At 43.3% G+C, this 101,908-nt stretch overlaps 2 protein-coding genes across 15 annotated transcripts; both read left to right on the top strand.

Moving 5' to 3' along the window:
• The first annotated feature begins 1,970 nt into the window (after positions 1 to 1,970).
• On the top strand, positions 1,971 to 49,992 carry EP400 (E1A binding protein p400). Of its 13 annotated transcripts, none has more exons than XM_069870738.1 (53): positions 1,971 to 3,324; positions 9,404 to 9,491; positions 9,906 to 10,013; positions 10,705 to 11,084; positions 11,338 to 11,640; positions 12,622 to 12,807; positions 14,234 to 14,374; positions 14,482 to 14,560; positions 14,833 to 14,879; positions 15,865 to 15,922; positions 16,599 to 16,688; positions 17,903 to 18,010; positions 18,776 to 18,969; positions 19,161 to 19,338; positions 19,966 to 20,102; positions 20,488 to 20,657; positions 21,110 to 21,284; positions 21,683 to 21,819; positions 22,442 to 22,628; positions 23,568 to 23,734; positions 24,551 to 24,705; positions 25,234 to 25,470; positions 26,531 to 26,695; positions 27,171 to 27,338; positions 29,294 to 29,373; positions 30,233 to 30,531; positions 31,287 to 31,489; positions 31,584 to 31,753; positions 31,971 to 32,167; positions 32,369 to 32,480; positions 33,173 to 33,316; positions 33,598 to 33,756; positions 34,027 to 34,110; positions 34,701 to 34,832; positions 34,953 to 34,997; positions 35,105 to 35,258; positions 35,690 to 35,931; positions 36,484 to 36,657; positions 36,900 to 36,947; positions 37,953 to 38,089; positions 38,655 to 38,711; positions 38,832 to 38,910; positions 39,506 to 39,706; positions 40,684 to 40,729; positions 40,821 to 40,930; positions 41,522 to 41,726; positions 42,170 to 42,333; positions 42,711 to 42,917; positions 43,212 to 43,407; positions 43,996 to 44,126; positions 44,792 to 44,959; positions 45,682 to 45,759; positions 47,520 to 49,992. In XM_069870738.1, the coding sequence occupies exons 1-53, from the start codon at positions 2,002 to 2,004 to the stop codon at positions 47,790 to 47,792; spliced, it is 9,276 nt and encodes a 3,091-aa protein (XP_069726839.1). In that variant the 5' UTR covers positions 1,971 to 2,001; the 3' UTR covers positions 47,793 to 49,992. The 13 variants fall into 13 exon arrangements, with proteins under 13 accessions (XP_069726839.1, XP_069726842.1, XP_069726840.1 ...); XM_069870741.1 differs by having other exon boundaries at positions 29,282 to 29,373; positions 39,506 to 39,640; XM_069870739.1 differs by having other exon boundaries at positions 29,282 to 29,373; positions 43,233 to 43,407.
• Positions 49,993 to 50,185: 193 nt separating this feature from the next.
• NOC4L (nucleolar complex associated 4 homolog) lies at positions 50,186 to 62,155 on the top strand. 2 transcript variants are annotated; one of them, XM_069870778.1, is made up of 15 exons: positions 50,186 to 50,281; positions 50,362 to 50,482; positions 52,873 to 52,979; positions 54,180 to 54,287; positions 54,782 to 54,931; positions 55,419 to 55,518; positions 55,813 to 55,847; positions 55,951 to 56,001; positions 56,531 to 56,642; positions 57,265 to 57,325; positions 57,862 to 57,972; positions 59,260 to 59,423; positions 60,195 to 60,277; positions 61,143 to 61,256; positions 61,570 to 62,155. In XM_069870778.1, exons 1-15 carry the CDS (start codon positions 50,186 to 50,188, stop codon positions 61,684 to 61,686), a joined length of 1,530 nt encoding a protein of 509 aa, XP_069726879.1. In that variant the 3' UTR covers positions 61,687 to 62,155. The 2 variants fall into 2 exon arrangements, with proteins under 2 accessions (XP_069726879.1, XP_069726880.1); XM_069870779.1 differs by lacking the exon at positions 50,362 to 50,482 and having other exon boundaries at positions 50,258 to 50,281.
• Positions 62,156 to 101,908: the final 39,753 nt, after the last annotated feature.

Below are 101,908 nucleotides of genomic sequence, written 5' to 3'. Positions count from 1 at the left end.
CGCAGTAGGCGGTGGGCGGTGCGCAGGCGCGGCGCGTGCGCGGTGCGGCGCGGGGCGCGGGAGGCGCGGTCCGTCCCCTCCGGCCCCGCCGCTCCGGCCGCCCCCCACCCCCCCCACACACCCCGCGTCCCGCCGGCAGCGAATAGCAAGTCCGGCCGCGGTAAGTGGGGCCTGAGGGGACCGCGACGCGCTGCCTCCCGCAGTCTCGCAGGCCCGGCGCGGGGGCCGGGGGTCGGGCGCTCGGCCCGGGCCGTTCGCGCACACAAAGGCGGCCCCGAGTCCCCGGGCGGGCGAGGGGCGGCGGCGGCTCCTTTTCTGCGCGTTATTGGAGCCTTTTCGCTCGGGCCGTGGCTGGCGGCGAGCTGCAGGCGATTAGCGGGATCAACCCCGGCGGCTGGTGCTGTCGCGGGGATCTTAATTGGCGCCGGTGCCGCGAAGGAGTCGCGGCGTTTCGGCTCTCGTGGCGGAGCCGCCTGGAAGCAGCAGGGCGGGTTTGTCCCTTCCCGCTCTGCCTGGGGTGCGGTGCCGCTGCGGGGCACGCTCCGAGCTGCCTCCCTGCTCTCCAGCAGCTCCTCTCCGGCCGCTGCTCCGCGTCAGAGGGGCGAGGAGGGGGATGTCTCCATCCCCAGGGCTGGGGCAGGGAGCCCGGGATGGGAAAGCGAAGGAGCCGTGTGTTGCTTCCCTGCCCGAGCCAGCGCCTGCATCCCGCTCTTTCCGCGGCTGCTGCCTCGTACTGCTTGTAGCCAGCCTGAGAGTTAGGAGCAAAGGCGCCTACTTGTAGCTGTCTTAGGCTAAAACTACCCAAACTGAAACTGCTGTTTTTCAAACCGTGAGAGAGATCTTGGAAAAAGTGAAATCGTGTTTCGCTTTTCTTCTGCCGCTGTTTCACGTCCAAGGCAGGCTCTCTGAATCTGCCTGTCAGTGCTTGTCAGCGGGATTTGTTTTTGTCAATGATTGGAATACAGACCCACAATGTTTTTGTGTTTCTGGGTAGATTGAGTAAATAAACGGGTTTTTAAATTAAATTCAGTTTTGATTAATTTTCACCTCTTTAATGGATTAGTGTTCTGGAGGACAGAAGACGGAATTAAGCATCAGGTGCAAAACTTTCAAGCATCTAGATAGAGTCATAGAGTAGTTCAGGTTGAAGGGACCATAAAGATGATCCAGTTCGACCCCTGCCATGGGCAGGGACACGTCCCACTGGATCAGGCTGCCCAAGGCCCATCCAACCTGGCCTTGAACACGTCCAGGGATGGGGCAGCCACAGCTTCCCTGGGCAACGTGGGCCGGTGCCTCACCATTCTCATGGTGAAGAAATTCCTCCTTATGTCTAGTCTAAATCTGCCCCTCTCTAGTTTATACCCATTGCCACTAGTTCTATCACTGCAAGCCTTTGTAAAAAGTCCCTACCCATTTTTTTCATTATGTGCTTTCTCTTCTGTAACCACAACAATAAAGCTGAATACTTTGTCTCTTTTTTATGATTTTTTTTTTAGTTATTGTTGAAAATAACTAATGCACATTTTAAGCAACTGTTGTGTTTTGGAGAACATCACATTAAGTCTTGAAAGCACTGAACCACTGGGAATAATGAACCCCAAAAAAACATAGATACTTCTGATATTGGAGACTGTTGATTCTCCAAGTTCCGCAGAAGGGGAAAAAGTTTTTTTTTAAATTATTTGAAGATATTCTCACTAATGAAGAGGAATGCATCATTTGTAAACTCTTGAGTGGTAGTTAGTTAGATAAAGAAATGTGTGAGGGATTTAAGTTAGTTTTTGTGATGAAAAGTATTCCACATAATTTGGCTGCTGACATAAAACATTTTAAGTAACTGCAAAGAAAGGATGCCTTTTACAGTATGGTTCTTACTGTAAGGTAGTCTTTTGAATAGTGACTGAATAGTTGCACTTGTAGAAATACTTTTACCTTCCCTGAATTTCTGTTTTTATGTATTTCTTTAGACTACACCATAAGAAACCTAGAACAGTGAGAATGCACCATGGTAATGGTCCTCAGAATGCCCAGCGCCAGCTCCAGAGGTCCAGGTCCTTCACGGGCAGTGAGGGAGAAGAGCAACAGGCAAATCTACCCCAGTCCCCTGCAGCTTCGTTTGCACCTTCTGCAAGTCCATCTGCACCCCAGTCCCCCAGTTACCAAATACAGCAGTTTATAATGAGTCGGAGTCCAGTAGCTGGGCAGAATGTGAACATCACTCTGCAAAATGTTGGACCAGTGGCTTCAGGAAACCAGCAGATAACGCTTACCCCATTGCCGATTCCAAACCCAACGTCACCGAGTTTCCAGTTCAGTCCTCAGCAGCGGCGGTTTGAGCATGGATCCCCATCGTATATTCAAGTTACATCACCGCTGCCTCAACAAGTTCAGTCTCAAAGCCCCACACAGCCTAACCCTGTGCCAGTGCAAACGCTACCGAGTGTTCGGGCAGGCACTCCAGGCCCTGGCTTGGGAATGTGCAGCCAGAGTCCTACCAGAGGATTTGTAGATGCCAGTGTGCTTGTGAGACAAATCAGCTTGAGTCCTTCAAATGGTGGACACTTTGTGTATCAAGAAGGACCAGGAATTGCGCAGATTGCTCAAGGAGCTGCGGCGCAAGTACAGCTTCCATCTTCTGGGACACCTGCTACGGTGAGGGAACGCAGGCTTTCACAGCCTCATTCGCAGTCTGGTGGCACGATTCATCATCTTGGTCCACAAAGTCCTGTAGCCAGTGGAGCAAATATGCAATCGTTGACTAGCCCGGGCCATATTACAACGACCAGCTTGCCACCCCAAATCAGCAATATTATCCAAGGGCAACTTATGCAGCAGCAGCAGCAAGTGCTTCAGGGACAGCAGCTGGGTAGGCCCATTGGATATGACAGGACTTCAGGTGGGTTGATAGCAGGAGTTGGAGGAGCCAGTGCATTTGGAATGACATCACCACCTCCTCCCACGAGTCCTTCACGGGCCACTGTACCACAAGGGCTGTCCAGTCTTCCTCTTACTCCTACAGTGAATGCAGCAGTGAAAAAACAACCCAAAAAACTGGAGGAGATTCCTCCTGCCAACCAAGAGACTGCTCAAATGAGAAAACAATGTTTGGATCATCACCACAAGCAGATGGAAATTCTTAAGGAAACTTTTAAGGAATGTTTGATTGAACTGTTTTTCCTGCAACATCTTCAAGGGAATATGATGGACTTTTTGGCTTTTAAGAAGAAACATTGTGTTCCACTGCAAGCATACCTGAGGCAAAATGACTTGGATCTGGAAGAGGAAGAAGAGGAAGAACAATCTGAGGTCATCAATGATGAGGTAAGAAAAACGTTGGTTAATGTTTTGCAGTAAAATTCTAGATGAAGTTGTGGCACCTGGATTGTGAAGCATTAGAGAATGTGACAGTACCTGAAAAATAAGGTTTACTTGAGGGAGTATGATGATTTTTCTTTAAATAGTTGGTCTGAAAGACTGTGGTTCTGCCAGGTCAGTTTGAGCATGCATTAGATGTATGTATTTAAAAGGAAAGAATAGAGAGGTGAAAGGAGCTTTTGCTGTCCCAGGTAGTTAAGCCAGCACACAGATCAAGATGATGTTGGTATGGAAGCTCTGTTAAGTTATCAGGATGAATGTGAACAGGAATCAGATTAAATTTCGCTCAGCTGACTCATACAAAAAAAAAAGTGAACAGAAAGTTTTTTAAGAGGTTAACCTTTATTGGACTTGTATGAGTTCTAACCATAGATGTTGCTGTGGCCAACAAAAACCCAGAATCAATTTAATTATTCAGAGAGAACACGTGAATCATAATGTATATGGGCCCATAATGATGCATCCACTTACATAGGCTGTCATAGAGCTCTGTGCGTGTCTTGCTGTCTAAAGGATTAAACAAACAACATTTAGAGACTGGGCACTAATGAATTAATTTTGTTATTTATGCAAAGGTTTAAAATTACTAGCTAGATTGAGTTCACTATTTATTAATTGCAACGGACTTGAGATAAGCTTGCTGTGGATGGATGCCCTGCAACTTTTCCTGCGTGTTTGTACTCACCCATGTAGCTTCCTGCCTGCAGCAACCACCGTGGGTGCTGGAGCAGCGCCTGTCTCCTGCACAGCCTGGCACTGTCTCTCTTGGCACACATAAATACCTTTTAAAAGTTGTAAAAATGTATTTGGGTGTACAGTTGCCAGTTGTAAAGAGCCACACCAAACCTGCTTTGTGAAGAAACTCTTGTTGCTTTGAAATACCTGTTAGAAATTAGTGTCTTCAGTGAAAACTGACTCTCTTAGGCGTCAGTCATTAGTGATCATATCTTCAGTTGGAATTAATGGGAAATTTTGGCTGTATAACTGTTGAGGTTTAATTTGTTTGTTGTTTTGTGGTCTGTTGTGGCCCAAATTTCTTGATGAAGAAAAATATATTTCTGCTTGTGATGGTTGTAGATAATTTTCAAGGAATTGTTTTTAGATATAGCAACATGAGAGCTAGCCTGTAATTGTAATTTTTGATGATGGATATTTAGTGTTTTTATTTCCGTCTGGTTTGTATTTTGTCAAGTTGTTCAGGTGGTGTTGTTGGGTTGCGTGTTTGTCAGCTGAAATGCTGGGTGTTTTTAACTGCAGTGTGCACGTTTTGAGGGATCTTTAGTGGATGTCAGTTGTGCAGGTACAGTGGCACTAGTGCAGTTTGCATCAGTAGAGGTCCTGCCCCTTGGTCTTTTGGGTTTGGGGGGTTGCCGTTCCTCACTGTCTCCTTGTGCTGGATTGTCTTTTGTTTGTGAAAGCCGCTTGTCCATTTAACTGCTGGAGAATTTTGCAAAATGCAACAGCAAAAGTCTTCACGTGTTCTCAAATGGTGAATCCTTCTGAAAGATTAAGACATCTTTTGAGTATGTTCTTTCTTTGTATTTTTTGTTGTCCTCTCTTTTATTTCCCCCTTGCTCCCCTTTATCACTTTCTGCTAAAGCAATGCGCTTCATCCTTTGCCTGGAAAGGCTGATCACTTGGGGAATTCAGGGGGAGAGCGAATGGTGGCTGTACTCATTGCTTAAATAAATGTTGAAGCTCTCTTAAGTTCAAACTGTCTGTCATGCTGACTTGTTGTCTGTTAGGAGCAGCAATCATTAAATTTAAAACACACTTTTATGTTAACTGGATTTAAGAAAAGGTTTCTGGTGATGAAAAGTCACTATAAATAATCAAGGCTGTAATCTGTTCAGCTATTAAAAGTGAGCCAGAACTCTTCAAGAATGACCTGTGCTCAAGCTGAGCTGTACTGATGGTGGTTTCGTTATAGTCCCCTCTTCAGTGAGGTGCCGTCAGTACCAAATGAGGGTGTTGAACAGTTCAAAAACAAAAAAAAAAGAAGAAAAACTTTTAAAAAGAAAATGATTCTCCCTTCTTTTTTTTTCCCAAAATATTTCTCTCAGGTAAAGGTTGTGACAGGAAAGGATGGGCAGACTGGTACTCCTGTCGCTATAGCAACCCAGCTTCCTCCAAATGTTTCTGCTGCTTTTTCATCCCAGCAGCAACCATTTCAGGTACTTTTCAATGGTTCTAAAATGTAGTTTCATACCAGATTTTTTTTCTTCATTCAGATTTGATATTTCTTAGATGAATTAGAATTTTCCCAAAAGCCCATCGCTTATCATCCAAACAAAACAAAGAAAAACTTTGCAATCTTCAAATGCATCAATATTAATGAAGCCTTGAGGAAGTTAAAACTTTGTCTCCAGGTTGCTGGCTTGTTTCATCAACTTTCAGCTTGAATGTTTTCGCTTTGGTTTGTTTGTCTTTTGTTTTCCTAATGCATTTGGTTCATTTGTGCATTCTGCTTAGTGATAATATGGATTCTTTGTCTGTGGCATTGTAATTGTGGATTTCTTCTAAATTTCTTTTCCTTTTCCCTTGTCTATTAAAGGTTTTGAGTATGGCTACAGAAGGTTTTGGATTTGCCTCCACTGTTATGTTTCAAACAACAATAGTAACCTCTAATGCTTTTTTTTTTAAATAACTAACTGCATTCCATTAGCTCTACCATAAATGTTGTGAAGAAGAAACTGAAGTGCTTGTTTTTATTACACAAGCCCTTTTTTATGTGTTTTTCCATTTTCCTTTTTTCTTTTTTTTTTTTTTTTCTCGCAAGGAAATACTGAACAAAGTAAAGAAGTAAATGTGATCATCAGATAAAATACCTGTGGATCAGTTATGATGCAACTTTGAAAGTCAGACTAGTAGGGGTTTCTGCAGCTACATTCAGATCTGTACCAACCAGATGTCATTACTTATATACCCTGAGAAGTAATACACCCTAATTCCTCTGCAACTAAAATCTTTACCTTTTAGCTCGACTGCGTGCACCACAACAGCAGATGTTACAGGGTGAATGACTCTGCTGTACCGTGGAAGCTGTTGAGTCTGCCCTGTCGTCATCTAGGTTTTGGAAAATGGACAGTTAAATGGGATGTAACATGGGCTGTGTTTTTGTGCATAGCAGATAGGGTGGGCTCTCTGATACTTTACAAACCAGTTCCCTAGCTGAGGAGTTGGCACCTAGAGCTCTTTGTTATGGCCAATACTGGCATGTCTTGTAAGTCTCTTTAGATGGTCAGGCTTCACGTTACTCTTTGAAATATGTGATAATATATTAGGTTGTTTGTTAAAGTGATTAGGGTTATCACTGAGCTATAGCTACAGCTATCCCTTTTGAAGGTATTATACCATTTCAGAAAAACTAGCAGGTACATGCTGAAACCATACAAAAATGTGTAATTGTGATAATACGTTTTAGCACAAACTGTTAACGGAAAGTATCATCTACTTCCATCAGTCGTTCTTTGTATAACTGTGTCTGGAGAAGTAACGTGTTCTGAATGGCATCACCATTAGAACGTGCGTACCTTAAGTGCAGCGCTCCTAATGATGTGGGCGTGCTGCATAATCATGACCTCAGGAGAACTACATTATTTTAATTAAAAGTGAGGACAGTTTTAGTCTAATATTAGAGGTATATAACTGCAATTTGTAAAGACATGACATTTTCACTCTTTGAAGTGTCTGGCCTTATTATTACTCGGTGATAATGCAGACAGCTGGGAGGCATTCTTTTAAGGGAATGTCAGTCAAAATCCTGAAGTAGAGGAGCAGCCTGGAACTGTAAGTATGCAATCACACAGAGTAAGAGTGCAGGAGAAATAAATGGCATTTGAAGCAGAGTTTGGAGAGCATACTTTCTTACATGGATCTCCTGGAAAGCGACTGATGCAAACAGAACATAAGCTGAACTTGTTTTTCAGTAGCATTGAACAAATTAAGATTTTGTGACTTATGTTGAAAATTCTATATATGCCTAAGTGTATGATGCTCTGCCAGACCCTGCCTATTGGGCTTGAAATATACTGCATGTCTGCCTCCTGAGAAGACAAACATTTGAAAACCTAATCCATATTGGGTGTGAGATGGCAGTGAACCGTGACCATTAGGATGAATATGAGTCAGTGATTCTTCAAACCAGCATTCACACCTTAAAGCTATAACTGTATTGCTAGAGTGGCCACAAATGCCCTCATAGCAGCAAAGAATTAACTATGAATTAAATATCATTAATTTATAACTATTGTTAATTCATAACTATTCACAGAACCTGAATGTCATGGGGATATATTCAGCTCAAAAAGGAGTGTTTGAAATCCAGCCATTTTAGGTTATGTTGGCTGTGTTTATTAAATGAAGATGCAGGGTTTTGACAGCTATGGTTTATTTCAATATAGGCTGATGTTTACTTCCTTGGACTCAATTTACATTCGTAGAATTTCTATTAAAAATCAGAGAAGAAAAGCCTGGTGAATAAAGTGGAAGATTCTTCTGGGACATTGTTACCTTTGCCATGTTGTCGTAGTAAATTTTCACAACATTTGCAAATTTGTACCATACATTGGTACGGCAGAGACTCTCACCATCAGAAAATTGCACTTGGAGAATGTTAACTCATTTTTAGGAGATGGAGGCTGCCATTCATGAAGTCCGTGTTTGTATTTACTGATAGAATCTCTGAGGACCTTTCTTGAGGCAGCCCTTATTTTTCTCATATTAACTTTCATAGTAGAATATTGGGTATAGCATCTCTAAATATTGAGGAGAATTTAAAATATGACTGAAAGGAATTTGACTTGCACAAACACTGACAGACATTACTTGCTCAAAGAGCATGGAATCATCATATACCCAAGCCTATTTGCTTCAGTAATCTTGTACGTGAACCTGCCTGAATTTGATGCTGGAAGGATTACTTAGGTTATATTCTCTGTCACTGTTGCCAATATTAATTGTAGTAATTTTAAAATGAAGTTTTCATGCACTGTAATCTTACTGAATCTAAACTCAACTTGCTGAATCAAACCTGGTGAGTTCTTTTGCATCTAACTATCACAATAGAGCTCTTCCAGGCTTGTTAATTTATAGTTGTATGATGTTTATGCTCAGACAAAATGTCTAATAATTTCTGAGGGGCTGTAATGTCACATTGGCCTTACGGCAATATTGTGTTTCTCCTCCTCGAGTTTCTTCATGTCACTCCTTTTGCCAGATGTGCAAACAAATACAAGTCTAGCATCTGGAAAACTGGAATTGGAACTTGTGTAACTTGGCTGAGATTCTTTGATTTCATGTTCTGAGTCTTTTCCTGCAATATTTTATGGCTTACTGTCATGGAGCTCTGTCCTGAGAGCAGCTGTGGTGGAGACTCAAGTAAGCTTAAATTGTCTTCAGGATGAGAGTTAATTTGTGTGTTACTGATGTTTCACACAGGGAAAAGGGTTAACTCTCACAAATGCATTGAGTTTCATTTCTTACTTCTGTATCTTTTAATTATAATACAATTTATGTTTAAATTCTCTTACTTCATTGAATTTCCTTTCTAATTAATCCTGTAATGAAGTCACAATGTTTAATTTTCGTCATGTCAGCTTTTTACTGCAGCTGTATGCGATATGGATACATCGTTTTGATTTCATTGCAGTATTAAGCAAATGATGAGGGGTAATACATTAATGAACACTTCCATTTATTTAAAAAAAGTATTGGGCGAGATTGTTTTTTACATATCCCATTTTCCTGGGTTTGATATCACTTTAAAAGAATGTAAACATGTATTATATATAACCAACTTCATAAATTTACTTAATGTTTCAAAGTTGAAACTCAACAAAGAGTGTCTGTGCATTATGAACAGTGAAAACTTTAACAGATATTGAGTGAGTCTTGTGTTCTTCATTGTATGACTGTTCTGAAGGATTTTTTTTCTGTGCTGGCCTTTTTAGATCTATTTGTAAATCACATCTTGGTGTTAGATGATCTACAGCTTGAACTTTTGTAATTTTTCTTCTCCCAATAGCAAACGCATACAGGGAATCCAGTAACGGGGACTGTGAACACCATAGAAATCGAAGCTTTTAAGAGACAGCAGGCACTTGCACCAGCAGGTATGTTCCGCAGGCAGAATTTCACTTTGGTTCTTTTTTCCCAAAGAGTTAATGGAGCCCACTGTTCTGTAACTCTTGAAATACAGTTTTGCCTCACCTCGGGAATTATCAGATCCTCAGGACTATCTATTGTGAATGGTGCTGTGTGAAGAACATGCTCCACTCACAATATATAGGACTGGATTCAGCAGGCATGGAGACCTTGTTAGGTTGATGGTTCTGGCTAAGAAGATTGGAGATGGCCAACTTGAAGTTAGAGGGACTCTGCCCTCAGAGCATGTTCTTCATGAATGCTACACATGTATAGTAGTCATAGCTTTCTGAGCTGATGTTGGAATCATGTGTAGTAGTTTGCTGTGTGAAATTGAACCCATTCCATTATACCATGCCATAAATGGAATTTGAATATCACAGATTCGTCTAAGAGACCACGAATTGAAGTGGGCCGTCATGGGATGGTTTTTCAGCACCCGGGTGTGGCTTCAGGAGTTCCTCTTCAACAGCTAATGCCAACGGCACAAGGTACTGTGTCACCACATGCCAGTTGCACATTAATTTAACAAGGAGATGTTAGTGATGGGACTAGAAACTTGGGCTTCAGGCCTTCCAAGATCCTAGTCCCACCACACACTTCTCCATGTAAATTAATACTTGGTATGCAATGCCTGGTTTGTTTAAGGAGCTGAGTGACGGGCTCCAAAGGTGCATGTGGGCATGGAAAAACGTCACAGGTGCTGATGCAAAACGGTTAATCTGAGAGTTCTGGAACTGAGCCAGTGATTTATGAAAAGGAAACCTCCTAATCTGCGACATCATGAGAAATTGTTATTCATTAATCTTGCCAAGTTTTAGAATATATGCTAAGAACTGAGTATTTTTTAGGCTTGATGCTGTCATTTTAGGTTCAATTCCATTAGCTCAGAAGTCCTTTCTTTTTCTTTTTAAGTATAAGAAATTCAGCAGTCCTATAATGACGCATTTTTTTATAGTTGCGGCGCTCCAAATTTTAGTTGCAGTCCAGTGCATGAAGTAATTTGTTGTTTATTGTAATGGTGATTTATTTTGTGATTGTGATGTGGTATTTTCAAGTGATGGTGTCTTGTGGCAAAGTAAGTAATAATTTAGTCCATTTGCAGTTCATTTCCTCTTTATATCAGTAAAAAGCATTGGATGTTTTAATTTAATCTGTACTGTGTTTCCTCTTGCTTTGTAGGTGGAATGCCTCCCACTCCTCAAACTGTACAGCTGACTGGACAGAAGCAGAGCCAACAGCAGTATGACCCATCTAAGGGCCCTCCTGTGCAGAACGCAGCCAGCCTGCATACGCCTCCACCACAGCTGCCAGGGAGGCTGCAACCTGCAAATGTCCCCATGACGTCTCTCCCAGCCGCGCTGCAGCTTTCACAGCAGCAGCCGCAGATAGTGGAATCTCCAGCTCAGCCTCAGATTCAAGTGAAGATCCAGTCTCAAAGTGTACCTCTGACTTCCGCTCCGCTTCCAGCACCACTTCAACAGCAGGTGCCACCACCAATCCATGTGCAAGGACAGACACCAAACCAAGTGTCACAGCCACAAGCCACAATACAGCAACAGGTATGTGAACCTTATTGATGTGAAAATACGTTTCTTCCAATGCCCAGTAAAATTCAAGAATGTTATCATCTTAAAAAAAAATGAAATATGGTAATTTTTTCAAATTCCACTGGGCACTTAAAGCCTTTACTTATAAAAATGCAGGGGCAAATTTTTTATTAAATTAAATTGAAGTTGGCATTATGTTCTGCTGTAGTGTAGACTAAGACAGTATTGAATCCTAAACTCACCAACAATTATGTTTCTTGGGCAGGCTGTGGCTCTGACACGGCCATCTGGAGATCCTGCTCAGGCTTCTCAGCGTCTTATGGCAAACACGCTACCGCCTACCTCATCTGTTGCACCAGCAACTGTCTCAGGCACACCACCACCTTCTGCATATCCAGTACAAACAAACAGGACCTCTCCAGCAACTAGCAAGTCCCTGTCTCCCATTGCATCAAAACCCCCAGGCTTGGCAGTAGCAGCAGCACCTAAAACACAAAGTCCAGCTCAGAATGCAGCAGTATTACCACAGGACAATTCTCAAGACAAGCTTGCTGAGCAAGTAAAGCTGGTAAGATTTTTTGGGTTATCCTGGAACTTCTGAACAGTTAACATGCAAATAGTAATTGACATGAACAGTGTGTTTGCTTTATAAACATGGGCTATTTTTGGAAGGGGATGGTGTTTTGCTTTTTTTTTTTAGTCTACTTTACACATTCCATTTTGCTTTTATGGGCATTCAGAGGAGTTACTGGTCTTCATATAGTTTTTGCATTCTTTCTACAAGGGGCCTACAAGAAGGCTGGGCAGGGACTGTTCACAAAGGATTATAGTGGTAGGACAAGGGGCAATGGATATAAACTGTAGAGGGGCAGATTTAGACTAGGCAGAAGGAGGAATTTCTTCACGATGAGGGTGGTGTGGCACTGGCACATGTTGCCAGCTGTGGCTGCCCCATCCCTGGAGGTGTTCAAGGCCAGGTTGGATGGACCTTGGGCAGCCTGATCTAATGGAACGTGTTGGAACTGGATGATCTTTAAGGTCTCTTCTAACCTAAACTGTACTGTGATTCTGTCTACTCATTTGAGGTGACTGCAACCATATTTATTTTTATAGCTAACAGGAGATGTTGTTTTGCTTACTTAACAGCAATATCCTAGAAAACTTGTTTTTTCACAAAATCAAGCAGTATTAATAACAAAGATGTATTTATCTTCTGTGGATAAATACATCTGCTGTTTCAGTTTATGAAAAAAAGGATTATTTGATTGCAGTTTCCATGTATCTGGTAACGTTTTTTGTGCTGCTCAGTGAAACATCAGCAGATGTTATTTAACAAAGTACTTCTTGCAATACAAGCTGAAGTACTGTAATTCTCTTTAGGACAAGTTGAACTTAGTCTGGTACTTTTTTCATTGATGCAGTGTTCAGACTTGTTTTTTGTAATGCATCTGTCATGCTGTTGCAGCTTTTTTTTACTGTCAATGGGTGAAGTGAATCAATTTTTCTTTGCTGTTTGGCTTCCTTGTAACTCTGTGTACTTCTTTTTAAGGAAAACCAAATCCACCAGCGAATAGCAGAACTGAGAAAGGAAGGCTTGTGGTCCCTGAGGCGACTGCCTAAACTCCAAGAGGCTCCAAGACCAAAATCTCACTGGGATTATTTGCTGGAAGAAATGCAGTGGATGGCAACTGACTTTGCCCAAGAGAGAATGTGGAAGATGGCAACTGCTAAGAAGGTACTTGAAAAACTCATTTTTACTCAGAGCAGTTGGTCTTGGAATCACCCAGCTTGGTAGCAAAGTAATTTAAACATTCTTTTTATAAAGATAGAAGTGATGGGAATAGAAGGCACTGATTTTTAACTTAAGTGAGGAGTCATGTTGTCAGCTTTGGATATTCTAGTGTTTGAAACAGACTAGATAATTGTACTGGTCGTGGATGCAAATAATAGTTTTGGGTTTTGTGGAATTTATTCCTCTGGAAATGAATTACCTTGTTTAGGGGCCCCAGTCAGAATGTTGACTGTGTCAGGTTTAAAAAATGCGGCTATTGTGCCTGTTTCACAAATATTATTCCCTCTCAATGAAAAGTAAATATAGAATATTGTAAATAACTTCCGTTGGGTATGTTGGTCTGTCTAATTCTTCTTTCTTAATCTCAGAAAAAGATGAAGGAGAGACCGTGGAGTTCTAAGGACAGCAGTGGGAACGTGGTAGAGAACTATTTCCATAGGGGAAGAGAGTGGTGCAGTGGGAATAATTAAGTCAGTGATGGAATGAAAATTGGGGTGTTGTGAGATGAAATATGTAAAACCTGTTTATTTACAATAAGCAAGTTTTCTATGGACTCTGGCAATGTTGCCCCTTCTTCTGATACGTTTATGACCAGTTTGAAGTAATGGAGAGAGCAACTGAAGGTCATTAGTTGAAATTGCCATGTTGTTTTCTATTGTATATTCTGAAATGATTGAAGCTCAGAACTCTCTTCATCAGAAGCAGATTAATGAAATAGGTGTATCGTTTTGTAAATCAAAGATCTGTGTTTTGAATATTAATTTAAATCTGGATTTGAAGAGCTTATTCCATTTGTGGCCAATGGTAGGTTTTTAAGAGTAGGAGAAACAGGAGGGGCAGATATGAAAGGATCCTTCCCCTGGCAGTATGCTTCAGACTTCTGGAAGTCAGTGTCTAGGCACCTCCTGAGCTAAAGGTTGCAATCCGGTCAGTCTGTAACAGCCATTGACTGATCTTTCACTCATGTACGTACACTCTTTTTTGAACTCATTTTGCCTTTGCTCTTTTACAGTTTGTGATGTGATTTCTATGACCTCACTCATGTGCTGTCTGAAAAAAAGGTTTTCTTTTGTGTGTTTGTTGCTAATTTCAGTAGATATTGTTTTTCCTAATTTTTGTATTGAGAGAGAGTAGTGAATTATGAATTTCCTACTTGATTGCTTAGTTATAGTTCTTGTATTTTCTTTTTTCCTTTGAGTTTTTGGTCATTTGTTTTACTGGCATAGTAAAAACTAGAAATATTGGAAGTAAGTGCTATGTGTTTAAAGCTATGGACAACATCCGGCTGCTGGTAACTACTATAATCGTAAGAAACACAATGATGTGTATTTTTAGGTAATCTAACCTGGTATCTCTTACTATGTTTTAGATGGTGAGAACTGTGGCTCGTTATCATGAGGAAAAGAAACTTAACGAAGAGCGAGCTAAAAGGGAAGAACAAAACAAACTACGGCGAATTGCTGCATCGATTGCTAGAGAAATAGAATACTTCTGGTCTAACATTGAGCAGGTAAAGTACCGACTTATCAATACAGTGCAAGTCATGCTGGTTTTTTTCATCTTCAATAATTAATTTATAAAATTTAAGTGCTTTAGTAGACTTCATTTACATTCCAGGTTGTTGAAATAAAACTGCAAATTGAATTTCAAGAGAAAAGGAAGAAAGCTTTGAATTTAAAGAGAATTTCAAGGAAAGGTAACGGTATTCCATTTCATAAGAAATCCAGTTATAAGTTTTGATGCTATTGTTTTACATAATTTCACCCAGTGAGTTTTAATTTTATTGGTGGTAGAAGTTTGAGATATGAATAATAGGCGGGGAACAGACCTGAACTGTGAGTTATGGGGTTTTTTACATTTTTGTGCTGTGTTTTGTTAATACTTGTGTTTTATGTTGACTGCATTTGAAAGTTCACGTAAGAAACATAAAATTGCTAAGTAACTAATGCACACATAATAATTTTTCAGGTAAGGATTCAAAACCTGCAGAAGACCTTTTATTGGAAAGTGAAATGGTAAGCTTTTCTGTTTCTAAAAAAACCCATCAGATTAGCTTAAATTTCACTACCTATGTGAAAAAATTTTGATAAACATGAAATGTTTTCTTATAAATAGTGATGATAAGCAGATTTCTATGTAGTTACTGACAGGTGAACGTGTTGTCATATGCACAAATATTATTTCTTTCTGGTTATAAACCACAACTGTAAATGGGAAAATGGACTGCAGTTAGTATGTGTCTTTTAAGGGAAGAAGTCATACTTAGTCAATGGCTTTGATTCAGTCATTCTAAGATTCGAAGACCAAAGCAATGTACAAATTAATTGCCAGACTGTTTTGGGTGGGAGTTTTACCTCCTGGTGAACTTAGTGGGGCATGAAAGCATGTTTTCAGCTGTTCAGCTGTGATTTATCTGCTCAACGGTATATGTTACAGAATGGATTAAACTGAATAAATAACTAAGCTGATAGCGCCATGCTGAAAAGCTCCCCTTTCACCAAGCGCGATGCCTGCATCTGCATTTCCTGTTAGGAACAAGCTTTAGTACTGTGTGTTACCAGCCAATCTGTGGCCTAGAATTGTTTGTGAGTGTTTGCACAGGCTAAACCGTGCCACAGAGTATGCTGGGCAGCCGAGATTGAACAAATGTAGACCCGTGCCATATCCCTTTTTTATTGACTGTTGAAAATTTAGTTCTTGGTTCCAGCCTGGGTAGAAGTGTTGTACCGCAATAATGTTTTGAAAAGATAGAGTGTACTATGGCTCTGTGCCACAGCTGGATCTGAGTAATCTGAATTGCAGACACTTTAAGTGGCTGATTGCACACTGCCTTCAACACAGAAACAGAGTGTCTGTTCTTGTGTGACCAGGAAAGTGCTAGTAGGTGTTAAGTGTCTATTAGCAAATGCTGCTGTTATTGCAGGGTGCTTGTTGCTTTCCTTAAAAAACCCAAACAATAAAACCTACCTAACTTTGTTTCCTGTGGTTGTTTAATGCTAGGGTGGTTCATCATCTGGAAGAAAAAGAAAGGCAAGCACATCTTTGACTGATGAGGAAGGTAAGTCACTTTCCTAAATTGTGCATCTCTAGTGTTGTAGAAAAGGTGTATATTAAAACCCTCAACCACAGATTTTCATTTTATTACTGCATAGGTGCAATGCCTTTCACAAATACTGACCCTCATCCGTTTCTTAAAGAGATTATGTGGTTGATTAGATGGGAAATTTTCCTTTAAAAGGGCTTTGGTGCAAATTTGAAAATAAAATTTCCTGTGAAAATACACAGCCGTCATAGTTGTTGGATTTTAATTCTTTCCAACCTCGTTCCTTTGCTTCTCAAACCATATTAGTGATCTTAAACTTCTTTTGAGGATTTCAGACTGAATAAGCCTTCTACTTTAGTTCCTTTCTTGTGAGGAGATCTGTGTTGCATTTTGACAAAGAAAATCCCTAGTTTAAAGCTACAGAATAACCTGTCTCTGGTGACTGTTGCCAACCAACACTTAAGAGTTGAAGACAGCCTTTTGTCCTGAGGCAGAAATGCTTCCTTTTCACTAATCTTTTAAGTTCTATGTATAGTTGCTCTCAGGTTTTCTCATTTTATGGAAGCGTCTCTTTCTTTTTCGATCTTGCTGACTTACAATAGTCTATATGCACTTCAGAGGTGTGTAATTACTAACTTCTTGAATTATTGTGTAATTTGAGTGCTAAGGCTAGCATTTGTTTTTTCTTTAGTTGAAGATGAAGAAGAAACAATTGAAGAACAAGAAGCTAAAGAAGGGAATGTAAACCATCAAACTGAATTGTCTAATCTAGCCAGAGAAGGTAGGCATGTAGCTTGGTTGCTCTCTGTGGCATGCTCTGAAACATCAGTTGAAAACGTGTAGCAGTTATACTTGTAAATAGGGTTGTAGATGAGAAATTGAATGCATTTAGATGTTCAGTCATATGTAAGCTGATTTTTTTTTTTCTGTTTGGAAAGTTGTAGTGGTTAGTGTATGAGATGGTGATGGACAACTGTACTTTATAAAGTGGCCTGTATACTTGACTAGTTATCATGTAAGGTAGCTTGAGAAAAAGTATTTCTTTAATGAAGCACTGCATTTCTTTAAAAACTCACACCAAAAGACTCTCAACCTCAGTTCTAGGAGTGCGTGATAAATACTTAAAACCAGAATTGTATCAGATTGAACATAAACATTTTATCATCAGCTGTCTTGAGTGTCTCAGAAAGGTATTGTGACCCACCTGGTAGGTCTGAAAGAGCCCTCCAGTGCTGATCTTGGTGGGTATAAATACTTGCAGAGAAGGGGCTTTTAGGGATGATGCTCTGGCTAGCAGCTCTCTTTCATTAGCAACATAACAATAACTGCTCTGCTGTGTTTGATGTATGCAAAATATCCCATAGAGATTGCTTCACTTATCATGGTAAAAACCTTGCTGATTTTTAAAGGCAGGCTTCCCATTAAGCTAAGCTTTCCTGGCAGATAATATGCAGGTTGCAAATCTGTTTGTTTGGTCTATTTGGCAGCTTAGTGGCTGCAGCCAGCTGACCAGTTGGAGGGATTATAACTCTTGGCCACGTAGCTGTGTTCCTAATGAGGATGTGTCCTGATTGATTGGCCACCATTAGCATGCACATTCATGTTTAAACAGATCAGACAAAGGATTGTGGAGATTCTCTTTAGTGGAGTTGAGGTACAGCTCAGTTTTGAAACTTGAAGTTTTGAAGTCTTGAATTGTCTTTCAACTCCTCAACTGGATTTGATGCCCCTACCTCCACAACCAGTAGTTTACTGTGAGTTTGTAATACTGTACAAAACAAGCTGGGGGAGCAGGCTTCTTGGTGGAGTGCCAAGTGTTCTCTGTAATTGAGGCCATTAAATAAATATTGCCATAATTCACCTAATAATTCAGTTAACTTCTGATTAGAAAACTGGCTTTATATAATTGTGAAGAATGTAACGAGATCAAAACCAATAGTATTGATTATTACAAGTTTTGCTGTTTTAAAACTTGCTTCCTTTCATGACCTTCAGCTGAATTGCCTCTGGAAGATTTACTAAAGATGTATGAAGGTGCCTTTGCAGAAAATTTTCACTGGCCCCAGCCGAAGCCTGACAGTGAAGATGATAGCAGTGAGGAAGGTAAACTATTTTTTGTTTAGAAGTAGCAGTGCTGACTTACAAGGTGAAATAAAATTGATTGGCACTTCAGGTCTCTGTTGAAAGATATTTTATGCTGAGTGAAAATCAACTGTTGAGTGAATCACATTTAAAATGTTTTTTATTTTTCAAGTGAACAAGAATGTTATATACAAGAATGAATGGGAAGTATAGTGGCTTTCTTTTTGAGCATTTGGAATGATCATTAGAAAAAGTTTTATTTATTCCTGTTATTACTAAATAAATACTTTTGGATAGGGATCGATAAAGAATTTCTTCCTTTTTTTCATTTCTCTGTTTATGAAAAGAGAGTCGTGTTTGCCTGTCTTGAAGTCAAGAAGTGTGAGATTCTCAGGAACGACAGTGAGCCATAGGAGAGCCTCTCTACACTGAATTAAACAGCACACTTCATAGCTAGCTAGTATTACACAGTTGTCGTCTGTTCTGTATTGAAGTGATGATAGAATTATATATTTGAAGGTAGGTTTTAGGGAGGTCTTTCATACCACCTAGAAGTTGTGGAAAGCTAATGGTCATGTTAGCCTAGATAGAGCAAACATCCAGAGTGTGTGTGTGATTCTGAGCTTAGACTGTTTTCATTTTAGCTTGTCTAGTCTGAAAAAATCATAAAATTGTTTTTTTAAAGCTAGCTACCACCCTTAGGAACCCTGTCTGAATTCTGATCATCTCAATTCCTTTGAGACGTAAGTTTATTTTTAATGCCAATGTGATTTTTCTCTCTCTTAGAAATGGAAGATCATCTCTCGGATAGGGAAAGTCCTCAGAAGGAAGTTGTCCTCATAGACTCCCTTCTCAGCATTGACCAGTACAAGGGCATGGACAGATCAAGTCCTCCAAAGAAGTATATGCGAGACATCTCAGAAGTTGCTGCTGCAGCAGAAATGCTATTACCTAAAGGCAGCTCTAGGATAACAACAGCAGTAAGACTCCGTATTTTCAGCTACCGTGTGTGCTTACTTTTATGTGAAGAGTGCTTTTTCATGATTTCATGGGCTTTAGCAACAAATTACAATAAATATTTTCTAGCTATTGAACTATAAAATGCTCATGCCTTATGACATGTTCTGTGAATTTAACTTAGAGAAAAAGTATCAAATCATTCACATTGCAGGTAAAATACAGTACTCCATCCCTGCTGTATGGGTCTCTCAGAGAATATCAGAAGATTGGGCTTGATTGGCTGGCAAAGCTGTACAGGAAGAATCTCAATGGTATTCTGGCAGATGAGGCTGGGCTTGGAAAAACAGTGCAAATTATTGCTTTTTTTGCCCACTTGGCTTGCAATGAAGGTAAGTTCTTTTGGCTAACAAATTTAGACAGGTAGTGGGCCGTTTTTTTTCCCCTACTGAACTGTTTCAGACTTTAGTTAGTGCGTGGAATAAGATTGTCAGAAAAACTTTCTTATGTTGTATGACATAAGGGTGCTTCTTGTCAAGAATACTGTTTGATCAATCTGCTCTTACCTTCTAGATGATAAAATTCTTCTGATGCCTAGGTTGTCTTAGTATAAAAAAAGCCTTACAAATTATTTAATGACCAGATGGCCACAGACAGCTAAACTCGAGGACTAAATATGAACAGTTGGGCAATTGTGTCTGTACAAGTATCTGTATCTTGGATTTTACTAGTAGCGGTGTTGGGCTGAGGATGGTTTAAGACAAGATGGTAAGGCAAAGTTTGTTATGGAGGTAGTATGTCTTATTCAGGCAGTTGGTGTAGGTGAGGGAAAAATAGATACTGGGTTCACAAGGGGTACTTCACGTCTGAAAAATAATAAAAATTGGTCATTAAAATGCCTGTTGTTATTTGATCTCAATGGTATACACTGCATTTAAAAAAATCTGGGGAGGATAGAAACCACATCAATTGTCAGGAGTCCCTTTCTACTGTTAACTGCTATGTTTTCCCTTCTGTAGGTAACTGGGGCCCTCACCTTGTTGTTGTACGGAGTTGTAACATCTTGAAATGGGAGCTGGAACTGAAACGCTGGTGCCCAGGATTGAAAATACTTCTCTATTTTGGCAGTCAAAGGGAACTTAGAGCAAAAAGACAGGTATTGTGTTTCGCAGCTTTTGTAATGTTACATTTAGCGTTTTAGATAGCAAGAATCTTCCTTTAACCTGCATTTATCTATATGTTCCTCTCATCCTGATGGGATAGGAGAAGTTTGTAACACTACCAGTTGGTTTACAAAAAGATTCATATCTAACAGTTCTAGATTTCCAAAAGCATTTTTGGAACTCCCTTGGCATGGAGCAATACATGCAATCCTTTACCTGCTTTCTGAACTGACTATAATTCAAAGACCTAGATTGTCTTTTAGAATGCTTTTGAGTCATAGTGTCTTTCTGTTCTTATTGAAGAAATAGCTGGTTGTAAAGGTACTTGAGAGTTCTGCCTTAACTTTTCTGTCTCACCTTTTCTTTCCTTTTCTGTAGGAATGGGCAGAACCCAACAGCTTCAATGTCTGTATCACTTCGTACAAGCAGCTGTTCAAAGGCCACCCAGCGTTTATGAAAATGCGATGGAAATACTTAATAGTAGATGAGATGCAACAAATAAAGAACATGACTGAGAAACACTGGGAGGCACTTTTCAATCTCCGCAGGTATAGAGCAGAGAAGTTTTCCTGCTGGCAGTGGGTTTTTCTGTTGTCACACAGTTCTTTCCTTAACAGAAGACTGGTAAAAAACCTCTTGATTTGGTCTGCCCAAATTCCTGTGCAGTAGATAACTGCAGAGGTGCCTTTACTTGAAACAATCTGGATTCAGGGACATGCTCAGGATCTTTTTGTTGCCACTGTTGTAACACTAGAATTCTCCTTTACTGATACTCTATGCTTCTGTGCTCTGATACTCTGGAATGAGGAGCCTAGTTTGGTGCTATATTTAAGATTAAAAAGAAAATTTATCCTAGATTTAATTTTATTAACACTACTCATTTCTTCTTTGTATCTGATAAACCTAAGGCTATGGCAAACAGTGTTTGAATATTGCTGTCCTTTTTTATAACGATGCTGGCTCAATGCTGTATTGAAGAAAAATCTTTTATTATTCACAGCCAGCATCGTTTGCTTCTGATAGACACTCCTTTGCATAACACGTTGATGGAGTTGTGGACCATGGTACATTTCCTGATTCCAGGAATTTCAAGACCTTATCTAGATTTTCCAGTGAAAGCACCTAATGAGGAGAACCAGGATTATTGCCATAAATTGGTCATCAGGTTACACAGAGTATGTTGTCATTTTTTCTCATCTGTCCTACTACAGTAGCTAAGCTGTTGGGGGGAAGGGAAGAGAGGAGAAGATGTGGTACAGCTTGAAATTTCTGGCATTTCTTAACACTTTGTTCAGTTCAGACAGAACGTCCTGCTGAAAGCAGATGTTTGTGCTACCAAAATAGCAGAGATTCTTTTGAAAAATAATACAGGGCTGAGATTTTAAAGCATAGCATGCACAAATTAGAGAACAAATTAATACCTATACAACTGTGTGCACAGCAATACGATTAAATATGGCATATGAGGTTTATCACATCAAATGTGTTAGGTGTGAATAAGTTTAGCTTTCTGTTGTAAAGCTGCATCTTTGAAATGAGAAATATTTTTTCCCTCAATTGTGAAATGTTTCAGATGATTCAGCCATTTATTTTGCGAAGATCAAAGAGAGATGTTGAGAAGCAGCTAACAAAGAAATATGAACATGTGCTAAAGTGTCGTCTTTCTAGTCGACAAAAAGCTATGTATGACGATGTCATATTACAACCAGGGTAAGGAATTAAAATGGTAAATAAAAGAGGCTGTCATGTTTGGTGCTTAAGCAAGATGGCAAATGAACATCATGTTGGAAGTGTTTTAGTTTTTTCCTGAAATTTTACATAATGAGCAATGAGCAATGATAGAATGTGATGACATTGTAAACTAAAATTACAGGGAAGTAATGCTGTGGGCCTAATGAAAAATATGCTTTTACCTCTGGAACCTAAAAATCAAATTGTAAAGGTCAAGTTTCCTGCTATTTTGTTCTAAGATTTGTCTCTAATGAGTGTTTATTTCTTAAAGCATAAAATATTTCTTTATTCATCCACCCGTTTTCCTGTGCTGTGACATCAAGTGGTTATTGATAGGTACAGATATCATTCAGAAACAAAGCAGGTAGAGAGTAGGGATAGTTAGATCGTATTTGACTGTAATACAGCACTGGTCCTTAAGTTTCATATTTCCGAACTTAGATTTGATACGTGAAAACTCTCTACAAAGTCCCAGGTAGAAACTAAGCTTGTTTAGGCTTGCATAACATACAGCATAGCACATTCTCACCTTGCTGACTTAAGGATATCTCCATGAAAGCTGTGCTTAAATTAACGTATTTCTATATAATTTATTTGTTAGAACCCAAGAAGCCCTCAAAAGTGGACACTTCATCAGTGTCCTCCATGTCCTGATGCAGCTGCAAAGGATTTGTAATCACCCTGATCTTATAAACCCCCGGTTTTCAAGTACCTCATATGTATCAGAAACACTGGAATACAGAACTGCGTCTCTGGTACTGAGTGCTCTAGAAAAGGATATTTGGAAGGTGAGTAGAAAAGTAAAACATTTTTTTTCTTTCTTAGTGTCCCTGTAGGATTTCAGTACTTAATATTGTTTTCTTGTACAATGTAAGTCTGTCTGAAGTTTGTAAAGAGGAGGAGTTCACTGTTCCGTAGCTGTGCCTACCAAGTGTGTACTTGCCCCATCTTTTCAGGTGGTTTGTAGTTGGTAATTTTTCATGAACTACTTGATCAAAGAGAAGTTAGCTTACTTTCATCATACTCATTGTTTGCAGGAATTTTCTGACACTGGGGGGTAGCACAGAGCTTATTTATGGCATTCTGTAATTCTCTTTCTGCTTTCAGTAGCTGAAGGAAAGCAAGACTTTTTTACATAAGAGTAAACACTGATTCAATGACTTTAATTAGTACGTTTCTGTTAATCCATGTGAATTACCAGTGTTTGTGGTTATCGTTAAAGAAGTGATTCACTTCTTTGAGAGGATGAAAGGAAATGATTACGTTAGAGGGAAGTATCGGTAGTGGAGCAGATGAGATGATCTTTTTTGTTGATCTTATTTCTATCCTTCATGATTTTCTACTCCTAAATTACGTGTGTGCCTTTATAGTTTGGCATTTGGGCTTGGTAGTGTGCAAACACCTTCTGAGAGTACTACTTAATTCTTTGGAAATTATGGCATATGAAGAATTGTTAAATGTGCCTTGCTTTGATTTCCATAACTGGCTAATGATTTCAATTCTTTTTCTTCTGATGTTGATGCTTCAATTGGGATTGTGAGTTTAAGAGAGATTATCAAGGTTCCTAGACAGTTCTGGCTAATAAGTAGTAGTTTACTTTTTAAACTTACAGAATTTATTTCAGGTAAAATACTAAAATATAGAAGGTGAGTTTAGCATAGAACATAGAGAGGACTTAACTGTTTTGATCGTCACATTAAATAAACCTTATTTTACAATATCCCTAGGAATCGGACCTCTCTTTTTTTGATCTCATCGGAATGGAAAACAAAATGACTCATTATGAAGCACAAATGTTGCCAAAGCAAAAGGTTACTAGAAGGTTGATTGAAGAAATCTACAGCTCCCCTCCACCTCCGGCTAGGCCTAACCCAGTGAAGCTCAAACCAAGCAGGTGTGTGCAACTGCACTCCTTTTAAGCCAGAATTCCAGGAGGAAAATGTATTTCTGTTACGGTGTTTACGGAGTTCTGCCTGCATCTTTGGTAACGTGATTCACACAAAACCTCAAGCTTGACTTTGCATTTAATTATTCTATTGCTTTGTTTACCCTTGAAAATAGAGATTCTATTTTAATATTTTTTGGGGGCAAACAATACCATTTGAAATTTGTTTATGGATTTCCTATAGTTTTTACTTTACCAGCCGATGGATTTTACTCTCGGGGTCCTTGTTTATGGCAAGGAGGTAGTTGTTGCTGACTAAGCTTGGCCTACAGTGTCAGCGGAGATATATAAACTTTAAAAAGTTTATATAAACTTTAAAAAGTTTATATAAAGCAGTAGGTCTTTTAAGACTATTTCTCTCATAGTGAAGCAGTGATCTCAAAGTCATGTGGGACTGTTTTCCTGATGCAAAGGAGATGCTGGATGACCTGCTGGCATGTTGATGTCTCTCTTTGGAATGATATGAGAGTTCCATTCTTTCTCCAGATATCGGGCTAGACTCTGAGCTGTTTGCTGTAATTCTGATGCGTCCTACGTTGCATGGCAGTGAAAGCTTTCTTCTTTCTTGGACTTAGCAAAATGGCTTTATATAATGTCCACATGTGAAGTTTACTGAAGTGATGAGTCTTGCCAGCTTCAGCCATCTGTGAGAAAGAGATTATTATCTGATATGATTGGTTTATACTTTTCCCCAGTGACAGAATTTATTTTTAAAGGCCATATTGTGATATTCCTATAGACTTGGACTTTTCGTATTCTTTTCAGATTGTTTCAACCCGTTCAGTACGGTCAGAAACCTGAGGGCAGGACTGTGGTTTTCCCAAGCACTCAGGTACAACGCACAGTGACCACAGCAACAGTAACTCAACAGGGACAAGTACGAGGAAGATCACCCATAGCTACAGTGTCTTCAAATCAAGGTAAGACAAGTTAGGGCTAGGTTGGTTACCTGAACTTCTGCATAGATGGAACAGTTAGTCTGTTCATAGGACCTTTTTTCCCTCTAGCTTAATGACCTAGAATACTAATTGCTTAAAAATACCAACAGACTAATTACCAGTAAGTTTCCCCACTAGTTTCTACAGTATGATCTGTCAGTGTAATGCAAAACTAAGCTTTGTGTAACCTAACTGTTAGCGTACGGAGTAATTATGGCACAGTTGGTATTTAAACCCTGATCTCATGTAATGTTCTGTCAAAGATGGGAATTTACAGTGCTTTTGTGTATCTATTTAACCTTTAAACAATGCTTTCCAAATATGTAATGTTGTAAGAGTAGGATGAAATAGAAGGTGTGGATAGAAATCCCAATCTGTAAGGACAAGCCGTTCCTGTAGCCATTTTAATATCCTGTTGGAAGGTTTCTTTTTAATGCAGTTTTAATGCAGTTTAAAAGAGTGGAGTTAAAACCTCTAACAGCTTGCACAAACAACCCTTATTGATTGCAGCTGCAGCAGCACAGTTTCAGACAACTCAGGCTTCCACCAGTGCTCCAAGACACCAGCCCGCAGCGACCTTCACCACAGCAACTAGCACAGCCCACACTGTGAAACCGCGGGGCCAGACCTCTGCGCCGGCCTCTCAGCTAGGCCAGGCCCAGCCACAGGCCCCCTCGCACACCATCCAACAGAGTGTGCTGCCTCAGAGGCTGGTTCTGACCTCTCAGGCCCAGGCACGGTTGCCTAGTAAGTGGCCTCCCCTTTCAAGGTTTCTCCCACCTTTGTACTACCATGAGGTTAAGTTACTAGGCACCCTAAAATGTGTACAGAATCGTTGTTTTTTTTCACTCTTCTGATTAGCCTTGCTCAGTTTGTTGCTTATGACCAAGGAAAATCGAAAATTGGATAAGAAACAATAGAATTGCTGTGGACATACATTAGTGGTGTCAACTTAATCTCCTATTTCTGCATGTTTCTTCTGCTGGCAAGACTTCCTTCAGACCAAATGTTTTAGCTCTATCCTAATTATTCCTTTCATATTAAACACTAATCCATCTGCTAAAGGCCTCTCGCAGAGAGGAGCGTCACAACTGTTAGGCAGAGAAAAGTGATGAGGCTTTGCTTTAAGGTTGTATGTGCACTGCCTATTAGCATGTGTATAGAGTACTGAGCACTGATGTATTAATTTTATCTCTGAGGTAATGCACTGCCTTTACAAAAGCTAAATTTTCACGCCAATATTTTCTCAATATCATAAAACTTAATGCTTAAATGCCTTTAACATTTCTGCATTTAAATCACAAAAAGCTTGGTCCTTGTCACTTTAAAGCTTTTTGGTTTGTCTTAAGTGCAGATTGCACAGTATAAATTGTGTTTCTTCAGCAAATTTAGGCTGTTTCAATTGTGTATTTACAGTGCCACACATGTGAGTATTCTTGTGTCTTCCTTAAATCTTCCTTCGTGCTCTTGAAAAGGCAGTGAAAATCACTTTAATATCTATACTTGTCCTGTTACGAAGTGTCACATGAGTTTTCAGGTAGCTCTTTTTTTGCTAATGAAAGTGATAACTTCTAAAATGTTGATGTTCTTACCTTTTAAACAATCAGCTTTCTTCCAGTTTATCCAACAAATACTGAAAGGAATACCTGCTTAACTTCTATATGACACTTTCGATGCACTATGTATAATTATGCATGGAAGGCGCTTCCGCACCAGTTTACTAACCAAAACGTAGAACTGTGAATATTAAACAACCTGCCTCCCACTTTGTTTTTTTTCTTTTAATGCCTGTTTCCCTCCATAACAGGTGGTGAGGTAGTAAAAATAGCCCAGCTGGCTTCTATAGCAGGAGCACAAGGCAGAATCGCTCAGCCGGAGACCCCTGTAACACTGCAATTCCAAGGGAACAAGTTCACTTTGTCACATAGTCAACTTCGCCAGCTCACTGCCGGGCAACCCTTGCAGCTACAAGGTACTTATTTCGAAACAGAGAGTTCCCTTACTTAGAATGCTGATGTTTTAATACAGGCAGCACGTTCTTTGTTGCTGTGTGTTAAGGAGCTTTTTGCATTCCCACTGCTTGTTCTGTTCTGCTCTGCCTGTTTTCTCTATGAGACAGGGTTAACAAGGAGCTCTCTTCTGAAAAAACAGAAATTTCCTTTTCTGGTTACTTGGATTTTGTCTGAATTCCATATAAAATAATTAGATTTAAAATGATACCTTGACAACATGAATCTTCTCTTTAACACGAGGACTTAGATGTTTTCCTCCTATGGGGTATTATGGCACTTTAAATCAGAGTGGTGGAATGAAAGTGTCTGGGAAAATTTAACATAGTTTGAAATAGTAATGGTCGTTTTGTAATAGTAATATTGTTTGCTAGAGAACACCATTTATTCTTTTCCACTTTATCCAGCCTAATTTTTTTTTAAAACCCTCCATTGCAGGAAGTGTTCTTCAAATTGTCTCAGCACCTGGTCAGCAGTACTTGAGACCTCAGGGTCCGGTTGTCATGCAGACAGTTTCCCAAGCAGGAAATGTTCAGAATGCTCTGAACGCTTTAGGAAACCAGCACCAAGCAGGTGTCCCGACTTCCACAGCAGTGACTCAGCAAGGTAAGCTTTCTAGCTTGAAGAAAGGTCTCTTTCTAAACATTCAGTTACTAAAGTTACATTGATCTGTAACTCCAAGTTATTGTAGATCATAGTTCTGTAAGTTGTTCTCAGAAGCAGGTAAACTATGAAGCAAATCCTTCTGGTTTGTGTGTGATGTGTACTGGAGTTTTAGATAATATTTTCGTACGGACTTGTTAGAACTTCAAACTGTATTAAGTATGTAGAATATTTTTCCCGATTGTATCTTAGGTCTGATTTTGTGGGAAGAAATGAGTTTGAAATACTTTGTTACTATTTTCAGAGAAAGGTCAAGATGTTTATTGGTCATACTGACGGAATGGCCAGCAATTCTCTCAGTTTTTCTACAGTGGTTTTACTTTTATCTAATTTTCTTTGCTGCTCTATCTAATCAAACTACTCTTTTCCCTTTTCCTCTGCAAATATAGCTGAGGTGTTTGCTTCCTTGTTTAAAAACACAATCAAGATGTTGATCACAAACGGTAGAGAGATTGCTGTCTAGGATGCATTTACAACAAAACAGCAGGTTGCTATATGATGATAAATGTGATGCTAGAAGTTTTGTTCTCTGGAGATGGCCATCTGCTGTAATTTTCTCCAGATATACTGTTCCCTCAAAACAGACTGTTTACTTCTCCTTTTTGATGTATTAATGGACCTTTGAAGTTCATATTTTGACTTACTGAAGAGTAAATACCTAATCATAAAAAGGGAGAGGAAGCTTCAACTGGGAGGTAAAGGATTTCTGTCATAGTTTGGAAGATCTGTGGCTCAAATGTTTCACCCTCCAGCACCGATCACATTGCATGTGTTCCTCGTATGGCCACAGTTCACTTGAAAATTGATGTAAGATTTCTGTAGAAACTCGTACATCTTACTGCTTTCATGATGGTAGCAGGAGAGCTCTGTTAAAAGCAGTAATAACTAAAGCATTGCTTCCGACTGATAAAAGAAAACATTATTATTTTTGCTGTTCATCTTTGGAGGAAGATGTAAAGCATATTGAAAATACTTATTTCTCTCTCTGTATAAATGCTAAATACATTTTCATTGCTCTGGGTGACTGGAAACTATAGTTGCTGGACTCGCGTGTAGCGCAGTTGGAATAGAAGTGCAGAAAAGCAAAGTTTAAGCTTCGGCATACTCCTTCGAGGCTGTTATTCTTAATGTAAGGGTGAGCATGTGCTTGTTAACTTGAATGCGGTTCTTCATGGGTGTATTGACTCACCACTAAATACAGTTGCACAGTGACTAGTGGAGGGTTGTGCTGCTTTGCTAGTACAAGTAATCAGTGCTGCTGAGCGGTGCCTCCTGGCTGAGACAGAAACCTACATATCCTACCAAGAAAATAACTGCTACAGTGTCTGTAGTCTGCTTGTACAGGAAGAGTATTACTGGACTTTTGATTAGTTAACTCATGTGTGAAGTTCTTACAGTTCAGTTAGCTCTCTGGGAAAACATCTGCTAGCAGCTGAGCTCACAAGAAAGCTATTGGGAGATTCCATTGTGTAGTTTCATCCATTTGTAGATATACTGAATTCATGTATTCTCTGAGAAATCTTAGGTGATTTATTTAAGACAAATTAGAACGATCTTTTCCTCATTTAGAGCATAACTTCTAAATGTTAATACCTATTGCACTATCCATGGTATTTTAGTAAACTCCCAATGCAGTGGGTCTTTGTGCAAAGTAAAGTGCAATTCTATTGATCCATCTTGGATTTTTGTGAAAACACTAGATTTAAGTATCTGTCAGACACCTGATCTGTAACAAAGTACAAATTTGCAATACCAAATGGACATTTAGACTTAAAATTCGTCAGGGGTTATGATGTGTTACAGCTATGAAAAGTCTGCCTATTGAAAAAAATAAATGAAACCAGTCTTCAGAAGAATAAATATATAAACCCGAGGTTTATCCTTAGTTTGTATTCCAGGTAGAACTGCCATTACTAATTTGTCATCCAGTGACATGGGAGCAGCGTTAAAACCAGCACCTACACATGGACAGTCACAGGTACTTAATTTATATTTTCTTATGGAAATACAAATTTTTGGGATTGGTATTAAGCCCATATGGTAGTTGAAAGCTATAATTTACAAAGTTGGAATTAATTAGGAAATTTGGTGATTACAGAGTAGGTAAAACAACTTTTGTCAGTGTTTCAGGTAGACAGATGTGATACAATTTCATCTGTAACCCACAGTTTAAAATAAATTGTAGCGTATAAAAGCAGCTAACAGCTTCCTTGTGCTGTGATAGTGACAGCTTCTTACAACTGTTAAATGTTGTAATTATGTAGCTAGGCATGAAAAAAGGCATCGTAAGATTTTCTGTGTGTTTTGAACACAAGGGCAATTGAGCATATTTTTATAAATCTCTTAACAAAAATTTAGAAAAGATACTCATGCAACCTAGAACGCGTAGGGGAACATCAAGCATGTGTTAAACTGTGCAAGAACCTGCAACTTAACAGCATTAGTGTGTTAATGGAAAGGTCCCAAATGTAAATTATGAATTTTGTTCTATTTCCAAAACTACGGAAATGTACTTGAAAAAGAGCAAGAAGATGCTAAACTAAGGTAGAATTGAGTCTTTAACGTGCATTGAATTTAGGTATAGTCTTAAAGTATTATATGAAACTCAGACCTTTTGTGATTGGTCCAAGTAGCTGATATAATCTGGGGTGTTGGTGGTATAAACCACACAGAACTCTGATCCTGGCTTCATTGATAGTTTCATTCTAAAGATAGCTGAAATTCTAATGGTAGCTTTAGTGATAGCTTCGTTCCAAAGAAACTCAAATTCCAAAGTGGTCGTGATGAGCAGCAAATGTTTGTGTGTTGTTTTTTTCTTTCAACTTTTCTCGGCAAAGGAAACTTATGAAGAAAAGAACCGGCTTTTGAAGGAGCGCCTGGACAGAATATTTTCTGGCAATGAGCGCCGTTGTTCACGAGCCCCAGTGTATGGCAGAGACTTGCTGAGTGTTTGTTCTTTGACTGGTGAAAGAAAGCCCTCTCAGCTCTCTTCCAATGAAGGCAATAGTTGGAGGTGGGCCGGCTTTGTGAACTGTTGCCTTTCTTCAAGTGCCTCTGGAGGCCCAAGTAACCCATTGCGAGAAATGATCCTGACTTTGGTTCAGCAACAGGAATCTCTAAAGGATGTCGTTAACAGGTACTGTGTGACTTTGTCTTGTAAGCCTTTACCATGTTTAGTAATTTCTTAAACACCCCTTTTCAAAAAGGCTTTAAGACCTTGTTTGTGTTCATAAGCTTGTTTAGTTTAGACTTATTTATCAAGCAATAAATGAAATGCAGTATGAGCGTAAAAATGACAGTTGCTTCTGTTTCTTTTAAGATCTTTATAGTAAGAGTTTTCAGTGCCTCATTCCTAATTTCAAGCCCAGATTCAGCTGACCGTACTTAAGCTTACATTGTTATGCTTTGGATTTACTTCTGAGTAGGTACCTTTTGGAGCCAGCCAACATAAGACACAGATGTAGGCAGAAAGCTAGTTTAGCTAAACCTGATGTTTAGTTGGTTTTGTGCAGAGCAACACCTATACAGTTTTCTAGAGATGTGGAATGCAATTAGAAGAACTCAAATATATTTAATTACTTTTAATAAGTCAGTTGCGATGGGTGTTTCTTGTGTTTGAGCTCTGGTGACTGAATACAGCAGTCACAGTGCAAACACCTTCTTAACAGAAGCTATCATCAAAGCAGACAAAACAACAAAAAAAACCCAAACAAAAGATAAGAGAGTATTAATACTTTGAAGGTATCCAGCACTTACTATGTAATTTTAACAAAATGGTTGGATAACAGTGTAAAAATCACATTGTTGACAGGCTGAAAATTACTGCTGCAGGTGGTTGTTTTGTCTGTAACTTTTTAAACTGATATTCCCTTTTTTTGATGCTTTTTACAGGGCTCTCTTCGTATTGCCAGCTGCAGTTGCTGCTCCCCCGTGTTTGTATGTAGCGAATCCTCCCCCTTCTTACAGTCATCGACTGAAACTCCTTAAGCACAGTCTGAAGCAGAAGGCGGCTCCACACTTGCATCAATTGCAACGGATTACAACTCCTCACTTGCTACAATTCCCTGACCTCCGGCTGGTGCAGTATGACTCAGGTAACAGAGAGCATTTGTTGCTAAGTAATTACCTTCTCCACAGGAATGGAATTTCTGTGTAAAGTCGTTACTGATTTTCTCGTTTGAAACACAGGAAAATTAGAAGCTCTCGCTGTCTTGCTTCAAAAATTGAAATCTGAAGGACGCCGTGTTCTGATTTTGTCACAGATGATTCTGATGTTGGACATACTGGAATTGTTCCTGAATTTCCATTTCCTCACATTTGTGAGGATTGATGAATATGCTAACCATGAACAACGACAGGTAAGTTTACCTTTATGGCTGTCCACTTGTACACCAATATGTGCTGCTCAGGTTTTTAAGTGCTACAGCAGGGGAAGGAAATCTGCCTTGTTTCTTACTTATTTTGAAACACTTGACTTGTTTTTGTCTGGGTTTTATTAGGCTTTAGTGAATTTGGTTTGGTATTTTATTCTGATATATGGTTTATTTACTCCTTGCCTTTATTCCATTTATGTAGGAGTTGATGAAAATTTTCAACAGAGACAAGCGCATTTTCTGTGCCATCCTTTCCTCTCACAGTCGTTCTACTGGAGTCAATCTTGTTGAGGCAGACACTGTTGTGTTCTATGACAATGATCTAAACCCAGTGATGGATGCAAAAGCTCAGGAATGGTGTGACAGAATTGGGAGATGTAAAGATATCCATATATACAGGTGATGGTTACAAATCAACAAATGCTCTTTAACGTGCTTTAATGTAAGGTTAATTCAGATAGCGCTACTCTGTATGATCTGAAATAAAGTGGAAACAGTATTGACAACTTCGTCTCACTTCAATAAAAAATATTTTTGTCAATTACACTAATTATTAACAAAAAGTTTATCAGATCTTTATTTTTCGGTTTTTTTGTTAAGGCTTGTCAGTGGCAATTCAGTAGAAGAGAAGCTTTTGAAAAATGGCACAAAGGACTTGATCAGAGAAGTAGCTGCTCAGGGAAATGACTATTCAATGGCCTTTTTAACACAGGTAAGTTAATATTCAAAATACATTCAAACACCTTTGTTGAAGTGTTAAATAAATTCAGGCATCTGTGTTGGAGTGTTTAATAACGATTTAGTAGAAATCTGTTTGGGCTAGAACTGATAGATAAGCATATTAGATTTCATGATTACTTGGACATTAGAGCCACATTCTCTCAAATCCTGTCTCTCTTCTTTTGTTCCATTACTTCCAGAGTGATGCACAAGCATCACATATGTGACTTAATATATTCTGGTTTCTTGGACCCTGCTGCAAAATTTTGCAGAGTTTGTAAGGATCAAGGTTTCAATAATTTTGTAAACATGAAATATCCAGTTTGGCTGTTTAGTGAGCTAGGCTCTTGGTTGCTGTTCTGAAGATGCAGAAAACGGTGCCTGCACTGATGAAGCGCTTCTAGCACTCCTGATGTGGTGGTGCAGGATGGGAAAGTGTGTGTTTCTGACTTTCCAATATATGAACCATTAACGCTTCATTTTGCTTCATCCTACAGGCAGAAAGTTACAAAAGAGAAACTGAACAATTTTCCAGAAATAATAAATAGAGGCTTATTTCCTTCTTTAGTCCATAGTTCCTAAGGTTGCTTGGACCTGAGCTAATTCAGAGGTTTTATATTAAAAAAAAATAGACTGATGCTGAAAGTACTTTTCTTTCTTTTTTTTTTCTTTTTACTTACCAAGCAAACAATTCAGGAATTGTTTGAAGTTCATTCTCCTATGGAGGATTCTGGATTTAGAGTGAAAGCAGAAGAATTTGTAGTCCTTTCTCAAGAGCCATCTCCAGCAGAAAATATTTCACCTAAAGTTGCAAGACCATTCATAGAGGTAATTATTAACACATATATTAAAAATAGAGCTGTGACATGTTGTCTATTTTTATATGGTTAAATTCTGTCAATCTCTTTTTCTGGTAGTTTTATGTTGTTTTCCTTGTAGCAAAACTTCCAAAAGCCCACAGTTGAGTTGCATACATTGTGGAGATGGTTTCTTTTGCCTCAGCAGAGACTTTATTCCAGAGATTTATATTGGATTTCACTGAACTTCTTATGGGGTTTCTTTCTGTGTTATTTAAGTCTTCATTTTTTTAAAATGTATCTTTCTGAAAGGCCCTCAACAGTATTGAACAAGAGGATGAGGAGTCAAATGATTGCATACAAGAAGTAGGACCTGAGTCAGGCATTGAACCATTGATCTCAGAGCTCTGTGAGGCAAAATACATGGAAGAGCCCTCGCAGCTGCAGGAGTTAGTTGCTGTTGTCGATCAGGTACTATGACTTTCCACAAAAATTGGGTTAAAAAGTAGTGTTTAATTCAAATAATTCAATTTGTTTGTACTCTGGCGTTAAAGCAACTTTAATTTATATGGGATTGTTACTCTTGCTAAATGCATCGGAAGTCTCCTACTGGCTTATGATATTAAGCCATCAGAGAGGGAGATAAGCTTTAAGGAGAGCTTTGATACACTCTCCTTCAGTTAGCATTTATTTTATTATCCTCAGTACTAATTTTTTTTTCTCCTTGATACGTTCTCTTAGCTGACTCCCATTGAGAAGTATGCTCTCAATTACTTAGAGCTCTTCCACGTGTCAGTTGATGAGAACGAGCCACGTTTGAATGAGGTAAAAAACCAAATCTTTCTTTTTCCATGTTGTTCTGTCACAGTACGTACAAGCAAGACTATATTTTCAATGTGAAGTGGAAGTGTCTCCAGTGACATGGGATGTACTGTAGGCAATTCTGTGATGATCTTTTGCTATACTTCATGAATGCTGCAATGCCTTACAGAGAGCTGCTTATTTTAGGATCCTCTTGGTTTAAGCAGGCATCAGTTCTTAATCTCTTTTTTTCATGAAATGGGAATGACATTCTTCAGCGCAGCTCAGCAAATATTTCTTGCACTACATTGATGATGGGGGGAAAGAATTCATAAATTTCAGTGAGCCTGTTTATTTGGATAAGGGAGCAGTGTTCTGGTTGCTTGGTTGTTTAACTCAAGTTCTGAGTTTGCTTTATTTTGAGGACCCTCAACAAAAACCAAAAAAAAATCTTCTAAATGATTGTGAAAGTATCTGTTAGAAATTAGTATAAGATTTCTGTACTTGAAAATGTCAGAAGTTTCAAGAGTTTGTCTATAAAAATACAAATTGGTAACTTTTAGTCCAGTGTCTGTTAGTGCGTAAAGTTTATAAAGAGTCTGACTTTCATCTAGATGGAATTGAAAACTGCAAAGAAATTGTGGGAAGTCCAGCATATGAAGGAGTTAAAGGAAAAAGAGCAAAAGATGCTTTGGGAGGATGAAGAGGAACTTCTAACCTATACTCGGGAGGATGCATACAACAAAGTAATTCCAGATTAGTCTTGTTTTTCTTAATAGCATATTTCTTAACAATTATTTTGAGAATACCTTTTTCCTTGGGATTCAGTTGGAACATTTAAATTGTATTCTCTTTTTGCTGTGTAGGAATATGTCTATGAAGGTCCAGATGGACAAACCGAAGTAATGCCAGTAAGTAAAAGTGACACCAGACAGCCTAAATAGGCTTTTTATTTTCTGAAATGTATAGATGAGTGGAGAGTTATCATTGCAATGACTACAAATTTTGTTCTGTGCAGCTTTGGACTCCTCCCACTCCACCTCAGGATGACAATGATATCTACATTGATTCCGTTATGTGCCTGATGTATGATAACACCCCTATTCCAGAATCAAAGTTGCCTCCAGTGTATGTCAGGAAGGAACGTAAACGTCACAAAACAGATCCATCTGGTAAGTGTTTTTTCAAAACTATTGAGAGATTTATTGCTGTAAGTTAAAGAAATTGGGATTTTTCATACCTCCTGCACATCTGGACCAGTAAAGATAAATTTGCAGATTTAAAGAGATGAAAATTCTTGTCTCGATGTGGTCTTGAAGCAGCAGAATCACTGGAAGCCTCAGCTCTTGCAATGTGTCTTTATAGTTCAACATTTAGGTGTCTTTTAAAAAGACAGTTGTAGAAACCAGGCGATCTACTGTGTAAGTTAGGACAAGGCTGACCGTAACTTTATACCAGGCTCTGTTTAGTTTCTGACAGTACGTCCTTAAGAGGCAGCACAAAATACTTCGGCAGATGTAGGGGACTTGTGTGGCTATAGGTTACCACGGAATCAAAAAGTGATAGTAACTACTTACCAGAAACATGGGGGGTTTTGTCTTAGCTGCAGGCAGGAAGAAAAAGCAACGTCATGGAGAGACAGTTATTCCACCTCGGTCACTTTTTGATCGAGCAACTCCAGGAATGTTGAAAATGCGCCGGGAGGGCAAAGAGCAAAAGAAAAACATCTTGTTGAAACAACAAACACAGTTTGCAAAGCCTTTGCCGACTCTTGTCAAACCAGCTGCTGAGGCTGGACAGGATAATCCAGAGTGGTTGATCAGTGAAGACTGGGCACTTCTGCAGGTCAGATGACACCTACACTTTCCACTGTTATTATTTGTTGTATTTTTGCTTCTAATTTCAGAAAGGGCTCTTTCTGCACATCATCTCTTCAAGGATAGTTCTAATTTTCATTGGCTAGTTTGGCATTTTGCTGATGTAACTTGGGACAGATTGCCTATTGTTTGTGTTCCTCTAAGGATACATTAAAGGTTAATCTACAGAATGCATTATTAAGTCCTGTTTTTGTTGTAGAGACCAATTACTGTAATGTTCCAGGTCAGTTGTGCTGGCTGGACATTGGAATGCATCTTTTCGCCTTTGAGAAGAGAGTGGTACCCGAATGGCAGCTCGCTGTTCCTCTTATACCAGTTTCCAAGTGTTTTCTTGTATGTCAGTCTGCATAATAGCATTTTATGCTTATTTATTCTCTGTGAGTGTAGGTGAACCCATAGCCTGAGTCCTAAGGTATCTGTGTCATTGTAGTAATGGTGTGTGGACACATGCAGATAGGGGGAGGTTTGGAAGATTGGAATGATTTGTCATCTGAAGCTTTTGTGCCTTTATCTATTGTAGGCAGTGAAGCAGCTGCTGGAGCTTCCTTTAAATCTTGCTGTTGTATCGCCAGCACACACTCCCAATTGGGACCTTGTTAGTGATGTTGTTAACTCATGCAGCAGAGTCTATCGCTCACCAAAACAATGCCGAAACAGATACGAAAATGTCATTATTCCAAGGGAAGAAGGAAAGGTGAGTTTACATAGAATGATGCGTCTCTTTTTACCTTAAGTTTATAGAGTTTTTTTTCCTTATCTTCATAAACACTTGTTTTTTATTAAATGTTTCAACAGTGTAAATAAATAACTTTTAAAAGATTATAAAATTATCCTCATCAGGATTTCCACTTATTTTATGTCATTTCTTTGAAAAGAAAAAGCACCTGAACAAAATCTTCCACAAAAGATCATCTAACTTTCCTTCTTATTTTACAGCTAATGTACGAAGCTAATCCTAAAAAGAAGACAAAAAGTATTTATAAGGTGTGCATTGGTATTCTTTCAAAATCAAATCTAGACACTGTGGTATTTAGCAGCAATGGAGGTGGGCAGATAATTCATATGAGATCCATGTTGAGTGTTACTTGAGTTCTGAAACGTCAATTAAAGTTCCAAATTTATTTTTTCTTTCTTTGTCGATACAGTGGATTGACACCAGACTTCAGCTTTTGGATTTGATAGATAGATTTTAAATCATGCAGGAAGTTTGTGATTTCACTTAAATTGTAGTGACTATTTTTCCACCTAACCACCACCACATAACTTATCCTGATTATTATGATAGCACTTAAGATCTGTAAGAATGTACATCATGCCAGGGTCTAAGTGGATTACAAATATATAGTGCATTTAATGCTTGAAGCACCTTTAAGTAATAGGTACATTACAGAAACTAAAATAAATCCGTGGTTATAAACAACTTCTTCCAAACTGTACAGCAATTTAGTGACAGAACTAGGTAGAGAATCTACATCTTCTGTGTGTAGTCCCATTCTCTGACTTAATAAGCAGGTTTGTCCCTGTCTGGCAGTTTCTGCTTAGGAGAAGCCGAATGCTAGGATGGCATGGTGTGCTGGATGTTAACATAGCTTTGTTGGGAGAGCAGTGCAGTGATGGTTTTATTACATTGTGTGCGCTATGCATAACTATAAACTAATAGGCTCTTGGTTTGGGTACTGAATTAAACTTGCAAAATCTAAACTAAAGCAAAGGTTTTTTTTTTTTAATTAGTTTGCCATTTTGTATGTCCCCAAGTGCTGATGCCAGTGTGACCGTGAGAACTGCTCCTTATTTTGCTCTTTCTTTATATATTTCCCATAGAGTTTTGTGTAACAGTAAGTTGTCAGTGACATGAGGCAGAAACCAGTCTGTGATAGTATGTTGGAGTACATTTTTAAATAAGCCACAAGCGCACTGTGTGTTTATACATAGACAAAAGGCCTTGTGGATGTGTTCATAATTGAAAGATGGTTTGTTTTCATTTTTTAGACTAAAAACAGCCGCCCGCTTCGTACCAATCAGATCTATGCTCAAGATGAGGGTGCCACCCACACACAACTTTATACTAATCATTTTGAGATGATGAAAATGATTGCAGGGAAAAGAAGTCCACCTATCAAACCCCTGTAAGTTTAACTGGGATCATTCAGTCTTCCTGTCACCACAGATCACTTGGAAACTGTGTTCTCAATTGTTATTACAACTGAAAGTCATTTTACATTGTTTTTCAAAATGCTGATTTGTTTCAGTTTCACTGTTCTTCATCTCTTTCCTTGCGTCTTGGCCTTATGTTGTTGGAACGCCTTTACATCTCACGTGCTTGGCTTAGCTTGTACTCACCGCACGAATTCAGTTTGTGTGATTAAGAGCAGAAGGGCACTCAGTTGTTTGGGTTTTTTTAAGATCTACTTTATAAATATATAATTTCAGCCATTTGCCTAAATCGTGAACATTTTGTCATCTGTGCTGTTTAGTAGTACATAGTTTTATATATATATTCCTGCAGTAACTTTTCATTTAGTTTTTGCTCTGAGTCTTTGTTAAAGTGTCTGTCTGTATGCAGGCTCCAATACTGGTGGAAATATCATGAAAACTTCATCGGAACTGCAATGTCATCTGCAAACACATGTGAAATTGAATACTGTTTTCAAGTTTTTCTGTCTCCAGTAATACAGTTTTGCTCAATTTCAGACTTGGCATGAATCCTTTCCAGAAGAATCCAAAGCATGCATCAGTGCTTGCAGAAAGGTGAGAACTCCCTGTCTTAAAGGAGTTATGAATCGCATAAAAGTGCTTTTTTTGTTTCTTTTTTAACTTTCGCTTGTTTATTTTTAATGATTGTGTGGTTTGTCTTATCGTTGTTTCTAGTGGAATCAACTATGATAAGCCACTTCCTCCAATTCAAGTTGCATCCCTCCGAGCAGAACGTATTGCAAAAGAAAAAAAGGTGCGGTCTTCATCTTAGCTTATCTGTATGACTGCAGTAATTAAAAAAATTAGACAACAGGGGATGTACAAGAAAAGCTGCCTCCTGGGGGAGTTTTGGCAGTACAGTAGATGTTATGAGCAGCTGCAAATTGTTCAGGTACTAGGGTTTAGATGTCCAAGGTCCAAAGTGGGACCTTTCCTTGGGCCTGTATGTCACGCTCATGCTCGTTGTTTAGAAACATCTTTCTGGAAAATATATTAAAAACATGTGAAGATCTTGTTTTATTCTCGACCATTCTGTAGCCTCCTTTCTCATATTATGCAGAGAGAGATACTTGTCCTTGTTTTTTGATGGTAAATTGCTGCTTGTACTATGCTCTAAGCCATTTAACTGTGAGTATAGCTTATAGTTTGAAACTAGTTAGGTTGTGTGACTTGGTGTTAGAGAGTTACAGTGAGGACAGATTTACGTGCTGTCTCTGCACATGAATGCATGATACATGGTCAGAATTAAAGGGGTTTTGTTTGTTGTTTTGTTTTTTTTAAAAAATACATGCTGATTGTTACATGCACTGTCTTTTGAAGACCATGAAGCTCACACTTTGATTTCCTAGGCTTTGGCTGAACAGCAGAGGGCACAGCAACAGACAGGTCCACAGCCTCAGCAGCAGCAAGCTGGCCAGCAGCAAGCTCAGCAACCGGCTGTACAGCAAGCACAAGCTCAACCGCAGCCGCAGGCTCAGGCACAGGTAGTTCAGCAGCCGCAGGCAGTAGTGCAGACTGCAGTAACTACTGTGGCCAACACAGCAGTATTGGTAAGAAAGGGAAGGCTTGGTGCCTGTGATGTAGTAACGTCAGGTCTTCTGTGTGTACCGCATTTGCTTGTTTCATTTTCTCTGGAAAGTGAGAATTTTAGATCAGTCTAGTGAGATAAAAGCTGTTTGTTTCTTTGTTGTTGGTGGTTTTTTTTTTCCCTGAGTATGCTGGATATCTTCTCTTTTCCTCATTTGTTAAGTCTGTGTTGGTACAGTTACAGCAATAGGTCTTGGCATTCTGAGGTGGAAAAACACCATATTCTTTGTGCCTTTAATTTAATCAGAGTCTGGGCAAATATGTTTATACAGAAAACTGGGACAACAAAGAGAATAGCTGTAGGAGCTACTCTGTTAAAGTAGCTTAAAAACCAAAGTTTTGTTACCCTTTGCAAGACAAGTGGAATGTTGCATCCTACAGGACCTACCACGCTTGTTTTACTGCAAATCTGTGCAAAGTTTTCATAGCTTCTTTAAATCTAGAGCCTGATGACAGGTCTGAGACTTTTGTTTTTAAGAGACAGTCCAGTTTGCATGTTCATGTGTGCAGGCAGTGGTGGTTTTATTTTGCTTGTCAAAGGGCAAGAATACTCCAGGTTTTACAGAAAGAGGTGGTGACTGGGTTCTGACTCCTAAATATTGCTGTGTCTACCGCACAGTGATGCTCACGTGCGAGTGGTTGTCTTTGGCGTGCCAGAGTAGCGTATTGTTCCCTTCTGCTAACAAGGATGTCAAGTTACCAGTATTTACCAAACATTTGACTGGTCTCCAGTTGCTCGTTAGAATCAATATATACATCAGTTGTCGCTGACAGGCAAAATGAGTGAATAACTGCAAAAGTATCTGCATTTTATTGCATTTTTGTTATTTTGCCACTTCTGGAATACAACGTGGTGTTAAACAGCGTAGTAGCATAAGAGCTATATCCAGTTTCCTTTTATTGTTTCTCTGAACTGTTGCCTCAATTGTCTTCTAAATAGGCGGGCACAATCAAAACAGCGGTTACGGGGACAAGTATTCAGACTGGTAAGAAGACTTTATAATTAGACTTTGGGGATGATAGGACATATAGATTTTCAGTTTTAGAGTCTAACATTTAATCTTGGCTTGCTTTCAGCTACAGTGAGTGGAAATGTCATAGTGAATACTGTTGCTGGAGTCCCTGCTGCTACCTTTCAGCCCATCAATAAGCGTCTGGCCTCACCTGTTATACCTGGAACATTGACGGTGAGTAGATGGCATCACTAGTTGTGTTACCTGGACTTTTCTTGGTTGCATGTTTATCAGTGTATCTGTTTTCTTCTTTAGCATTTCATGTTAGCAGAATCTGTTTCAAAATTTCATGTACGTCATGTGATTCTGTATCAAACCACTCTCTCCTACCAAAATACTGTAACAGTTTATCAGAAAAAAGTACCTAACTGTTAAAAATGGTTGGTAGTTGAGTGTTGTCAAAGGCAGGTATTACGTTATTGTCATTTCCAGCCTGTAACTGTTCAGTGCTTTGTTAGTTATGATCTTTATTATTATTTTAACGGTTTAAGGCTGTGGAATATAAAGCAGAAAAACTGAAAGGTAGTAAAATCAAATTTCTGTGATGTAGTTAAGAGTTTGGCGATCAGCCTGTCTGAAAAAGATTTAGCCAGATGCTGGTGATGAGACACAGCTGGACAGATTGATGTTTTGGAAAGAGTTAGACCTTCTTTGCCTTTGCATTTTTGATGTTTGTTTCTAAAACTGTATGGTCCATTTCCATAAGGTTGTGTAGCTTTATGTAAGGTATGGAAACTGAGAAATGATGACTGTGTTCCTTTCCAGACTTCAGGAGGCACTGCAACTGCACAAGTGGTGCATACTCAGCAGCGAACTGCGGCAGCACCTGCTGCTTCCACAGAACTGGTGACCATAGCATCTACCCAGGGAGTTCGTGCAGTAACATCAGTGACGGCATCAGCAGTAGTGACCACAAACTTAACACCTGTGCAGACCCAGACAAGATCTTTGGTGACTCAAGTTACACCAGGTAATAACTGTGTGTTTAGGGACAGTGTGTTCACCACTGTATCCTCAAAATATTGAAAGTCAAGGTTTGTTGGCAGCTCAATCAAACAATGCTGTGATCTTTAGCTTGCTTTATTGGTGATGCTTAAGTTACAGTTTTGCGGTAAAGAGCTACTTTGGCCCTAGGCATTACAGTTTAAAAGGTTATTAATAATCTGGCACTAAAATATTAGAATTTACTGTCTCGACTAAAAACCATTGTCAAGAAAGGACCATATACTTAATTATTTATTCTGCTTTTGCATCGTGTTTATGCTAATGTGTCGTTACTTGTCATCAGTCCACAAAGTGTGCTGGAGGACTGCAACATGCGTTTTAAAGCTTGGCTTTTCAGGTGTAATCAATGAATTAAATTGAATGTTGAAAATCTTTCTTCAGAGCATTTTGTTTTTTCTTTATTTTCAGCTACACCAACAGTCCAGCTGTCCGGCAAAACAATCACCCCTGCTCACTTCCAGCTTCTGAGGCAACAGCAGCAGCAGGCTGCTCAGGTGCAGGTCCCACAGATTCAGGCTCAGGCACAAGCCCAGTCTCCAGCTCAAATAAAAACTGTAGGGAAACTGTCACAGGTGAGGAAACACTTCTAAAGTAACGTGATATGTTACTCATTGTTATTGTAAACGTCATTAGCGGTGTGTGTTGCATCATGTTTTCTTGGGCTAGAGTGAAATGCGGCTCTTTCTTAAATTTGATCCTCTTGAAATGTCATGCAGGCAGTAGGTCTGGTAGCCATTTCAAACAGTACCTCTTGCAGTAGGTTGGGATGTAAAGCACTTACTGGTACTTATTCACAGGCAACCCATTGTGTAAAGGAGTTGCATTCTTAGTGCTTTGATCTAAAGTCTGCCATAGAATGTTTCTCCTTTAAAGCTCCAGGTTCATCTAATTTTTTTTTCCTGTAGTCCTGTAAAAGACTGGAAATTATGGAAGCATTTGATTTTTGCAGGAGCAGCTGATCAAGTTGCAGAAGCAGAAACTGCAGCTTCCGCAGCAGCAAGCGGCGCAGCAGACACAGCAAGGGGCGCAGCAGCAAACAGCACAAGTGCAAGTGCAACAGCAGCAGCAAACTCAACAACTCACTGCTGTGACAGCACCTCGTCCTGGCGCAGTTCTTACAGGCACTACTGTGACAAACCTTCAAGTTGCTCGTCTTGTAAGTTGTCTTTGACTTTGCAAAAACAGTCCTAAACAACTTACTCTCTTTGCTGGCTTAAGTGAACTAGATACTGGTCAGTCATGCACAAGAGTGCCCTTTGCATTACTTGGGCAGTACAAAAGATAGAGCTGCTTTAAATTGCACTTACCTGCTGATACCATCTCTGGATTGTGTTACTGTGAAGGAGCAATTACACTTAGAAACATTTAAATCTATCGCTTTAAAATGACCTGTTATATGCAGCAAATGTTTTTTGTGCCAGTACAATAATCTTCATTCCTTACTGCTTAGACTCGTGTTCCTGCTTCCCAGCTTCAAGCACAAGGACAGATCCAGGCCCAAACTCCACAAGCAGCACAGGTTGCTTTGGCAAAGCCCCCGGTAGTGTCTGTTCCAGCCGCTGTTGTGTCATCTGCAGGAGTCACTACACTCCCCGTTACTGTTGCAGGCATTAGTGTTGCCATTGGGCAGCCACAGAAAGCAGCAGGTATGTCAACAGGCTTCCTAAAATGTAATAAGATATTAAATTCTGCTTTTTTAAAGATAGGATGTTTCAAATAATGTCTTCTGTGGGACACTGAAGAGATAGAGGTTGTTTTCTAGTTTGTTTCTAAAATGAGGTAAGAGAATTGAGCTTATTCCATTTAATCTAGCATGAATCTTTAGTGAGATGTTGGTTGGTTTTGGAATTTTTTAATTGTGCACAAGAGCAGGTGAGCAGATGTAGTTTTAAAAATAAAGACATAGTAATTTCATCATTTTTTAAAAAATGCAAAATGGAAATAGGAAAACTTGTATTTGACAACTGACTCCTGTACTGTAGACAGAATTTTTCCTGTAGGAAGGTTATTGTTAGAACAGAGTTAGCTTACTCATGCCTTTAGGTAACAGAATCTTTTTTTTCCTCCATTGTCAAAATCATATGTCTTATTCCCATTAAAATCGGTGGGTTATTAGTGCTCGAAGCCACGCAGATGTCTAAGTCTATAAAAAGCACAGTCTGTGTTTGCAAGCTGTGATTACTGGGACAAAGCAATAAAAGGAAGACTCTTCTAATTATTTTTGTAATTTTCAGGAGGCCAGACGGTAGTTGCCCAGCCACTGCACGTCCAGCAGCTTCTAAAACTCAAGCATCATCAAGCAGCACAGCAACAGAAAGCAATCCAGCCTCAGGTTGGACAGGGTCAAGCCACGGTGCAGCAAAAGGTACTTACTGTTTGCTCTCCCATTGAGTTATGTGGTACTTTTGTGGTTGTAAAGCTTCGCCTCTGAATTACAAGGACACTCCTGGAGAGTCAGTCAGTATTTCTAGGAGTGAATCTTAATTATATCTAGAGAGAACAGTTTCTCATGTGCCTTGTCAGGCGCTTAAAAATTTTTTCAATAGGGCTGTTGTTCAATGTGATTTCTCATGCCCCAAACTGGGTTTTCTTTTTTAGGTATAGTAACAAAGATTAAGATTCTTTATTGTCACTTCTAATATAACCAAATTTGGAAAGTTCCCAAAGATTGTCAGTGTTCACAGTATAGTTTGTACAACATAGACTTTTTCCTAAAATGTCATACTTTCATGGGATTTGCTGTCACTCAGCGCCCCAGCATGTTTTTTTTTTGGAGGCGCGTTATCATACGAAGTGTGCGTATGTCTGCACGTGTGTAAGAGAGAACCTTTTCAGTAAATACCTTAAGTGATTCAGAATATCGTTGAAGTGCGTGGAAGCTTTCTCCTAGTGCTTATTTTGCTATTACTAATGCTGGGAGGATTTTGTTTCAATAATTAAATGTAATTAATCCTGTTAGCTACATACATTTTCTTTAAAATACACATATATTTTGTAGTCATCAATGCCTTTTTTTTTCTCTTCTTGCAGATAAATGCTCAACAGGTTACGGTCCAAACCCAACAACAGACTTCACAGCAACAAAAAGTAACTTATACTACACAGCCTGCCATTAAAACACAGTTTTTAACAACTCCAATTTCCCAAACCCAGAAACCAGGTGGAACCCAGCAAGTACAGGCCCAGATTCAGGTACAGGTAACACAGGTTTACACCTTTAAACTCCACTGTGACTGGAGAATTGAAAAGATTACAGGTGATGTAGCAACCACTCATGTTAATTCTAGTCATACCTTCGTTTAAATTGATTTTATAATAAAATTCATTGGTGCTGAATGTGTGGCCTCATGCCAGGTCAGAGGAGCATCTGAGCTATAAGTTCACCTTTCCTCTTTGAAATAAATAAATAAATTGAGTCACTCCTTTTTTATTAAGGAAGGGATTCCATACCATGTTTACAAAGGAAAATTCAGCCGGAGTTCTTCCTGTTTTCTGGTGCTGCATCCCAGCCTGATCTCTGGCACCCAAGAGCAGGTGACATTTCAGCATAACTGGATCAGTCCACCCATGGAAAAAGAAATGGGTTTGGAGTTGGAAGCCTTACTCTTTCAAAAGTGTGTCTAAGATCGTGTAGCCTGTTAGAACTTCTGTGCTTCCTTCGATTTTATATATAGGCAGGAGGAAATGAGTATGTTGCAGTTAAAATGGAAAATAGACTTCCCTCTGCTGGCTCAGTTCTTCAGTGCGCTGGTGTAAAAAGTTTTACAAAAGTTTAGTATCACTGAGAATGCCAAGCTGCAGCTCACCATGAGCAGGGCTTTGGAAAGGTTTTCCCTTCGTAGCAGTTTCGATAGGTGTGGTGGTTTTCTGCTATTAGCAAGTTTTTATTTTGACCGAAGCTTTATTTCATGTCACTACAGGTTGCAAAACTTCCACAAGTGGTCCAGCAACAGGCTACTGTTGCCAACATTCAACAGATGGTTTCAGTTTCACAGCAGGTAGGTTTTGCTTATCAAATATAGCAATAGAAACATGCTCCTACTGAAAATTCCTTTGTTTGGAATACATGTTTTTGTCACCTTATGTGTGGCATAGACAGTATTTTTGAAGGATATAGCAAATGCCCTTCTGTACGAATGAATCGTGAGTACTGAGTCAGCTGCTGTGTATTCTCTAGGCTAAAACTTTGGTAGATGGAGCAGTGTTTGTTCATCACTGTAGATAAGCTGTAAAACAGATTTAAAAAAATATGTTGTAGAGCTGAAGGAATTTTTAAAAATTGGTTTCTTCTGATGTACAGTCTAGATAACAAATCATTGAACTGATGACTGCCATCCAAGTTTGTTTTTGTAAAACTGGGGCAAATTGATGGTTAAAAGTGCTTTTGTTCCACTTCAGAAAGCTGTGCCAAGTGCTTTGTAAAAGTCAGAATGGCGTGGTACCTGTTCTGAATGTGGTACAATAACCCACGGGACTAGGGCAAGAGAAGGACAGCCGGTTTGGTTTCCCCTCCCCTAACTACTCTGCAGTTTATTAAACACTGTTTAGAAACAACTTCATTTAGAGCATTAGCAGCAGTTGATTGGCAGGAATGATTTAACTTTTGGCGGTGGGTGAAGTTACTGCCTTCAGTGCACAGAAATCTGTCAAAGTTTATAGTGCAGTGTTTTAGTGCAGAATAAAATCTGTGACTGCTTATCTTAAATTGATGATGAAGTGGTGTGAGCTGACTGATAACCACCTCAAATGTGAATGCTTCAAGGCCAAGGTAGACAGCAGGGAGTAGAAACCTCATCAGTCAACACGAGTTGAGTTGCCCTCTGTAGTCAGTAAGAGCTCCTAGATAATTTTTCCAGGGACATTTAAAGCTAGCTTTTCAGAAGTCATTGATGTTGCTGTAACTCTGGGCCTGCTGAGGTCCATGGTAAAAAGACAAACAGTTCCCCTCCTCCACACACCAGTGACATCTGTGGCAGTAGAATTAAGCCACACAGAGTATTTTTGAAACTGCAGTCTTGATGTGTGTGTAGCATTTGTTTTGCCTGCATTTTTAATGCTTCCTGATGGATTCTTCTTGGATCAATCAAGAGTTAACTTTCCCTCGGAGGAGCCTTGCAGCTTCATTGAGCTTCTGCATCTGACAAAGGCAGCTGAAGCTGTCCTCTGAAAAAGGAGACATTGAATTTTTTTCTCCCTTGCCCAGGGTAGAGCCATGAAAATTGTATTTCCGAATGGAGTTCAAACCCTCAGTTGGGAATACGCTGGCATCTGTAGTCTGATAGGGTAATGTCAGACTGATAGGAAGCCTCTGTGGCTTTACTTATTGTCACAATATGGGTGCTGAGGCAGCATTTTAACCTCTTCGATCCTCCATCTATCCCTCTGGTGTTTTCCCTCGTCATTCACTTCTGCTTCCACAGTACAGTTTTTTTTCCTGTTTATCCAGTGGGGTTTCTGTACCTTCCATTTGCCTTCTGTAAAGGACCAAGGGAAAGTCCTGTTATTTGCACTTCAGAGGTCTAAGTTACAGGCATCTTGACTCTTAGTTCTGATTTATAAGGCTTGAGAGGATATGACAGCACAGTGTTTCTCAGTGAAACCACAAAGCCTGTGTTCCTAGAATCCCTCCTAGCCTTCCTTCTTTGTCCAGGATGCTTGCCAGTCAAGAGAGCAAATGCCTGTAGAAGTAAGGTGTAAAGAATGCTCAGTGTAATGCCAAACTCTTATTTTATCACTGCCTTGTCATCCTGATGTCTAGGTACAAGCTCAGCCCCAAACCGTGACACTTTCTCAGACGACAGCAGGTCAACAGCAGGTTCAGGTGATTCCTGCAACAACAGCTACTGCTCAAGTTGTCCAGCAGAAACTGATCCAGCAGCAAGTTGTGACAACAGCATCTCCCCAGATTCAGGCTCCAGGTGTACAGAATCCAGCCCAGACACCAGCAACATCTGAAGCCCAGAATCAGCAAGCAAAAGTGCAAATGAGGACGCCTACTGTCAGATTAAAGGCACCTACTAAACCAAGTTGAACCGATGATTAAAACGCAATAACCGGGAAATACAGCATTTCTTTTCTGCTAAGCCAAGTGAGAAGCTACTCCAAACATCCAAATGGTGACGAACCACCTCTTTTTTTTCTTTTAGCAGGTTTTTTGCTGGTGAACATTTAAACACGGAAGCTCTCGCGTAACTTCAGCATATTAGCAACTGTTTAGCACTGAAAATCTGTACAAGATGCATTCTGCCAGTGTTCTCTGTCTTCATTCAAACCAGAAAAAGCAAGCATCACTTAAGTTTAAGTTCTGCCCAGCTTTACAAAAGCAAAATGGTAATATGCCATAAATATCAGTGAAATTCATCTATGTTAGCATACCATAAACTGCCTGTGGGAAGAGGCAGTGCTTTGCTATAGTTTTGGATGTGTGCTCAATATCCAGTGAAGCCATTCACTGAACCACCTGTGGCTAGTATAGCAAAGTATTTTCCACCTGTAGAAAAGCTGTTTGGTGTTCTCGCTTGAGGTAAATACCTCTGGAAGATCTAACTTATATTCGAACTGCTCCCTGCAAAGTTTAGCCAATAAATGTGAAAACCTGTAAGTATATGTAACTAAAAAGGAAAGCAAGTTTCATTCTCCATTTTTGTAAGTCTTTTAAAATGTTTGTTAGCAGTTTTGTGTACAGTTTACTGAGTCACCCATCCTGTGCGCTCATTCTCATATGTCACTTTAAGGTAATGGATATTTTAGGCATGAACTGAGTAAATACTGTGTTGATAGTAGATGTGTATTAAAGTGTAGCCCATTTTTTTGTAAAAGAATTGTTTGGTGGATACAGCTAAACAAACGATCTGTAGCTGTTTCTCATAGGACTTCCCTCAAGGAAACTCTCCAGCTGATAAAATTCAATCTCTCACTTTCATTCTGCTCTTGCGACGTGTTTAAATGTTCAGTACTTTCTACTCAGCTTTCAGCTTGGGGGGTGGGGGGCTGGGAGAAGGGATATTAAATCTAAGACTTAATTCTTCAACTGTGTAAAGAATAAGATCTAACTTTTGTACTATTCTTTTACTAAAGCTGATGATGAATGTATCTTCAGGAGGGTGTTTTGGATGTGAATAGAGCGTGGCCTCTTCCTCCAAATGAATTTGCCTTATTGTTATGAAAAAAAAACCAAGCAAAAAGCTGCATAGAACTGGGAGGGTTTCATTACTTTTCTTGCATAAAATGACAAACAGACTCTGTTTGCAAACAGCACTGAGCGGGGAGTCAAAAACTCTTGGTGGCTTGAATGGATTTATTTGGCCATAGAAGTGCGCAGTGTGTAAAATTCAGACAAAATTATTACATTCCTTTTCTGAGATGGTTTTAATTTTTTTTTCCATTCTGTGATCTTTTTTGGGAGGGGAGCCTGTTTAAAGGCAAGGAAAAGCATATCTTTTGTTCTTGTCTCTGTATGTACACACCTATGGGTGCAATACCTAATGATCTAAACGGCTTAAACAAGAAAGATTGCCCAGTTGGCTCCTCTGCTGTGAGGAGGATAAACACTGCCTGCTCTGCAGATCACCAGTGGGAACACCGGGTCAGGCAGTGATCCTGATTATTATTATTCTTTCTAATTTTACACCTCTCTCTCCCTGCACCCTCTATTCTCTTGGACCCCCAAATCTTCAAATATAGGGGTGGGTTTTTTAATTTTTAAGATGTGTGTGTGCGGTAGGTGGTTCCCTGACCCTGCCCAACCTCTGCTGCGTCCCTGAGCTTCGTTACCAGCTACAGAGCTGGCAGCGTTGGCAGCACGATGGTTCAAAATGCAAAGCGCATGCTGGATAACGGACCCTGTGTACAGTAGAGCGTCGTTCATCCAAAAATATTGCTTAGTCAGCCTCAGTTTTACTTTTAAATGTTTAGCACTTACTACGTGTATGGAAGTCCCCGGGGGGAACGCTTGGAACAGCGGGAAAGCTGTTGCCCGCATCGTGTCACTGGTTTGCTTTGGTGTCTAAAGAGGCAATTGTTTCTTGTTTAGGTCGGTTAATGAAGATAAAAGTCACCTTTTTTTTTTTTTCCTTCTTTCTTTCGTTTCGATGCGTCTTTCTCCCAGCAGCGCGTTAGGAAGCCAGCCTGTAAATACCTACTGCCCGCAGCGTTTGTACTCGATCCCGTAGGACTGTAAGGAGTAGCGATGTATCCCACCTGAGGGTGTAATAAAGTGAACGTTTTTATAACCCCGCCGTGCTCTGGCCTCTCTGACGCGCGGGGGCCGCTTCCCTGTGCGGGTTGGGGTCGGGGGCCGGTCCTCCCGGTGCGGGATCGGGCTCCTCCCGGTGCGGGGCGGTGTCAGCCCCGCCTGCGGGCGGAGCCGCCTCCTGCTCGTCCTCCTGCTCGCCCTCCCCCTCGCCCTGCCCTTCCGCCGCCCGCATGGCGCTGGGTGCCGCGCTGGCCTCCTGCGTGGAGGCGCTGCTGCAGAGCCGCGGCCAGGCCAACCGCGTGTGGGAGCTGCTGGAGCCGCTGGCGGTGCGGGCCGGGCCGGGGGTCCCGGGGGTCCCGTGTGCCCCCGCCGCGGCCTGTGACCGGCCCGCGCTCTCTCTCCGCAGGGCGGGGACCGGGACGCGGCGCTGGGCGCGGGGAGCGCCTGCGGGCGGCTCTTCGGGGCGCTGCTGCGGCGGCGGGAGCTGCGGGGAGGCCGCCTGCCCGCCGAGGGCAGCGCCCCGACAGGTGAGCGGGGAGCGGGGGCGCCTCTGGCCCGCCCTGCCCCCTTCTCCTCGCTTTCTTCCCTCGTCCGCCCTCTTGTCACCCACGTCCGTCCCCTTCTTCTTCGCTCCCTCCTTCTTGTCCCCCCCCCTCCTTCTTGTCCCCCCCTCCTCCTTCTTGTCCCCCCCTCCTCCTTCTTGTCCCCCCCCTCCTCCTTCTTGTCCCCCCCTCCTTCTTGTCCCCCCCTCCTCCTTCTTGTCCCCCCCTCCTCCTTCTTGTCCCCCCCTCCTCCTTCTTGTCCCCCCCTCCTCCTTCTTGTCCCCCCCCCTCCTTCTTGTCCCCCCCCTCCTTCTTGTCCCCCCCTCCTCCTTCTTGTCCCCCCCTCCTCCTTCTTGTCCCCCCCCCTCTTGTCCCCCCTCCCTCTTGTCCTCCCCCTCCTCCTTCTTGTCCCCCTCCTCCTTCTTGTCCCCCCCTCCTCCTTCTTGTCCCCCCCTCCTCCTTCTTGTCCCCCCCTCCTCCTTCTTGTCCCCCCCCTTCTTGTCCCCCCCCCCTTCTTGTCCCCCCCTCCTTCTTGTCCCCCCCCCTCCTTCTTGTCCCCCCCTCCTCCTTCTTGTCCCCCCCCTCCTCCTTCTTGTCCCCCCCTCCTCCTTCTTGTCCCCCCCTCCTCCTTCTTGTCCCCCCCTCCTCCTTCTTGTCCCCCCCTCCTCCTTCTTGTCCCCCCCTCCTCCTTCTTGTCCCCCCCTCCTCCTTCTTGTCCCCCCCTCCTCCTTCTTGTCCCCCCCCTCCTCCTTCTTGTCCCCCCCCTCCTTCTTGTCCCCCCCCTCCTTCTTGTCCCCCCCCTCCTTCTTGTCCCCCCCCTCCTTCTTGTCCCCCCCTCCTTCTTGTCCCCCCCTCCTTCTTGTCCCCCCCTCCTTCTTGTCCCCCCCTCCTTCTTGTCCCCCCCCTCCTTCTTGTCCCCCCCTCCTCCTTCTTGTCCCCCCCTCCTCCTTCTTGTCCCCCCCTCCTCCTTCTTGTCCCCCCCTCCTCCTTCTTGTCCCCCCCCCTCCTTCTTGTCCCCCCCCTCCTTCTTGTCCCCCCCCTCCTTCTTGTCCCCCCCCCTCCTTCTTGTCCCCCCCCTCCTTCTTGTCCCCCCCCTCCTTCTTGTCCCCCCCCTCCTTCTTGTCCCCCCCCCTCCTTCTTGTCCCCCCCCCTCCTTCTTGTCCCCCCCTCCTCCTTCTTGTCCCCCCCTCCTCCTTCTTGTCCCCCCCTCCTCCTTCTTGTCCCCCCCTCCTCCTTCTTGTCCCCCCCCTTCTTGTCCCCCCCCCCTTCTTGTCCCCCCCCCCTTCTTGTCCCCCCCCTCCTTCTTGTCCCCCCCCTCCTTCTTGTCCCCCCCCTCCTTCTTGTCCCCCCCCTCCTTCTTGTCCCCCCCCTCCTTCTTGTCCCCCCCCTCCTTCTTGTCCCCCCCCTCCTTCTTGTCCCCCCCCTCCTTCTTGTCCCCCCCCTCCTTCTTGTCCCCCCCCCTCCTTCTTGTCCCCCCCCTCCTTCTTGTCCCCCCCCTCCTTCTTGTCCCCCCCCTCCTTCTTGTCCCCCCCCTCCTTCTTGTCCCCCCCCTCCTTCTTGTCCCCCCCCCTCCTTCTTGTCCCCCCCCCCTCCTTCTTGTCCCCCCCCTCCTCCTTCTTGTCCCCCCCCTCCTCCTTCTTGTCCCCCCCCTCCTCCTTCTTGTCCCCCCCCTCCTCCTTCTTGTCCCCCCCCTCCTCCTTCTTGTCCCCCCCCTCCTCCTTCTTGTCCCCCCCCTCCTCCTTCTTGTCCCCCCCCTCCTCCTTCTTGTCCCCCCCCTCCTCCTTCTTGTCCCCCCCCTCCTCCTTCTTGTCCCCCCCCTCCTCCTTCTTGTCCCCCCCCTCCTCCTTCTTGTCCCCCCCCTCCTCCTTCTTGTCCCCCCCCTCCTCCTTCTTGTCCCCCCCCTCCTCCTTCTTGTCCCCCCCCTCCTCCTTCTTGTCCCCCCCCTCCTCCTTCTTGTCCCCCCCCTCCTCCTTCTTGTCCCCCCCCTCCTCCTTCTTGTCCCCCCCCTCCTCCTTCTTGTCCCCCCCCTCCTCCTTCTTGTCCCCCCCCTCCTCCTTCTTGTCCCCCCCCTCCTCCTTCTTGTCCCCCCCCTCCTCCTTCTTGTCCCCCCCCTCCTCCTTCTTGTCCCCCCCCTCCTCCTTCTTGTCCCCCCCCTCCTCCTTCTTGTCCCCCCTCCTCCTTCTTGTCCCCCCCTCCTCCTTCTTGTCCCCCCCTCCTCCTTCTTGTCCCCCCCCCTCCTTCTTGTCCCCCCTCCTCCTCCTTGTTCCCCCCCTTTTTCTTTGTCCCTCCTTTTTCTTCAGCCCCCCATTCATCTCCCCTCTTGTCCCTGCCCCGCTCTGTCCCTCCCCTCCTGTTCCCCATTTGTGTCCCCGCAGACGCCCTCGGTGCCGAGGAGCAGTACAAGCTATGGATGCGGTACCGGTACCAGGACTGTGTGGAGTCCCTGGCAGAGCTCATGCAACACGACTCCTTCCAGGTCAAGGTGGGTCCTGAGCCAGCGCTGAGCCCTGGGGCACAAAACGGCGAGATGGGTCGGGTTGGGAGGGACCTTGAAGCCCTCGATGCAGCTGTTAGAAACAAGTTCAGAGAGTGCCTGTTATTTCTGGGATTCGCTGAGAGCTCGCCTGGTCATACCTCTAACCTCAGCGAGAGTTACACAACTGTAACCTCATCAAGTCCATCTCAAAGGACCATGAAGCTGGTAGCAGCCAACACGTTAGATGATGGAGAGCTCGCAGTGTGATGTGGATTTCCCGGTGATTCTGGTTATTATTAAGGCTGCTAATGAAGATAGGAGAGCAGAAAGTCCTGTTGTGATAGATCTTGTGTTACGGTAGGTGTTGCCTTGAGTAGTTAACACAGATGATTGGTACCTCAGTTATAAAGTTCATCTTTTGATCCGTTGGCATTGGAAAAATGTGTTTCTGGAGTAAATCACCTAGCATCTGTTTGCACAAGATGCTGAGCACATACAGCTATGTGTTTTCCACTTTCTTTATTAAAGAATTAACTAAAAATTGGTGTCCGATTACTGAGGTTGAAAGGCGAACTTAGCTCCCCGCCAGTTCACAACTTGTTTCAAAAAGTGTGTTTCCTTACACGTACAGGGAAACTTTTATTAATGTGAGAGATGTTCACCATGTGATGATTGACTGAAGCGTTCAAAGCCACGCAGAGAAAGTTCCACCCCTTCTGTGGGCAGGGACACCTCCCACTGGATCCGGCTGCCCAAGGCCCATCCAACCTGTCCTTGAACACCTCCAGGGATGGGGCAGCCACAGCTTCCCTGGGCGACCTGGGCCAGGGCCTCCCCACCCTCACAGGAAAACATTTCTTCCTAAGATCTCATCTCGGTCTCCCCTCTTTCAACTTAAACCCATTACCCCTCGTCCCATCCCTGTGCTCCCTGCTCAAGAGTCCCTCTCTATCTTTCCTGCAGTCCCCTCTAAATACTGGAAGGCAGCTCTAAGATCTCCCCAGTCTCATGATCGCTCCGATACTTAAATGTGGAGGGCAGGCGGTGCTGGAAGGCTTCGCTGGTGCCCTGGTTCAACTCTGCACACCAGGCACTCAGCTTCCTCAGTGAAGAACGCCTTAGTTTGTTCCTCTGCCTTTGAAAGTCGTGTTCGTTGGGTCTGATCCCTTGGTAAGGTCGGATTTTTCTGTTGTATTTTTCTAAAAGGAAATGTCACTCTGCACCCTGATGAACTTTGTGGAGTTGGAGGCACAATACCCTTTGATCGAAGTAGAGTGGAAAGGAACTGTAACGTTTCCTCGTGAGCTTCTTAAGGTGAGCTGCAGAACTGAAAAGTTCCTCCTGTCATTACCTGATGGCACATGCAGTCTCCAGGACTAAAATTTCAGTCTAGGAGGTTTTCAGTGCAGAAGGAGGTGGGTATTTTGGAGAGAGCATAGAGACCTGGAGCTTCTGTGCCTGGTGAGGTGGCAGATGTGGGAGCAGCTGCCTTGTACAGGGTCGAGCTGGATCCTGGAGTCTTTATGAGTTTTTTTGGAGTCTTTGACCTCAATTGCTAGGGCTGGGAGATGAGAGGGAAGGTACTGCCCCCAATCAGCTACTGTGTTGTTTCGAAACGACATTGTCTTTGATAACGAGGCACATCTTTGAGGTCAGGAGGGCTTCGCCAAATGGCTTGTGAGTGTTGCTGTGGTGCTGCTGGTTGCCTTTCAGAAAGATGAGGGAGTTCCCTCAGCCATCACAGCTCCCTCTCAGCTCCAAAACGGTATGACTGACACGTTGCTTTTCCTTTACAAACCTCTTGTCAGGTGGTTGTCGATGGGTTGCTTCCTCTACATGAAGACGCTTCACTCCTCATCTCTCGCTTTCAAGAATACATGGAGTACGATGACGTTCGGTACTTTGTCATGAAGGCAGTCACTGAGAGTATCGGGCAAGTCATGCAGAAGACAAAAGAGGTAACGCATGGTTATTTTTGAGGTGGGTCTGGGTACGCTGCTCTGAAGCAGGGAGGGACAAGGGGTTCATGGAAAAAGTACTTTGGAAGCGAGAGAAGTGAGTGTGCCCATTTGAAGGCCTGTCTGAAGTTAGAGGTAGTTCAAGACTCGCGTATTGTTGGTTCTGCAAAACCTGGTCTGGGCTTTATCTTCTGTTTTACCCAAATCCGTCAGAGATTCTGTGGGTGGCCCACACAGAACTTCTCATTCTGTTTTCTCTGATTAAATCCACCAGTTTTGTTAAACCGTTAGTTCAGATGTAGGTTTTGTGTTAGACAAATGAGTGATACTCCAGGATGAGGCGGCAATAGGGAATGTACCAGTACGTAGGTTCCTTTTTCTTTCCTAAATATACTCAGTACTTGGGAAATAAGTCAATATCGAAGTCCAGCATCTTACCATCTGTTGTGGAACTTGATCCATGTTTGATTATATGTTTTTTTGTCAGAGGCCGCTGCCATTTTACCAGCAGAACGTATTTTCCCTCATTTCTCCCATCAACATGCCGAACAAAGAGAGTGACATGGTCAAATTTATGGTGAAGCAAGGTTAGTAAGCTCCGCGTGATGACCTGTGTATGAAAAGGAAAATGGAGTTTAAGATTTTCATTGTGTAAAGACTTCATTATTGTTTACTAATGAAAAATGTGTGCTTCTGTGATCCCGGTGATTGTAAACAGTGTTAGAAAATCCACATTCCTCAGTCTGCAGTAAGGTCCGTTATGGCCTTGGCAAAGACCAGCCCAAAATTTTAGAGTATCTAAGGACTGAGTTAAAAAAGATGTATGTTTTTCTTTTAAACATCCATTTCAAATTCAACATTTCTTTTCCCTTTCTTTTTAGATAACTGGGAGGAATTGAAAGTGTCAAAGCTGCAGGTAACAGTTCATTTGATGCTTCAGAGTTGAAATTTTGTCTGCTTAAAGTAGAGCTTTATTCACACTCATGTGCATAACTCACTGTTTGCAATTCTGTTTTAAGGCACACAAGCAGGCGTTTGAAAAAATGTGGCTGAGTTTTTTGAAGCACAAGGTGAGTGTTCCTTCTGCCACTGGTCTGTATAGCTTTCCAATTGCTCTTCCCTGGGGGCGGCGTCTGTCCTTGGATGGAGGTCCTGGCAGGACTCCACCGTGCTTTCAGTGTCGGATGAGAACAGCCCAGTCACCATTTCTGTTGGGTCATTCTTCTGCCAAGAAACATGACATCATATACAATCTGCTGCTTCTTACTCTCAGCCCTTTTTTCCCACCTTAAACAAGTCTGCCTGTAAGGAGTGATCTGCAGCTCAACAACCTCCATTCACAAGTTGAAGGCTCCCAAGCCTTTTTTCTCATGACTTTCCCCTTTGACCTGTGGTAACACTTCTAGTTGTGAGTGTCTGCTTCTTTGAACAAACTTGATTCTCAGGTATCACTTGTAAACTCTCCCAACTGAGAGCTGTTCCTGTTTTGTCCTGGCATGTTCCCTTTTGCTTGCATGTTGCCTTTTTGAGCCGTGGGTTGCTGTTGCTTTCTGAGTTCTCCCTGCGTTGACTTTCACTCTATTGTTTTGTCCTTCACAGCTACCCACTGGCCTTTACAAAAAAGTTCTTGTCATTCTGCATGACTCCATCCTGCCTTATATGAATGAACCCACTCTCATGATGGACTTCTTGACAGTGGCCTATGGCATAGGTGAGTGACAACAGGCTTTTTTTGTCCTTCGTGATACACATGGTATGTATGAACTTGGAAGGGCTGCAGGATGCAGCACCACAACCTGAGTGGGTGGTGAAACAGATGTACTTTCGTTTGGGATGAATCTAAGGAACTGGAGTGAAATCCATTGTCCCTGAAAGTGTTTTACCAGTGTCTGTGCTCCTTGTATGTAAGTTAAAATCATATTTAAGGCTTTGGAAAAAATAGAATACTGGAATGATTATTTTAAACGTTGAGGTCAGCCAGCACTGCTGATAGCTGGGCTGCACCTGGACGCAGGTTATACAGATTCCTACAGAAATATCCTTTCTGAGGAGATTTTTGCTTCCATAGCGTGGCTTTTGTGCAGGATTAGAGCAGCGTGTTTATGTCTCTCAGTCCTTCAGAATTTGTTGTCCTAAAATACAGTTTAATCTTCGTAAGTAATTTGCGAGCCTCTGGATGATTTTTGGATTAAATTGTGCCACCATGCTGTCTTACTGGCTCTAATTTCAGGTACTCTTAGTTTTGTGTTCCTTCTGGGAAGGTTTTATAACAGAAATAAATTAAAGCTGACCTGAATTTTTTATTGTATTCATACATGCCTGCTTTCCTACAGGTGGAGCAATCAGTCTTCTAGCTTTGAATGGATTATTTATTCTGATTCATCAGCATAATCTGTGAGTAAAAAGAGCATCTTGTTTAATGAAAATGGGTTTTTGCATTTATATCTTTATAGAAAGGAGCCAAAATGGATTCTGCACATCTTCAGGCTTTAAAATTTCCCCATGAGGAAACCAGAAACTGCACAAGAGGCTCAGCTGTTTGGACGCTGAGCTGTTTTGATAGTCTGACCTTTTTTTCAGCTGAGCCTAAGTATCCTCTTCTCCAGACTGTGGTTGTTCAGCCCTTGAGAATCGATTTCCATTGATCTGATTACATAGTGAAGCTGTAGTCTTTCCGTGCTTTGCACTGGATCCTGGACCATTTGCAGTCAGTCATAGCTTCACATCCTGAAAATGTCTGGGCACTGCAAGAGCCATAAATTCACCTTACAGCTTGTTTTCGAGTGGTGGCTGAGGAGAGAAACCAAAGGTAGCGAAACAGAGCAGAGCAGTGATCTGGGGTAGTTTATAATGAAAGCAAAAAAACGTTTCGACACAGCGCAGTCCCACTGTACATCACTAATAGATATTGTCTTTTTCTTTTTTACCAGGGAATATCCAGACTTTTACAAAAAACTGTACAGTCTTTTAGACCCTTCTATATATCATGTGAAGTACCGAGCCCGCTTTTTCCATTTGGCTGATCTGTTTTTGTCTTCATCGTAAGTCGCATCTTTGTTATGTATCTTCACATATTTTCCTTCTGCTTTTCTGTTGGCCAGTAACTGCTCCTGAACAGTCCCCCACATGTCTGGATGTAAGGTATTCAGTGTGCTACTGGATTAGATTTATTTTTACTGAGGAAACTTAATCCAAGAGTGTTACTGTGATGTTGTATAATTTTTCATGTACTATTTTTGAAGATTTTACACACAGCCATCTAGTTTCAGAAAGTGAAAATGCAGTTAGTTATCTGAGTTTGATCTGCAAATGATTACAGATGTATTTTGATCTGTATTCCGCTTTGGCTGGAGCAGTGATTTTTCTGTCTGTCTATGAATATGGAAAAGTAACATTTGCAGGCCTTTTGTAGATCATAAAGCTGTCGATAAATTGATGACCTTTTGCAGACGTATAACTTTGAAATATAAAATGTTTGACATTCTGTCGTGATGCCGTCAATTCCTTGTACACAGGGAAGAAACTAGATAAACAGCTGCTCATATATTTGTTATCATATGTTATAAAATAAACCAAGAATAACTCTTTACAGTTCAGCACTAGATACGTAATATTGCACCTCTGATATTCATATTGTACTTTGGAGTGTGTAGCAAAATGCAGCAGATGGTGTCCTGTGGGTTTTTTTTGTGAGCCTGGCAGGCGTAGCGAACCCTGGGGCTGAGTGGCTGCAATTGGCATCTTTCACCCCAGCTCTTCTGACCTGAAGAAACTGCCTAGATGAGCTGATTAGAAATTTGCATTTCTCCCATAAAAATAAAGAACTGTCCTGCACGTTTGCATTACAGCAGCTTTATTTTCCCATTAGCAGCTGCACTGCTTGCTTTAGTCCTGGAAGTATCGCGTAAATTTAACACCATGGCCCGTGTATTAATTAAACCCACAAATTGACATTAGAAGGTTATAATTAAGGCTGGCTGTCTGGCTGAGCACTCAGAAGTTTATAAAAGGACTGAGTAGAGGCTGCCACAAGAGTGACCATGTACAAGAGCTGTGCTTCGCTCTTGGGTGCCTGGAGTGGTGTCTTGCATCTGGATCGATGCACAGAGTGATCTGAGATTATTCCTGCTTCGCTGGAAATGCTTCCAGATGTGTTCCAGACAGTGCACAAGACCCTGTAGTGCTGCTTGAAACCTGGATTCTTATAGCTTCCCTTTACTCCAGAGCCTCACTGATCCTTGTCTTGCCGTGCTGTTTGGACTGGTGAGGCTGCTCACTCACTAGCTAGGACTTTTACATGCTGGTTTCTTCTGTCTCCTTTACAACAGTCACTTGCCAGCGTACCTGGTGGCAGCATTTATAAAGCGCCTCTCCCGGCTGGCCCTGACTGCTCCTCCCGAGTCGTTACTCATGGTCATTCCCTTCATCTGTAATCTCTTTCGGAGGCACCCGGCGTGCAAAGTGCTAGTACACAGACCCAATGGGCCAGAAGGTAAGAGGGAAGGTGGGCAGGGGACTTCTGTGTTTTGCCTTTAGACGTCATGAAGAGCAGGATCCCTGTGGAGGAGGAGGGGAGATCCCAGCCCCAGTTTTGAGGTTTAGAAGGATCCCTGTGTCCTTGAGTTTGTAGAAAGCCAGCAGGCCTGCTCCTGGAAAGTTCTCCGACTGTGAAGACCTGCCTGCATTGTTCCTCTCTGACCTTGGGCCTCACAATTGGCTCCCCTGCCTCTGTCATTCCCTGGGTGGAGGTTGCTTTGAGCCTGGCAACTGACCCAGGCTAATTCCAAGTGCTAACGAACTGTGGGAGCTGTACCAGACACTGAGCTTGTTCACCTCACGACTATAAAGAAATGAGATAAGAAACCGAATGAAGAAACCAGAGACCTCCTCAATTTCTGTCTGTAGTGGCTTTGTGTAGGTGGCCCCACCAGGGCCTGAGAAACTTCTGAGTTTTTACTTCTCAGTGATTTAACTGACCAGTGTTGAACATCAGTACTGACTGTTCAAAGTTGCACGAGATGCCTTTTGTATCAGACTAGTCCCGTTCTTTGTGCCCGACTTCCTGCGCTCTATAAAAGCAGTGTGATTCTGTAGTGCTGCAAGCAGTGACTCTTGGGTTGTGCTGAGACGTGCCAGCTTCTTTCTGGACCTTAAATGTCTCAGGAAGGAGCAACTCCAGCTGCAGCCCTGCTCTGGGTCTCTGTGTTCCCTTTGGGATTATGTACATCATGCAGAAGGTATCTCTGTATCTCTGTTTCCTTAGATATGTCAGAAGATCCATATATTATGGAGGAGGAGGAGCCATCTGAAAGCAGGGCTTTGGAGAGCTCTCTCTGGGAGATTCAGGTATGTCAGCTAAAAAGGAACATCTGCATCTGGTGTGGGCTTTTTTCACCTTTGCTGCATCCTTGACACATATTGGCAGTGGGCAGTGCCACTTGCAAAAACAAACTGATATACACCTTGCAAATGAGATGAGTTTCTGGATGAACTCTTCTTTATACTTTTCTGTCCTAGCTTAAGAGGCAAAGTATTCCGCCCACTGGAGAAATCGTACATGCTAATTAGGAGGTGACTTGTGAGCACACATCTGAACATGTAGCTGAAAAGTGTGCAGTTAACAGCTGAAACAGACTATAAATAGCTGCAGATGTGTGAGGTTTTGGAGAGGAGAGAGGAACCTGCTGAGCGCTAATGGAAATGGATTTGGTACAGCCAGGTCATCATGTAGAAATGGTCTTAACAACATTAGAGAAGATTGTAATGTTCACCTTTCACCTGGATCATTTGTAGGATGGTGTAGAAGGCCGAGATGGGTTAAATAAATCCTGATGGTTCTAAAACCCTAACGGCGAGATCATTGCTTTCCATTTAAATGCTGCAAGGGTTTTTTGAAGCGGCAACAAGAAAGTTGTGCGGGAGCTCAGACGTGACATCAGGGCTCTGGAAGGTAGCAGAGTTGGGTTATGCAGTGTAGGCGTGGTCTGTGGAGGAATCTGTCTGTCTTGAGCTGGATGTGAACCAGGTAAGAAGGGCACTTGGCTCTCTGAAGGACAGCTGACACCAGGAGATCTTGAAGCACAGTACAGCAGAGTTGCCTCTGCTAGAATATGACGTTCACTGAAGATCTGACCAAAAAAGACCTCTGTGGGAAGCCAGATAGGTGTGTTACCCTGTACTTACTCAAACGTGTCCTGTTTTGCTTTTGCAGTCTCTACAAAACCATTATCACCCAGATGTGGCCAAGGCAGCTGCTATCCTGAACCAGTCACTGTCTGAAATAGAGGATGACATATCGGGGCTCCTGGAGCTCTCTGCTTATGAGGTAGTGTTGCTCTGCTTTTGGGAATGATTGGAGCCAGAGGAAAGGAGCATTGTTCCTGGACACTAGCCATGTCCTGTTCATCAGCCTTGCTGCTGGGGAGGCAGCTGGACTGGCTTCTGGTTACCCGGAGCCAGGGAAAATGGGAAAATGTTTGTTAAATAATGGAGCGTGAGGCCACGGTGATGACAGAGGTGGCTTTTATATAAAAGGTTTATTGCTGGGTCTTTTAAGAGGTTAGAGTGAGCAGTGGTATCAGCCAGGGGGAAGAGTTTGTACTGAATTTTGCCAATATATATATTTTTTTTTCTTGTAGCTGTTTGATAAAGAAGTAAAGAAAAAGGCTGTTGATGTTCCCCTGGAATTTGAGCAAGTACGAGGTTTGTTTGGGAAGAAAAATGACATTTTTGCAGAGCACTTCGCTTTAGATTGATGCAGTTTCTTACAAACACATCTGCACAACTGCCTGGTCTTAGGGACACGCACAAAGCTCCTGTGCTCTGCTCAGCAGTTGTGCCTTTGCAGTTTCTCCATGTGATGAGGGCTGGACTGCTTGAGGAAGGTGCAGCCTTCTTCAGTGACCTTTGCCACTACTCATGGATGGACTTGCCTTTGTCGCTCCTTGTTTCTCACACTTGCATGGTGCCGCCTGATATATGGGAGGGATTTTTCATCAGCAGTTTTTTCTGGACTTGCTCATTGCTGGCATTCCAGCTCTTTCCTCCAAAGCTGCAGTCACTGACGGCAGCCAGCACCAGCATCAACAAATCATCTAGCTGCCATTTGGTGGGACTGAGGGGAAGTGCAGTCTGACTCCTGGACTTATTTTTCAGGCATTTTACTTCTATACCAGAGCTGACAACCTGTTTGTAGTAAATGACTTCAATACACAGCTGTAAACACTTGATGATATTCTATTTATATTTTTATATATGCTTTTAACCTCTTCAGAGTGGTGTTTAGCTTCTATGTACACTTTCACATTTGAATCATTGCAAGCTCAGTGTTGTCACGAACGACTCCTAGGTGATGCTCGGTTATTCCACCTATGAAGTGTTGCTGATGTTCCTTCGTGTACATCCATCTCATGCTCTAAGGTTGCTTAATTCAAAATGCTCACAAACTTTGGGAATGAGCATAATCCTGGTGGCTGCTGTAGTGAGGGAGGCCAGCTGGGTGCAGTGGGGGGTATGTCTAATTCCTGATTTTTGCTTCATAATGATAAGCAGCTTAATGCAGTTTTGCTTGCAACCTGCAAGTGTTGTAGGAGCTCTGGCCAGTGTCTATCCATGTGCTGATCAAGTTTTAACTATTCTGCTGTTACCGGGTGGTTTTTTTTAATTTGGATTTTTCATGTAGTTCCAGAAGTTATGCAGAGATTCCTTCTGGTAGGTTTCCTCCCACCCAACGTTTTAAGTTGGGACATAAACATCTTATTAAAAATGCTGATAAAGTCACTCAGGAAGAACTTCTTTTGCCTAGTAATTTTCAGCAACATAATGTTACCTAATTAGACTTTTAACTGCACACTTGGAAATCGTATTTTGTGGAAGAGAAGAATACAGTCAAGGAAGTGGAGGCCAAAAACTAATTTCTGGCAGAAAAGTCTTTTTAAATCAAGGAAAACTGCAGCTGCCTTGGGGACACTGTTGTTTTCTTCTTCCAGTTGTCTCCATGCTTTCCAAACAGACGTGTCCTCAGAGTACACAGTTCTGCCTCTTTCCCCTGATAGTTCTGAATTCAGGTGGGCTGCTTTTCAGCATTTTTTTTTGAGGGGGTGTTTTAGGAGTTTATTTTTTTAAAGAAGTCTTATTCTCTGTTGTTCTCCTGTGAAAAAGCAATCCCGTCTCCTCCCTGGCCGGCCTGCTTTTCTTTCTGTAACTCCTGGTGTCTCTGGTAGGAAGGTGGAATGGCTGAGATAATTTAAAATTTGGCAGGCTCAGTTCAGGTTCACCCAGGCCTTGTATTTTAGAGCTGAAATGTGTCTCCCTATGTCATATGTGCATTGTATGTATGTGTTTATTAAAACATTTTGAAGTGCTCTGATGTTCCTGTGGAACACATAACTGCCTTTGAAAGAACTGTGCAAGTTTATTATCTTTCAGATGAAATCAATGAATTTATGTATTGGATACTTTAGCATCTTTTTGTTTGACTCGGGGTGGCCCAGTTATATCTATCAGATATTACTGATGGGCAGCGTCATTCCAATCTTTCATAATATTCACGCTCCTGAGTGTTAGTTTTCTTTTTTTAATGGACAAACATTAAATCATTTGAGCATGAGGCAGGTCAGGGTTTCATGGTGTTCAAAATGAGGGCATTTGGTTGGCTTTCTGTATCTGGAAGGAGAATTAATGTATCTCTGTCAACGCGGCATCCAAAGGGCTTTGTAATCTGTCTGCATCTGGCTGTCCTCAGCTCTCCTGCACCAGACAAGTGGAGCCTGTGTGTGTGGCAGGTGAAATTGGTGAGGAGGAGGAGTAAAAAGAGCAGCTTCTGCCCTATAACATGACCTGCTGCTGCCCTGTGGGCAGAGCTTTGTACCAGCTGACTGCAAACTGAAGTATTATCAATATACTGGGAAGATGGATGCTGCTGGAGATGGAAGAATTTCCTTTTTCCCTGGAGGAAGATTGGGAAGATGCTGGCACCTTCAGTGTTCCCCCAGCCATGGATCCTAAGGACTGTGCTGCAGTTAATGGGGACTCGATTAGAGCAAGATGCAGTTGGTGCCCAGGGTGCTGACTGGCACAGCTCCTGCCGCTGTTGAGATGGAGGGTGAGGCTGACATGCTGCGTTTTCAGATCTTTCAGCACGTTTCAGCGCCAAGCTGGAAATGCTCTTACCCCTGTACTTTAAATATGTGCAGCTGGCCTGGTTTGACTTCATTATTTTGTGGTGATGCACAGCCCCACGGTGCTTGTGTGCAAACACAAACAGCAGACGGCTCAGGAGCTTACAGCTTAAAGCCTGAGTGCTCTTCAGAGAAGCCTTAAAGATCTTCTAGAAGATTCATCCCCTAGTTCTGATGCTGTACTTGCCTAAGCAGCGGTCTCAGAGTAGCTCTTATGCGGGGATAGCTTTAAGCCTGTCCTTGGAAAAACATTTCACTGGGTCTTTCATCAAGCTTTTATCTTTAAACTTTCACCTCCCCCTCAATAGGAGTCATCAGGAAAAAAAATCAGCAGTTATAAATATTAAAAGTTTCATCTGCACTTGGAGTGAACAACCCTTATCAGGCTGCACACCCGCTGCTGCTGCTGCTCTACAGGTCTCCACAGACGGCAGATTATAGATGCTTTAATCATAGTGTGTATTAACTGGAAGGCCAGATTGAAGTACTGGGCAGAGAGCACATAAGTCACTCCTGTTATTATTTGATTTTTATCAGATGTGGGTAGCAGGGGGAGGGCTGTTCTGGGGGTTGTTGTTGTTGTTGGGATATTTCAGTGAGCATAAAAGATAGTTTTATGAAAACATTGACACAGTCCCCCAGCCTCCCCACCCGTCACCGCCTCATTCCCCACCAGAGGATGGTGATAAGGTCTCTGCTGCAGCAGACAGCCCTTCATTTATTTTCCGGAGCTGTCTTTCACTTAAAGGCCATTCAAAGTCATCCTGGCATGAAGGTACGAAAGCCACTCACGAGGAGTGTGGTGAGATTTATCTTGTGAGTCAAAAGTTCCGGTGACCCCGGTGGTTTTGTTAATCAAATTAGATTTTTACTTTTGAGATATTCATTGGGAAATAGAGGGAAGTGTGCGTTTCCATCAGAGGGAAAAGCATAAGTGCCAGCTGGAGGCTGGCTGGTCCCAAGTGGAGAGATCTCTGCTCTGGGGCAGGGTGGGTGCCTGTCCTCTGCCAGCACATGGGGTGTAACTACATCTGACTGCAGGCTGGCACTGGTCTTCCAAAGAATTAGGCTTCTGTATGTAAAATAACTTGTTTCTCATATTGTATGGTCAGATATTTCAGGTGGATGTTAAGAACTACCTGACAAACATCCCCTGCCTGTTGTCTAACTCACCTGGGAGCCCTCCTCTGGTCCTCTGGATGGCATGGAGGGTCCTCTCTGTGTACTGAGTCAGCTGGTAAATCCTGTCTTGGCTTTAAAAGGGCCAAACCCACAGGCTCCCAAGTGCTTAAAAAACAGCAAAAAATGCTTATGCCTGCTGACCAGTCGCTGTTAGCATGAAGGTGGTTTCCCAGCCCTGAAACAGTGAAAGCTGCAGCGCAGCCGTAACCACTGTGTTTTCTAGTTCTGAAAAGCAAATGAGCTCTTGGGTAGTTTACAGCCCTGCTTAGACGAAGAGGGGCTACAGGATGTCAATTCGACTGACACCAGCCTTCTCCAGCTCTATCACAATCAATATTCATTAACTGAAGTCTATTGGACTTGGAGATTTACTGCTATTAGTAAGCCAAGAGTCTCTCTTAGCGTAGTTTATGAGAGGAATTTTAGGTCTGTTAATAAAAAGCATTGCTTTTCTGCAGTTTCTTAGCCCTGTCCTTGGACCACGCTTACATCTCTAAACAGAGAGAACTGGAGTACGTGGGTTGAGCCAAAAGAGATGAAAACGGAGGTAGGAAGTTGTGTTAGTGTCTGACCAGCTTTGGAGAAGTGTCATGGTCTCCTGTAATCTCCTAAGCCACCATCCTCTGTGGACATAGAGAAGCAAAATTTGAATTGTTTGGGAACACTGCTTGCTCGGCAGCAAGCCTGAGCTCTCCGGTGCACTGTCAATCAGACGCAAGCACGACGCTGGGACCCAGGGAGCTCACCCTGTGTTTTATGGCTGGAGGATACCTACCAGCGATGACCACTAGCTCCCTGTGGGCTGTGGCACCAGCCTTCTTCTTCCTGAGAAATAACCCCAACAGCCAGGGCAGCCAGGATGTTCTGGTTGATGGTGCACACGCAGAGGATGTGAATGTCAACCTGCAGGCTCCGTGGCCTGCTGGTATTCCCATTTTGTTGATAAACGAACAGAGTGAACCTTATCAAAATGAGCAGACTGCAGTCCTGCTAATGTAGCTCTGCTTGCGCTAAAGATAATTGATGCTTTAATAACGCTGCACATTATCCAGATTGTGTCTGGAGTGCTTATGTGAGCAGAAGCATCAATCACAGGTATTTAACTTTTATCAAATATTTAGGTGGGTTGCAAGGTGCATTCTTCTGCTGCTCTTGGGAAAAGAGTGTTGGGCTCAGAGATAAGAAGTGAATGAATCATCACATCCCTTTTGCTCAGCATCCATTTCCTGCAGAGTGGGAGAATGAGGATTTATCTTTGCTGGAGGTGGGATTTTGCCGCGTACAGTGATGTTGGAAACAGAGGCTTGAAAACCAAAAACTGCTGTGCCCAAGGGGAAGGCCTTCAGTCTTGTCTGCTGGTGAAGGGACTTCCCTCTCTGCTGAGTGTGCTACTCCGCCCTCATAAGGTGCTCTTGCAACCAGGTCAATGGCTTCTGGAGTCCAATGGACCTGGAGAGATGTCGATGAAATTTGCTGCTGTGTCACACAGCCAGGCTTACAAGGTGAAGGGTGCAGGCAGTGAGGGAAATCCCACAACCATGCCAGCCCTGGGGCTGTGGGCAGGCAGCAGGGATGTCTGCGGGGATCATCGCTGCTGATGCTGGTTGCCCAGCATGTGCTGTGGGTCTAATTAGCTGTGTGCTTGGCTGGGTCTGTGGGCCAGCATGCAATCATCTTGTTTGGTACGTGCCTGAAGGGTATCTTGACCACTGAAAAACCTCATGGGCTCCAGGAGATGGCTTCAAGCCTCGGTGAAGCCAAAGGAGCCTCGAACAGACCCACTTTCACACCCTGTCCCAAGGCTTGGCTTCCTGTGCTCAGCAAGTCATGTCTAAAGCTGTAGTGTGTGACTTCTTCCATAGCTACAGCCCTCTCCTGTAAAGCTTTTCCTTGTTAAGATGACTCCTGAAGTATCCTGGCTGAAATGTTCCCTCCTGACCACGTCTGCTTGAACGCTCAGTTTCTCAAAGGTATTTAGTGAATGAACTCCTGTTCTCTTTGGGGAGTGGAGTATAAATATTGATCATAGAATCATAGAGTAGTTTGGGTTGTAAGGGACCCTAAAGATCATCCAGTTCCACCCCTGCCATGGGCAGGGACACCTCCCACTGGATCAGGCTGCCCAAGGCCCATCCAACCTGGCCTTGAACACCTCCAGGGATGGGGCAGCCACAGCTTCCCTGGGCAACCTGGGCCAGGGCCTCACCACCCTCATCGTGAAGAAATTCCTCCTTATGTCCAGTCTAAATCTGCCCCTCTCCAGTTTATACCCATTCCCCCTCGTCCTATCACTCCAAGCCTTTGTGAACAGTCCCTCCCCAGCTTTCCTGTAGCCCCTTCAGGTACTGGAAGGTCGCTCTAATGTTTCCTGAGAGCCTTCTCTTCTCCAGGTTGAACAACCCCAACTCTTTCTGCATGTCCTCACATGGGAGGTGCTCCAGCCCTCGGATCATCCTTGTAACATCCTCTGGACCCCTTCCAACAGCTCCATAACCTTCAAAAAGTATTAGTGACCATCAGGTCCAGTATTGCATCCCCTCAGGTGGGTATCTCTATTAGCGGGATTAAGAAAGTATCTTCAATGTGCTCTAGGGGTCTCCTGGATTGCCTGCAGCTTGCTGTACTACTTTTGCAGCGTGTTGCAGGGTGGTTGAAGTCCCCCCCTGTAGGATAAGAGCTTGTGAGCATGATGCCTCCTGTAGCTGGAGGAAGAAGGCTTCGTCGCTTGGCTGTCCTTGATCAAGCGGATGGGAACTTTTATTCTCCTTCGGCTTATCAAGAGATTTATGGCCTAATTTACTTCAATTTTCCTCTTTATTTTGTAGCTGGTGGCAGAGATTTCAGTAGTTGTTATCATAAAGATGCTCAACAGAGCGAGGGAAGGAGGAGGCCCCACTGTGGTGCTGGCACAGGGCAATGGAGAGGGCAAGGGCTGCGTGGGATGGAGCTGTGGTCAGGGCACTGCAGGCAGAGCTGCCCCAGAGCTGCCCCGGGGGCTTTTGCCTGCTCCCTCCTGCCCTGAGGGGCCAGTGAATAGGGGCTGGTGGCCACTAGAGGACGGTGCAGACCTGGCCAGCAGCTTTGCTCAGGATGCTGCCAGGAGACACTTGTGTCTGTGCAGGAAAGGTAACACACATCCTTTTCGCTGGGAGATTAAACAGAACCCTTTGCTGCAGCTCCCCTGGGAATAAAGGGGAGGTTCAGGCTGGACATTAGGAAAAAATTTTTCACGGAAAGGGTCATTGGTCCCTGGCAGAGGCTGCCCAGGGAGGTGGTTGAGTCACCTTCCCTGGAGGGGTTTAAGGGACAGGTGGATGAGGTGCTGAGGGACATGGGTTAGTGTTTGATAGGAATGGTTGGACTCGATGATGCGGTGGGTCTCTTCCAACCTGGTGATTCTATGATTCTAAATACACGTGCCCAGACATCCTGGAGCATCATCGCCAGCGTGGACAATGCATAGCTACGTGGTAGGGTAGCTTGCCCCACAAACCAAAGAGATGTGGGGTAGCTGGGGCCACTGGTGCACCTACCCATCAAACTGTGACCCCGTTGTGCAGGGCTGAGGATGCTGAAAAGGGAGGAGGGAGAAATAAAAATCAGAGTGCCAGGCTGTGTGTTGGTGCGAGGTGCTTGTGGGGTGGCTTGGCCCTCCCTTCCTCTAGCTAGGGTGGTCTCAGAGGGATTGAGCAGGTGTTGCAAGGCAGGGAAAAGAGGGAGTCGTGCTTTGAAAGAACAGTGCCAAACTTTCCTCTCATAGAATCATAGAACAGTTTGGGTTGGAAGGGACCCTAAAGATCATCCAGTTCCAACCCACCTGCCATGGGGCAGGGACACCTCCCACTGGATCAGGCTGCCCGAGGCCCATCCAACCTGGCCTTGAACACCTCCAGGGATGGGGCAGCCACAGCTTCCCTGGGCAACCTGGGCCAGGGCCTCACCACTCTCATCTTGAAGAAATTCCTCCTTATGTCCAGTCTAAATCTGCTCCTCTCCAGTTTATACCCATTGTCCCTCATCCTATCACCACAAGCCTTTGTAAACAGTCCCTCCCCAGCTTCCCTATAGCCCCTTCAGGTACTGGAAGGTCGCTATAAGGTCTCCTCAGAGCCTTCTCTTCTCCAGGCTGAACAACCTCAACTCTCTCAGCCTTGTATGGGAGGTGCTCCAGCCCTCTGATCATCTTTGTAACGTCCTCTGGACCTGTTCCAACAGTTCCATATCCTTCTTATGTTGAGGATTCCAGAACTGGACACAATACTCCAGATGAGGTCTTACAAGAGAGGAACAGAGGGGCAGAATCCCCTCCCTCGCCCTGCTGGTCACACTTCTGATGCCGCCTGGGATACTCTTGGCCTTCTGGGCTATGAGCACAAATTGCCGGCTCATGTCAAGCTGCTTCCCATCAATGAGCACCACCAAGTCCTTCCCTGCAGGGCTGCTCTCGAAGTCACACTTACAGATTATGGTAAGGTAAACTCTGTTCCTCCTTTGGGCTGGGTGACTTTGATGTCACCATCTGCAGTGACTCAGCCCGTGTCACTGAACACTTTGCTTGCTCATGCTGCATTGCTCTGCTGCGTGAACAGCCTTCTGGCTCTTCCCAAAGTAGCCACACATGGCATTCTGTCCTAATGCTTTTAAAGCATGTCCTAAAAAATTTTAGTCCAATAGGTAAATATTGTGATTTGGGTAGCACTTAAAAATGTGCTTTAAATGTCTTGATAGGTGAGTAGTAAATTTGTGCTTTGGAGCTCTTGACAGTCTTTAATGCTCTCCTGAATTCCTTACTGAGGAACTGGGGTGGCAAAGCACTCATCATGGGACGTTTGAGCAAAATACCAACAAGGCAAAGACTGCCACCCCCAAGTGCTCTTGGAGGTCCTTCAGCCTAAGCAGTGACTCCAACCTCACAGCCAGACCAAGCCCCGTGTGCAATCACCCAGGAAACACGCAGGAGAGGCTCTGCTCGTTGGCAGGGAGGGTGTGCTGACTACCTCGTGTGTCCCCAAAGCTGCCCCTGGGGACAGGGCTGGTTTGGGTATGCTGGGACACCGCCCAAAGGGTCAGCTCTGAGCCTGGGGTATGGTTAGTCCGCTATCAATCTTGTACCTTTTGTGAAAGTCACATTCTCATGAGAATCGCTGGAGTCACTGGCTGCAATCCAAGAGTTCCAGCCCTACCTCAGTGCCACAGAGAAAACGAGGGGAGAGGGACCTTCTGCTGCAGGTTTGTTCTTCTGCTGGACAAGTACTTTACCTCAGCAAAACACGTGTAAGATACGTAAAAATAAGGCTAGTGTATGATATTCAGCCACAGGCTCAGAGAAGATGGTCTCATGGTCTCTTCTGGCTTTCAGTCTGGTGATGGGTGAGAGATGCTCATGCAGATAAATAATGAGGAGAAGGGAGCATGCAATTAAACACTCATCCCAGCCACCCAGTTGGAACTACCCCTTTATTACTTTATAATGCATCATAAAGGCTCTCTTGATGGTTTTATGCTGCATATAGCAAAACAGAACTGCATTCCGTTCCTCTTTTAGCTGTTTCTAACACTGTTCATCACTGCCATGTCTAAACATGATCTTGCTTTGATAATAGGACTCCAAGCAGTGATAAAATAAAGTGAGATTAAAATAACTACATAATAAAATTCCAGATTAAGCTGAAACTACAGTAAATCTTTCAGAGCTGTAGAAAGGTAATAGCTGAGTTGCATGGACTCAGTGTTTTGTTGAATGATTGAGATAAAATGTGTTGATCCACATTATAGCTTTATGTCTGTTTCTGTATAATAACCATAACTACAGTTCAGCTGCAGTTTGGCACTTAAAAGATCGCCTTTGAATTTACAACTTGTTGCATATTTTTTGTTTGGTTCTGGTAATCTCTAGATAGTAAACAAGTCTTACGAGGAGCAGCTGAGAGAGCTGGGGGTGTTTAGCCTGGAGAAGAGGAGGCTGAGGGGAGACCTCATTGCTCTCTACAACTACCTGAGAGGAGGTTGTGGAGAGGAGGGAGCTGGGCTCTTCTCCCAGGTGATAGGACAATGGGGAATGGCCTCAAGCTGTGCCAGGGGAGGTTCAGATTGGACATTAGGAAGAAAATTTTCACTGGAAGGGTTGTCAGGCACTGGCAGAGGCTTCCCAGGGAGGTGGTGTAGTCACCATCCCTGGAGGGGTTTAAAAGATGGGTAGATGAGGTACTTAAGGACATGGTTTAGTGTTTGATAGGAATGGTTGGGCTCGATGATCCGGTGGGTCTTTTCCACCCTGGTGATTCTATGATTCTGGTGCTGAGCACCGAGGCTGCTGGCCTCCTCTTTGCCCCATCTCCCACCCACGGAGCCACATGTCACAGGTTTTACAGCCAGGCAGCCGGTCACTTGTCCCTTAATGACCAGCAGCCTGATAGCCCGATCAACTCCCTCGCCACCGGTTCCTGTCTGCCAGCAGTGATTATATGGCCCTTGGCTTTTGTTTCAGCCCTTGTCATAGCTCTGACAGCACTTGAGAGCTGTGAAACATCTCAGCCCCGTTTGCTAATTGCTGGAGAAGTTGGCTGCGGGTCTGGTGGCAAATGCTGCTTCCTCCGGGAGTTCAAAGTGGTGCACTGGTCAGCTGCAGGGACCTGGGGCTGCTGCTTGCATCCAGCACTTCTCATGTACCATCAGACCGTTTTGGTTCATGAAGAAGAGTGGAGTCAAGCCAGGGAGGGCGAATGCAGCGCTGGGAACTGGGCTGGGGTGAGCTGCCCAAGCCCCGAGCCCAGCTCAGGCCTGTGCTCACCTCACACCAAGCAGGGCAAAAGGAGCTGCAGTTGTGATAACCTGCAGCAGGAACTGGGGCTGTGATTTCTCCTCGGGTATGGCAGCTGGAAGACAAACTCCTCCTCCTTTTATCATGCTGGGCTCACGTTATGGACTTGCAAATTGGGGAACTGAATTGCTTGCAGAAGTTACAGATCTTGCTTTACAGAACTGATGGTACTTTTGTATTCTCTTGATTTACTATTTATGCTTTCAGTTCAGATCAGTGATCTGCTACTTGGCTCTGCTTAGTGTATTGATTAGTCCAGAATCCCATCTGCCACTTCGCTGCAAGATATTGTAAAACTATTGTGAAGCACTGAAACATTTCCAAAAGGGTATCAGGGTCTGGAACATTTCTGAAAGGTTGTCAGAGTTTTGTGCTCTCCTTGCCAATGAGTATCTTGTGGAGCAGCTTTGAAGGTAGCCATGGGAGGAAGATTAGAAAAGCGAGTGATCTGGCCTTGGATCCCCCCTCAGTTTGGGTCCATGGCTGCTGACTTGTTACAGAATAAAGAATCTCTTGGTTGGAAAAGACTTTTGAGGTCATCAAGTCTAACCATACCTGTCTACTATAAATTATATCCCTAAGCAAAGGAGATGCTGCAGTATTTCTCTGAGAGATGAGTCCAGATGAAGACGCTGCAGTGGCAGAGTGCCGCAGGGCTCTCTCGTCTGAGAGTGGGGCTGGTGGTGCTGCAGTGGGTCTGTCGTGCTAAGCCCGTGGCTGTGCTGTATAGCAGCTCTACAGCAGGGAGACAGCACTGTATGCTCCTTGACCCTGGCAAGGAAACTTGAGAGCTGCCAAAAAGAAGGTGGCTTTTGTGGGCTTTGAGTGGGGATGGAAGGAAGATCAGACTGCAGTGCTGGCTCAGAAAGGGTTTTTCTGCACCCACACAGGTGTGGGAGTATATACCAGGAGAAAGGGCTCTGTAGACACATCAGTTGCAGAACTTTGAATTCTTTGAGGGACATTTTCCTTTCAATTAACGGAGTGGAGCTTTTCCCTCCTGCTCTGGACCACTGCAGAGAACTGACCCTGATCCTCTGGGATGGACCTAATGGGTGTTCAGGCTGCTCCTGAAAGCCCTTGCATCAGTGATGGACAGACTGAATGACAGCTCTGTGTCCTCCATCTCATGGGTCAGGTACATCGGAGTGAGGCAGTGCAGTCAAATGCTTCTTCCCAGTAGAGAATCCCTCTCCAAGGACTTCCCCCTTCACTCTGACCTCAGAGCTGGATTTCAGCCCTTCTGAACCAGCTGATGGTAGAGAAGGAGACTTTGAATTTTGAACATGCAGGAACTTGCCTCTGTAGGCTTGAATTACTTATAGAGTATAAATGATGCCTGAATGCTAATGTACATTTCGGTATGAACGTTACAGAGTGGATGATCACTTCACTAAGTGCAGCAATGTTGCACCAAAGATGAATTCAGCCTGGGGTGTTTGCTGGCAAACACAGCACCATCAATTCCTATTTATTCCCCTGAAACACTCAAGTTTTTGTTGATTTGTGAGCCAGGAGGTCCCCAGAAGAGAGGCAGGGAGTGGGAAATAACAAAGATATGTCTGTACATCGGAAAGGTAAATTGCTTCCTCAGAAAAAGTGATCCTAGAAGGTTTACAAGTCACCAGTAAATACAGTAGTAGACTGGAGCTGAAGAGCTCCACGATAGACAAGAAGGCTGCTGTCAGTGAAACCAGCAGGAATGAAGTCTCCAGTGGTCTGGGACTAATTCTGACCCTGCTCGAAACAGGCAAGAGCAGTAGTGGATGCAGCGGGGCTGGGAAGGGAAGGTTGATTTGCCTGGAAGAATGTGCATTTTAATTGCTCATTTTCTTTGGTGTTTTATGTGATTTGATTGTGAATTATGTTTTCTGCATTTGTAATTAGAGGGTAGAGCAGATGGTGAGGCTTTGTCTGAAGTGATGTAGCCATTGAAATAACTCATGCTACTGGCTGACGGTTCCCCAGGAAAGGGTGTGCTGTGCCATGCAGATGCCCTGGGAGTTTCTCTAACAGAGACTCACTGTTTAAATAATCTGAGGCAGATCTTTAAATGATGGAAATCAGCATCAGCCCCCTGAAATCTCAATCCATGCTGGCTTACACCACCTCAAAATCTGTTCTCAGGGGAGCAATTGCTTTGTCCTTAGACACAGAAATGCCTGCTCTCACACAGTTTGCAGTCAGCTGTGTGGTATTTATCTGCATATAACACATGCCATGCAGCCCACCCACAACATGCTAGCTGGGTTTCTTGGCTGGTGAGTTTGAAAAGGACTGGACTATGAAAGCTGCTCAGCGATTTACAGAGCCCGTGAGCTATGCTGTTACCAGAAGGAGGAAAAGGGAGTGAGCTGGATCTAAAGCTCTTCGGCTGCAGACTTCCCAGCCTCCCCCTCCTATGCTGGCACCTTGTGCCATGCAGATTTGGCTGCCTACACGCTGATAGAACTGTTGGGTCTGTCATAGTCTGCTGAAGGGCAGGATGCAGGCAGAGTATCCCATGCAGTCAGCTGGCTCGTAGGTGACAGCTCTTCACATCTGTGGGAGGTGCCTAGCTCTGCTTTGTCCTTGTATCCTGCACTGAGAAGCAGGATTTTGTAATCTGAAGTTTCCAGCAGAAGTTATAAACTGGACTTTGAAAGACAAACCTTGGAAAGCTGCAAGAGTTCAATGAAGGGTGAAATCACTTTGCCTCTCTCTGAGTCAACCAGACACTTCTATTTACCAGCTTCCCACTTGGTTAGTGATTTGCAGAGAAAATGTTGGACCAGAGTCTCAAAACAGCAGTGGATCCTAATCATGGTTTTCAAAAAGAAAGAAAACCCTTCCTAGAAAGTTGCTTAAATATGTTTTAGAATTTTCTTCAAGCCTTCTTTCATCAGACACAAGCTTTTGGTGATGTGTCATTATGTAGAGCATGGAGCTGAGCTAATAGGTCTCTTCTCTTGGACCTGTCACCAAGCAGACCTTTCCCTTTTCTAATTTCTGTACTCCTACAAGACAGCCTGGACAGCTCTGTGATGCTTTTGATAGAAAAATAATATAATGGAGATGATAGAAAAATAATCGTAGTGAAAGCCTGTGTCGTACATAATTTCACATAGTTTAGTTTTATTATTAGGAAAGCAAGTATCTGCTGCGAGTGCTGGGCGAAGTGCTGCATGCTGGGTTGAGACTGCTGGAGGAAGAGGAAGGCTGTGACCTCATCTGTGTTTGCAGAAAGCAGAGGAGACAGGCCTTGAGTGGGGCTGAGGGAGGCTGAATCCTTAGCTCTGCTGGGGATTTGGTGCCTTGGGGACCTGGCAGGGCTGAGCTTCCCATGCAAAACATCGCCCAGGGGGACATGCGCTGCTGAGAGATGTCAGTCATGCAGTGGTGATTTGGCCCCCATTGAGAATCTCCTTCATCTCATGCCCGTGGAGACACACCTAAAGCAGATCAAAAGGAAGAAAGAAAACAAGATTTGAATGTAATGCGAGAAGACTAAACTTTTTCTGAAATACGTATCATAGAATCAGAATTTTCAAATCATAGAATAGTTTGGGTTGTAAGGGACATTAAAGATCATCCAGTTCCAACCCACCTGCCATGGGCAGAGACACCTCCCACTGGATCAATCTGGCCAAGGCCCATCCAACCTGGCCTTGAACCCCTCCAGGGATGGGGCAGCCACAGCTTCCCTGGGCAACCTGGGCCAGGGCCTCACCACCCTCATGGTGAAGAAATTCCTCCTTATGTCTAGTCTAAATCTGCCCCTTTCCAGTTTATACCCATTCCCCCTCATCCTATCACCACAAGCCTTTGTAAACAGTCCCTCCCCAGCTTTCCTGTAACCCTTTCAGGTACTGGAAGGTCACTCCAAGGTCTCCTTGGAGCCTTCTCTCCTCCAGGCTGAACAACCCTAACTCTCTCAGCCTGTCCTCGTATGGGAGGTGCTCCAGTCCTCTGATCATCTTTGTAGCCTCCTCTGGACCTGTTCCAACAGTTCCATATCCTTCTTATGTTGAGGATTCCAGAACTGGACACAATAGCCCAGATGAGGTCTCACAAGAGAGGAACAGAGGGGCAAAATCATCTCCCTCGCTCCACTGGCCGCTCTTCTTTTGATGCAGCCCAGGACATGGTTGGTTTCTGGGCTGTGAGCACACATTGCTGGCTCATGTCAAGCTGCTTATCAACCAGCACCCCAAGTCCTTGTCTGCAGGGCTGCTCTTAATGACATCGTCCCCCATCCTGCATTGAAACTGGGGATTACAATATATTGTTACTTTTTGGTAAAGTGCAAACTGCTTTGTGTTACGCTGATGATAAATAGCCATGTGGGCACCTTCTCATTCTGCTTGCTCACTGAAAAGTAACTTAGACTTACAGGTATTTATCTTTTGCCACTTAGCTTAAATTGGGTCTGGACTCCAATTTATTCTAATCTGTGCCAAATAATACCTGGAGGTTTAAATCCACAGGAAGATGTGTCAGAGCACAGAGTTGTCCATCTGTAAGCAGGAAAGCACATTCTTCTCATGTTCTTCCCTGTTGGGACCCAAAGCAGTCAGGGGTCACACGAGCTGGCTGTGTGGGAGACAGCACAGAGCAGCCTGGGACCAGTTGGTCCCGGAGTTACGTGCATGTGCGGGGTGTGTGCAGGGAAGTCTGGTCTCACAGCAAAGCTGTAGCAGTGATAAAAGCTGTCTTGCTCTTGGTTGTTAGGCCTGTTTAGGAAATGAAGGAAAAGATGGAAAATCCTCAGGTCAATGTTTCAGGTAAAGCTGTCACAAGGTTTTTGGGTCCTTGTTCCCAAGTCTGTGAGAGCCTGTGGGAGCTTTTCCTTTAACTTCAAATGAGCTTTGAACTGAACCGGGAGAGCAGTGGTGAAAAAACTGTCCTGGATGTTCCCCAGCAAGGGCTCATTAACGGCTCCTCAGAGTGCCGTGTTCTGTGAAAAATGTGCATTGTCATGATGCTACCAGCACTGAGCATCGTGGGATGCTGATGGTCCCATGATGACTTTTTCCTACCTTTATTAGGTGATGCCAAAAGAATCATAGAATCACTAGGTTGGAAAGGACCCATCAGATCATCGAGTCCAACCATTCCTATCAACCCCTAAACCATGTCCCTCAGCACCTCGTCCACTCGTCCCTTAAACCCCTCCAGGGAAGGTGACTCAACCACCTCCCTGGGCAGCCTCTGCCAGTGTCCAATGACCCTTTCTGTGAAAATCTTTTTCCTGATGTCAAGCCTGAACCTCCCCTGGCAGAGCTTGAGGCCATTCCCCCTTGTCCTGTCCCCTGTCACTTGAAAGAAGATGCAGCTCTGCTTGCCTGAAGTCCATATGTGTGGAGGACGGGCATCCCCATGCATGGGTCTTAGCATGTTCCTTAAGAGGAACAATCAGCCCCCTACAAATGAGTAAGAAATGGCTCCATCCAGGCCCTTAAACCCACTCGTGCATGTGTGCAGTTCCCAAAACCAACAGTTCTGCCACCTTCCAGCCTCCCACCTCAGAAAGATGGGGTGGCTCCCTCTGCCTTTCCCTGTGCAGTTAGACCGTCTGCTTTCCTTCAGAAGTCCTTGACAGAGTGTGAGAATCCGGTTAATGAGGCTTAGGAAATGCTGACATTTTAGTTCCTTTCCCAGGCTGGCTGGAGGACACTTGCTTATGATATTCAATTATGATAAATGGAAGACATATGGAGTTTAATCTACTTCAGCTCTGTGGAGCACGTGTGTCTCCATGCTGAAATGCGTGTGCATGAATGTTTTACAGCCCTGGTTAGTGCTGACTGCCTCTTCCACTTTGTGGGAAACCTGACCTGAGAGGGAGATATAACAGGGCTGTGTTAGAGAAAAGGCTCATCCCCATATGGAACGACGTGGGCAATGCAGTTTAAGGCGATCTTCAGGTTGTTCCCTACATACACCCCTAAGGACACTGGTTGCTCCACAGAGGCAGCAGAAGGCCACCACGCCGGTGCATCCCCTGACCTCCCTGCATGCCTTCAGTCATAACCAGGCACCTACACCTCCCTCTTCAGGCAGCACTGGTGCACATTTTCACAGAATCACAGAATAACCAGGTTGGAAGAGACCCACCGGATCACCGAGTCCAACCGTTCCTACCAAACACTAAACCATATCCCTCAGCACCTCGTCCACCCGTGCCTTAAACACCTCCAGGGAAGGTGAATCAACCACCTCCCTGGGCAGCCTGTTCAGAAGCCACCAGAGCCCTGTCAGAGTGGGCACACGCCCCCATAAGTAGGTTTGATTTGTTTTAGAACATTCTCAGTGGTCCTATATGCATCAAAACATACAAAATGGCTTCTGAAATGTGAGAGAGGCATGGTGGGAGGTTTTCAAAGGGAATTTTGCTGGTTCTGGTAGCTGCAGTCTGATGGATGAGCTGCTGTGTGATAGAACCCTTCATCTTCTGTAGCGATGTGGTTACTTACCTGTACTCTCTGGCTGCTGCTTGTAAACACTCTCAGATTTTTTATTTTTACTCTAATAGAGTAACACTGTGAGCTCTTCCATTTGTAAAATCTATCTAAAAAGAAAAAAAGAATTAAAGAAATACATTTACAAATGCACACAGAGGCACACACATATCATTTAAGACAACAAATAACTAGGAAAGATGAGACAGTAGTAATTCACTTGCTTTTCCTCTGATGTGTTTAAATGCTTCAAGTTTTCCTCTTATGGTTTATGATGTTATCATGCTCCTGTCTAAACTACTACCTTAAAATACATTCTACAGGGTTATTTTCTCCATAAACCCCTGACAACAATAATTTCTCCTGTAAAACCTTCAGTTCCTACTTGCACTGTAATTTGGGATCTGCCAAGCCATCCACATCTATTTGATGGCTGGCAAATTGCAGGCTTGCAGGTACCTGCTCTCCCCGCCGAGGACTGGTAGGTCACATTATGCTGCTCTGATGACTAATTCCCTGAGCTGGCAGAGGTGGGCTCGGATCACCAGTGAGGATGAGAGGACATTAAGAGGCACATTTAATGGATTGTTTCCTTTTAATATCAAGAGTGCTGTCCCGGACCAGCTCATGCTGTGTCTGACCGTGATGGTGGTGACCTTGAAAATGGGCTCCTTAAAGGCGATGTGTTCGTACACGTGCTGGCTGTCCCATCTGATCCCGTTTGTCCCTTGGTGTGTTTTTTGCAGCCTCCATGTCTGTGGGCTGTATCGTGACAAAACTACAACAGTAGGTTTTGTCAGGCCAGGCTGATCTTCACCTTGCTCCCTCTCCCAGATCACAGAATCATCAGGTTGGAAAAGATCCACTGGATCATCAAGTCCAACCATTCCTATCAAACACTAAACCATGTCCCTCAGCACCTTGTCCACTCGTCTTTTAAACACCTCCAGAGAAGGTGACTCAACCACCTCCCTGGGCAGCCTGTTCCAGTGCACAGTGACCCTTTCCGTGAAAAACTTTTTTCCTGATATCCAGTCTAAACCTCCCCTGGTGCGCTTGAAGCCATTCCCCCTTGACCTACCACCTGTCACTTGGGAGAAGAGGCCAGCACCCTCCTCTCTATAATGTCCTTTCAGGTAGTTGTAGAGAACAATAAGGTCTACCCTCGGCCTCCTCTTCTCCAGGCTGAACAACCCCAGTTCCCTCAGCTGCTCCTTGTAAGACTTGTTCTCCAGCCCCTTCACCAGCTTCATTGCTCTTCTCTGGACTCGCTCCAGAGCCTCAACATCCTTCTTGTGGTGAGGGGCCCAGAACTGAACACAGGATTCGAGGAGCGGTCTCACCAGTGCACAGTCCAGAGGGAGAATAACCTCCCTGGACCTGCTGGTCACGCCGTTTATAATACAAGCCAAGATATCATTGGCCTTCTTGGCCACCTGGGCACTGTGCTGGCTCATGTTCAGTTGCTCTCAATCAACACCTCCAGGTCTTTCTCCTCCAGGCAACTTTCTAGCTACTCTTCCTCTAGTCTATAGCACTGCACAGGGTTGTTGTGCCCCAAGTGCAGGACCTGGCATTTGGCCTTGTTAAACCTCTTGCCATTGGGCTCAGCCCATGGCTCCAGCCTGTTCAGATCCCTTTGGAGCCTCCCTACCCTCCAGCAGATCCACGCTTCCACCCAGCTTAGTGTAATCTGCAAACTTGCTAAGGGTGTAAGATGCTGCTATGTTAATGTGCAAGCAGAGATTTTCATTGAGAGCATCCCAGCTGGGGCTGCCTTTCACACTGAAACAGAAATACACCATTTAATGTGGCAGTGCTTTTCCAGACCTTCTGCTCAGGCTCCAGACGAGCACTCTGTAAACGCACGAGCACTCTGTAAACTCTGGCTCCTCAGGCTTTCTCTGAGGAGCAGCTACTCCCCATCCCAGGCAGGATGGCCTCCAGGCTTTGAGGAAGAGGATGGCACCCCATGTGCACTGCCAGTCACAGCCATGGAGGTGCTACCTTTGCCAGCTGGTGTGTTTTGTTGAGCCGACAGTTTAATTTCTGGTTACACTCCTCCCTCTCTGCTCCAGCATCTCCCCTCAATCTTCTCATAAGTCTTGTAATTTCTGCTGACCCAAACCAGAGGTCTGTTGGAGAAACATTTATCACCTCTTGTAACCTGGGGGGGCTTTTCTTCCTTTACCACTGGAAAGTGTTCCCACATTAACCCCATCCTGGTTAGGTTTGAAACAAAGGCTTTGCTTTCAGGTTATAGCTCGTGCTAACTCATTTATGGCAAGGAAAGAAAAATGTGAGGCATTGCCAAACCATGAGCACATCCTCACAGTGCCTGACAGTCTGCTTCTGTATGATATTATTTTTCTTCTAGGTTGTCTCAGATCATGTGGGAAAAGGGCAAGATTATTATTCTAGGGTGGTGGGGTTTTTTTTACTCTCAGTTTTATTTTGAACTTTCATCTTACTTTATGGAACAGTTTTGGATCATCTGAGGTACTATCTGCTCTTATCTTCATAGTACACTGGTGAAGAGCCATCAGGGAGCGGATCTGGCTTAAGAAGGAATTAAGCAGCTCTCTGGGTTTCAAGGTAAAAAAAGCCTGGCATCCCGTTGCTCACATATTCTGTTTATTTTGCCTCAAAGTTTCTTCAGTCCAGTCCAAGGCAAACAGCAATTTGTCTGCTGGGAGGAGTTCAGAAGTTTTGCATGTATCTGCCTGGAGAGGAAGAGGCTGAGGGGAGACTTTATCACTGCCTACAACTACCTGAAAGGAGGTTGTAGAGAGGAGGGAGCTGGGCTCTTCTCCCAAGTGACAGGTGATGGGCCAAGGGGGAATGGCCTCAAGTTGCACCAGGTGAGGTTCAGATTGGACATTAGGAAAAAGGTTTTCATGGAAAGCATCATTGGGCACTGGAACAGGCTGCCCAGGGAGGTGGTTGAGTCACCTTCCCTGGAGGTGTTTAAGGGATGGGTGGACAAGGTGCTGAGGGACACCGTTTAGTGTTTGATGGGAATGGTTGGACTCAATGATCCAGTGGGTCTTTTCCAACCTGGTGATTCTGTGATTCTGTGTGTGGGAGGAATGAAGAACGATGGCTGTGAAATGACAAAATGGGATGGGAACGAGATTTGATGGGGAGAAGGGAGCACAAACAAATTTAGTGTTAAACATAATTAAAACTATTGGAAGGAGAAATAAATTGGCATTACCCTTAGAAGAAAAGATGCTTGTATATAAGTACCTGAGACAGGTTAATAAGGGCCTGCTCATTCCCTTCCCTAAACAGCTCAGCAGCTACTACCTTGCTTGGAGATGAGTCATCTCTGTGCCCCATTTGGCCTCATTAAGTGATAATTGCTGAGGGCCTACTTCAGTGGTAATAATCTGATTGCCAGAGTATCAAGAGCAATGTCAAAAGGAAGATTCTTTTTCTTCTAGGTGACTTAATATGGTGAAAATCACACGGTAACTCACTCTTCTCCAAGGTGATTCAGCAGTAGCCTTTGTAATCAGACCAGCAGATGGATGGACTTCGGCTGTGACTGCACTGTGATCCGGCATGTGGGCTTCGCTGGGCTGTGTGAACACACACTTCTGCCTCCCCAGTGCCCCTTCTCCATCACCCAGCCGATCCCAACAAGATTCCCCTCTCCGTGCATAAGTAAGTCCAAAACCACAGGGCACAGTGTGTTCCAGGGAGCTGCTGGGGAGCTAAAGCAGACTGAACTGAGCCTTAGAGCGAGAAGGGGCTGGACCTTTTTTCTAGCATGTGGCATGTGCCTCCTGGCCTTGTGTTGTAGGTTGAGCAGCTGCAAAACCCTGGTGATGGGCATCCAGTGGAACAACGCTGGGTGATGACAGGGTCATTCATGTGCTGCCCTGAGGTCAGCCTGAAACTCTCTGTTACTCACATAGTCACACATAATAAGTAATAATCATAGAATCATAGAATCACTAGGTTGGAAGAGACCCACCGCATCATCGAGTCCGACCATTCCCATCAATCACTAAACCATGTCCCTCAGCACCTCGTCCACCCGTGCCTTAAACACCTCCAGGGAAGGTGACTCAACCACCTCCCTGGGCAGCCTGTTCAAGTGCCCAATGACCCTTTCCGTGAAATATTTTTTTCTGATGTAAACCAGTGGTTGTGTAGCACAGACCCCGTCATGTCCATCAGGCTTCGAGCTTTACCACTTCAAAAGCTTGTGCTTTATTCTGGTCCTATTGTACAATGTCTCTGCTAAAGCTTTGTGCAAGAAAAAGCAAACCTGACTGAAGAGCAGAAAACACTGATATTCGCAGAGGTGGGAGGTCGCTGTGGGAGAGGGTGAGCGTGTTGGGGATGCTCCGGGATCTACAAGGCACTGGAGTGTAAAGTGGGAATTCCATTACAACCCCACTCTTTCCTAAAACAATGTGATTGTTTGGTAGGTCAGGTTATGGCAGGACAGGAGACCTCTGAGCTGAGAGGCTGCAAAGCAGCCTATAAAAGGGGAGGAAGGGACAAAGGCATCTCCTGCGTTAGGACTGTGGACTGTTCTGAACATGGTTTGGGGATCTATATGTTAAAGCTGCTGCTTTGTCTCAGATTAACTTGAATTGTGCTTGCAGAACTGACCTGAATGAGGCTTTCTGCCTCATTTTGCCCTTGAAATGCTGGTTGGAGGAGATAAGGTGCGCCTGTTGCCAAACTCCGCACTCAGCAATGACTCTTTCTTCTTCTTTTGGGGCAAACTGTCCATTGCCCACCAGGTCCTGTTCTCATGTTCCTGCTTTACTTTTTTTCCTCTCTTTCCCTGTGTTTATTTGTTTTCACAAATAATATACCAGTAAGAGCTAAATCACACAACAGTAAGGTTTATGGGTATTTTGGAGGAGATATTAGTAGCATATTTGCTATGAAGTCAATGAGGGGAAGTAAATTATCAGGACATCTTGTGGATGAAAGCGTGTAGTTTTTTCCCCCTTGCTGCCCAGTTAACTCTTGAATTTCTCTAAAATAAAGCTGACACCAAACATCAGCGACATCCAGTTTGTTTCTTCCCTCTCCTTCTCTTTATTATATATAAAAAATACATGTAATGTTATGTATTATAAATAAAAATATAAAATGCATATTTATTATGTGTGTGCCCAGGTGGCCAAGAAGGCCAATGGCATCTTGGCTTGTACCAGAAATGGCGCAACCAGCAGGTCCAGGAAGGTTCTCCTCCCTCTGTACTCGGCACTGGTGAGACCGCTCCTCGAATCCTGTGTTCAGTTCTGGGCCCCTCACCACAAGAAGGATGTTGAGGCTCTGGAGCGAGTCCAGAGAAGTGTGACAAAGCTGGTGAGGGGGCTGGAGAACAGGCCTTATGAGGAACAGCTGAGAGAGCTGGGGGTGTTTAGCCTGGAGAAGAGGAGGCTGAGGGGAGACCTCATTGCTCTCTCCAACTACCTGAAAGGAGGTTGTGGAGAGGAGGGAGCTGGGCTCTTCTCCCAAGTGACAGGGGACAGGACAAGAGGGAATGGCCTCAAGCTCCACCAGGGGAGGTTCAGGCTCGACATAAGGAAAAAATTCTTCACTGAAGGCGTCATTAGGCAAAGGAACAGTCTGCCCAGGGAGGTGGTTGACTTGCTTTCCCTGGAGGTGTGTAAGGTGCGGGTGGACAAGGTGCTGAGGGACATGGTTTAGTGATTGGTGGGAATGGTTGGACTCGATGATCCAGTGAGTCTCTTCCAACCTGGTGATTCTATGATTCTATGATATATAAAAAATCAGTTCTATGGATGAGCCAGAACTATTCACAGCTTATATTCCAAGAAATATGTTGTATTTTCATCCTAGAAGTGTAGATCCTAAGACCAGCACAGAAATGGTGGTAACAGAATAAAATGATACAGTAAGGGGTTTTTTGGTGGCTTTTTTCCCCCAGCATGGCAATAGCATTTGCATTTAATTTTTCTGCTTTCATTTGTACTTGTCACTGTTTAACAAGCATATTAGCAATGAAAAATGTGAGTAAAAAGGAAACACAATGTGACCATGTTGCAATTAGCCCATTATATGTATAACGATATAGCTCGAGGAGTTCCCAAACCAGTGCTGGTTTCAAAAACTAATTATAGTAACTGCACCATCAGTATCTGCTGCCTTCACACCCAGAAGCTGAACTAGTTATTCAGTCCTGGCATTGATCTGAATGGAAGTGCTGCAATGGGGGAAAGGATGAGCAGGAATGTGTGCTCCCCAGTCACACGGAGGCAGTGAGAGGGTTCATCCCGTGGCAGATCTTTTTTGAGAGCATTGTCATGACAACTGAGTCAAGGAATTCCATTTCCTGCCCTTGTTACACTTGTTGTTAGGTGAGAATTGAATCATGGCATTCAATTTGCTGTTTAATTTTTGACTGTGCTGCGGATGTGCTCGATTTCGTGCCCTACACCTGATACAATTGTTGGAAACGTGAATTCTTGGCATCTTATGGTATCTTTGAATTTTTTTTCCAAAAAAAACTTCGAGGAAGCCTGTTTTTGTTTTGCCTTTTTTATTTGGTTGGTCTTCTTGTTTGTTTTATTTTTACATTCTCGCTGGACTTAGTGGCATTACTCTGGTGAACAACTGGATAATTCGAGTGCTTTATTTTCAGAACTATAAATGAGCTTTTAATACACTACCTTACCCCACCGTGCCTGAGTCATGTGGGGCTTCACACGGTGACTTGAGCCAGCTCTGTCTGTCTGTCTGTCCCAAGCTGAGGATGCAGCTGGAAACTGGGAGCACTGGGAAGGGTCAGGGTACAGCATGCTCTGAGAGACTTACACCAAAAGTCTGTCTGTGTGTTGTACAGCTGCCAGCAGCCTCAGCACGCTGCTGGCTTATGGTCTGTCCAGCTTGCAGGTGGAGCAGAAAGCCTGTGAAAGGTCTTAGCAAACTGCTCAGGCATTGACTTATTTATTGGGAGCTTGTATTAATTAGGCTCAACAACTCCAGCATGTTTTATTTTTATGTTTATTATATGTAAGTGGCAGAGAGAATATTTGAGAGATGAGGCCATTAATCCCATTTCTGTAGCATCAGTAGCCCCACAATGTACCCAGCTGATGTGTCAGCTCAGCACCATCCCAACCCCTCCCACATCATGAGACCCACAGGTTGTTTTAGCTATGGAAAGGCAAATAGAGAGGTGAGATATCACCTCTAGCATTCGCTGAGCCTGGGGACCCACCTTGGCATAGCTCTTTGCCAAAGTGTGGAATGTGGGCTGTGAAAATTTGTATGCTGGCAGCAACATGGGTGCTGCAGGAGCAGGTCAAACCACACGAGGTTGCAGACCCAGGAAGGTTCATAATTTCAGCATCACTTTGGTCTCAGTCTGCTAGTGCAGCCATGTGTGTTGATGTCTGTCCAGGAGCCAGGGGTAAGCACAGAATGTGCCTGCTGTTTGAGAAGGACAAAAGGTACCATGGTGCCAGCAAAGTAACTGCGATTCCCCCCTCAAGCCTGCTTAGCCTGGGTAAAATATGTTCATGTTGCTGTAGTGGGAGTGTGGCTACAGGCCAAAGCCAAGCAGACCTCCTGGTGCTTGAGTGGGGCTTCACTCGGAGGCCGTGGTGCTATAACCAGCCTGATGAATCCCGTAGCTGAAAAGCACAATGTCCACACCGACACGGAAGGTGGGAAGGAACAAGCCCAAACCTCCGATTTGTGCCAGTTCGCCTGTGAGTCAGCACTAATACTCTGTAGCAGAACCCTTGACCACAGGCAGCTTCTGTACCGGTCTCCTTTATAAAAGTGTTTGTTTATTTATTTATTTAAATTGTGTCTGAGGCTTCATTCTGAATAGCTGACAGGGAGGCAGCGGCTTCTTCTTCCCTGTGAGCTTGCTGGCAAGTGCTGGGGCTATTCTTGGCTCACGAGCATCCAAGTGACTGTGGCAAATGCCAGAGCATCTGCAGAACCAGCGGCACTGCTGCCTGGCAAGTCTGGCCTTTGCTGTTCATTAATTAAGGATCGTTTACAGAAATTGTGTGTGTTTGTGGGGAAAACCAAAAAAGACTGGGAGAGGGGAGGCCATTAGTCTGTGTCAATCCATCCAAACCTAGAATTCAGAAACCAGGAGTAGGACACGCATTTGAAGCTCATTTTGCTTCAGTAATTATGGAGATACTTCTTCAGAACTCTGCTCCATCCCTGGCTTTGCCATCAGGATGAGGCTTTTGCTCATTTCCTTAAGCACCCCTGCTCAGTCTGGCATGGGCTACAGTGTTGGTTAGAAAACCAAAAGGGGATCGTGCAGAGGCATTTTTATCCCTTTGGTTTGAGCATCTTCGTTTTGAGGGCAACTGCAACTTTAATTTACCTTTCCTTGCCATGTACAATGACCCCATCAGCTGGCAAAATCCCAGCTGATGAGATCTTTTTTCTCTGTATTGACTTTTAATGTAGCAGATAAAATCCGTGGCTGCTGTCTCCCTTCTCCAGATGCCCGTGGCTGGGGCAGGCAAAGGCTGGCTGTTGGGGCTGGCAGGGCTGGAGTGAAGCAGAAGGCAGCCAGGTGCTCTGCAGAGTCTTGTCTTGGTGTCCAACACCACATTTGCTTCTCATTTCTAAATGTGAGTAACAGCAGTGGAGGCCAACATGATACAGCGGTGGGAGCATCAATCCTACCACACAGTGAACCCCTTGGCAGCTCCAAAACAAAGCCATCAGTCACTGTGAGTAAATAGTACTGAAGGAAAAACAATAAGGAAATAAGGGAAAAGAGAGTTAATGGCCAGGGAAGTGCTGCCTGTCTTCACTCAAGCCATAAAGGCAGAGCCAAGACAGCAGCCTGGGGAAGCCGACTGCAGCACAGCGTGGAGTGGGACTAGGTGTCAATGTTATTTCTTTCTCAGGCTCCTTGGGTTTCTTTGCCATTGTCATGGTAGCTACAGCAACTGACTCACATCCTATTATCTTTGGGAACAGCAGGACCTGCATATTAAAGTGGCATATTTATTTTTATTGGATTTGTACATTTAATTAGCTGCCTTTGTATGGGGGCCACATCCTTGACCTTTTTTGCAGCACCTCAATAAACAAGCTCCGTGCAGCCGTTCCCCAGGGAACCTGCCTTTTGGAGGCACGCAGTGTTGGCAGCTTCACTGTTGCAGGGCTGTTTTGAGCTAAGAAAGATTTCTGGGCAATAACTCAGTTGCCTGCCAGCTGGTGAGAGCACCCAGCTGAACACGAGCTGTGGAGCAAGCTCAGGCTCTGCGCTTGGAGTCCAGGAGGCAGCAGCTAACTTGGAAGAGCTGGCACACAAAATACTTAACCTCCTCCTGGTTGCACGCTGCTGATATCTTTGAACTCATGAGGTGCATGAGCAGAACTGGAGGAGCCCCATAATGCTGACCCAGGCAGGCTGTTGTGATCATAGACGTGATGGGCCAGTGGGATGGTGTGACTGGTGACGCTGAGGTGGCCACTGAGCACTGCTGGGCAGCATGGTGCATCATTTGGGGACTGTTGGAGAGGGCTGCAGTGCCCACTGTGGCTTGTGGCATCTATCAGAGGCAGCTGGGATACTCTACATTGTGATGAGCTTCCACATGGTCTCATTGGTGGCTTTAAACTTTGAATCTGTATATTCTTATAGGCTCTCCTTCTTCTTTGTGCTGTGTTATGTGGCTGAACAATAAGTTACATTCCAGTGTGAGCCATAACCTCGATGTCCTGTATATCAGGAATAATAAGTTTCAGTTCTCATGCCCAGGTTAAATGTATTCTTCAACTTAATAAAAATGAATTATTTTTTCCTGATGATGAGTTGTCTGTTAGACAAAGGAGGAGGGAAGAGAGGCTTGTGTGGAACTAGTCTTTGGGTTTCTGATAAAGGTTTTTTACTGCCGTGTGGCAGCTAAGGCTTATTTATGGAAAACAATAAAGTTTTGAATCAAACTCTTAAATCTTGAAATTGTGTGTAACACGTCTAATGAAAGTGCTTTCAGCTCCCTGTAGATAAAGGCAATGCTTGTTCATGACAAAGCAGCCTTTTCTGCTCCCTGGAGCTGGAAAAGTTTGAATTTAAAGGTCAGAGGGATGATGGAAGTGGCAGGGGCTGGTGACCTTGGAGGCGGGGGCTGTAAGAGGCACAGCAACGAAACTATGTGGCAATTTCTCTTCCTTTCTGAGGATGAAGTGCTCAGAAATGAGGTTAGCGGCTGGAAGAGCTTCCTGGTCTGTTACCATTCAAACCAACAACCTCAATACCTGCACCCAAGATTTTAAGTGTGGGAGGAAAACAGGGAAGGAAAAAGTATGCATTCCACTGCAAAGCTCCACTTGCAGCAGGAATATTTTTAAGAGCTGCAGGGGTGAAAGAGGAAAAAAGTATTTCCACAGTCATTTGATGATCGTTATGTGATGGTAGTGTGACAGGTCTGGAAAGCTTGGCACCAAGAACAGATCATTTCCAAGATCCTGACAATCAGACGCTGGGATGTCCCATCAAAGCACTGTTGGTGACCCATGGCACCGAGATGGCCAGCGCACTAATAACCTCCTTAATTGCTGCCTCAGCAGCAGCCAGCACTGACTCATGGGACACGTGCTTCAGAGGGGATGCAGTCACCACAAGCCTTTTTCAGCAAGGCTCATGGGTGCTTTTGAGAGTGAGACCTGCTGGATTTGCTCCTTCCACTCCAAGAGTTTGCTGTAGGCAACCAACGTGCCTGCAATCCCAGCAGGGAAAACTATGGGAGAGATTGATTTTGGCACTATGTGAAAGTTATGGAGCCCTCCCCACTACTCTGTGCTCACTCACCGGTGTATTATGGCTTATGCTTTTGGCAGGAGGTAGTGTCTGAGCTGTTCACCAGCTGTATTGAAGCTCTCAGGAATGTGTTTGCACTGAGCACTATTGCTGCAGCCTGCAGAGGGGTCAGGAGCTTTGTGTCTGCAGCTGCTGCCAGTGATCAGCACTTCATCCCTTAAGGCCTTGGAAAGGCAAGGGAAACTGAGGCAGAAAATGGTTTTCATAGCATAAGAATAATGACTGGATTAATTAAAGGGTACAGCATAAGCCCTAGACGCTTAACAGAGTGCAAGAGAGACAGAAGCAGCAGTCTGTGAATGTGAGTCTGTTGTCTGAAGTGACTGAGAGATGCTGTCCTGGGAACACTTTTGATCCAGCAGCCTTAAGCCAAACAGCCCCACAGGCATCCTGGCATCCTTAGTTTTGGAGAAGAATTGTCAGAACTAAGGCATATACCCAGATGAACGGTGACTCCAAAGAAACAGATGACAGAAGTACAGCGCGTTAGCTCTTGCACTCAGCGGCACGTACTTCAGGGTGTGCCTCTTTCATCCCGCTATAGCTGGTGTAAATAACCTCCAGCATCTTTCCAGGCTGTAACTCACCTTTGGCAACATCCTGCTGGGAACATGAGAATGACTGCATCATCTCTTCCCATGAAATGCATCTATGCTCCCAGTCTGATGCAGTGGGCTGGTTTTTGTCTTTTAAAACTTATCTTTCTTCTTCATTTTAAAAATAAAAATTAGCTTACTGTTCATCTTTTATTTCCTTTTCGTGCTCTGAGCAGTGAGTAATTAGAGCTGCATCACACTGGAGAAATTACAATATACTATTTCTACAGTTATATCTGCATAAGTATAATATCTTTGAAAAATGATAAGCTGCTCTAAGGGAAATTAATTATCCTGTTGGGACAGCCATTATTCTGAAACAAAAACTCTCAGTTTTCTTTGCCCCCTTTCATTTTGAGCAGGTTTTTTCATTTTGAGCACTGGCCATATATTCCAACCTTTTTCTCTGTGGCAGGAACATAAATAATAATATATTTAAAGCAATGTAAAGTCTGTCTTTGAACTTTTTGTAGATATCCAGGGAGTATTAAGCAATTTTAAAGTTAAGTCAAAGTGCATTTCACAAATCTGTTTTGGTGGCTATATATCATTACTGTTCATTAAGCCAGTTCAGCCCGTCAACTCTCATTTTTCTTGGCTATTTTTTTGTGAGTTGCTTCTTCTTCAAGGAACATGACTCCATTTATCTTAATAAGCCTTTATTACCTGGGCTATCATCATAGTCTTTACCCAGGCTCAAGCCATTTTATTTAAGATGAGATTTCCTTCTTCAAAAGGGGATGGCACTGCTGTACATGGTGTATTCCATTATCTAATGTCTTGCACAGAAGCCTGGGTATTCAGACTCTGGAGTGGATAGCAAGGGGCTTTGAACACAACAACACACAACATCTATGGCTTAGATCCCCAGCAAGCTCCTACAGCCGTGTGAAGGTAGAGAGGAACAATCAGTGAAATCGCAGGGCTGATTTTCCTAGAAGGAAAACCAACGTGTTGAGGGCACCATACACTGTAGACAGCAATCTCCTTCATGACTGGGCTATGGTTTCACAGCCTTGCATCCAGCCTGCACTCCTACAAGCCCAGTATTGTGCAGGACACAGGTTGACTTGCATGAACTGCTTCAGGCTTTTGCTATCCTGGTAGCCAGTGGGAAGCCAGCCTCCAAGTGAGCAGACTCCATGGCAACTGGCCAAAAGGGTCCTTGTGTTCAATGGTGTTGAAAAGCTGCACTGTCACGTTGATACTTGCTTGGCCAAACCAGGAGGCTTTTCTGCTTCTGCAGTGGCAGCTCCTGGGCACTGAACTTACCACAATTCTGCATCCCTGGCCAGGACAGTATTACCTCATTTTAAAGTAGGACATGGTCTTCTGTGCCATCTGCTGTCTGTCAGCCAGCTGTTTTTTTATTTTCTGGTCATCACTTGCCATTAGCATCAAGTACCCTGCTAGCTTTGTATCATGGGAACAAACACTGAGTCCTTGAGCTCAGCAGTCAGCTGTGCCCCTGTATGGCCAGGAGAGCATTACAGCCCTCCAGGAGCCTTTTCCTGGTGGGTAACAGCTCTCTAGGTGACCCTGTGAATTATAGGCATCACTTACACCACTTCTGGCTTTATGTGCTGATGTTGAGCTGCCATTATTTTTAGAAAGACCTTCATTTTTCAGATCACAAACTTTGCATGGGATATTAATATTTCTGTACTTTCTACAGTGTGTTTGGGGAAAATCAAAATAAGGTTTGTCACCATGCTGGTAAGTGGAAATGTGGAGACTCAGAGAAGCTCTCTCTCACCAACACCCAAAGCCTATTATCAGTTCTCACATGTGTTTGTAAGAGTGCTTGCAGTCAAGGTGAAGTACAAGGGTTCTTGCTGAATCCCTGACAGATACAAATACCTACTTATCCTTGGCTTTTCTGCTGAACCTAATCAAAGATATTGTTTATTAAAATCCTATTGTTTCTGCAGTGAGGAACAAGGACAAGTTTCTCTGTAGTGATTTAAGACTTTCGGCAGTTCAGTGCAAAGATTTATTATGGCCAGCTGAAAGAGCAAACACGCAATGTCCAAGTCATTACTTTTAATTTGCAACTTCTTTAAAAAAGTGTATACACAAGGCATCCTAGTTCTTCTTTACCATTCAGCGTGATCAACAAAAGAGTGTGCAAAGCTTCCCTTCAAACAGAGGAAGGATATTAAGATTTAGCCTCATGTTTAAAGGCAGACTGCCATGCTCCTGCAACACAAGTGTCTCCAGGCTGGTCTAAAAAAAAATTAAACTTAATGATTTAGATTACTAGTTTTAATTATCCAGTTATAGCTGTGATCCTCCCCGAGAGGATCTGTCAGATTGGAAAAGATGGGGCTACTTCATTTAGAGGGGCTCAGCCTTCCAGTTGTCAGTGCAGACAGGCAGCTCTGAAGCTCTACCCCACACTAGGGTTGCAGCAGGAGCCCTCCATGCAGGGTCTCATAAATGGAACTAATTAATTTTAATTTTTTTTTCAAGTACTGAGCTTCTCTTTGCGAATCAATTTTATTAAAGTTTCAGGGACTGTATAGTAATAAATAAAGCACAAAGATAAATGAGTGAGCACAACTAATAAATGCGATGATTCAGCCCTCTGAGCTTTTAAACTGCTTATCTAATAATATGTAATCTTTATTCACGATGTTAAAACTCTTACATTACAACAGTTGTAAGTCAATTAGGAAAATGGCCTTAATAGTTTACAGAAGGTAAAGGCAATGTGTGCTTTTCCAGACTGTACGTGCTCAGGTGAACAGAGCTCTGGCTTAGAAGGTCTACTAAGGACCAACATCGAAATCTCAAAGATGACCCTCAAAGGAAAACTGTTCTCTTTTTTCCCTTGTGATATGTGACCCCAAATCTGGGAGACTGATGGGAGATAAGAACACCGTCACTGCTATTCCACTATAATTCTTTGAGATGCCTCTGTCTTCCATGGCTACTTCTTTGGCAGCCTGTTAAATCACACCCGTCAGACACTCATCCCAAAATCTTCTCATCCTTAATTATCACAGAAGTCCTATTTATAACAGCTTCTTACTATGCAAAAGGAGTTTTCTCTCTCTGGCGTTTTAATATTTCTAAACAGTGTTTCTGGCTACTTTATTCCTCACTGCGAAAGCCGTGAAATATATGATTTTGAAAAAAAAGAGCCAACCACATAATCAAACATGTCTTGGAGGTTTGGTCGTACAATCCTCTGGGGTGTAAAGGCAGGACAATATTAGGGAGGTGATTCTGCCCCTCTGTTCCTCTCTTGTAAGACCTCATCTGGGGTACTGCGTCCAGCTCTGGAATCCTCAACATAAGAAGGAAATGGAGCTGTTGGAACAACTCCAGAGGAGGCTACAAAGATGATCCAAGGGCTGGAGCACCTCCTGTATGAGGACAGGCTGAGAGAGTTGGGGTTGTTCAGCCTGGAGAAGAGAAGGCTCCAAGGAGACCTTATAGTGACCTTCCAGTACCTGAAGGGGCTACAGGAAAGCTGGGGAGGGACTGTTCACAAAGGCTTGTGGTGATGGGACTAGTGGCAATGGGTATAAACTGAAGAGGGGCAGATTTTGACTAGACATAAGGAGGAATTTCTTCATGATGAGGGTGGGGAGGCCCTGGCCCAGGTTGCCCAGGGAAGCTGTGGCTGCCCCATCCCTGGAGGTGTTCAAGGCCAGGTTGGATGGGCCTTGGGCAGCCTGGACTGGTGGGAGGTGTCCCTGCCCATGGTGGGATGATCTTTAATGTCCCTTCCAACCCAAACTGTTCTATAATTCTATAATTTTGTGACAATATTCACCTGAACTGAGAGCCAAGGCCACCCTTGCAGCAGCTGCACAGCGATCCCTGTGCTGAGGGAAAGCAACTATACATGGTGATACCTCTTGACTTTAAGTACAAAGTTCTCTTCACCATCATTTAATTTGCACATAACTCTCATGGTGAGATACCCCTACTTTAGATTTCATGTGTTCGTTTATTGGATTTAACAGAGTGTTTCACCAACTAATTTTCACTAGCAGCCTGTGCAGGGCTGGCTTCTGCTTTACTCATTTCCAGCTGCTAACCCCCAACTCCAGGCCTCATGTGTTCAGTAGTAAAAATGAAAGTAATAATCCCAGTTCTATTCATTTTCACTGCCTTCCTGCTGCTTATTTTTCATTTAACAACTCACAGGTTTCTCTCTGCACATGCCCATTAATTTGCCCCAGTCTTTCTGCTCCTAGAGAAGCTCCATCTTTGTACCAGAAAAACAAAAGGATAGGTTTCAATTTTTGCTGTGGCCCCTGACACCCATGCTGGATAGGCTCCCTGAGGGATTTAATTTAAAAAAAATGATCTCCAGGTATAAAAAATAATACAGTCACTCTCCCAAGGTGGATTGCTCCAGCTGCTTTGGTGAGGAGCCTGGAGACACGTGACACCCGAGCTCTCGCAAATAGCTGATGGGTGATGCTGTGCTGGGTCTAAGTGGCTGTGTGTCCCTCCACCCTTCTCAAGGCTGAAATTTTACACAGCCTTTCAGGTAAAAGGAAAAAAAAATTGTTGCCTTTGATTATGTTTTATCTTTTTGTCCTGAAAAGTTGCTTTGAAAGCAGCTTGTGTGGCTGATCTATGGACACCTTTCTCCTGTAATTCTGCAGTGACCTTTTCACCATCCTTCCAGAAGTAACTCAGAGAAAAAAAAAAAAAAAGAAAAACCACTCAAAGCCAAACAAAAAAAGTTCTAAACAGGTATTTTCTTTCTTCTACCTTCAGAAAGTGTTTTTATTTTTCCCCACAAAAGCACACGCCTGCTTTATAGGCTCCAAATCCGACTACAGAACGAGAACAAAATGGTCAAAGCCATTGGCAGCAAACAGCTTTGGAGAGAGCATCAGGGAGGGACAGGCTCAAAACCGTTTGCACTAGTGAGCAATAAGATTTTACCTGTGGGAAAGGTCATGCTTGAATTTCGACTCAAAGTTAATGCTTCCCCAGAGAAGTGAATGATATCTACTGGTACAAGAATTGAAGGGAAAATATAAATATGAAGAGGAAAAATGAAAAAAAAACCCAAACCAATGAACCTCAGCCCTGAAAATGAAATGGAAGGTTTGGCAAAATATAAATGCATTAAAACTTTCAGTACTGATGAAATTTTGAACGCAGGCTTCCATGAGATTTAAGGACACTTTTCAGGTGTTATTGTACTATATACTATTTTTTAGTCAGATCTGTAAACTTTGAAGTGTCTTGGATAAGGAAAGCTTTTGAACGGTATTTCATTCTCCTGAAAAAAATGAAAAAGCTATATAATAGAAGCTTCATAAGATCACCTGCTTTTATAACAACACTTTTTTCTCAAGGGTTCATATGTCAAGTAAAAGCATTCCAGTTCTGAGATTTCTCTGAACCCTTGGCTTTTTTTTTACCACTACCTGAATCTCAGAGCCCATTTCCATCTAAATCCAGATGAAGGACTTACCTGGCTGCATTTTAGAGGACCTCGGCATGTTCCAGCATCTGGAAGGGAGCATCCCACCTGAACCAGCCCATTAACACATCCCAAGAGAGGCCCTGCAGCACACAACTCACATCAGTCACCATCCCCTTCATTAACAAAGACAATGTCACAACATGCACTGAGCTATGAAATACAGTGAAACCACCACTTCCTTGCAGGAGATCGTATGTTTGGGTTTTAATGTGCTTTTAGCCTTTTAGCACGCTTCTTCAGCTAAGCTGTGTGCCATTGAGTTTAAAACAGCACCGTGGCTTCTGCTTGGGGAGTGACACCGAAGCGAGCTGCATAACTGTACATTTCAGGTTAGGGTGGTGGGTTTCTTTCCCTTGTGTCCTCTCTTGAGATCATGAGCCCATTCAGGAGGTCATTGCAAAGACAGAGACACTGGAAGAAACACAAACCTGACCCCTACTCCACATTCATGGTCCCAAAACTATTCTGTGCCTCTGAGCCAGACTCCAAGCTCTGGTGATGACACAGTCACTGGTATAGATAATTTGGCTCCTAAATGTTTTCTTTGTGCTTTGAAAAAAACATCTTTGAGCAGTTTCTTAAATGTCATTCCTGCCACTATACAAAGCAGGCAATAAACAATAAAATTATTCACCTTGAAGAAACCATCTGCTGTCTTTAAGGACATCACCACATTTTTTGTTGCTTTGAATGGTCCTCTGGGATGCTGTAAGAGTCATTAAAACACTGTGTTTCCCATTATCTGTGTGCCAGACTCATTTTGCTTTAGAAACAGAAATGATGATGGGTAAAATAAGCAGAAATTTTGTTCTCTAATAGTTTCTTTATTTCATTTATTTTGTAAATGTCTTTATATAATGCTTGGCATTTGGAGTTATTCATTGAAGGTTGCATCAGAGTGATTTAGCCCTTGGATGTGTGATGCTCTAGGTGCAGCAGTCTGACCTGCTTGCAGGCTCTGCTGTGCCTTGATGATCACACTCTGCTGTCTCAGTGCCTCGCTCGGCATGCCGAGAGAGCTGACCCGCGCAACGTGCTTTGCAGAGAAGCCTGTGATGCTGAACTGCAGCAAAGGACAGTTACAGTTAACCCAGGGACATCTGTCTCCATTTTTCTCATCTACTCAATCATGGATGAAGAGGACATTGCCATTTTCAATGAAAGTTCAGCTCCCTTTCTCCTCCCATGCCTGCAATATATACCTACTGCCTTCTTTTCTTTGATCTGTTCCTTTATAATGATGACACGCCTGACAATAGAAGTATGTCCCTGTGCACAGGGGGATCCATCACGGCCTAAAGAGGACTTCCTCCCGAGGACAGCAGCACTGTGATCCTTGGCAAAGGCAGAAGAGCTGTTCCCCCTCCTCTCCGCTACACCTGGCCAATTGCTGGCCTCTTTCCTTTCCGTCCCCACTCTCCCTTTCTTAGTTCTTTTACAGCAGCTACAAAAAGCCCAGTGATGCCCCTAAAACTCCATGCCCACTTCACAGGAAGAACCTGAGGCTCAGGATACGAATTACAGGATATATTGTAGTAATGTCCATCTCAAAACCAGCTTTTGCTGTCCAGGACATCAATTTATGGGTGATGAAAACCACTTGCATCCATCCCCAAAACTCGGCTGCAGGAGAAACCCCTCCCAGCAAAATTCTTGGCGTGGGCAGGCTCAGCCGTGGAGGTATGGCTGGGCTGGGGGATGGAGCTGAATAAAAAGTCAAATTACAGGCTGTTTTTTGTGAAAGAACAAAGGTTGAGAGCTGCATTTGGAATAGTGAGGAAAAATAGTGTGTTTTAAAAATACAGCTCCATTGTTTTAAGAGCTGTGTTGTCTAGAACGTGTTACCTTCCTCTAAATGAAAGCCTGCAAGAGCAGATCATTGATCTGTGCCTTACAGGGTTCAACCTTTGTGTCAAGGTTGTGAGGTTTATTTCTGGAGGCTAAATTTACTACAAAAAACTCTCAAAAAAAATAGCTAATGTAATGAAAAAGCAATCAAACGTTAAGAAAGAGCCATCACATTGGAAACAACCCACCATTATTAATCTAGCTGAAGCTAAAGACTAAAGTCTGTCAGACTTAAATAAAATTATTTCTCTTTTTAGCTCTACAGCCTTTAATTGTTCCTTTCACCAACTGATGAGTTATAAAAATGTAAAGAAAAATTTAGGAAAAGAAAGCTAAACTAAAGCTCCTTTAAAAATGTAGTTAAATAGAAACACAATAAAAGCATCTCAAGGTTCTTGTGACAGCAGTTTTGCTGTTGTGGTTTCTGATGTCAGAGCATCTTTCGATGGGATCATTTCTCTATGTCTCATGATCCATTAATTATTGTACCCATATTGTAGATTTTGTGTTACAGTCAACAATAAAAAATACCCTTGGCAACCTCCATTACATCTTGCAGTTAATTCGTGTTCTCGCAAAGTGCTTATATTTACTATGAGTGCTAATCATACATATGCATGAGACCTTAAGTGAGGGAGAATGTGCTCAGGAGCTAATACGGCAGGAGGGTTGCCTAGAAGAGATGTCAAAATCAGTTCACTTTTGTTACATATGAGTAATTTAATTTCCTCTACAGTGTCATTAGGGCAAGAATGAAGTAACATTCTTTGGCATAATTGAAGCAAATCCCGGCAAGACAAGAGGATAACAAAGCCTTCCCATCTTTTCATGTCAAATTCTTACCTACTATTCAGGGCACATAGATGCATTCTTGGTGTTGAATTAAATTATCCAGTTGAATTCATTAACTTGTTATGTCCCATGACCTTCAGTATATTTACTATGGGCTCTTTAAACTTCTGTCTTTCTTTAATTTACTCCTCCATAACCGACTTCAATTTTGCATCAGCCCAGAAATACCAGTGGCATTCAATTATTTTCAGGTCTCAGTTTTCATCAGCAGCTCCTCTCGTTAAATCTTGAAACACGCTCTCCATTTCCAATGCTCCCTAACAGATTATAAAACAAAAAGCCAAGGAGTCCTGGGACTGGGAAGGAGGCGTGGGAAGCTGGCTATTTCCTTTCCCCACTGTCCCTGATGTAGCAGAACATGATGCTCAAAGGCACCATGGGTTGCGGCCCCATGGGATAGAAGCCCAGCAGCCAGGGGGACCAAACCCATCAAGAGCAGCTTCTGCAAGGTGTGGAACAACCCTAACTGCTGGTGCCTCTCAGGGGTAGGTTAATTAATTCAAACGTAATTGATTTAAAGCTGTAATATCCATTCAAGGAGGAATTGGAGCTTTCTCAATGCAACATGAGACTCACAGGGAAATCAGTTACTTGTAGCTTATCTATTATGATGGCCAAGCCACTTGATGCTTTTCTGTTATTTCTGACCCTGCAGTCTCTGCAATGAAACTTGGAAAAAAATCTGTTGTTGACTCAGAAGATTTATTCTGTTGTAAAAGGGACTGAATTTCACAGCTCTGTACTGCAGGTGGTGGCAGACAGTACCAGCAGGGGTTCGTGGTGATCTAACCCTTGTAAACCTCACAGGTCTAGCTTCACTTGGCTGTAACTCACAATCATGTACAGCTCGGAATTTACCGTGTTTCACCCAAATGGGAACTGGAGTTGACCAATGACCATCTCTGAACCCCCAAACCACAATCTTTTATGTGAACAACGATTCATTCTGGGTTCAAGGAACAGACAAAAGCTCATCTTTACCCCTCCTGCTTGCTCTCTAAGCAAATCCCTTGGCAGGAAGGAGCATGAGTTCCTCTGCTGGGTGACTGGGTGCTCCCCAGATTTCAAGCCAGGAAGAAATGAGGGAAAAAAAGGTGGGGAATTAGCACCAAGGAAAATTATATGTTCATCACCTTTTCATCTGCCTTTCTGAAAGATACTTTAGCCTTTTTATAGTGGGAAATGAAGGAGCAGTGAAGGTAGGGAACATTTCTCCATTGCTCTCTGGCACAATGAATAGAGCTGTTCTCTGCCTGCCTCTGGGTCAGTTCAAAGCGAAAGATGTGGCCAGACATACAATCTGATGCAAGAACTGCCTTTGACATTGATTTGAGACTTACCAAACTCTAAAATGTGCTACTAAGTACAATCCCGCGTGTCAAAAGCAACCTACTCTTTGTAACCCTGCTTGCGACTCAGTTGCACTCTTCTGTTACTGCCATCCCTCTGACTACATCTATAAAATAGGAATAAATACTATTTATGCACCTGTGCAAAGCATCATAGGAAAAGTATTGTGCATATGGACATATTACTAAGTCTGTTCATACAAAGGAAAGTACAAAGACAGCACGTAAGCAATTTGCAACAACTCATTTTAGCGTGGTTTAAGCTGGGCAGGTCGTTACGCACAGTTGTTCCAGAGAGAGGAAGCTTCAATGCTTTGAGCAGAACATGCCCGAAGGAAAAATACTTCATATACCAGGCTCAGGGAAGCCTCAGCTACAAATCAGCTTATCTTGGCCATGCACAAGTTAGCCTTTTTTTTCTTGTGGTATTTAAACACTCTTCAACTTGTGAGTTCCTGAATATGAGAGATAAAAACAAGGCGCTGTAGGATGAACCTCAGCTCCCTAAAGCTGCAGAACAGGAACGGAATGGGTAGAAGCAAAAAACATTTCCCAGATGTATCAGGTGGAGTCACAGATTCCTTGAGGATGCTGTACGTCTCATTCATAATATTCTTTTATTTTTTTTCTTGTTTTTAATTGTTTTCTTGAACTATTACTCACGCACACTTGCATTGTGTGGCTGTTTAATTAAGAAAGATGCTAAATGACAGTCATTTCTAGAAGAAAACAGTAAATAAATAGCAGCAAAAAAAAATTGAATGTCAGAAAGTGAAATGAGTTTTGTTGAATTTTTTACAGTGATATATCAATGACAAATTCCTTTGTATTAAGAGTAAGTCACAAAAATTAGCAGTAACATATGAACATTTCTTGGACTTAATGGATGCTCCACCTTTAGGTATTCAACATTATCCAGGTGTTCAGGATCATTTAATCCTTTAGCCTTTCTACAGAGACAATCTGCTAGCCCTTCTTTGCCAAGCACAGCAATAGGTACCACTTATCTACTGGACATTGAACTGAGCCAGGGAGCTATTTCCACATTTACTAAAGGACAGTCGTGAGATTCTTGGAGCCACCTGGATCCATCAATAGCATCTCAGTTTGAATCATACTTCTTGGCCAAGTTAATAAAACATAAAAATAGACAAACTCTACCCACTCTGCTGTGCTTTCCATCAGTGCCAGAATTGCTGCATCCTTACTGTGCTCCACATACCCAAGCTCAAACACAGCTCCATCAAAGCGAGGGACATGTTTAGAGCACAGCCAGATGTTCTTGTGGACTTCATCAAGTTGGGAAAAACATTGCACGGTGCTTTTATTATTTGTGTATAAGTTGATGCAGCGATTCTGGGATTTGAATCATCTCAGCTGATGATTCATCTCAGGTGACCTCCTGAATTACTCACAGGTAATGGGTGATTTGACCCTGCTATGCAGCACTGGTGCTGAAGGTGAAATGGGAGCTCTTGAACACTCTCTCTCCACAAGATAGAGGATAGAAAATTGTCTTCTGGTGGGCCTAAGAAAAGCTACATTAAACTAAGTTGTAGATGAAATTATTGTTATGTTCATTGTAAGGGCTGCTGTGACAACAGATGAATGCTGCAGGTAATTTAATTACATTTCTGTCAGCCCCTGTACCTTCTAGGAAACAATGCAGAAGCCAACAGCATTTTCTTTAAATCTTGCAGGTGGCACAGAAAATGTCGAATTCTCCTCCAGAGGGCCTAACAAGAGCATTTCACTTGAGTCATGAAACATTATTTAAGCATCTCGAAGGATCACTCATATTTTTTCCAGCATTTCTGATCCTGTGCACGTCCCATCCATCGTTTCAGGAATCCTGCTGCCCAGAGGCACTTTACATCCTTCTTGGTGCTCGCAGGCTGTAGGCTGAATCCTGATAGAAGCCGTCTGCACCCCATGCCCACCCCACTGAGAGAGGAGGAGATAGCAAATATGTGAAAGTCAGAGTTGTTTGCCTAGCGTGGAGAAAGCTGTAGTGTCCTCTCCCACACTTTCTCGTCTTGGCTCAGGTGTAGTATGGAAATCAGCACTCACTTGGCTGTATTAATGAGAAAAAGCATCGGGGGATGAAAGCGAGAAAAGTTCCTTTTTCCCTGTGATCACGAGCTGTGCAGCAAGGAGAGGAAAACAACAGCTTTAAGGACAAAGTATCGACTGATATAACAGAAAGAAGTTAATAGATATTGACTCCCACTTGCTTTAAGTAGGTCACACAGTACAAGATGTAGAGCCTTAGTTGGGGTGTGGGGATAGGCAATTCTTGCCACGATGAGTGAAATTATAAACATTGTTATATATGTATTATTCCTTCCTACTAAGGGAGAGTGTTTTCATGTGCAAAAGCCCTTATTTCTGTACAGCTGGATGAAAGCCTGTACTGATGGACAGTGCTGACTTCAGCGGG

Source organism: Phaenicophaeus curvirostris, chromosome 17 (assembly GCF_032191515.1).
Source record: "Phaenicophaeus curvirostris isolate KB17595 chromosome 17, BPBGC_Pcur_1.0, whole genome shotgun sequence".
Lineage (NCBI taxonomy): Eukaryota > Metazoa > Chordata > Aves > Cuculiformes > Cuculidae > Phaenicophaeus > Phaenicophaeus curvirostris.
The sequence above is the reverse complement of the archived record's forward strand: the minus strand, read 5'-3'. Positions and strand labels throughout refer to the sequence as shown.

What these genes read in the sequence shown, in the direction of transcription:
- EP400 (XM_069870736.1), top strand. Translation starts at nt 2,002, where the DNA reads ATGCACCATGGTAATGGTCCTCAGAATGCCCAGCGCCAGCTCCAGAGG. An exon ending in GCAGGCACTTGCACCAGCAG is followed by an intron (nt 9,492 to 9,905) that starts GTATGTTCCGCA and finishes TGAATATCACAG; the next exon opens with ATTCGTCTAAGAGACCACGA. An exon ending in GGGAGGATGCATACAACAAA is followed by an intron (nt 34,833 to 34,952) that starts GTAATTCCAGAT and finishes TTTGCTGTGTAG; the next exon opens with GAATATGTCTATGAAGGTCC.
- NOC4L (XM_069870778.1), top strand. Translation starts at nt 50,186, where the DNA reads ATGGCGCTGGGTGCCGCGCTGGCCTCCTGCGTGGAGGCGCTGCTGCAG. An exon ending in ACGACTCCTTCCAGGTCAAG is followed by an intron (nt 52,980 to 54,179) that starts GTGGGTCCTGAG and finishes TTTTTCTAAAAG; the next exon opens with GAAATGTCACTCTGCACCCT. An exon ending in TGAGTTTTTTGAAGCACAAG is followed by an intron (nt 56,002 to 56,530) that starts GTGAGTGTTCCT and finishes TGTCCTTCACAG; the next exon opens with CTACCCACTGGCCTTTACAA.